Source organism: Marmota flaviventris, chromosome 7 (assembly GCF_047511675.1).
Source record: "Marmota flaviventris isolate mMarFla1 chromosome 7, mMarFla1.hap1, whole genome shotgun sequence".
Classification (NCBI taxonomy): Eukaryota; Metazoa; Chordata; class Mammalia; order Rodentia; family Sciuridae; genus Marmota; species Marmota flaviventris.
The window spans coordinates 116,551,251-116,692,306 of NC_092504.1; the positions used below are offsets into that span (position 1 = coordinate 116,551,251).

The 141,056-nt window shown below is 41.4% G+C and overlaps 3 protein-coding genes and 1 non-coding gene across 4 annotated transcripts; 3 read left to right on the forward strand and 1 right to left on the reverse strand.

The window, feature by feature from the left end:
- Positions 1-26,121: 26,121 nt before the first annotated feature.
- Sfrp2 (secreted frizzled related protein 2) lies at positions 26,122-33,963 on the forward strand. Its single transcript, XM_027926764.2, has 3 exons — positions 26,122-26,779; positions 29,089-29,169; positions 32,831-33,963. Exons 1-3 carry the CDS (start codon positions 26,278-26,280, stop codon positions 33,133-33,135), a joined length of 888 nt encoding a protein of 295 aa, XP_027782565.1. The 5' UTR covers positions 26,122-26,277; the 3' UTR covers positions 33,136-33,963.
- A 6,720-nt stretch (positions 33,964-40,683) lies between these two features.
- Trnav-cac (transfer RNA valine (anticodon CAC)) lies at positions 40,684-40,759 on the forward strand. The gene has a single exon. It is a non-coding gene; the product is annotated as a tRNA-Val (tRNA).
- An 11,182-nt stretch (positions 40,760-51,941) lies between these two features.
- Positions 51,942-101,259, forward strand: Rnf175 (ring finger protein 175). The gene is made up of 9 exons (XM_071614028.1): positions 51,942-52,088; positions 63,231-63,268; positions 65,932-66,073; positions 81,584-81,738; positions 86,821-86,928; positions 89,832-89,952; positions 94,934-95,067; positions 98,632-98,733; positions 101,086-101,259. Exons 1-9 carry the CDS (start codon positions 51,942-51,944, stop codon positions 101,204-101,206), a joined length of 1,068 nt encoding a protein of 355 aa, XP_071470129.1. The 3' UTR covers positions 101,207-101,259.
- A 711-nt stretch (positions 101,260-101,970) lies between these two features.
- On the reverse strand, positions 101,971-121,638 carry Tlr2 (toll like receptor 2). Its single transcript, XM_027926569.3, has 2 exons — positions 121,298-121,638; positions 101,971-109,707 (listed from the first exon to the last, which is right to left on the reverse strand). The coding sequence occupies exon 2, from the start codon at positions 109,690-109,692 to the stop codon at positions 107,338-107,340; it is 2,355 nt and encodes a 784-aa protein (XP_027782370.2). The 5' UTR covers positions 109,693-109,707; positions 121,298-121,638; the 3' UTR covers positions 101,971-107,337.
- Positions 121,639-141,056: the final 19,418 nt, after the last annotated feature.

The window sequence follows — 141,056 nt, forward strand, 5'->3', positions numbered from 1 at the left end:
TTCCTTAAGCCAAGGATGGTGGAGGGCGGGGCTTTGGCAAGGCCATGCCTTTGTCTTATGTCCTCCATCCCCTCAGCACTTGACCAGAACCAAAGGACACTTGGTGAGAAGATGACTGTCATGGTGCACATCCTTGCTGGAGAATTTATTCATCTGGTTCAGGGAACTAGAATCTGGATAGAGTGTTCACTGCCGAATGTAAGTCTAGAACTCCACAGGGTTGAGGGTGAAGCTCAGTGGTAGAACACTTGCCTTGTAGGCACAAGACTCTGGGTTCTATTCCCAGCTCAGCAAAATAAATAAGTAAATAAAAATCTAGGCCTTTTCAGTAATGCAAGAAGTCAGATTGCCTCAGATCAAATAATAATCAGAAAATAAAACCACATATAATCAAAAACAGTGTCTTTGTCTACTCATGGACTACAAATACGACAGACTAGGTGACTCATAAAAATCGAAATTTATTTCTTGCCACGGACTCATGCCTGGGCCATGATTCAGAAACTGGATGAGGAGGTGATGAGGGATGAAGGAAAGACAAGCAGACACATAAAGAGAAAAGGACAGGGCCAGGTGGCTCAGCCAAGCCCTGGTGAGGCTTGACTGACACCAGAGCTAGCTCAGCACATTTATTATATAGGTTTCATCAAAAGGTTATTTGTGGGAAAATTTCAGCAAAGCAGGCGATCTGAAGAACACGGGACTGGCGAGACACTAGGGTCATCTTGTTTTGCTCAGGATTCTCTACCCCTGGAAATCGGTGTCTGAACTCCAGACCTCGACTCAAGACACAAGGCTCTGCACTTTTGCACAGAGTCTTTTCAGGCCCATGTCACCATAGCAACTGGGGCACCTCAATCTGAACCTTCACACAGGCAGCTTGCAGTGCAAACGTAGCCACAAAAAAGTCAGAGGCCGTGATTTGATTCACCGTTCTCCACAGTTTCTCACATTACAGGAAATCTGGGAAGTCCAGATGAAGGTTTGGTGTCTAGTTAGATTTACTTGTTGCCTCCAGGATGGCACTTTGCCACTGTGTCCTCCTGAGGGGATGAGCCCTGTGTCCTCACATGAATGGTAACAAATTCACTTCTTCAATCCCTTTTATGAAAGTCCTAACCCCATCCATGAAGGCTCTGCCCTCAAACTTAATCACCACCTAAAGCCTTCACCCCTTGATACCATCACATTGGAGAATAACTTTCAACATAAGACCATTGGGGGACAAATTCAGAACACAGCAAAGAGCGAACATTTTCTGAGATCCTAAAATGTGCAAGCAAGAAATTGAGGGATGCCAGGATGAAAAGCAAGTTTGCATGCTCACCTGGCCCTGGCTATAAACATGTCTTTCCCTGCTTTCTTGTCTGGTGCATTGACCACACAGGATGGTAGCACAAATAACATCAGGTTGCTTGTTTCTTTCAAAGCCACACTAATGGAGAGAAATTATCCTGTGTCTTCAAGAGGTGGATGGAATTGCCATGTCTCTTGAGTGGAATTACTTATATCTCCAAAAGGGATTTCTATGGATTTTTTGAAAATATGCCATTAACATTTTATAGTACAAAATAATCCCGATGTGACTTGAGAGAACATAAGACATGCTGTCACAGCAAAGTGAAGGGCAAAGATATCCCTTCAAGAACCCAGACTGCCACAGCAAATCCTATGTGCTTGTAAAAGAACATCTGATGATAACTTAGGGTATTTATCAAAACTGATTCTAACAGTGGTCAGATTTTATTTCTCCTACTATAAATTAAATTCTGCATACACATGCCATCTTCTCCTTCCCCTTCCTCTGTTCAACCCTCATGCACTTCACTAACACACACCAACTGCTGTACACGTTTTCAGTGATAACCAATATGGAATGAATGAAGAAATGAGGTATCAAAGCTGTATCAGGTCGACATCTGTTTAACTATAAATGATTTAAAAAAAAAATAAGAGCCTTGACCACAAAGATTTAAACAGATATGAGTTAATGTTGTCTCTGGCAACAAGAAGTCTAACTGTGGGAACACAAGGGCTGCCAGAGTACTCAGAATTCCACAAGCCTCAGTCTTTCGAATTCCAAGATAACGTTTGCACTTCAATCCCACATCCAGTTTCCAGAAAGGGAGAAGATGAGGAAGCTCCTGGCAGCTTTGTCTTTTTGCATGGGAAGGAATGTTGTCCAGTTGCATCACTACCAGAGCTGAGCCACATGGCCACCAAAGGCACAAGTTGTCCAAGAAAAGTGAGGGTTGAACTCTCAGCCTCTGTGAGAGGGGACGGCAGGGGAGATAGGTCTGGGAATGGGATTGAGTAAGTCAAGTACTCTTGCTACACACAGACATACTTCACACTCCACTGGTACTGTTTTGGTTCTGTTTAATTTATTTAGCTCCTGGGGTTATTAATGGTCATCTTCATTTCCTGCTTGCATTTCCAGAACCCAGGGGAGGATCTTGAATTCCAGCCCTTTCAACCATCTGAAATTGAGGTGAACTCCTCATATTTCTATTTCAAAATTCTGTCCAATTACATTCATCTCAGTACCAACTTTTGCAAACTGATTCAGTTTGCTAGCAATTTTTTTCTTACTTTGTTTGTAAATGAGGGAGAAAAAATTCAAACTCAGTTGTCTATCCTCATCATCTTTAGCTGCTCCCAGAGCTCCTATGACAACAGAGATACACACACACTTCCCCATTGGGAAGAATTCCAAAGTATTTGCTCTGTGTAAACTGAAGTATAAAGTCTGTATAAAATTTGCTTGGCATGTGATAAATACATAAAAAGAAAAAAGAAAAAGAATTATTTATGTAGTGTTGGCTGTTCTTTTGGAAAAAAAATATCACACCCCCTACCTCACACCACATACAAAAATCAGGCCAATTAAAGATTTAAATATTTAAAAGCAAAAATTCTAGAAAGGATGTTAAACTACTGTATGAAATACACGTTAGAAAAGAGCTCCTTAAACAAGTCAAAGAAAGCAGAAACTTATAAAGAAAAAGATTGATAATTTTGTCTAAACTATAATTGCTTCTGGATAAAAGAAAAGACCAAAATAAAGCTTCAGAAACAAGACCCAGAAGAAGTGAAGATACTTGCAATTCATTTCATTGATTTAAAAAAAAAAATGTCATCTAGAATATATCAATAACGAAGAAAACCACTGCTGGAAGTGGTAGGCAGCCTGCCTGGAATCCCATGACTCTGGAGACAAAGGCAGGAGGTCTGCAAGTTAAAGACAGTCTCAGTGAAGTAGTGAGACCCTGTTTCAAATAAAAAGGGAGGAGGATGTAGTAGAGATAGCACCCCTGGGTTCAATCCCCAGTAGCATGAAAGAAAGCAAGAAAGGAGGGAGGGAGGAAGAACTGATGGAGGAAAGGAGGGAAGAAAAGAAAGTCTATCAGTCACACACATACACATACACACACAAAAGAAAATAGAGGAAAACTGGCAATTTGCTCAGGAACATATCAAATGGCCCATAAATATATAAAAACTATTAGAAACCTCATTTGTAATCAGGGAACTGACAAGATCAAATATCATACTAATTCACACCCATCAAATTGGTAAAAATATTTTTTGTCAATGCTAAAGTGTAATAATGTGGGAAAATAAGAATTTTCAAATAAATGTAATGTGGGAAGGCAGTTTAGACTATCTAGTACATACCCTATGACTCAGCAATTCTATTCCTTAGACTGTGTCCTGGAAAACATCCCTTAAATGTGCATAAGAAGGTATACAAAGTCATTCTCATTAGCTTGGTTCACGATAACAAAAATCTAGAAGTAATCTAACTGTCCATCAGGAAAACGTATAAATAAATTGTTATATATTCATCCAATGGAATAATCATATAAAAATTTAAATGCATGAGATAGAACTCAGGTGCCAATGCAGATAAACCTCCAAAACGCAATAGAATAAAGACTTGCCACTATTAATTAAGCTCTGTACTTCTACCGTCCACTTGTTTGAATTCATCCATTCCCTTCAAGTCCTTCCTGAAGCATTGATACCTCTGGGAATTTTTCCTGTTGTTTCCAATTTTGATTATTCCCTCCAGAGATTTTGATTTGTATCTTTCTTGTGGCACTCACTCCAAACAGCAGCACAATAAATTGTCCTCAAGCATCAGAGTGTCACTAATAATATTTTCTTTTACTCTTAGATAATGTGATAAGAAAAACCTCATTTTAACATGCATTTGATTACTCCTGAAATTTTTCATATGCTAATTCTTTGCTTATGTTTTTTTTCTTACTCATATACACCTTTTTAGGAGGAAATGGGGGTAACCAGAGATTGAAGCCAGGGGCACTGAACCACTGAGCCACATCCCCAGCCCTTTTCTATTCTGAGTCAGGGTATCATTAAGTTGCTTAGAGCCTCACCAAATTGCTGAGGCTGGCTTTGAACTCGAGATCCTCCTGCCTCAGCCTCCCAAGCCGCTGGGATTACAAGTGAGTGCCACTGCAACCAGCTTCATATACAACATTTTGATACCCTTTTGCATACAGTTCCTAGCATGCACTAAAATAAATAAATAAATAAATAAATAAATAAACAAATTTGGAGTTAAGTTGAATTAAAGGCTAGAAATTCCAAGTGAATTAACAAAAATCCCTCCAACATAAGTGGTGCACTAAAATATAAAAACCTATCACTAATACTACAAACTTGCCTGCTGAGGCCCTTACTAATTAGGTGAATGCATTATACACCTTTATTGCTTCCATGATGCTGGGTGGAGGGGACATGTCTTAAGATTTAAATAGTTTCTACCAGTTTAAGGAACAAGCAGAATTTGATACAGACAAAAGAATACAGAGGCCAAGAGAGTGCATACCAGAAGCCACTGTACTCTACAAAGACTCTAACATGAGAAAGATACTCATCCTAGTAAATCCCAATAAATCTTGAATTCTGCAAATTGTGACCTTATTCCGTTAGTTTAATGTATGTGTCCCTAGAAATGTTAGCCTTATGACTTCTGAGGTTTACAGCAAATAAGCAGACTCATAATTGAAAATATTAAATAAACATAGATAATCACCTTTCCTTTAGAAAATACAAACTACATTTTCCCTTCAGTTTGTATGTCATTTGGTGGTCCCTGGGTTTTCTATTATTTTTTTGTAAGATTCTAGAGATCCCAAGGACCATTTGAAGACAGCTCAGTTTTTGTTAACAGCTTCCAGTAACTTATTCTGCTATTCAAATTCAGAGGTTCAAATTGGGAATCAACTCTTCAATATTAAAAAAAAAATACAAAAAAAAAAAAAAAAAAGATCTGCTGCTAGAGAACTGGAATTATCAAGATCAGAGCCTGCCACCATTATTCTAATAATTTCCTCCCTTTGTATTTATGAGTAATTTATCACTCTGTCTGGATTTTGACAGATATTATCAGACAATCCAGATTTTAAGAGCGCTTGGTTCCCAGAGTGCTGAGCAGACAGAATCTCTTCTTTGAGGATAATCAGGACATCAGATAGAGCTGCTTATGAGATTTACTCCAGAATGCCACCTACTCAGGATTTAACTGCACTAAACCCAATTGAAAAAACTGGTTAACTGATTATCAAATTTCATGATTGTCACAGGACACAAGAAGAACCAGAAGGGAGAAGTAGCTGTATTTCCACTGCTCTCTCCCTTCGTAGGGAAATGCTATCATAAACAAACACATTATTCAGCTAGAAAGCAAAACCAAGAATCATGATGGTAGCATTGCCCCAAAATATTATGCTTCCTCTCCGTATTCCACCAGCTTGTAAGTTATATTTTCATAGCTATAAATTTACATGGAAATTCATCTATGGATGTCATAAAGTGAGGTGTGTTTCTTCTTTTGTTCATTTGAGGTTTTGTTTTTGTTTTTAGTGTCACATAAAATAAATGAGACTTCGTTTTAAATCTGCAATTATCATGAGTAAATATATCTCACAGAGTTTAAAAAAAAAAAAAAAAAAAAAAACTAACCTAAACCAGACTTTGGTTTATATTGAAAAGGTCCCTTGGGAACTGAATTTTACATTTGAGACCCCTGATTTAGCTAAAAGATTTATAAGGGCACATGTAGAAATACAAGTCCCCATTGGGTGATGAACCAGGGCTGAGACATAATTATGATTCTCTCTGCTCTCCATTCCGCTGGAAACTGTTCCCAGGAGCCCAGAGGCAGCTTGGTCATCAAGGAAGAACATAAATGTTCTATGCCATATGACCACCTGGGTCACCTTCCCAATCTCCAACACCAAACCTAGAGGTCATTAGAAGATGATACACAAATCTTTTCAGATATTAAATTAATGAGAGTACTTACTTCGCTTGGAACCAATTTATGCCAATGGTATGTTTTGAAGAGCTAGAAGCCATATTTAGTTGGACCTTTCTGCACATTATCATTCCAGGCTGTTGCTCAGTTCAATCCATCCTAAGTGCAGTGGTCTAAATGAAAAATTATGTTCCCAAGTAACATGTGTAAAACAGCCCAGGAATGGAAAATTGAAATTTTCCTTGTAAAAAAAAATAAAATTGCTTAGCAACTTGCTCAAATTTCTCAAGAATGAGGTAATGCTCTGAGAGGCCTGATCTTGGCAGCCTATCCCCTTTGAAAATGTCCCCAAGTCATCACCTTATGACAGAGGGGCGGGGGGACATTCAACAATCCACAGGGGACGCCATAATTTTCTTACAGGTGTTAAAAAAAACTACTGCCTGTTTGCAGTGGTGTTGGGTGGTGTCTCAGTGGCCATTGTTGCTGCTGACATTTAACTATCACAGCAAAGAACTGGGCCACCTGGAATACCCTTTAAGTAGTCTATTAATCAACAGCCAGGGTCTCAAGAACACAAGGGTTAAGTATCAGAATGCAGTCACATAACAAAAACAACATTAAGCAAAGAGATTGTAGGAAAGAAAGTGTCTGGCTCCTTCTCTTGATGACATCCTCCCCATCCACCTGCCAGCCTCATAACATACCCTCATCCTGCTTGAGAGGGGTTGCACAGATGAATGCCTCAGGGTCTCAGTCTTGCAAAACTGAAATATCCACTCTTCTCACGAAAGCTGCTATGTTACCACTTATCTTTCTCTTAAAAAAAAAAAAAAGTACACATTCTGCACCCATATTTTGTACACTCACAGCAGAAGGTGTAAAACGTCAGAAATATAGAAATATATTCAAGAACATTAGCAAGGTGTTGTTCTGGATCTGGTGGTCAAGTTAGTTCCATATGGAGAGACAACTTTAAATTATTATTTTATTCCTATTTAGTCCTGCTGAATAAAACATTGATCATCATTAACTGTTTATTCAGTAAAGTAATATTGTCATATTTTTCTAGAAACTTTTCTATACTTTCACTGAAATAATTTCACTGCTGTGAGTTTATCGACACGCCATTATTTTTATTTTTCACAATTATTTTATCCTATTTTATCACATTCAATGTGAGGCTTGTCTCATATGTTAATATCATAAAGTGTTTTTATAGAAATTACCATAGTTTAGGGATACCCCAAACTTCAGGTTTTCTCTACATCATAATAAGATCTCACTGCTAATTTGTGTAAGGATCTGTTCATCAACAAGTCCTCTATTTGCTGGTGGGCTTTTCATTAGGAAATGATCAGTAGGTTCACAGATGTTCCTTATGGTTCCAGGGATAAAGCAGTCTGATCCATGAATCATAAACCACACGAGATATGATATAAAACTGTCCTGTGACCGCTGCAGAAGTAACAAGTGAAGTTTTCCCTTAATTGCCAACCTTTCTTCTGGTCATCAACATCATTTCCTCTGACTTAAATTAAGAGTGCAGTGTTTGAACTTATTTATGCCTCATTCTCAGTCTTAGAAGACTACCTTTGTGTTCTTGGGAGTGAGACACTCAAAGGCCAAGGATTATAATCGCCACTATACTTTGCCCAGAAAGGACAGTTTTATCCTAGGTATTCAGATAAGTTGGTTTTAATAAAAAAACAACTGATGGCTGGGAGCAGTGGTGCATGCCTGTAACCCCAGGGACTTGGGAGGCGGAGGCAGGAGGATCGCAGGTTCAAGGCCAGCCTCAGCAACTTAGTGAGAATGTAAGCAACCTAGGAGGACCTTATCTCAAAATAAAAAACAAAAAGGGCTGGAGATATTGCTCAGTGGTGAAGCACCTCTGGGTCCAATCCCTAGTACAAAAAAAAAAAAAAAAGGAAAGAAAGAAAAGAAAAACAATTGATGGTAAACATGAATTTCATGGAAGCAGAAGTATTCTTTTCTTAAAAAATATTTTTTTAGTTTTCAATGGACCTTTATTTTATTTATTTATATGTGGTGCCAAGAATCGAACCCAGTGCCTCAGCACATTCTGCACAAATGGCTCTACCACTGAGTCACTACTCCAGCCCCAGCAGAAGTATTCGTAATAACTGATCTTTCAAAATTACTAGTGATATGAAAAAGCGAGAAGGAACACAGGATCTGAAGCAGATGCAAATAAAGAAAATGTAAGTGCCCACCACACAAGGACAATGGTGACACTGGAAAGAAGGGTACATATGAGAAACGGGAAAGCCAGATGCAGGCTCCACCAAATGAGCAATCAATGATGGGTGAAACCAAGCCACGCATCATTCGTCAAAGCAGGACAATCCTTCTGCTCCTAAATAAGAGCCTATTGTACCCAAGAGTTTGTAGATATCATTAAATGAGAAGGGCAAAGAAATAGCAATAACAGTAAAAGAATATGCCTCATTGAATACAAGTAATCTGCAAGGTAATAACCTGCCCATAGGTCATAAATAAGCAATGGTAATATTTGTCTACACAGGATAGAAAGAGCAGTTCATCGAGCCATAGAGAGTGAACCTGTTGGCTTTTTGCAAATATCTGCAATTATCTGCAGCTAGCTAGTTGGAAATGAAGAATCATCACTGCACAGTTGGCAGCTGTTTCCAATAGGAGTGCCTTTCAGTTGCAATGAAAACTCCCTGCATTGCTGATGAGTATGAAATCCCCAAAGACAGTCCTATGCTTAAGACATCCTGGTGCGATCATCTGCTCACCCACATGGGAACTCAATGGCTTGTCTCAATTTGAAGTAGCAAAAGTACTGATGTGCCCATGCATCATGGTGATGCTGTCCTCTCATGTTTAACTTTTTGGGGTTTTTTTTAGTCAAATGCTGCTTTGGCTTCCCAAAGAAGACCCCCTTGAATAAAGAAATGCATTTTGGTTCATTTCACTGAGATTCATTTGGAGAGTGAGTACTTATTCTATGTATATGAAAAAAAGAGACCATCATATATTTTTTTATTCCTGAATAAAAAGTGTCCACTCTACGGGAATAGAGGAGGTCAGAAATTTCCTAGGACTGCAACTTCAGTCCTTTATGATTTTCTTTTGCTTTTTCTCCCTTTTAACTTTGATTCTTGCTTTCTGACTGGCATTAGGACAGTTCCACACCTTTGTGTATACAATTCATGGTCAAGTGGAGCTTTGGTAACTATTCAGTCAGCCTGATTAATGCGGATGATCAGAGTGGACTTTCGTTGTGTTAAAGGACCTCAGTCCTGACGATTAAACATGGCTGCCCAAGGCTGCATGGATCTTCCAACATGGACCAAAAGTTCTCCCACTAACACTCGTGTGACCTCGATGGAGTCTTTCAACTCTTCTGAGCCTCAGCTTCCTTTTCTATAAAGAGATGCATTGGTATTAATAAAGCACATGATCTTATGATTTTTTTAAGGCTACGTCATATAATCCTCTATATCCCTGAGAAGCTTTACCGCTGTTCTTATGGGTTAGAATTCAGACTTTTCATGATTCAATATTTGGTTCACTTGGGTAAAGCCACAATCTAAAAAGTAGAATTCTGCTTGGGACCACAGAGTATTCTTAACTTCTTCCTAACTAAATCCTGCCTGGTTTAAATAGGTAGTGTAAGTATTACCTTATTACTTGTGCATAGATTCAGCTCTAAGAAGATATCTGCTCCCAAAGCACCAGTGGGCTTTACTTTTCACATTACTTGTGACAGTCAAACCTGCCCCATAAGATAGAGGTTCTAAGCACAATCTCCAGAGCTAAGCAGCATCCGTTGGCTGTGTGACCTTGGGCAAATTTCTTAACATCTCTGTGTCTCTCTTCCTGACCTATAAAATGGAAATAATAGTACCTTCTTCATAATGTAACATGAGATATACGGAAATAAATGCAAAGGGCTTAGTGCAGGTCCTCATGTTGTGAGCATTCTATTAAAGACTTTCTATTACTATTAGAACCTATGTCTAATTTTGAATTATAAATTCTCTACAGTGAAATGTATATATACATCAAATAAATCAAGACAGACAAATCTGGATGGGCTCTTTTTCCAACTTTTGGTAGCATAGGGAGAAGCAAGACTGACTTAGTGTAGAGGAATAACAGGCTAATCCCAGATGCTAGCCCTCAAAGATGCTCCTTCCTAATGAGGCTCCATCAGGAGCTGCTGTTACTGAATAGGTAGGTGCAGGTGTTCTCTGTCCACATGCCCCACATGCTGCTCAAAGGTCATTCTGGCCCTGATACTGGTGTGGAGGTTGCGTAACACTATACATCAACACCCTACTCCCTCACTGAGAAAGTCTGGCTATTTAAAAGATAATAATTAGTACACTTCGTGGTTAGGGATGTTGTAGATTTATATTCTGGTGCCATCTCCTTATGTCCATATGGACTGGTGACAGGGGGTCAGTGGAGCCTGCTGGGAACAGCTCAGGTGTGGAGCTTGACAAGGGTGGGTACTCTCTGGGTGCACCAGGCCTGCTTTCCAGCTGGGCACAGTCTAAGTGCGTCTCTACATGGAATACTGAGAGCTTAGGGTTCCTGTACACTCTGCTACTTGACTCCCCTTCTTTCGTTGTTCTCCCTACAATAGATCCTCTTTCACATTGATACCAGTGGTGGTGAGTGCCGCGCCCACTTTGCAAGACAATATATTGATCTAAAATGATAAGCATAACGGCTCTGGTGACTGGAATATCCAAGTCCTCAACTTGTACTTCATGGCACTTTCCACATCAGGACACTAATAGAAAAATAAATCCCTGGAAGACTCCCTGGAGTAAAATAAGGCAGCTGCTCTCGGTGCTCAGAAGCCCCTCCGCCTCCACAGTTACCCCCAAAGACTAAAGAAATCCAGATCTCAGCACATCTGTAGGACTTTTGTGGCTTGCTGGTGAGTCCTGGCAAGACGCTCTCCAGAGCATCTGTTATACATGGAATCGTGTCCCCCTCTGATGTGGAAGCCACCCAGCCTGTGGTACTTTGTTACAGCCATCCTCATGAACCAGTTGAGCATTTGTCCCTGAGAGTTGCTTGAGGAATACAAGAGAGAGTGAAGGGAGTTGGGTAATCTCAAGAAAGAGCTCACGAGGGAGGGCCCCACCCCCATGTGTGTTGAGGGAGAATGCAGATTTCACATCAAGGGCATTTGTCGAGAGGGGGCAAAATTGCGACGTATGCAGTCGAGGGGAGAAATGTTCCAGAATGTCCATGTGCTTCTGCCCCTTTCAATGCTTTATTCATTCAAAGTACTCAATACAGTTTCACTCTATAGGTTCTTAATCAAGAAAATAACAATCCTTAATGCTGGGCACTGCAGTAGACATAATCAATTCACAGCAAACAATTCTAGATTAATTAATTCACAGCAAATAAGTCTAGATTAATTCTAAGCACTGCAAAACACACTTAATCATGGCAAGCTAATGACAGACATTCCCTCTGCATGCTAAGTTCAAAAGTCTTAAGCCTTAGGCTTTGAGTCCAGCAGATGCACACTCACTCAGACCACGGTGACCAGGTCCTGCACCAAGGCAGGCTTCTCCTGGCGTGGAGTGGACGACCAATAGAGGAGAGGGTCGTAGGGAGAAGTTATAGCTCTCACCAGGGTCCAGATGAGGTGGTAGAGTTTGAGAGCAGTGAGGATCATGCAGAGGCTCAGGAACAACGACAAGTGATGGGATGCCAGGTCCTCATCAGGCTCTCCAGCTCGAGTGCATCCTTGTTTGGGCTGGCTGAATCCCTGGTCATTCGCTCTATTATTTATATTAAATTTTGGGGCTTTTGACTCCTCTTCCAGTTCTTATCAGCTACAATCAGATTTCTCAGTGACATCATTTACCCTGGGGTCAGAAACATCTGGTCTTCTCTCATTTCCCTCTTATCAAGGGAGGACAGCCTGCCAGGGGCTTCACTCTGTTTATCAGGGAGGGAGGGGAAGTAACTTGTCTGAGGCCATACTGGAGGGCTCTGTGGGTGTGCCTGGTGAGACTGCAGGTTTCAACTGGAGTTTTAAAAATGGAGTTGCTTAGGCTCAGGCCTGAGGCCATCCTCACAGCATTACACTAGGAGAATGGACCAGCTGACTTCCAAAGTCTTTCCTAGCACTTAGATTCTACCATTTTCTTCCATAAACCTCAATTTCTCCATGGAAGAAGAACTGTCACATTCATCATTAAATACACTCGGCCTCTGTTACCTAGAAATTACAGCTAAAACAAAAGCACATGTTAAGGTTTTCACTTAACTCCCCTCGGGCCCCTTAATTTCTCAGATCCAGAGTCTCTAACTGGTGCCGCCATCTTTTCCCCACTTTTTGGACGTGAGTACTTAAAGTGAGCCTTGAAAGGCAGATAGGATCCTACCAAATGGAAAGAAGAGAGCTGGAGGTGCCTTTCCAGGTAAGAAGGAGGGCAGTGTTCCAGCACTCCTTGTCAGGGCCATAGAGAGGGGGACACAGTCTCCAAATAGCTTCAGTTACCACAAGAGAAGAGTATTCCAGAATCCTCTGCCAGGCTAAAGAGTCAGCAAATCTGTTCCCTGCGTTTTGTTTCTAAAGAATCACTTAACTTAGGAAACCATGACTTGCACTAAGCTATGAGCAACTCAAACCAATTCTGTCAAGAGAAAAGAACAGCTAGAATAATGATGATTGCTAACATCAGATTTTCATTTGGGGCAATAAATTCTATTTCTTACTCCACCAAATTATTTACAAAAATTGCTGCTGAGAGAATCTTTTAGATGATAAGAGTGTCCCTGTTTTTCTGTCCCAGTTTTTTCTTTGGTAAAACTGCTTATGAATCAAAAATGCCCTAAAAAACATAAATTGTATTTTGATTTAAAAGTACTTAGTGCCACTGAACTGTACACTTTAAAAAAATGGTTAAAATGGTAAATTTTATGTTTTGCCTATTTTAACCGCAATAAAAAATAAGTCATTTGGGGCTGGGGCTGTAGCTCAGTTATAGAGTGCTTGCCTAGCATGTAGAGAGGCACTGGGTTTGATCCTCAGCACCACATATGGATCAATAAAGATATAAAAAATACAACAACATTATTTGAAAAGAAAAGTCATTCAAAGTTTTAGTCACATAAGATGACACCTAAAAGCCTGTTATCCTTCTAGGAAAGTAGATACCAATTAAAAGAATCATGTTGGGAATCAGTATGGGAGAGGGGGTATGAGGGGTTTAAAAGTAAGTCATCTGCACCCAAAGAGAGGTCAATGTCTTTATGCCTGAGAACGATTCTATGAACATATCTACAAAACAATCCTCCATTGCCCTAGAGGATTCTACAGGGCTGCACTCCTTTGCTGTTTGAACCATTTTTCTATGAGCTATTTATCTACCATTTCTGAAGGGGAAGGTCAAGGCCCAGGGTGGAGGGCCAGACTCCAGATGTTGTGGCTCACATTGTCAGAACCCAATTCACTCTTTCCACTTAAATTGTGACTAGAAAAGAGAATGGCTCCATTCCAGGAAAAAAAAAAAAAATTCTGATCTGTGTTTGCCTTGAGTGTATGATTTTATGCTTATCCCTCAATGCAGAGTAGTAACAAACTGCATTGATGATACACTTGCTGTATGCAAAGCATACTGCTCAACCTTGGGGCTGTGATGGTACCAAAAAATAGACTCTTGCCATCAGCAGGCTTAGAATCTGGATGGGTTGATAAAACATGTTTCTAATTAGTAATGGTCACCCTGAAGAGATTACCAGTGAAGATTAATTTCAAGAGTTCTTCTTGGAGTGCCAAAACTGTTTCCCTTGGTTAATATTTCAACTACTTGTCATCTATTTTGTAATACGATTTTGACTTACATTTCAACTTCCAATGACAGGAACAATGTTTTTTTAAATAATTAAATCTATTTCCAATCTAGTGAGCCTGATTTTCTTTTTGAATGTGTAACTAGTAGAAGTCAAATTGGGTTTATTCCCTTACTGAGATGATGGTGTGGACTGTATTCCAGGCCCCAGTGTTCACAGCTGAATGACACTCCAGCACTGTGATGTGGGCTTTTGTTTTTTGTGTTTTCGTTTTGTTTTTTTCTGTGTGCCCTGAGTAAACCTCCTAACACCTCATTATATACAGATGATAAATACCCAGAGGAAGCCTGCGTAGGTGAGATTGGCTGCTAGGAGACACCACTGACGAGTTAGCAGAGTAAAAATAATAAATAGCAGGTACATTAAGCACTTACTATGTGCTTCCCCACTTACTATGTTTTCCACCATTAACCCTCACCAGCTGCTTGCTATGGTTTGGATAAGGGTCCCCAGAGGCCAAAGGCCCATGTGTTAAAGGCTCGGTTCCCAGCCTGTGGTGTTATTGGGAAGTAATGAAACCTTTAGGAGGCAGAGCCTCATGGGAGGAAGTTAGGTTATTGGGGGTGTGCCCCTGAAAGAGTTTCTTCCTCTTTCTTTCTTTTTTGCTCCCTGGACACAAGGGGAACATGCACCTCTGCAGGCCCAAAGCAATGCAGCAGATCAGTTGTGCACTGAAACATCCTGTAAGCCAAAATAAACCTTTCCCCTTTATCAGCTGATTTATCTCAAGTATTTGTTATAGTAACAGAAAGCTAGCACAGTGCTGTCCTTATCCCATTTTACTGATGAAGAAACTGAGGCACTGAAAATTTAGGTCCAAAATATCATGGCTCAAAAGCAGGAAGGTCAGACTTCAACCCTGAGTGAATTCTTACCATCAGCCTGTCCCAAATATCAGCCTGCAAGATGTTAATCTCTCCCAGCCCCATATGTTCATCTCTAATTAAACCACTGGATTTGCTTTCTTTAGTAGCAACCATGCTGAAGAAGAAAATCTAATCTGCATTCCTCATTTCCCCTTCTTAGAAGGAGACTCTGACTCTGTTCCCCTGGAGAGTTTTCCTCTCTTACCTTACCTTGTTCCATGGAAAATAAGAGCATCAAAATAGCTTGAAGCATTCCCTTATCTTTCTTCCCTCAATCTACTGTCTTTATCAAAGTTTTTGGCAATTCATATTGCATTGAACATATTTCCTAGCTGAATCACCTCAGATGCAAATATTACCTAGATATATAGATATATAATCCACAAGGATCAGGAATGGTGTTATACAAATATTGTATTCCTGGCTAGAACCTCAACACATTTCAGTTTCCTCAAATATTTTATTTGATTAAAAGAAATTAATTCAGAAAATACTTTCTTAAAAAATGTTGTTTTACTCTCCCAAGTTATGTTTTTATAACTACTCTCTTTATCATATATTTAATATAAACATGTTTAAAAGCACATATCCTTTTCTGTGTAATGCTCTATTTCAGTAATGCTCTATTTCCTATAAGCACTCCTATGAGAAACTCCTATAAGAGTTAATTAAGATTGACAAACAGAAGTGTAGGACTTTTATGGGTCCACCATATTAGGTATCTTGATTCTAGGAAACAGTTTTGTATCTATCTAACCTTCCTATTTTTATTTCTTCATATTGGTCACCATTCCTAATGATTAATGCAGTGGAATCAGATCATGACCTATAGACTCTGCTCTGATCCATAACCATAGGAAAAGACTAATGTACTTCTTTTTTTTTTTCTTTTTTTATTGTAGTTGGACACAATATCTTTAAATAATTTATTTATTTTTATGTGGTGCTGAGGATTGAACCCAGGGCCTCGCCCTCTACTGCTGAGCCACAACCCCAGCCCCAAGGCTCATGTAATTCTTTGTCGTGTCAATTTATTCACTAGCTACAATTTTAAAGAATGCCAGTCTGTAAATCTTGACAGTCTTTATTCATCACTTGATGGTTATTTAAACAATGTTTAAAGCAATAGGTATGAAATGTGTATATTTACGTGTTAGTAATTGGTATTGTTCTCAGTTTCTTTCATTATTAGTCACAAGGCAGGATTTTATCCATCCCTCTGAAGTTAGGGGCCAACTTCTTCTGATTTGTCCAATAGAATGTGAACAAAAGTAGCATGTGTCACTTCTAAATGAAAGTGATAGACTCACCAGCCTTCTCTTTTCCTGTCCAGGGACTGTGGAAGTGTACCTTAATATGGTAGTAACCATAGTTTGCTCTGGAAGGTCTTCTGATCCATAGCAAACTTCTATCCTTTGGTGGTAATTGTTATAGCAGTGTAACGTCACCCATCCTGACTAATACAATATTGCATATGATCCATGACTTGCATCACACACTAAGCCCAGAGCCATGAGTGCAATTTTTTTTTCTGGTACTAGGAAGTGAACCCTCAACCACTGAACCACATTCCCAGCCCTTTATTGTATTTTTATTTAGAGACAGGCTCTCACCGAGTTGCTGAAACTGGCTTTGAACTCGTAATCCTCCTGCCTTAGACTCCTGAGTCACTGGGATCACAGGTGTGCACCACTGTGCCCAACTCACAGGTGCAATTCTTGAGTAAAGAATTCAACTTACTCTACCAATGGCCAAATATCATTCTAATCATACCATCTTGAAAATGAGTACCAGTGTGTGATTATAAGAAGAACTGGGAAAGATAATCATCATAAAGTAGTGAACATATCCATTACTTCTGTAAAACTGATGGCACACATCCTAATAATCATGTTCAAGAAGACCATCTTTGGACATAAAGTACAATCCTTTCCTTTAAAGTACAATCTTGTATTTTAACCAAATTAATTGATTTAAAAAGTAGAATATAGATAGACACAGAATATAAAATAGTTTCCAGCTATTTCATCCCAGCATGATGATCCTTAGTAGAGGGCTTGTGGGCATACATTTTGTGAATAAAAGGAACAGGACTCATGTCATGGGTCATGTCTATTCTGATGCTGTCCCTTTTCAAAGCTGTACTCATAACTACACAAACTCAACCTCACCCCACCCCACCTTCCCTGCCAATCATCCCTATGGTAGGCAAAGGGGGCTTTCCAATTATATTCTCCAGGAACCAGAAAGTTCTGGTTTCCCAAGTACATTCTTCTCTGCACAAAGGGATACTTGAAATACATGAATGGGAAAAATGATTCAGAAAAATAAGGACTAACCCTTCTCAAATTCTAACCACGCCATTTTTGAGGTTAAGAGAAAAGCTCTATTGGCTTTTTATTTTCTTTGCAAATCAAAAATTCCTCTTTTTAACCAAGTTGATATGGGGAATATCATATTGAGAAAAACACTGTCTGAGTTTTGGCTAACCTGCCAAAATGCCAGATAATATTATGATCAAACTTCTTTATTGGGAGAAATCTGGAGAATGGGGCGCTTACCATAAGCCATCCTGATCACAACACACATAAGTGGGCCACTATAAAGGCAGCAACACTTGTGAACTTAAGAAATGGGAGGGCTACCTCAACAAAGGGACATACACTCCCAAAATTGAATATGGCTTGAATACTATATTCAAAGGTAATTCATTGTCACTAAAGTCTCACTTTGACACATGAAAATTGTTACAAATAGTACTATCATTTGTTTGTATCTTTATAAAACTTTTGTATGGGGCTGGGGTTGTGGCTCAGTGGTAGAGCACTTGCCTAGCATGCATGAGGCACTGGGATCAATCCCTGGCACCACATAAAAATGAAAAACAAATAAAATAAAGGCATTGTGTCCATCTACAACTAAAAAAATATTTTAAAAAAAACTTTTGTATATTCACTTTTTTAAATATTTCTATAGTATATGAACACAATATTTGTATTTGTATTTTATTTTTTTAATGTGGTGCTGAGGATTGAACTCAGTGCCTCACATGTGCTAGGCAAGTGCTCTACCAACTGAGCTATAACCCCAGCCCTGTTCACTTATTCTTAAGTTAAAAGAATATAACTATTTTTACCTTTTTTTTTTTAGATCTGGGTAGTAAAATTAAAAAGATTGTCACTATCCTCTTGTGTTGTCTGAATGTTTTATATAGAATATGTATTACATTTATTTTTTTAAAAAAAGACATACTTTTTGAAGGGGAAGCAAATCGTGAGTAGAAAGTTTCATATTAAATTTATTTAATTTTGCTTTATATCCTTCTGTCTTTTATTCAGCAGTTGGTTGTTGATTGGAGAAATGCAAAATTGCTCAGGAGACAGCATTTGTTTTTAAGTGGGCCATAAAATTTTCCCATGTATTTATTACAATTTAGGTTTTTAAATATATTTTCATTTTCAATTGACATATAGTAATTACATATTTATGAGGTACAGTTTGACATTTCAATACATGTATACTTTGCTATATGTAATAATCAGATCAGTGTAACTGGCATATCTCTGACCTTAAACATTTATCATTTCTTTGTGTTAGGAGCATTCAAAATAATTTAGGGTTATTAAAACATGAATAATCTTTTCTGAAAGTAAATTTATAAACTGAGCAGAATATAATCTTTTGTTTGATCATTTAAGCTGATCTCATATGAGGACAAGGAACAGATTTCTCAAGATCTTTTCCAGAAGGTTTTTCTGATTGTCTGCTTTCTCATAAAGCTTATCACAAAAAGTTCACTCAAAGACAACTAAGGTTCTCAAACAGGACCAGCAAATAAATTGTCATCCTTTGCTTTGTTATTCCTTTGCCATGCAACACATATTCACTCTTTGAGAATCTTCACCTTTTATCCATGTGCAGTCAGAAAAATTCTTTATTCTCAGACATGTGCCATCTTTAAGTAAATGCAAAACAGCAAAATTTTAATTTTACCTAATACAAGCCAAAAAAAAAAAATCCTAAAGATGAAGGCCCTTTTTTTTACTCCCTCAGTGCAGCATAGACACTCAGCAGTCATTTGATTGGGATGGACAGAATTAAATGTTAATGATCTTGAGGAAATTTTCCACTCTAAGGTATTAGGCTGCTAATTATAACATCTATTAAAAAGAAGAACAGGGCAGAATATTTACCCCGTTGTGGTGACATGGTGACATCTCATGGAAATCATTCCAGTGACTACCTAGAAAGTCCATAAATAGCATGGGAATATTCTAGGGAATAATAGATCATTTTCCAAAACATTTTAAAATGAAACAAAAATCTGATTTTGAAGCTGGGTACAAGCAAAATTGACCCTTTTCTTCTCTCCTGCTCTCCTGTCCTCTGCATCCTCAGCTCCTCAGAATATAACTAGAACTAGCACAAATCAAAGATTTCAATTCCCTCAATTGAAAAAGAAGGAGTTAAAGACATGTTTTCAATATTTGTTCCAGAGAAGAATTGATAATAGAAAAACCTCTGATAAACTTGCTCATCTTGAATCTTTAATGCAGGCAAGCAGACAGAGAAGGGTTTCTAAACTACTACAAAGAGTAATAAATTAAGTGTACTCATAAAAGTGTTCTTTCCATCCTTATTTTCTTCCAGGGAAGAACTTGTCATGAACTTTTTTGGCTAATTAAGATTTCAAGGAAATAAAAGGAAAACAGTGAAGCTTGCACAACATGGCCAAGATGATCTCTAGACACTTCACAAACTGGCCACCTACATTTGGAAATGTTATTTCTATGTAATATTTCACTCCCCATTGTATCACTGGAGATTTACAAACTACTAAGAAACATTGGGCTCACTAATGAAACTTTGTTAATAGTGAGTACCAGTGACTTCAGCCAAAACTGCTACATCAGCATATGCTGGACACTGTAGTTTGAAATTACAGGTTATATACTCTTAGCCCTAGATCAACAACAATTAAAAAAAAAAAAAAGCTTTTCTAATTTAGGTTTAACTACTACTATGAATCGTTACTTACTAAAGTTGAATGTGTCATAAAATGATGAATCACTTTAATGAATCTGACAAATGTCTTAATTTGAGCTGCATTAAAGTCTACCATTATAGAGAAAGGTCCAAATATGGAGTATGGAAAAGCATCCCTAACACTCAGTTCACTAAGAATGACAAAAGGCTTTTTATTCAGGGATTTGTCTCTGGAAAGATCGTACATGGGTGCAGGAATTCAGATTCCATCTGCTGCTTTAGAGCCAACAGGCTTTATTGTATTGACTTTGTGCTCTTATCTGATGCAATAAATTCCCACCAGAGTGAAGCACCAGCTTAGCCAGTGACCCCTGCTGTTCACTTCAGACAACGGAGCAGGTCTTTCTTCCCAGAGACTGGTTTGTGGACTGCCCTCTATGAATAGCCCTGGGTTTTTGCTGTTTCCATTCGGATTTCCTAATGTGAGCAATTAGGAGATACTTCATTTCAAGAGTCTCATCAGCAGTTGCAACTCATCAGCGATCAATAAACTCCTGGGATTCCAGAAAAAGACAGGAAAAATTGGAGGAAAGGGGTGGGGGGGGGGGGTGGGGAAGAAAGGAAAAGTGTTAATAAATCTTTTAGTAATTAAGAGTGCAAAATGAATTAGGTCACACACTTGTCACAAACTTCAAATGTTGGAACCCAAGACCAAGGAATTACTAATGGCCCAGCAAATTGGAGAACTTAGACTGTAAATAAAAAGCTGCTTTGGGGCAGGGGTGGGGAGGTGGTGGTGGGGTGTTGTATGCACAAAACAAATGAAATTTCCTTCCCGGGGCGGATATTACTGAACCGCCACGGAGGATGTTTTGTTTTTTAACCAGAAGTAGCCCAGGGATGCAAATAAGAAAAGCCATGCTCTAGCCCCGTCCCTTCTTCGAAAATCTTCTCTTTGAAAAAACAATAGAAAAAAAAATGGAAACTGGTCCCTGCAAAGGCGCCAAACCCAGGCTGCCTCCGTGATGTTTCTCCTTTTTCTGAAAAAAAAAAAAAAAAAGTATATTATAAAACAATATACAATATACTATTCTCTGTCCATACCCAGTTTTTCACTAAATCATCCGTGTGGCCAGGGGAAGAGCAAGGAAATGATCCTAGAGTAATTATTTTTATTATATTGGAGACTGGTTTTTAGCCATTTTTATGGAGTTCCCAAAGTCTCCATTCGCTGACTTCAGAGTCTTTCTCAATGAGCGAGTTCGTTGTGGTTGGGACAAAAAGGGCTTCACACCGGCTTGCTTCACACCGACCAGGGAGCTCACACCCACCGGGCGTTACCGCTCTCCGGGCGCTGCGTTCTCCGCGGGAAGGTGACCCGGCCGGGAAGAGGGGGGCGGCTCCTGCCCGGCCCCGAGGAACCCCTCCCCAGCCAACCAGTCTGCGACTCCACCGCGAAAAGGCGACAGGGGCCTCGCCTCGGGGACGGGCAGAGACTGGCCTCCCTGGTCCCTTTGCTGGTTTTCCCAAAAGGATCTTGAGCCCTTGGAATCTACAGCAAAGCGACATGCGCAAGAACTCGGGTTAAGAGTTGGCAAACTGGTCGTCCTCAGACTCAACTCTTTTTTTTTTTTTAAATGAGAGGCCGAGGCGGGCGTAGCAGGCCCGGGTCTAGTCTAAGCTGTGGGGTACCAGGGGGTCCAAGTGCAACTGAGATGCCCTGCGACGGAGCGCTGGCACCTGTCCTCTCTGCACTGACGTCGGGAAGCTTCCCTCAAGGGCAGTGAGGCCTAGTGAAGGGAGGACCAAAGACAAAGAAAATGACCCCCCAGTCCCCCCAAAAGCCATCCTCGTGCCCAATTTGTTTTAAGGGGGGGGGGGGATCTCAGAGCCAAGATAGCAGGAAAGAAGCCGACTTGCAATCTTCGAGGGACAATGTCTGGTTTGGGAAATGGCGCCCCCACATGGCTACTTCGAATCTCAGAAAAGATGCTTCAGAGAGTAGTAACCTGAAAGTGGCGCGGCTGCAGGCAGAGCAGGGACGGCCAAAAGAGGAGGACCAGACGTCGCCCACCCGCTGACCGACGCGTGGGTGAAAGCCAAGCCACAAAGCTGTTGAAGACACCCAATAGTCAGGACGGGACCCCAAAATCGGCCGAGGCATAATTTCACCAAAATACCTATGAGGTCAGCAACTACTAGGTGACCGGGCTCAATTAATCTCTGGGCGCCTCAGTTTCCTCGTGACTAGTGATGTGCAAAAGGATAATAAAAAGGTGGCAGTGAGGATGTCATCAGGCAGGATGGCCCTCAATCAGACAGTTAGTGAAGCGTCTTAGCAATGGATTGCTCTTCTCTGCATTGCTCACGTCCTTTCCCCAAGTAACGGAATTACTCTGGGCTTGGGAATTGCTGGGTGACGCCTTAACGCATCCCAAGAGGCTGTGCATTTTAATCTGGAGCATGAACACCCCAAATTTTCCAATCTAAGTGAACAAGAAGTTATGGTGTGGACATTAGGGGGCTAAGAAACTAGTTTTCAATTTGAAGCTCCCCTTCTGATGCCGGTGCTAGAGTAGGAGAATTAAGAAAAAGCATATTACACGTATTTTTCTCCTTCTTGCTTTCACTCCTAAGAAATAAGCATCTGTACGCTTTCTCTTTCATGAGATTATTTCGCCAGTGGGGATGGGAGGGTCACTTTCTCCAGCACTTCAAGAATGCAGAGCTGGGGCTGGGGATGTGGCTAAAGTGGTAGCATGCTCGCCTGGCATGCGTGCGGCCCGGGTTCGATCCTCAGCACCACATACAAATAAAGATTAAAAAAAAAAAAAAAAGAATGCAGAGCTGATGCTGGGGTGGAGAGGCTCCCAGCTTGGGCCCTGGTGAAGGACAGAATCTCAGAGACTGAGAGTGAGGGTCCTACCTGCCCAGAAACTCTTGCAGCAACACAGGTTTAACCAAGTGCCTGAACTGCTCTGCAGTGATTGGCGGGGGGTTGGTGGTGGTGGGGGGGGGCGGGGGTGCCTTTCTTTGTCACTCAAGATTTTCAGTGTCCTGGCCACAGAAAACACTCAAGCAGAGAAGCAGGGCCAAATCCAGAACACAGTTGGTGGAGGCTTTTTTTCAGGCCTGTAACCTGTGGGTGAGATGTTATTCGCTGTGTGCTCTGGGGTGAGGGGGAATCAAAACCCCTCCAGAGACCCATGAGCAGAGCTCTTTAAACAGGATGCGTGGCTTGGTATATGGAATCACCATGGGGTGGACACCCATCACCACTTACTGGGTGTGGTGAATAGAATTTCGGTTCCTAAAAGAGGCACTAAATCGGCAGGGAAGAGAGTTAGCAGGTTGGGGGCGGGGGGGGGGGGGGGCTGGGTTTTGTTTGTTGTTTTATCCCAAAACAAAAGCCTTTGGCTTCTTTGGATAAATGACAAGGATCGGAGGAAACCTGTGAACTAGAGGGCTGTGTTATCTAAGATGCCCGGGTGGAGCAGCACCACATGCACACATGTCTAAACTGGCACTCTGCTCAGGGTGACTGGCTGCAGTAGCAGAGGGACCGGAGCTGGGAAGACACGCCACGATTGCCACCAATTGTCCCAGTGCTGTGTTTTTCACTCAGACAGAGGTCCCCGCTCGGGTACCAGCCTCAGCGGGAGGTTATTTCCAGGTTGCCTAGCAATCGGCTGGTCCTGCCGGCGCGCCTGTCACACGGACACGCGCTTGGCGGGTCGCAGACAAGGAAAAAACAAAAGGAGGGGAATGCGACACGAGGTGGGGAAGGTAGGGAAGTAAGATGCAGCCGGCGCAGGGTGGGGTAGAGGCTGAGGGGCTTGGATGCAAGGAGAAGCCGTGACAGCTGCGGTAGGCGCCGCGGGCGGGACAGCCAGGCGGGCGGGAGCGGGACAGTGCGAACCTCGGGAGCGGTGGCTCCAGCACGATTCCCGGCGCCCCCTGGCGGTGAAGTAGCCGCACGGTCTCCCTAAACAATGCCTCGGGCCGCTCGGGCGCGTGGTCCTCCCCACCCTCTGCCCCCGGCACACACACGTGCACACACACCTCCCGGGTGTGCCACAGAGCCTGGCTCAAACCAGCCCGACCGTCTTCGGACTTCTAGAGCCCCCAGCAAGGGTCTCTGCGGAGCAGAGGGTACCCCAGAGGAGCGCGTTGGGGACGGGGGCGTCCGAGGCGGGAAGGCTCCCACCCCTCCCCGACCCCCGCCGAAGTCCTAGCATCTCTCCGAGCTCAGGCACCGAGTAGCCGTTTGATTCGATGTCTTGCGTTTCCTACGGGGTATTCAAAGCAGTGTGTGTTTGGGGAGGCGGGTTTTAAGGCTCTCGGTGCTTAAGTTAGAAACCGAGAGGCCTAAGACAAAGTCGGGGAGAGAGCGGCTGTTTACTGCCTCCCTGGGCCTTTCCCGGGCTGAGCAACCTTGTCACTGCAGAAGGATCAAAGCTGAGCTTTTAACGATCCTGATTCTCCGAATTCGAAAGGTGCGCTCCCACCGCTTGGTGCTTTTCCAATGTGTTTACCACCAGAAATAAATAAGAGATGATTCTGAATGTGCTTTCGCCACTTCTTAACCCCCTCCTCCAAGCTGCTGGACCACAAAGCGTGTCCGACAACAGAGCCTGGGGGAGTCTGCAAGGCCAAAGCATCCCCCGGAAGGAGGATATAGGGCAGGTCTGAGCCAGTGGATGGTTCTCAGTGGCCGGAAAGTAATAACAATGCGCCCATCTTACATATGAAAGAACCTCGCTCTCTGGGGCTGTGCACCTTCACACTGTGAGGGAGGAGGAGCAAGAGGAGCCCCGGGAGGTGAAAGCCGCTTCCCCGGCGGGGGTGGGGGGATTGGGAGCGATGAGGGGGAGGGGAGACACACACACACACACGCACGCACGCACGCACGCACGCACTTTCCTTGCCTGGCACCCAGTACCCAGTTTGCAGCTGTGAACTTACGGTTTGCAGTCCTCAAAGACTCTAAATCCCCAGAACCACGTGAGCAGAGTTTGTTCACCTCTGCCCAGCTTGGTACACCCTGTGCGTGTAAAGTGAGTGAACCAATGCTGCCAAGGTCGCGTTTAACCCTTCCGGGTCTCTTGGCAGGATTCTGCTCTTCCCAATCTGCCAGTCTCTTGTGCTGGGCAGAAATTCTTCCCCGATGGTGTTCAGGAAACTCTCCTGAGCCCCCTGCTGTAAGGGTCGGTCTGTGCTAGGACCCTTTTGGGACTCATCCCATTTACTTAAATGAGGAAAATCTCGCCTCCGAAAAGGAGAAATGGTGGGCAATTTTGTGTGATGCTGATGAGATGCGAGGCATTTCTACAATGGCAAGATCATTAAACGCCCCAACAAAATACTCCAGTACTTATTGTTATTTCGTTTTCCATGTAAAGCTTTGCTTACTTTATAATTCTGATGGTTTTTCCAGGAGCAGAGGGAAACACGCCACATGGACCACTCTGCTGAACTTTAGCTGGAGTTTTGGTAACAAATGAAATTCGCCGAGGCGGCCTGGGGCTCTGGTCCCGGGGCACACAGAGCCTGAAAGCTGGTGGTTGGTGGCTCCCTGGGACTCCGTTTCGCGGCGCAATGCCGCAGAAAGAACAAAAACTGAGGGCTGCGGCACAAGGCACAACGGCCAGGGCCGCTAGAACGGTGGAGTACGTTCAGGCCTGAACCTGGCTGCGAGGCCGCTCGCTTTGTGAGGTGCTTGTCCCCAACTCCCGCAGACCTCGCATGGCTCGCTCCCTGCGGGACGCAGCCAGGCTTGTCTGTTTGTTGTTTAAAGCAATCGTAGAGCGCGCGCGCAGCAGCAGCATCTGGGGATGGGGCACAGCCAGAATTTACTTCCAGCGAGCTCACGAGGGCCATTCTCAACCGAAAACCAGACCAAGAAAATAGTGACCAGCCCTCCTCAGATTACTCTCTACTGGCTCCTCCCTTGCCCCCCCCCCACCTCCAGATTTGCATAAAAAAGGCCAAGAAAACTCTGGCTGTGCCCCAGCAGCGGCTCACTCTGCTCCCCCGGGTCGGAACCCGCTGGAGCTGCGCGCGAGTTTGCAGCGCCTCGCCGGAGCGGTCTTTCCAGTTCCCGGCTTCGCGCGCTCGGACCACCGGCGCGGGTTTTCCAAGCCCACGAACCGCGCCTAGCGGAACCAGCGGACCCGGGACGAGCTCGAGCTCCGGTTGCCTCGCGCTTCCCCGGCTCGGCTCTCTCCGCCCCGCGGGGGTCGCGCGCCCACCATGCCACAGGGTCCCGGTTCGCTGCTGCTGCTCGTCCTCGCCTCGCACTGCTGCCTTGGCTCGGCGCGCGGGCTCTTCCTCTTCGGCCAGCCCGACTTCTCCTACAAGCGCAGCAATTGCAAACCCATCCCGGCCAACCTGCAGCTGTGCCACGGCATCGAGTACCAGAACATGCGGTTGCCCAACCTGCTGGGCCATGAGACCATGAAGGAGGTGCTGGAGCAGGCGGGCGCCTGGATCCCACTGGTCATGAAGCAGTGCCACCCGGACACCAAAAAGTTCCTGTGCTCCCTTTTCGCCCCTGTCTGCCTCGACGACCTAGACGAGACCATCCAGCCGTGCCACTCACTCTGTGTGCAGGTGAAGGATCGCTGCGCTCCAGTGATGTCCGCCTTCGGCTTCCCCTGGCCCGACATGCTCGAGTGCGATCGTTTCCCCCAAGACAACGACCTCTGCATTCCCCTCGCTAGCAGCGACCACCTCCTGCCGGCCACTGAGGAAGGTAAGCCTTCCCTCTTAATTCGTCCCCCTCACGGCTAAGACCCTCCCGTGGGATCCCGCAGCCCCCTTCTGGCATCCGGATTTGTCACGCTGAGGGTGCCAGTCCTGCGAAGGGCAGACGCTCTCCTTGCTCTCCTATGATGCAAGAAGACTATCAAATTTGAGACATCCCCACCCCCGAATTATACCAGAAAAAGAAATAAAACAAAGAACAACAAAAGCAACTTTTCTTTATAGACATACAATTCTTGCTGAAGATGATAACACTAGGGCGTCCTTCTGAGAGCGTTCGAAGTGGGCTTGTGTGGAGGAGTTGGTTGGTGGGGAGCCAGGGTTCCTTGACCATCCCTTATTCCTCACGTTCTTACCTCTGGGCAGTGTGCTAGTCTCAGCATCATTTCCCATACAGCCAGGATTACAAAGATGCACAAACGGATGACCTTTTAAGCTACCTTTTGTCCTTTGCCAGTTTAGGTTTTGGAGAGAAAACCAGGACTGACTGGAAATCGAATATTTCGTTTTAATTGCCCAGGTGTTTGAGAAAGAGGGCATAAAAGGAATCATCTTTCTATCACTATCAGCTTTTATCTTAGGAGTGGTTTTAATTAACTGGAGAAAATCATGCAAACGAGTTTCCCAAGTTTTTAGAAAACAGAGGGGGAGTTCCTGGGCAAAAACCATCAAAGCAATGAAAACCTCATGGGCTCTTGATATTCTTCCTGAAAGGAAAACGTATACAATGTGTCTGGGCTGATTTAGGTCCCCCTGGGATAGAAAGGGGGCTTCCTAATCCCTTTCAGGACTTCAGCAGTGTCTCCCTTTCAGTCTAATTGTTTTCCTACAGACATCATTAGTTAAAGAAAATGCAAAGTTGTTTAGCAATCTTTCCTGGCAGGCACCATGAGTTTGCAATCATCTTATTGGTTAGATTTCTAATTTATTGCAAATGTTTGGCATTTTTCAAACATTTGTCCAACATATACCATAGACTAACCAATACAGGTTAGTAACATTTTATATACATTCTGAGAGCTCCTAATTGGAAATATTTCATTTAGGTTTGGTGAGGGGAGTTAGTTTCTTGTGGGTTGGTTTGGGTTTTGTTTGGTTTTGTTTTTCCCCACTATCAATCAGTACCAACATTATACACTGTACATTTCTCAAAAAAAAAAAAAAAAAAGTTACTTTCCTACTTCAAAATAAAAGTTTGTGCTCTTCAAAATTTTCTTTTGGGGGGGGTGGATTTGATAAATAACTCTTTGATTATCTATCACATAAAGTTTTTTTCTGTGAAAATTCCATTCCACCTTAGGACAATTAAATTTTACCTAAACTTTAAAGACAGCATTAGCATATTTGTAAATGAAAGAAAGAGAATGTTTTCTCAAGAAATTAAGACTGTTTTAGAAGATCCTTCTAGACTTTTTGATAATGATGCAAACACAAAATTCCTAGGTTTGGTCAGACCCCACATACAGGTCTGCCTCATCTTTGACTAGCTTCAGAAACAGGTTTGTTTGGGGGGAGTTTTAAACAAAGAAAGGCAAGAAGAACCTGTACCAGGAAGCCTCATAGATAACCATGAAATAAATGCTGCCTAACTCAAGCACAGACAAATCAGAAAGCACAAGGTGAGACAGAACCAGTAAGAGCAAGCTGTTATAATTAGAGAGGTGTTTCCCAGGGGGAAAACAGCCCCCATATTTTGGTTGGGTAAGGGAAGATCCTTTTTTGTGGATTGTCCTGACAATATAGCACTAGCCACCCCTTCCTGCACAAGCTTCAAAATACCAAGCCATGGCTCCCTGAGATGCTGAGCTCTGCTGACTAGAATGAGCTACCCTGGTGTCCTCTAGCTGAGAAAGATCTTTGGACTGATTTTATGGTTACCACGTTTTCCAAAACTCTCAAGGGTCCCTTTGACGTTTCGGGTGTTTTCTTCTTAGAAAGACTTTGGGAATAACTTTATTAGACCAAATATGTCCCAGGGATGGGAAGGACAAGCTGAAAAGTTGCAACCTGTCCAAGTGAACTAGTTACACACACCTGCACACTCTGCCCACAACTTTTTATTTGGGAGTTATTGTTTATCAACATATGGGGCATTTTTCATATTATACAACCAAAAATGAGGAGCAAAGGGGACTTTCTTAGGAATGAGTGATCCTACTTTTATAGAGGAGGCAGAAGCAGGGGTCATCTAGGACAGTTGCTGCCCTGGTCTGGATAAGCCCTTTGGGTTATTTACAAATGCCACCTGCTATTCCCTTTTAAAGCAAACTTACTAAAGACTATTTTTCACACTTCTAGCTCCGAAGGTATGTGAAGCCTGCAAGAGTAAAAGTGAGGATGACAACGACATCATGGAAACTCTTTGTAAAAATGATTTTGGTAAGTAATACACCACCAGCACCAACAGATTTCACATTCAAAAGTTTTATTTACCAAACCTGAAAGTACAAATCATTAAGATGCTACTAAAGACTGGGTGAAATATAATCATAGCTCATGCTTCCTAAAGCCATTTTAAGTTGCTCTTAGTTTCCTTGGTTGTCACAATCATATACTGAGTTACATTTTTGAGTGAGATGCAGTTTCCTTAAGCAGTAATCAAATAAGAAAATGACTCAAGTCATCAACATCCAGTGGCACACTTTTCAACTCACTTTGACTTTTTTTGTGCCAACAAACATAATCCCAGCCATATTGTCTTCTCTTGACATGTGTTCCAACAATTGGAATGCAAATATTATCCTCAGCAAAGAAGATTCGAGGCATTAAGTTGGCCACAAATAAGATAAATACATACTTTTACTTATAACCCATAGTGATTTGTTCCTCTTATGTTCTATCATTAATGAATACATCCGAGGCACTGATCAATTATTTATAGGGGAGAGGATCCTTAAATTTAAAAAGAAGGACTTCATGAGAAGACACCTAACATGGGCTGTTGCATGATCCTCAATTATCATCTTAAATTCCTTTTTTAAAAGAAATTTTTGTAAAGTTTTATGAGTAAGTCTAGACACATTCGCCACACTTTTATGCAAATAGTTGGGGGGAAAAGGCAGAGAAGAAGAAAGCTTAGAAATTTACTTTAGCAAGATACATGAAAGATGCCACGATGACATGGTGCTTAAGGCCAATAAAAAACATATGTGATATGTTGCCCAAGTTCCATGAAGTCTAAGTGATTCCCCTTAAAAAGAGTATTAGAAGAGGAAAGAAAGTGGGAGGCTTCCTCTGCAAAGAACTCCACCAGTGCCTCCTCTGGGGTCCTCAGGCCTCCCAGCTGAGGGGGGAGCCCAGCTAGACCCAGAAGCAGTGCAAAATCCGAGTTGGAAATGGCCAAGAACTTCACCCAGACTCCTAAGGCTGTAATCCTATTCCAAGAGCAAACACCTTTTGTGTTAGTGTAACTGGTATCCTTAAAAGTATTTATTCAGGCAGAAACCTGAAGTTACTGGTAAATAGGTAAAGTCCTAAAGTCCTTGCTCTGTCAATCAATAATGAGCTCAACAGATCTGTATTAACACTTACACTGATTCAACAAATCCTTGAGACTGAGGGACATCATTCCAGCTCCCAGTTTTCATAGTCTTCTACTCTCGTTCCCTTGCCATCCCTGAAACCTTGGGCCCAGCCAGCTCCCTGACTCTGGAAACAATCCAATCACTGTCCTTCATCAGCTCCAGCTCTCTTCCAGAAGTAGCCTTGTTTTAACCTTGGCAGGTCCCAGAACAACCATGGCCCCCACCTTTGAAAAGGTTTCCCCCTGTTAAGGAAAAGGAGAGAAAGAAAGTAGTTCAAAGTCTTAACCAACCCTTCCCATCAGGAAGAGCCACAAATGGTAGGGCTAATAGGATTTCATACGTCTGCATTCAAATATGTACAAATTGCAAACTTTCTGGGGGCCAGGCATGTTAGCAGCAGATAATCCCAAACCACCAGAGCCTTACCAAAACACAGTTCTAAGTTTCCATGCTGTAAGACTTGATTAAAGACAAGAGATAACTACCATTTTAGTAAAACAATCTCTCCACTCTCCTTTTGACCCATTAAGGGATAATGAAGTGAAATTTCAGGAAGGGCATCATGTACCTTTAGTTTACAGGCAGTGTTCCATGTTACTTCTGCTCTTCGTGGAGACATGGGTAGAAGGATCAAGCATAGCCATCTGATTTACTGACCCTTTTTATCATCTGGGAAAGCAGAAACTTCCCCTCTGCACTCCTTAAACGTGGGGAAAATGTGGAACACCTCCTTACTTCATAACTGCCTTCTGATCTATATGTAGATAGCTAGCTTATCATTGAGCAGGGTGGTATCATCACTCCAACATCCCTGGTCACATCTTCCAAGGCAGGAACAGTTATTTTGGAGCTTTAATTCCCTATGTTTGGTCTCAGCTGAAAATGCAAAGAGGAAACCCCTAATGTTTTCCCATGATACATGTTTGCCAAGTTGGTTATTATATAGCTACAGGAAGAGGAGTAATAAATCTCCTCCTGGTTAAAAGTGATGATTTGGTTTTTGATCTCCCAGCTCAAGAATGTTTCATTTGGCCAGGTGAAGTCTTGTACACACTCCATCTGTGCTAGAGAGCAGCTCCTGGATAATGTGTAATCAGTTCATGGTGGGGCTTTCCAGGGCCCTACCCGCTTTACAGAGACCACATGTGATATTTCCATGACTTTGGTCTCACAAAGTCTGAGAACTCAGTGCTGTTTCAGAGGCATATCCAGCATTCTTGATTTCATCCTGGTTAAGCTTCTCATTTCTGATTGGCTGGAAAGTCATACTCAGTCGAATTCCCTGAGATTTTCAAAAAAGATAGAGAAACCCTCAAAGAGTTATAAACACTCAAGAAAACTCTTCCTCTATTATTAATTTAAACAATGCATTAAACCCCATCAAAGTCAGGAAGTCATACTTGTATGTCCCCTATACAGAACAGCTGTCAGTGGCACCAAGGGTCTTAGGACACATTGTAGTTGGGCAAATTAGTGCTCTCTAACCAGGATGGGAAATTTGACCTTCCCTCAAGAGAACTAGACTAAGGTGGGACACAATCTAACTGGGTAACCTGGTGCCAGTCACTAAAGTCTCTGGATTTCAGATTTTTCATGTAATAACAAGAGATCTTAATGGGATGACCTCTTCCAACCTTGAAGTTTGATCCTTTTCCTGCCTTCGTGGAGTCTTGAAATTTAAATCCAGCATGTATGTTTGTAGAATTTTTCTTTCCCAAGGCATACTATTCATGACTATAAAATGTGTCTTTTATAGTAAACCACTTACGTTAGGTCTTAACATTCTAATGGGTCTACATATACATTTTGGAAACAGTACATATATGATCTGTAAATGCCTTGGCCTTGGACAGACAAATGAGAGCATATGAGGATGAGGTCTTCAGAAAAACACTTTTATGGCTAAACATGTTGTGCTCTTAAAAAGCGTCTTGCATATTTTTTCTCCTAGTTACTTTACCAAATCAAATGCAGCTGCAAGATCAATTCTCCTTCCCTGTAATCTGTTCTTTAGAAAACAATGATTGTGTGATACAATTTCCTTACAGGTTTGTCCAAAAACCTCTCCGACATAATAAATTGAGTTTAAAGTTTACGGCCACAGAAGGATCACGTTTCACCTAAGAGTCAGGCATTTCTTTTCATGCTGAAGTTTCCAATAGGGGAAGTCATTTGTTGGGGCGAGCAGGAACCACATGCAACCTACTTACAAACACAAGGGCGAGCGAGGAAACCAGGAGAAAAGTTAATTGAGTCCTGCAAAGAGAAAGCATTTGGAAAGGGTGGCTGATTTGAAACAAAGTGCCTGGCAAACGCTTTGAGGCTTTAGAAATGGAGCCACCTGCTGCCCCCAGCTCCCAACCCCCTACCTGCAACCCCTGACAGTCTTATTAGTTCTAGGAAGCTCCTCTTTGCTCACACACATGCCGCTGGACAGAGTGCACAAAGTTCCCAGCCTATACTGTTGGTCTCGTGGTAACTGGTGTGATTCCTTCTGCCCCCTCTCATCCTCACAGCGCTGAAAATAAAAGTGAAGGAGATAACCTACATCAACAGAGATACCAAGATCATCCTGGAGACCAAGAGCAAGACCATTTACAAGCTGAACGGTGTGTCCGAAAGGGACCTGAAGAAATCCGTGCTGTGGCTCAAAGACAGCTTGCAGTGCACCTGTGAGGAGATGAACGACATCAACGCGCCCTATCTCGTCATGGGACAGAAACAGGGCGGGGAGCTGGTAATCACCTCCGTGAAGCGGTGGCAGAAGGGGCAGAGAGAGTTCAAGCGCATCTCCCGCAGCATCCGCAAGCTGCAGTGCTAGTTCCGGCATCCGCTTGGCTCCTGACCGGTCAGCTCCAGAGCCCAGCTGACCACTTCCGCTCTAGGATGTCACTTCCTGTCTCCCAAGCACAGCCCCCTGCTCCAGCCCCAGCTGCCTTTTGCACGTTGCATCCCAGCATTCCCGAGTCACCAGGCCCTGGGAGGCCTGGGAGTGGATAGATGCTCTCACATAAGGGAAAACCCCCCAGATCATGTGGAAATGTTCAAACTAATAAAATTATGAATATTTTTATGAAGGTTTAAAACAGTTCAATTCAAGGCTAGTTTTTGAATAGGTCCGACTGTGACTTGGGTCTGATTTGTTTCCCGCTATTTGGTGGGAAACAACTTTCCACAGATGTTGCCGTAGCATGCAAACTGTGGCCCAAACTTGTGGTTCACACTTGGTTGAGATAAAGCTGGCTGTTATCTCAACATCTTCCCGGGCTCCAGCCTGGGACTCAGCATCTAAGTCTTAACAACGATTCATTTGTCAATTTACACCCTCATTGGGAACGTCAGATTGTTGCATGTATCACATTCCAGCTGCAGACTTTCCATTTATAAAAAGCACATTAACCATTCTTCATAGTATGATCTCTTCAAATAAAGGACAAAGTAAAGAAATTTTATTATTGACTTGAGTACTTTAAGCTGTGTTTAAAACATTTTTTACTTAATTTTTGCAAATTAAACCATTGTAGCTTACCTGTAATATACATAGTAGTTGACCTGAAAAAGTTGTAAAAATATTGCTTTAACCAACCCTGTAAATATTTCAGATAAACATTATATTCTTGTATATAAACTTTACGTCCTGTTCTACCTATTCTTTGTCTCCCGTCTTGTCTTTTCAGTACCAGGGGCTGGGAGGGAGCTATGCATGAGTGGTCAATTTCTTCTCAGGGGGTCCAGTTTGTTTGAAGTTATCTGCTTCTCAAGTGTCTCCCCCCCCCCACGTCCTCCCACCCTCCCACCTTGCGCCTCACATCTCCCACATTACACCACTGCTGACCCTGTGGGAAGCAGAGACTTGAAGGCTTCTTTTGTCCCTTCTCAGCAGTTCAGCTGCAGCTACTTGACAATGCTATGCTAAACTTAAGGCCCATGAGCTGTACAGTTGTGCTTTTCGTTTCAGGAGATTTTATAATGAAAAAGAATGACCATTGCAAAAAGAGGCAATTCCTTCTCTACTTAAACTTGGACCCTCACATAAAGAAGGCAGCCACAACTGAAGGAATGAAGGAAAATATAGTGAAAAACTAGCATTAATATAAGAAGTGGACAGACAGCCACAAAAGGTTTGTTTTAGTCCATGTGGGCTACTAGAACAAAATATTTTAGGCTGGATAATTTATAAACAACAGAAATTTATTTCTCCCTGTTCTGGGAGCTGGGAAATTCAAGGTCAATTTGCCAGCAGATTCAGTATTTGGTGAGAGCTCTGTTCCAGAGATGGTGCTTTCTCACTGTCCTCACATGTGGAAGGGGGTGAACAGCTCCCTCTGGGCTCTTTTGTAAAGGCATTAATCCCATTTACAAGGGCTCTGCTGTTGTGGCCTAGTGACATCCTCAGGGCTCCACCTCTTAAGAAGCAGTCATTGGGGATTAGATTTTAACATGAATTTTGGAGGGACATAAACACTCAGATCATAGCAGAATCCATCCAAAACCTTTTTATCATTTTACTATAAAGACTTTGCAGATATTCTATTAGACATATGAGGTAACAGGCCCAGAGAGGTTAGGCATTATAAGAGGCTGTAAGAAGTAGGGCCAGGGTTGCAATTCAGGCCCCTCAAATGACAAATTCTGCCTTCCATTCAACCCGAGAGGATTATAGAAGCATTATGTCACTCATCCATTCAACAAATATTTACTGAGCAAATATTTATTGAGCAATGTGCCAGGCCCTGTTCTAAGTGCTGGGGAAGCACTTAGCAGCACTTCATCTTATAGAGTTCATGTAAAGGAGTGAAGGAAAATTTTAAAGATAGCCACAATTATGTAACTGAAAAGTTATATGAAGCCTCCACTTGATGGCATTTTTAAATTTAGTTTAAAAGTTTCCTAAACAAATACTCATGATCGTGTCTCTAGAACACTTCAAGTTCATCTGGCACCCAAAATTAACTAATTCACTACCCAGGCTGCAGTTTGGGGGGTCCCAGGCCTGAGTTGCATTGCAATTTGACTCTGCTTCTCATCTGATTCCACACACTCTGCTCCCATGGGGCCCCTATGGAGCAGATTAGAAAGGGGAGGGGCCCAAGGATCAAGGTCAACACTCATTTTAAACATGTGGAAGGGGAGATGAAAGATCCTGGAAAAGATAGGAAAAAAAGAAAGAGGAAAGGGAAAATGTTGGGCACCGTGGCACACACCTGTAATTCTAGCTGCTCAGGAGGCTGAGGCAGGAGGATCACAAGTTCAAAGGCAGCCTCAGCAACAAGGCACTAAGCAACTCAGTGAGACCCTGTCTCTAAATAAAATACAAAATAGGGCTGGGGATGTGGCTCAGGGGTCAAGTGCCCCTGAGTTCAATCCCCAGTACTGGGGGAAAAAAAAAAAAAAAGGGAACAGTAAATCAAGGATTTACCTTATCAAGGATGAGCAATCAGAATGGGGAAAATCATGCAATGGGCAAAAAGAAACCATTTGGAAGAAACTGTCCTGACTGCTCTCTCTCCAATCAAGGCAAACAATATGTGCTTACATAACAGAATGCAAAAACTTCAGCTCTGGAGAACAAGTTAAAGCTAGACCCACCTCCTACAATCATGTTGTAAGGAGTTAGCAGCTCTGGCATCGTGCCAACATCTGCCTCTTACATGTATGTCTCTCTGTGGACATTTCAACCGCTGCCTCACGCCTCTTGTTCCCATCTTGGCAGAGAGCACAATCCAGTGAGACATGGATGAGGCAGCACAGGTAGGTTATGTTTGATTATTTTATTTTATTGTTTTGTTTTGTTTTGTTTTCCATGATGGTTCAAATAACAATGGCTCATTTATTTTTGAAAGAATCATGATTGTATTATGAATTACTTTTTCAACTATCAGATTTCTTTTGCAGGCAGATGAAAACATAAATGTCCATCCATTATTGCAAAAAGAAAGCAAGTAAGAAGACCTAGTAGTAGGTTTCTGAGTTCCCTAAAATGATTTGTGATCCATTAGTAAAGTTAACATGCCCCAAATAGGAGATCAGCCTAAACAGAAAAGTTATAAGATATGAAAACTATAACAAATTTATAAGGGGCTTTTGAGTAACATTTCCTAACAGCACAAAAAATAAAAGCACGGTCCACATCCACAAATAGTATACTGAAATGTACAGGATTAAAAATAAGTTTTATCAAAAAGTGCCTTCTATTTCTTAATTTCTTTTCTCTCATCAAATAATAATTGGGCAGCATTTTTTTTTTAACTTTCAGTGCTGTTTTCTATCAGGTTTTCAGTGTTCTTGAGTTGGGAGGCAGGATTACCTTAAAAAGCAAATCCAGGTAATGAACCCCTTATGCAGTTGCTGCATCTGGATTATTAAAAAGCAAATCCAGGTAATGAACCCTTTATGCAGTTGCTGCATCTGGATTATTGAACAATATGGTTTTCACCTATGAAACAAATTGCACAAGTATAGACTAATTTATTAGCTCAACACATGTTTACTGAGCACCAATTATTGACACTGGCTCACTCATTCAATTAATATGCATTCAGAGATTATCCACAAGCCAGGTGCTGTTCTAGATGCTCAATACAGTTATCTGCCTTCCTTTGGTCTTATTCTAGAGTAAGGAATTGTGCTAGGCTCTGGTGATACAGGGGTTAGAGCCTTTTCAAAAAGAACTCATAATCCAGTCATAATCTAATACAGGAGAAAAGCTTGCAAACAAATAGATTATCCCAAAATTCTGTGTTGAGAGGGAAATGTGTACATGTCCCAAAGGAGGGCCCAGAGGAGAGAGTAGTTAACTCAGGTAAAATTACAATGTTTGGTTCAGGTTGAGTTTAGAATCAGGTAAAGGTACTTAGAAAAATTTTCAACGGATTGCGCCAGAAGATTTTCTATTAAGACAGACTCTTACAACTTATTTATCATCAGTTTTACATATTCCCAGCAACAATGTGCAACTGGCATGCTGAAGATATTTTGTACTAATGCTACAAAAAAAAAAAAAAAACCTAGCACACGACCCATAGCCTTTATAATACTCAGTAATGTTGAAAATTCTCAAATTACAAACTAACATATAGACCAGAAAAAAACTAGAAATTAAACATAATGAAACTTTTAAATATAGTTTATAATTGTCCAGAGAGTACTACAGATAGGTAAGTGCTTAAAAATTAAGTTAATAAAGACATCAGTCAATGCACATAGTGTTAAGACAAATCAAAGAATTTAACTGCCTCAAGATATTCTAGTACAGAGTAATAAAGTCATTAACTTTTCCCATTATATAATTAAACAAGCAAAAGATGAAAACTCACTTTCAGTAACTGGGTCCATCCCAGCAGAAATACATCTGACAATCCATGAAATTTCTCATGCTCTTGTGTGTATCTACACACAAATGTAACCCTGGCAGAAAATCTCTAAAACCATATAACTTAAGGTATAACTGTATAACTTAGCTCATTAGAAACTGCAGTAAAAGTAGCAAGCACCTTGGTGTCACTTTTGAAACTCGGAGACCAAGTAAGTCAACATTTCCTACAAGCCTGAGTCTGATCATCTCTAAACAATTAAGAATTATTACTGAGCTGGAGCTATAACTCAGTTGGTAGAGTGCTTGCCTAGCATGCACAAGGCCCTGGGTTCAATCCCTAGCACCACTAAAAAAAAAAAAAAAAAAGGGAAAAAGAAGAAGAAGAATTAGTACTCAGCAAGTTACGCCAAAGCTCAAGGCATTCCTATCTCCTCTCCTTTCCATCCTCCATTTTGACATGTAATTCTCATGTTTCTGTATCTGAAGATACTCACAGTAAGAAAGAATACCAGTCTGCAATTGGTCTCCTCCCACCATCACCAGCTCCCAATACAATTCAACTTCCTAAGCACACTGGGGTTGCTTAAGTTTGCTTGGTCAATTAGGTTGGAAGAGGAAGAAATGGGACCACAAATACTATCTTCTCCTCCCTTCTTCCAAGGAGATTTTTCCACCCCCACAGAGAACTCAGGCTCTGCTCTGTGCTGCCCTCTTCTCACTGGGCTTGCTAAACAGCACCAGGATTTCAGTCTGCATGAGTACAGAGAGTCATTCACTCAACAACCTTACACTTGGTAGGTATCTCCACTGTGAGCCACGCATCGTTCCTAGGTACTGGGATTTCAATGATGACTACAGCACCATGGCTACCCTTAAGAAGCTCATGGTCTAATATGACTCACAAGGAACAGACAACAGAAAACAAGACCCACATTTCTTCAGACCATCCTGGACATGGTCTGTTTCAGCCCCATTAAGTCTTAAAGATACAAATAAGTTCGCCATATAAGTCAGCTTTCCAAAACTGTGACAAAATGCCTGAGATAATCAACTTAAAAGGAGGAAATCTTTATTGTGGCTCATAGTTTCAAAAGTTTCAGTCCATGATCATATAGCCATGTTGCTTTGGTGAGAGTGTATGACAGAGGAGGCCTGTTCACCTCGTGGTGGCCAGAAAGCAAAATAGAGAGAAAGGGACTGAAGTCTCAGTATCCCCTTCAAGGACACCCCCAATGACCTAACTGCCTTCCACTAGGATTTATCTTCTAAAGGTTCCACCACCACTCAAAAGCAACACAGGCTGAGGATCAAGCCTTCAACACATGGGCTTTCGGGGACCCTCTAATCCAAATTATCTTTCACCTGTTTAAAATAATATTAAAAATCAAAATCTCCAGGCCCAAAAATTTCATAGAGAATTTTATCAAACATTTAAAGAATAATTAACACCAAAATTATACATCTTGTCCAGAAAACAATAAAGGACAAGATACTTCCCAACTTACTTTATGAGACTAATACTTAAACCAGACAAAGATAGCCCAAAAAAAGAAAATGAATCTCTCTCATGATCAAAAATCCTCAGCAAAATATTAGCAAATTAAATCTACCAATATATTAAAAAGAATATTATACTACAAGCATGCTGGATTTATTGAAAGCATACCTAACAGGTTCAACTTACTTTATGAGACTAATACTTAAACCAGACAAAGATAGCCCAAAAAAAGAAAATGAATCTCTCTCATGATCAAAAATCCTCAGCAAAATATTAGCAAATTAAATCTACCAATATATTAAAAAGAATATTATACTACAAGCATGCTGGATTTATTGAAAGCATACCTAACAGGTTCAATATCTAAAAGTTAATCGATGTAACTCATCATATCAACAAACTAAAGAAATAAAAATTATATATAAATTGAATCAAACATCTTTTGACAAAATTCAAAACTTGGTGATAAAATTGCAAGAAATGGAAGGGAATTTCAAAGAATTCAAAGAATATCAACCAAAACTCCTAAAATTTAAATCATACTTAATGGTAAGTGACTGAGTTTGTTCTTCCTAAGATCAGGAACAAGGAAAGGCTGTCCACTCTTTTCACTCTTACTTAACACCATATTAGCAGATCTAGCCAGGTAAATAAAACAAGAAAAAGAAATAAACAGCTACAAATTATATAGGAAAAAATACAATTTATCTATTTACAGATATGCTCATCTACCTACAATTCCAAAGAAACTACCAAAAAAAAAAAAAAAGAACTCACTCCCATACTGAAGTAAGTTCAGTAAGGTCACTGGAAATAAGATTCACACACAAAATCAATTGTATTAAATATACTAACAACAAACAAGTGAAAACTGAAATAAAAAGAACCACACCATTTACAAACACTCCAATGAAAACAAAATATGTATAAATCTAACAATGCACATACAGGCCTTATACACCAAAAAATGCAAAATCCTGGTGAAAAACATCAAAGAAACCCTAAATAATTGGAGAGACATACTATGTTCATAGATTGGAAGACACCACATGATAAAGATGTTAATCTTCCCAAACTGATCTATAGGCATAATGCAATTGCTAACAAGATCTCAGTAAGCTTTTTTTTTTTTCAAACATGGACAACTTTATTCTAAAATTTATATTAAAAGGGAAAGGCCCTAGAACAGCAAAAAATATTTGAAAGAGAATAATGAAATAAATTATTTTCCCCATGTTAAGACTTACAATTTAGTTACAGTAATCAAGACAGTGTGGAAAGAACAGACACATTGATCAATGGTACAGAATCAAGACAGTGTGGAAAGAACAGACACATTGATCAATGGTACAGAATAGAGAATGGGCTCACACAGTTATTTTTTGACAAAGATGTGAAAGCAATTCAATGGAGTAGGGATAACCTTTTCAACAAATGGTGCTGGAGCAATTAGATATTCAATAAGCAAAAACAAAAACAAAAAACTAAACCTCCTCACACTACATACAAACATTAACTTGAAATGAGCCATCAACTTAATTGCAAAATGTAAAGCTGGGGATATAGCTCAGTTGGTAGAGTGTTTGCCTCACATGCACAAGGCCCTGGGTTCAATCCCCAGCACTACTACCAAAAAAAAAAAAAAAAAAAAAAAAAAAAACAGTAAAGCTAGAAAACTTGTAAGTTTTCTAGAAAAATTCCTGGTAATTGATTTAAAAAAATAATGATTAGAGAAAATATTTGCATACCATATATCTAACAAAGGACTTGTGTCTAGAATATATAAAGACCTCTCAAAACTCAACTATAAAAAAAATCAAACAATGCACTTAGAAATGAGCAAAAGCATGAATAGATATTTCACAGGCAAGGATAAACATGATCAATTTTGATAGGGAGATGGTGGAGATTGAACCCAGGGCCTTGCACATACTAAGCATGTGCTCTATCCCTGAACTACACTCCAGCACCTGGTTAGATATAGTCCTGATGGTGTCCACCAGGGACACGGGAGGAGGGGGTGGCAGCCATGTCCCAGACACTTGCCACCCAAATCCAAATAGGACAAAGGAGGCTTTTTTGTGGTGTTTAATGCAATGATGAACAGACAAAGCACTTTATTTAGGGTTCTAAGCAGAAAATTCAAAAACATAAGTTTTAAATTTTAATTTTGTTAGAGCATCATGAGAAAGCCAGATCGTGGTACACTTACTTTTACTTTTTAAAAAAGTTATACTTTTTGCATAGGGTGATATGGTGAGATAGTAATAATACTTTGAGTGCTTTGAACTTCTAAAAATCTTAACACTCACTACTGAAAGTGAGAGGGGAGCCATCCAGAGTGCTGCCTGGTCCCCATCACATGTCCCAGCCTGGCTCCATTAAATACTTAATCCACAGAGGATTAGAATGTGTGCTCTGGTTTACAGCAATGTAAGGACAGAAAAGAAAAGTTATACTACAAGTCACTCCCAAACCTACCTACCAGAGCTAGATATCCAACATGAATCTTGAACTGTGTTTTTAATATCTAGGCACTTCTAGATATTCACTCAAAATAATTGAAAATATGTAGTCACAAAAAAATTTGCATAATATTTTTCATAGAAGCATAATGTATAGTAGACTAAAAGTGGACACAACCAAAACTTCCATCAATTCATGAGAGAATGGGGTATGTTCCCATAATGGAATATTATTTGACCATAAAAGGGCTGCAGGACTTGAAAGCTTGATGCTAAGAAGCCAGATACAAAGGCCACATATTATAGGATTCCATTTATATATAACATCCTCAACGGACAAACCACAGAGGCAAAAAGCAGATTAGTGGCTGTCAGGAGACAGAGGAAAAGAGAAATAAGGTGTGACTGCTAATGAATATGAGGTTTCTTTTGGGATGATGGAACTGTTCTGGAATTAAGTAGTGGCAATGGGTGCTCCAATTTGTAAATATACTTAAAACCACAGAATCATAAACTTTAAAAGGGTGAATCATGTCTTATGTGAATCATGTCTCAAGTCTGTTGTTTGTTTGTTTGTTTGTTTTGGTAGCAGGGATTGAACCCACGGGTGCTTAACCACTGAGCCTCATCACCAGCCCTTGTTTATATTTTATTTAGAGACAGAGTCTTACTGATTTGCTTAGGGCCTCAATAGGTTGCTAAAGCTGGCGTTGAACTCGGCGATCGTCCTGCCTCAGCCTCCTGAGCCACTGGGATTACAGGCCCAGTTCAAGTCTGTTATTTTTTAAAAGACCAGGTATCCCAAGGCTTAAAATCACAGAGTATATGACACTTGAGACTTGAAGCCATGTTTGTTGACTCTAACATGGTCTTGACTACCAACTCTTCTCCTGGACCTCCTACCTTTTTCATATTAGAGACTTTCTGGGGAATGTTATCGTTTCACCACTGTCAAACCAACAAATCTTTCCCTATTCCTAAATTTTGAGTCTCTGTTTATCTTCTAACAGTGGCAACTCTGCCTGCCTGGCCTGGAGTGCCACAAAATTAACACTCACTAAATGAAACCTAGCTTCACCCTCCACAACATACACCTCCACTTAGGAATAGTCTTATTGGTAATTACTACTCCCTAGCTGATGTCCTTTCCAATTCTCAGGCCCCTTCAGAGAGCAAAGATAATTAATCTACCCCAAGTTCAGTAAATGATCAAACTTTCCATGCTCAGGCTACCAGCTCTGACCATTTTCTTTGGTGATTCTTTCCTCCGCTGACATAACCCCATGAGATTTTTCTTTTTCAGTTCATTACTAATAATTCCTTTAATATATACTTAAAGTATGGACACAATATGGACCAAAAGGAAAAACTGGAGACTCTGTCTCTAAAACAGTGCAGAGAGGCAATAGGGGAGGCATGGGCACGCGGTGTTCTCACACACTTATACCAGGACAAAGCTTTCTTTGAGTTGCTCACACATAGTCATTTCCAAAACTATGACCACTTTGAAGGACAATCATGCTATCTTCAGGAAAGTATCAACCCTATTCCTTAAATCACCCACCTACCACCATGTTCAGGATAGCTTCTAAAGTTTTCCTTCATTTGAAACCCAGAAAAATATTTACTCTAAAAATTAAATATACAGGGCTGAGTGTGGTGGTGCACACCTGTCATCCCAGTGTTTCGGGAGGCTGAGGCAGGAGGATCATGAGTTCAAAGCCAGCCTCAGCAACTTAGGGAGGCCTTTTAGCAACTTAGTGAGAACCTGTGTCTAAATAAAATATAAAAAGGGCTGGGGATGTGGTTCAGTGGTTAAGCACCCCTAGGTTCAATCCCCAGTACCAAAATAAAATAAAATATACATAAGTAATTTTATACTTAGTATTAAAAATTATTTAAAGTCATAATTGGGCAGCATGCCCAGCACAAAATTTTTGTTTATAAATGTTTAGTCACTTGAAGTATTTGAAATCTTTTCCAAAGAAAAGATGAAACTAGCCACAAACATTCTATTCTCTGATATTCTCAAATAATGTAAATATGTGTTTTATTACTGTATGGAAACTATTCCAGCTATTACATAATATGCTAGGTTTATTGTATTAATAGAATAATTTTTAAAAAGCATCTGTGTCTCCAACACTCATTTGTGTTCATGCCACATATTTCTTAGCAGTTCTGTGACTAAACACAAAAATGTATGCTCCATTCAATTCAAGGGTAAGAAAACAGGTAGAACAGAAGTGAGTGGAGCAGTTCCTTTTATACTGCTTACCTTCTCACAGCCATCTCAGAGCATCTCCCCATGATACAAAATTATGTCCTTTCCTGATCAATATGTTTCTAAATAAGAGGTACAATCATGAATCATTTAATGACAGAAATATGTGCTGAGAAATTCATCATGAGATGATTTCATCGTTGTATGAACAACATAGGATGTGCTTATACTAGCCAAGACAGCCATGAAGTCATAAGTGATGTTATCTTCTGGGACTACTGTTGTACATACAGTCAACTGTTGACCAAAATATCCATATAGGTAGTACGTGACTGCAGTATGTGCTCATCATGAAATAGGAATATGAAATATTATAAAATATAAATATTATTATAAAATAAGAAAGTGCTCATATATAAAAGTAATATGTGCTCATAAAATAAGAAGTTAAGATATGCTTATTCTGAACTGTGTTGAATTAGGTTAAGGGCACACTTTAGGCCCTCCTATTTGCAGTCAGATACATGTGAAGAGTTCTCAATGGTTCTGCACTGGGTAGATTGGGAAAGTCTGTGGCCACAGAGCAACTCCCTCTCCCTCCAGGAAGAACCGCTGCAGGTGAAGGGCTGAAGGAAACCTCACTCCTCTTCCACAAGCCAGTGAAAGGGATGGGCAGGAGCACCACCCATTTGATTTGGCTCCAGGGCAGCCATTGTGCTAGATGCCATGGTGGAATGACAAAGGACTGGGAGAAGGTCTCTGCTTTCCAGGGGTTTAAAATGGGTAACTGAAAGAGACATTCAGTAGTCCCTCCTTAGCCTTGGTTTTGCTTCTGTCTGTATCAGTTACCTTTAGTCTACTGTGGTCTGAAAATATTAAAGGGGAAAATTCCAGAAATAAACATTTCCTAAGTTTGATATTGTGTGCTGTTCTGAATAGCATGATGAGATCTCAAACGGCATCCTACCTGGAATATTAATCATCCTGTGGTCCAGTGTATCCACGCTGTATACACTACCCTCCCTCAATCATGTACATAATAGCCATATCAGTTAACAGATCTACTGTTGAGGTACTGCAGAGCTTGTGCATAGGATCTGGTATTATCTGTGATTTGGAGCATCCACCAGAGGTCTTGGATCATATCCCTAGAGGATAAAGGGGGACTACTATACCTATACTTTCAGTATCAAGTAGTTTAGAATAGAGACAGAAACAAAAAAAAAAAACCCAGGGGAGGAAAGGGTTGAGAGAGATATACTGTCATTGGAGTCTGAAAAAGCCTGGTGAAGGAACCAAGTTGGGCAGGCTCTGGGATGCAGGAAGGGACCCCCACAGATTCAAATTAGGGAAGGAGAGAGCTTGGCAAACAGAGAAGATGATCCAGAAATCCTTATTCATTCTTCTCTGTAAAGTGAGACTAGTGAAAATACACCTAACTCTCACAGATTAAATACAAGTCAAGTCCCTGACGTTAGGAGGCATCATAAGAAGTTTTAGCTATTTTCTTTTTTTTTAAGAGAGAGAGAGAGAGAGAGAATTTTTTAATATTTATTTTTCAGTTTTTGGCGGACACAACATCTTTGTTTGTACGTGGTGCTGAGGATCGAACCTGGGCCGCACTCATGCCAGGCGAGCGCGCTACCGCTTGAGCCACATCCCCAGCCCAAGTTTTAGCTATTTTCATGGGTAGGAAGCAGAGTAAGAAATAAGGCCAAGAGGAGGACAAAAATAACTGTGTCCTCTTGTTGGTGCTTTTCTAGCTAACCTGTTTCAAGCCCCTGAGAAGGACAAAGATCTAACATCAAAAGAAATGAGAATATTGGTATTTTTCTTTCACAAGAATGTGACTTTGATGGAACAGAGATACAACATAATCTTGACCGTTCACCTGAAGTACAGAACTAGAATGGCAAATCCTTGGCTTTCACTAAATATAAAAAAATACAGGACACCACACCAGAATGGGGCTTTCTAGAGGCTCCCCAGCAAAGCCACACACACACACATACACACACACACACACACACACACACACACACAGACACGTGCAGTCTAGAGATTAAGGAGCTGAACAGCCGTGGGCACTGCTATGCATTCTTCAATAAAGCAATTAATCTCTTGATTTAAACGTCTTTGTCTGTACAGTGCCTGGTGATACTCTTCACTGGGGGACACTTTCACAGATAATATGTGTTTAGCCTGATGCCTTGGCACACAGTCGTGTTTGATAAAAATGAACTCTTTACAGTTAGGATGGGGGGACTAGCTTGCCTGATAAGGGCTGTCTGGCTTTTAACTTAGTAAAGTCTAGAACTTTTAAAGGAAGCACTGGCCAAAAGAAATCAAGGAGTGGGGAAAGGAAGAAGTCCCATCAAGGACTGAAATGTGGTTTTCCCTCCTGCCGAGAGGGCCCCTGCACTCCATAAACTAGAATGACCCTAGCTGAACTTCCAGGCTTGAAAGTATGGTTGCTTTTTAAAAGGAGTTCTTCTTTCTCAAGATCAATTGTTCAACAGAAATGAAAAGCTTGCCCTCGGAAAAGGCTCAGTCCTAAAACCTGCAGGGTAAATCATTAAAAGCAAGAATGTGCCATTTCTCCGTAGGGAGCAGGGCATGCCATGCACGCTGTGGTCTGACCACTGCCACTCTGCTGTCCCTCTATTCTAAATTAACCAGAAACCCAAGAACCTGAAAGCTGAGCTCTAGCTAACATTATTTAAATGAACTGGCTGTTAAGTGAACCTTAAACCACATGTCATTTGGTGGTGGGGCTGCCCTGGGCCAAGAGACCGTTAACACAGACAGTTCCCAGCTTACAAACGGATTGTGTTCCAAACGTGCATTTGGAAGAAAGAATGCATTTTCCCAGAGAAGCGAGGCTACAAATGGCAATTAGGGCCACAGGCCAGCTCACAAAAAGCATGTGACCATAATATGGCAAAACTCTGTACATTTTAGCTGAAAAAGAAAGAAAAAAGTAGAAATCATTAGTGTTTACAATACCAATTAATTAAAGAGATAAAGTTGATATCCTTCATTTGTGCTGAACACTAGTGCTTAAGTTATAGACTATTTAATTAGAGGTGGATGGAAATGTCTATCCAGGTAGCCTGAGGGGCCAGGAAAGCAGGGGCTACAGGAAAGAACTCTCATCACTGGAGATCAGTCCAACTTGATGGGGTTTCCGCCAATTCTAAGAGGCAAGTATCTACTTCTGAAGACCCAACAGTGCCAGAGAGGGGTTTGCAGTGGCGAGGGGGTGGATACTGGCTTCAGTGGGACCTGACCCCCTTAGCTGATTGATCCTACCAATGGCAACTTTGCCCCTGGACCCAAGAATGGATGGAGTCCAGAACCTTTGGGGTCTCTTCTGAACTGGTTTCCAAGATCAGATGAGCACTTGTTACTTGAACTGCCTGGATGGTGTTGAGTTTGATATGCCCCTGTCCCCACAGGGACCGAATCTGCTCTTGTCTTCCTCTTCACAGAGGAGACTCCCTCAACCCCAGCCAATTGTCTGGATCCTCCCTTTGCCACCCTACTCCATACATGACCAGCACTGCACCTGGGTGGGTACATTTTGAACCACCTATTTTAACTTAATGCTGAAGATCAAATGCACATTTTGTCTGTCAATATGTAGGAAGAAAGGGAGACGAGGAGGGACGGAGAGAGGGAGAGACAGAAAGAAAGAGGGAGGGGCTGTGGGTGTGGATGAGTGGTAGAGCGCTTGCTTAGCATGCATGGGGCACTGGGTTCAATTCCCCCCCCCCCCGCCCCCCACCTAACCCCCCGCACCCACCCCTCTGTACCACATAAAAATAAATAAATAACAAATTTTTAAAAAGGTATTGTGTCCATCTACAGCTAAAAAAAATATTTTAAAAAATAAAGACAGAAAGAAAGAAGTGGGCTGGAGATGGGGATCAGTTGTCATTTGTAGAGCAATAGCATAGAATTGCAAGATCTAAACATCAGGGGGCACCACGCACCCAGAATGTAGAGGAGAAAAGCAGAGGACTCAAATAAGTGCTGGGGGTGTGAGCAGGAAGGCTGAAGGGAGTCACTGTGGAATACATAGTTTAACACTGACACATGTTCCTAAGAAATGTGCACCTAGCTTAATCCACATAAACTAAATGCATTTATTAATTCCCTTTTAAAAAAATCACAAAAAGTCTCATAATTTTTTCTTCAAATTGAATTATGCCCCTTGTTCATTTTCTATTAAGCTATGCTGATTGATTGATTGATTTTGCAGTGTCAAGGATGGAACCCATGGCCTTATGCATGCTAGTCAAGTGCTCTAATACTAAGTTACATCCCCAGCCCTGACTTGGGCTTTTTAAAAATTAATTTCTAGCACATCTATTTGTTCTGAGTATTAAGCTTTCATCATGTAGATATATGAAAATATCTTCTGGTAGTCCATGGTTTGTGTCTCTTTTATTTTTTAATGGTGATTTTCTGTTGTACAAAAATTTTCAGTTTTAATATAAATTAAGTCATTAATTCCCCCCCCCCCCTTTTTGTTGTTGTTGCTGTTTTCTTGGTTTGTTTGTTTTACAGTGCTGGGGATCAAACCCAGGGCCTCACACATGCTAGATAAGTGCTTTACCACTGAGCTACATCTCGGCTCTTGGTTTGTTCTTTTTGAGTGCTGTTTGACATCTCTTTTTCTATCTTGAGATCATATTCTTTTCAATCATCTTAAACCTTTGCTTTCTAGCCTCCTATTTGAAATTGGTCTGGTATAATTTTTTTCATATGAATAAGCCAACTACTGCAACAAAAATCATCCTTTCACTGCCAAGTAGCCATTTCTTTCATAAAAATTTCTTTCCCATAAATGCACATGCCCATCAGGGGACCCCTATTCCATGGGTCCATTTGTCCATTACTATACCAAAAATCATATTTAACCATACTATTCTTGGTCTCTTCGTTTTCCCAACCCCTCTGCTACATTTACCCATTTCTTCCATTACATTAATGTAATCACCTCAAAGCTCTGCAGTATAGAAGTTGACAGAATACCTGAGGCTGGGTACTTTATAAAGAAAAGTATATATATCATAGTCTTAGAGGCTGAAAGTTCAAGATTGGGCATCCCCAACTGTTCAGCCTCTGGTGAGGGCCTCATGGTAGACAGCTTCACAATAATGAGACAGGACCAGAATTTTATGGAAAAGAAACTTCTATTGCATCTGGAATATTTTATTTCTTATTTTGCTGTCTTGGAAGAATCCAGAAAAAAAAACAAAAATTGAGGACCTCCTGGGCTGGATAAAAACATTGGTCTTTGCCATAGAAAGACAAACCAGACACTAGGTAGGAATGCGACAAGTCCAGATGTGGAGATTCAGGGGCCAGACTCCTTTTTGTAACCACAAGCTCTTGCAGGAACTAGCCAGGGATCCTAGAGAACCTAACCACTTCTCACTGGGCCCCACTTCTTAAAGGTTCTACCACCTTCAACACTGCTACACTGAAAACCAAACTTCTAAATCTAGCACATGACCCTTTGGGGGACACACTGAACCTATAACCAAATCACAGCACCTTGACTCAGTGAACCACTGCATAAAGCTGAGCTTACTTTACAGGGAAATGAGCCATTGGTTCTGGTTGGCTGGAATTTGATTGTAAAAGGAGGTCAGTATGAGAGGAGGAAAGATCAGAAGAACCCCATCATTATTGATGGCCGGGAAAAAAAGACTTCTTGAGTTTTGTTCTGATACGATTGTTGAGCTGAAACCAGAAGCTAGATGCCTACGTTTGTGTTTGGATGTGTCTATAGTAAAATGTGGATTTTTATGGCATCCTTCAACCAGGGAAGAACGTCTCCTATCAGGAAGGTAGAATTTTCATAGTGATCATGAGCCAGACTTTCACAGGCAAAGGAACTTCCATTTCCATCTGGAATATTTTATTTCATTATTTATTATCTATATTGGAATATAGATAAAATGTGAGGAACTTCTGGGCTGGAAAAAACATTGGCTTTTGCCACTGGAGGTATGCCAGAAGCTAGGCAGGAACGTGGCGCGTTCACATGAACTCTCTACCTTTTTCTCCCCAAATCAGCTGCCATCTCCCCTATGCCCTTCTCAGGGGATGGCAGCACCATCTGCCCAATTGCTAAGCCCCTCAAGCCCTGTGCTTGGGTGTCATCACTGAAGATCAGTCAAGTCTTGTAGATTCTATCATCTAAACCTCCTGGCCCCATCCATATCTCTCCATCTCTTCTCCACCCTATCTCTCCACACACTCACATACCCCCAAGGCCACCATCACCATCAGTGGAACAACAGCAAAAGCATTCTGACTGGTCTCCTTATCTTGAGTCATGGTCATAGATTCCAAGTCTAATAATGTCATCCCTCACTTATTGTGAGGGCTTCCCACTCTTCCAAGGCCACCACCCAATCTGTTTAATCTGATATGCATAGCCCTTCTGAATCTGACAGTCAACTTTCTTGAGTGGTTAAGAGCTCAGACCATGAAGTCAGACTTCTCTGGATTCAAATTCCCACTGTACTGCCTATTAGCTTTGAAACTTGAACAAACTTCAGAGCCTCTCTGTTTCAGTGTTCCCATGTGTCAAATGGAAATATTAACAATAGTTCCCTTTAGGGAGTTGTTGGGAGAACTGAATGAGTTAATGCCTGTACAGTGCTTGCAACCAGCCAGGGCACATAGTGAGCTTTCTGTTAGTGTCAACTATTGCTTTTATTTTGGTTTCCACAGTTCACTGTGCTTTCTCCAGCCTGCAGGCCTTGGCATCTCCTGTTCCCTCCATCTGGAACACTCTTTCCCAAATCCCGATCACACTACAAGGCAATCTTTGGAAGTGAACAACAGCAGCAGCATCACCAGGAAACTTGTTTAAAAAGACAAATTCTCAGGTTCTAGCCCAGACCTCCGACATCAGAACCTGGGATGGACAATCCAAGTTTAACAGTCCTCCATGGGAGTCTGATGTGCAACTAGAGCTGGAAACCAGGTTCATTTACCGTGGTAAATGTCCTTAGATGATTATCTGTCTCCACCCCATTAGACTGTAAGTCCCTCAACAGCACAGATACTTGCAGCTTGTTCCTCGTGGATGTTGAAAAAAATAAGAGCCCTCACAAACTGAAATGGAAAAAGCCTTGTTTTGTCGACCAGATGACTTAACTGTGTGTTCCTTCATTGTCTATTTCCCTCCATTAGCAGCCAGGTCTCTCTAAGGCTCACCTAAATATTCCAGCTTGTTCCCAGCCTTGAGTGCAGCCTTAGGCCTAAGTGCAAGGTAGAGGGCAAAGGAAAGCTGTGAGCCATTACCCAGGAGGCCCTGCAGCTCTGGAGCACCACAGGGGCCACTCACTGAGTCTGTGTGCTTTCCCGGGAGTGCAAAAGAGGTTCAATCTCAGCATCTGGACAACCATGGGAAATCTTGCCTACTAAGAGTTACTTCTGGGGAAGATCTGAAGCGAAAACCTGCTCTTTACCTCCTCAGACCCTTCTCCTCCTCTCCCTCCTTCCCCTCCTGCCTCCTGCTCCTCCCTCCTCCTCCTCTTTCTTCTCTGTCCCCTCTGCTACTCCTCCCTTTCTCTCTTCTTCTCCCAGCCTTCCTTTCCTTCTCCCTCCTCTTCCTCTCTCAAGTCTCCCCCCTTCCCTCCCCTCCCTCCTCCCCTGCTCTCCCTCCTCTCCCTTCTCTTCCTCTCTCTTCTATTTCTCACCCTCTGTACTCCACGTTTCTCTTGCTACCTACTTATCCTTGACCCCTCCTCCAGCCCTGACCCCTGATAACCAAACCACTGGTTCCTGCCAAGCTCCCGGGGCGGGTTGCTAGACATTTCCTTGCAGACCCCGCTGACAGGATGGCTTCTCCACCGCGAGGCCAGGGTCCCACAGGGCGCCCCGGGCGACCGCGACGCCCCTCGTGAGCCGCTCCACTGCGGAGGAGGCGCAGCGCGTGCCCAAGGCCCCGCGGTGGCCGCCAGCGCCCGCAGCCGCACCGCGCCGCTCGGGGCGGGGCCGCCCGCTCCGCCGCCCGCTGGGTCCCCACCGGCAGCGGAGGACCCCGGGGCCTCGGTGCGCAGCACGCCGCAGCCCGGCAGCGCAGGGAGAAGGCGGCATGGCGGCGCGCAAGGCGGCAGTGCTGCAGGCGTCCCCGCAGCACGAGCAGGTACCGTCGCGGGCGGGGGAGGCGCGGCCAGGGTCCCGGGGCTCAGCCGGGGCGGGGCGGCTCGCGCAACTGGTCCCCAGTCCCGCCGCCCACACGGTGAGGCCGGCCCTGAACAGGGACGATGACCTCTGGAAGGTGCTGCCCGGGGACTGCCTATCCCCTCCCGTTTCTTCCTTTCCTCCCGGGCGCCCAGTTGCTTTTCTTCCTTGGCTCCATCCCTCTCCCCTCAACGTCTCCCTGCGGCTTCCAGGATGACCCCATCCATTCCTATCCTCCACACTGGCTGCCTCTCTCCTGGGCAGTGGCCCCCAGGGACCCAGAGTAAAGGGTCATTGAAGGGGGGCGACTGAGGGAGGGTGAGGAGTGGATTTCAGGCCTTTGGCCGAACTGTGTGGTGCCCAGGCTTGTGCATCAGCATCACCCTGGGGCTCCTTGAAAGACAGATTGCTGGGCTCTGTCCCCGGGGTTTCTGGTGGGTACCTTTGGATTTCAGGCTGATCATAATTAGCTTGTCTAACTAGCTCCAGCAGGTGCAGCTGATGTCTTGAGAACCACTAGGTTAGTCCTTTCCTCCTCCCACCAGTGGTGAATACATATATCCGATCCTACTTTAGTTTTAATTCGTAGGACAATTCTCAGGCTCTGACCAGATATAGGAGCTATGGGAATATCATCCAGAGATGGGCCTTTCTTCAGGAATTAACATCCTTAAAGCAAGAACAAAGCTAACTCACGGGAATACATTAGTGTCTCAAAACAGGTTGGGGCAAAGAGTTCTAGAATTTCTGTTTGATGAGGTGGGTGTGGCGTTTGAGCTGGATTTGAAGAACAAATAGGATCTGACCACATGGTGTTGAGAAGGAGTTAGAATTCCAGATGGATGGAAGACAAGCACTAAATTGTTTGGGGTTGAAAAAAATTGCTGGGGGATTGGTCATAGGAAAAGACCAATCCCCCAGCAATTGGGGACTATACATTAGTAGTATAGGCTGGGGGACTATACATTAGCGGGAACCCAGAGTTCATGAATACTTAAAATGAACCCGGGAAGAGTCGGCCATGGAGGACCTTGTGTAGAAACTATGCATGTGAGGTTTCTTTTCTAGAATGGGAGAACCTATAAGGAAACTCCATGACTCTTGCTGATTTCAAACCAGTATCATGCAAAGGGGCTATGGATTGAGACCCTGCCTCCCAGGAAAGGCAGAGGACGTCACACTATCAACTTTGCTGCTGATGTTTGCCCTTCTCAAAGCTAGCATCTCTGCCTTGCCCACCATCCTCAGGAGGTGTGCACCCCTATTAATTCTGCCTTGGAAGGGACTCTCAGCTTTTCCTATAATCCCATGTTGAAAGATAATGTGGCCTAGGGATCAGCAGTCAAAGCATCACCTGGAAGCCTGTCAAAATGCAGTCTCAGGGGCTGGGGTTGTGGCTCAGCGGTAGAGTTCTCGCCTAGCACATTGGAGGCCCTGAATTCGATCCTCAGCACCACATAAGAAATAAAATAAAATAAAGGTATTGTGTCCATATACAACTAAAAAATAAAGATTAAAAAAGAAATGCAGTCTCAGTCCCCAGTGTAGACCTACTCAATCAGAATCTGCATTTAAACCAGACCCCAGGGTGATACTGTGCACTTAAAATGTGAGAAGAGCTTGGTTAAATGAGACTTTACAAGAGCTGAGGATACTAAAAGGAAAAGCAGTATAGTTACTGACCGGCCATCATATAGTAGCATTCCATCACTCTCAACCTCATTCTCTTTTATTTTCCTTTACCACCTTTAATGCTACCTAAAGCATGCCTAATTGTACATTTGATTGTGAGAGCCTTCAATATGGAAGTTCCAGGAGAGCTGATCATGGTTTATCTTATTAGCTGCTATAGTTCCAGTATCAGGAATCTAGTCTGACACATAGCAAGGCCTCAATTCCATATTTGTTAAATGAATAAGTGGGTGAATGAATGAATAGTAATGTACAACCTCATGATTGGGGGGCCCAGCTGTTCAGACTTCATCTCCCTATTCTCCATCCTCCTTCCTCAACTCCACATCCCACAGTCTGTTGAGGAGTTATACCTTGGGAAACTTTGAGACTCCTCCAAGAGCAGGAAGCATGGGTTTAGCAGCTCCCTCGTGGGCTTGTCCGAGGCCTGCTTTCCAGGCCTACCAAAGGGAGAAAATCAACTTCCTGCCTCAGAGTAAACTATACCCCTCCCTTGGCAGCCCTGCTCTTCCTGGCTCCTAAGAGAAACCGAGGCACAAACTGATTAAGAAACAATGAGTTTACTTGTGCTGAGCAGAACTGCAGCTCAAGAGACATTTCCGACTGGCTGGAATATATTCTGGGGTCTTACAGATTTCAAACAAGTTTTAAAGGCACAAAATCCTCAAGTGGGGAAAGGGATTATATCAGTTATTTTTCAAGAACTTAGATTGGTGTAGACAGGATAGCAAGGCGTCTTACAAGAAAGGGATTGAGTGATTTAAAGAATACACTTAGAGGGCTGGGGTTGTGGCTCAGCGGTACAGTGTTCACCTAGCACTTGCAAGGCCTGGGTTCGATCCTCAGCACCACATAAAAATAAATACATAGGGGTACTACTGTCTACAACTAAAAAAAAAAAAAAAAATACACTCAGAGCTGAGTAAAGCACTTGCCAAGCATGCACCAGCAATAGAGGAGGGGGAGAATATATGTAGATATAAAGTAATTCTTAGAAGAGGAAAGAAGGGTTCTATCCCCAGCAGCAAAAACAAAACAAAACAAAGAAATTCTTGGGAAAATTGCCTGGTAGCTCTCTGTAGGACTGGAATGTTCTGCTCTAACGAAAGTTGTAACCCTCAGCATGTCAATGGCAGGATATAGCAACTTGCACAGGATCAAAAGTCTTCCATGTTTTCTTGGCCTAGTATTTTGGGATGCCTCAATCTGCCTTTACCTGTTTAGTATTAATTTTTCCATACCGTATAACATGAATTCCTTATCATTGCCACACACACACACACACACACACACACCACAGGGACATTAATAGCTTCTAAATTCATTGTCCTGTCTTTGCCACTTGTTTCAGAAAGATTTTTCTAACAGAAGGATTTTGTGAGGGAAGGGTTGAAAGTGGGGAAATCGGCCTGGAGACAGCAGCTCAGGTGATGAAAGGCCATGCCAGCATGGTGGCCTTCACAAGTATACTGAGTGTGTGCTGCCACAGACGTCGGGATTCAGTGGTGGGGTAAGGCCCAGGCTGCCCTCCTGCCGATTCAGACAAGTAAATAAATGATCAAAGGTGCAGTTTGGAGACAGTGCTCAGGGTGCCATGGACGTATGGGAAGGGCCAGACCCAAAGGGCTTCCTGGAGGAAGTGGGGCCCAAGGATGAGCAGGAATAAAGCACCCCCACATGGAGACTAGGAGTGGAGAAAATGCATTCAGGGGACAGGAATGTTCTGGTTGGTTAGAGCAGGGACAGTGGTGAGAAAACACAGGTCCCTGTGAGTCATGTTGACAAGAATTATAAGCAGGAAGGTAATAATATGGATCCGTTTGCTTTTCATGCCTTCACCCTTACAATTTGAAGAGGAGAAGAGTGAGGGCAAGTGTTTTAGTCAGCTTTTTTGCTGCTGTGACCAGAACAACTGTAGAGGAGGAAAAGTTTATTTAGGGGCTCTCGGTTTCAGAGGTCTCAGTCCATAGACAGCTGGCTCCATTTCTCAGGGTTTGAGGAATCAAGTGGCGGAAGAGTGTGGAGGAGGGAAGCAGCTCACAGGATGATCAGGAAGCAGAGAGAGAGAGAGAGACTCCACTGGCCAGATACAAAATAAGTACCTCAAAGGCATACCCCCAATGCCCACCCCCTCCAGTCACATCCCACCCACCTTCACTTACCACTCAAGTTAATCCATTAGGGGATTAATTCACTGACTGGGTTAAGGCTCTAACAACCCAACTATTTCTCCTCTGAACCTTCTTGCATTGTCTCACACATGAGCTTTTGTGGGGACATCCAAACCATAACAGCAGGGTCCCAGGCAGACACCCTGCCTACCTCCATGCAGCCCTCGGGCCCAGGGAGCCTTCCCTAGTCCTGCTAGCTGAAGAGCCATAGTCCCTCTCCCTGGTGGTTATTTTCTATCACACTTTCTGTTTATTTTCTTCATAGAAGTTACTATATGAGGCAATTTTTGTTTATTGTTCATTGTTTTCTCTAGAACATGGGCTGGATTCATGAGAACAGGAACCTCACCTGTCCTTTTCACCACTGTGAGCCACCTCTCAACCTAGTGCCTAGCACACAGGAGGTGGCCAATACATATTTGCTGAATGAATAATGAATGAAAAATGGATGGGTAGAACCATAGGGGACTGAAAGAAGTGGACATGTATGTGAGGTAGTATTTACAGGTAGGGTCAACAGAAAGGTTATGGGTTGGAGATACAGGGTCAAGAATGGTGCCCCCGTTTTCTGTTTGTTGGATGAAATGTGGAAATACTGAGTGAAATTGGAGACATCGTCAAGGGAGCACTTTGGGTAAAAAAAATTAATGTGTTCAGTTTGAGGCAGATTAAGTCACACATCTGAGGGACATCCAAGTGGAGATACAAAGGGAGCTCAAAAGTGAGATTTGGCTGAATCAAAGAAAGAAGTGAGAGGTAGATCAAATCATGGCACAGAGATTGGAAAAAGGGACTTGGCAAGTAATCAGAAAAGGTGAAGTAATGGGGAGACAGAGTAAAAAGTCACTTTTGTACTGTTCTTTCTAGGTGTCATTGTTCACGTAGAATATTTAACATAGGAAAGTATAAGAAGGAGAGTAAAATATTCCAATGTATGTCATCACCAATGGAGCATTGCTGGTAACATTTTTGTAATGTCTTCTGTGAATCTTTTACTTTTGGATGTCTCTTTATGAAACCATACATTTACATAAATTGGCTCACATTATGCACAACAATTTTGAAGGCTCATTATCTCGTAACAATGAGTCATGAAAGTCTATGTCAATAGATATGGGTCTGCATTATCATTTTTAAAATGTTATAGATTTCTCAAGAGGAAAGACAAAGATATGGATCTTTTCCATCCATTGTCTGAGTACTTGGTGAGTTTTTCATGTTGGAAACATTTTTCAGTTCTTGGAAATTTCTTACATAATTTATATTTTCTCTCCTATATCCCTTCTCTTAGAGTTTTAAATTTTTTTTTTTCTGAGAGAATTATTTGACTTACCTTCAATCCCTTCATGAGATGTTTCATTTCTGTCCTCTTGTTTTTTATTTTGAGAACTTTTGTCGGTTTTTCTATAGTCCTTTAAAGTGTGGTGTTTGTTATAGTTTGGATCCAGAATGACCCCAAAAGCTCCTGTGTTAAGCAAGGCAGCAATGTCCAGAGGTGGGATTTTTAGGAAATGATGGGATCATGAGGGCTTTGTCCTTCTAAGTGGATTAATCCATCTGATAGATTAATATTTTGAGTGGACTACTGGGTGGAAACTGTAGGCAGATGGGGGCATGGTTGGAGAAAGTAGGTCACTAAGGGCATGCCCTTAGGAACACTGTCTTGTCCCCTTCTACCCCACCTCTGCTTTCCAGCCACCAAGAGCTGACCAGCTGTCTTCACTACACCCTTCTGCCATGATATTCTGCCTCACCTCAGGTCCAGAACAGTGGAGCCAGAGGACCATGAACTGAAACTGTGAGCCAAAATAAACCATTCCTCCTCAGGTACTTTGGTCACAGCAACAGAAAGTTGACTAATACAGTGTTCTTGTCACTATAATTGCAGAAACTTCTTTCTCAAATATACAGTGACTTTTGGCTGTTTGCCTGTCCACTGTTTGGAAGCTCTTGCTGGCAGGGAGGGCTTGTTGACAGGCAGGCTGGACTGAAGACTGACCTGGCCAGGCCTTTTCATGGGAAAACAAGGAGTGGCATATCTAGAGTTCTTTTCTCTTGACTTGGATAGTTCCCCATAAATAAATCCAGTCTTCCTAAACAAGGCCTGAGTCTGGCTATCGGTAACCCAAGCCAAGTGGACAAGTGCATGTCTAACATGCTGGGCCTCCAAGAGCCCAAGTGGAGGTCTCCAGGCCATGTGGCTAGTTATTATAAACCAGTCTGCTCTTACAGCCTTGCCTGCACATCCACTCATGAGCCTCACAGTGTGCTAGACCCACAGGCTTCCTATGTGCACTGCTGACTGCAAACTCGGATGGTAGCAAGGAACTGAGAGGATAGAAGTTTGAACATGCCTGTATTAGTTTTCTAGGGCTACCGTACAACAGAAACTTCACACAGTTCTGGAGGTCAAAGTGTGGATATTGGCAGGATCCTGATTGTAGAGAAAACAAAGCTGCCGCCTCCAGCTTTGGGGGCGTCAGGTGTTGTTGGCTTATGGTTGCGTCACTCCATTCTCTGCATGTCTCTTCATGCGGACTTCACTCTGTCTGGGTCTGTGTGTCTCTGGATAGCATATGGCCCACTCCTTTGTCTTACAAGGAAGCCAGTCTTTTGGAATTAGGGTCCACCCTGAATCCAGGATGATCTCATCCTGAGATCCTTAATTATATCTGCAAAGACCCTATTTCCAAATAAGGTAATGAGGGTTAGGATTCAGATATATCTTTGGGGGTGGGACATAGTTCAGCCCACTCTAGTGCCTAAAGCAGGGATAAGGACTGACTTTCTGTTGACTCCCAGGGGACCCATGGCAGGTAGGATCTCTGCCACACACCTCCTTTTCAGACTCAGCATTTCCAGGCCGTTCTGAGCTGCTCCCAGACTACCCCACTGCTGGGGAGGGAAGAGAGGCGTGCTGTTGGGGGGACAGGCTGGTCTTACTAAATATACACTTTGGATGGTTTGGAGTTGTTAAATTTTAAAACTCTCTCTCTCTCTCTTTCATTTAACAGAGCACAGCGTATTCTCCCCTTCCCATCCCAGTTCCCCTGGGGTATCATCCCTCCATCACTTCTAATTTCTACTCACTCAGTTACCAAACATTTGAAATGTTAAGACACAAAAAAGACTAAGATAAACAAAACTCACATTATTTTCTGTTTCTGGGTCTGTCTTCTACAGCAGGGCAGAACCTGGCAGCCTGGTCAGGGATGATGCTGCCACAGAGGACTGAGCTAGGTTCTCTCGGTTTAGAGGAGGACTTCTGGTGCCATCTGCCCTCTCTGCATGCCAGGCATCTCTGAGTCCCATGCTCAGGTTTGACCACTGGCAGTCTGCCAGTGTGGGGACTTTACACTGATTCACGGATGCACTTTGTCATCAATCCCACATGAACCTGCTTCCAGAAGTCCTGCAATCCCTCTGCCTTCCTAAAGTTCTTGGCATGATTGATTCTCCCTTGCACCTCCTGCTGCCAGCATGTGCCAGCGTCCTCTGCTCACAGTCACTGTCCACAGACCGTCTGCTTTCCAGTTTCCAAAACTGATTGCTTAGACTCCTCGCCTCCTCTTGTACTTGGAGGTTTATGTTAAAATTTTTATTCTTTTGCAGTCATTCTAGTGGTGTTTGAGGAAGGAAAGGAGGTAAATGCATATATTTGGTTTCTGTGTTAGTTAGGTTTTTGTCACTGTGAACAAAATACCTGTCAAGAACAACTTAGAGAAGGAAAAGTATATTTTGGCCAAGTGTCAGAGGTTCAGTTCATGGTCAGCAGACTGCGTTACTCTGGGCCCAAGGTGAGACACAACACCTTGATGGAAGGATGTGGTAGAGGAACATTGCTCAGCTCATGGTAACTAGAGAGAGACAGACAGACAGACAGACAGACAGACCAACTAAGGGACAAGATATAATCCCTGAGGGCATGTCCCAATGGTCTACTTCTTTTGGCTATTCCCTACCTGTTTCCGTCTATAGTTGCCACACAGAATTCCATTCAAATTATTAACCCATCAATCCTCTGTTAGATTACAGCTATCATAATCCAATCATTTCACTTCTGAACATACCTGCATTAACACAGGAGCTTTTGGGGGGACACTTCATATTTAAACCATATCAATTTACCATGTTTCACTGGAAGATCTTGTTTTCACTTGCTTTTTTTTAAAATCACAGTTATTAGTAAGCTTAAACATCTTTCCATAAATATATTGGTTATTTATATTTCTTTTGTAAATTTCTTATTCAAGTACTTTGTCCTTGGAAATGTTTTTCTTATTATACTGTAAAAAGCTCTTTTTATATTTAATTTATTAACTTTCTGCTTCTCACATAGGTCATATTTTCCCCAGTTTAATTTGTCTTTCAACTTTTATGTCCTTGAAATCTGTTTATTGTTTTACTTTATCATTTCTGGGCTCTACATCATACTTAGAAATGCCTTCTCCACTGCAATATCATGAAAATGTTTACCTACCCATATTTTCTTCTAGTGCTTTTAAGATTTTTCTTCCTTACGTTTAAATATTTGATCCGTCTGAAATTTATTTTGAAGCAAGGAATGAGATATGGGTGGATCCAGCTTTGTTTTTCCCAAATGCCTAGCCAGTTGTCCTGACACCATTTAATGAACAGTACACTTTTCTTCATTGATTTGAAGTGACTTCGGCATCATGTGCAGTTGAGTCTATTCTTGGACTCTGTGTGCTGTTCATTCATCTTCTGCTTTCACTTGATTTCTGTGACCTTTATTCTGGATTGCAGAGTCTGATAAACCGAGGCTCTAGGCTTTATTCTTCTAAATGTTCCCTGCTATCCTTATATGCTATATTTCCAGATGAATTTGAGTGTCATTTTCATTTCCAAAGTAAATCCTCATAGGATTTCCAATGGACTTGTAAAATCATATGTCACAAAATATTTCCCCAAAATTAGAACCCCTCCATAGGGGAAAATGCTGTACTCTTGGGGACTATAACTAGACAAGAGATGTCTCTAAGAATATCATCATCATCACCAACACCAACATCAGTACTGTCATCCTAATTCACTTATTCTCTAAGAAATAGGTTTTCAATATCACTTTACCTAAGGAAGTCCCTACTTTTAGTTAACAAAAAAAGAAAAATTTCAGGTTACAATTTCCACCTCTAAAACTTTTCTCCTTTTCAAAAGAATAACTTATCACACTTCCTTAAAAGTGACTTACAGAGCTGGGGTTGTGGCTCAGCGGTAGAACACTCACCTGGCAGGTGCGAGGCCCTGGGGTCGATCCTCAGCACCACATAAATGAATGGAGTAAAGGTATCGCGTCCAACTACAACTAAACATAAATAAATAAATATTTTTTAAAAAGTGACTTACAATCTGATGGATAGTTGGAGACAGTTATATCCAGGGCTATTTTACTAGTAAGATACAAATGGAATTTTTCTCTTAAGGAAACTAAAAACCCAGTCCCATAATTTCAATACCAAGCACTGTGAACTTCAAACAACAAAAAGAAGGGAGTCCTGAAGGTTGTAACTTTTATTAAGATCATCAACCCTTGGTTTAAGCACTTTTCTACAAAACTCTCGTACAATCTCATTTATGCTCCTAATATTGCAATGATATTGATATTACTATATCAATATCCAGTATCTGGAGACAAACATAGATTAGTGATGTGCCCAAGGTTGTTATTCAAGGAACTAGCCAGCTCAGTGGTGGTGGGTGGTGCTGGGTAGCTGCATGTCTCAAGGCTCCAAACCCATCTAGTGTTTTCTCCTAAAGAGCAGAGTCAGCAGAGAAGGGCCTCTCAAACCGAGAAGGGTATTCAGGTACAACTATTACCTGAAGGTTGCTTTACTGCTGGAACTTGGCACTTGAGTCTGGCTGCTGTGACCACCATGTGGGTAGGGAGCCATGGAGAAGCTGCCAGCCTCGGTCACAGCACCACCTCTGTCCTGTTTTCCTGGCATTGTACCGATCCCTCCTAAGCCTGTCTGTGACTCTCATCCATGTCATCCGAAGCCTTGTTCTGTTTTATAAGGGAATGCTTCATGCCTGTGGCAGAAGCATAGATGTTCCCGAGGAGCCAGTGTATCTCCAATCAGACAGATCCTAGAGTAAACCATGGATGGCATTTGTTTCTTTCTCTCTGCCCGGATGGCTTACACCATTTGAAGAAGAAAACAGAGGGGAGAAGATCTGGCTAAATTCAGATTTGTTTAACAGATATTTTATTTGCTTTCCCTTTTCTTTGCCATCACTGGGGATTTGGGCTTTGAAAGAGTGTCTTTTAACATTGCTGGACGAGGGGTTAGGTGGTCTGTGGTCTCTGTGAAAGTTGTAAGATTATGTCTTTCTGGTGACTAGTGTCCAAGACCTCAAATAACTAAATATGGTAAGTTAGCAGTAACCAAAGGAAAGCAGCCCATGAATGGACTCTGTCTTGGGAAAGGTCTCTCTGATGCCTGCTCAATCTGCAAGGGCCACAGTAACCCTTCTTAAATGATGCTTCATTTTCCAGGACACAGGAGCCTGTGGTCCGTTTAGCCTCTAAAGCCTTGACCTTGGAGCCAAATTCCCTAACTGGCATCATTTAAGATACCAGCAAAACAGATTGGTTTTAGGGATACTGGATTCATACACCATGGCCTAGGAACCGGAGTGACTGTCCCTGTGATAGGGGAGGCCACTCTCTGTGACCTTCAGTGATCTGCCAAAGCACAAGGGCAGGAATGGAACCACATCTGGTTCTCTGACTTAGGAGTAGAATCAAATATTTATCAGTGGTGACTTGATCTCTGGAGTTTTGTTCTTGTTATTCATTTGTTTGTTTTGTTTCAGTTTTATAACAGCCCCAGAACTCACCTGTTAAAGGCTTCCTCCCTAGTACTTCACCCTGCCAACCCAAACTCACCGACACCTTGATCTTGGACCTCAAGCCACCAGAACTATGACAAAATGAGTTTCTGTCATTTAAGCCACCCAGTCTGTGCCATAAGGTCATGGCAGCCCTAGCAAACTAATACAGATTTCCAGATTGGGAACCAGCCTTCAGTAATTTTTTTAAATTTAAATTAGATTTATTTTGAACTGGTACATAAAATATAAATGTCCACATTAATGGGGTAATGTGATGTTTGGATACATGCTACCCTGTGTGTACCCTGTAATATATATTTTATTTTATTAGGATTTTCATTCTAAATTATTCCAGTCCCAGGGAACATTGCTGTTTTTAATAGTTTGGGTTTCTTGTAGAATGCTCTAAAATATAAGCTATAAAATAAAAGCTAAGAAAGTGAGATTTTTTTTTTAACAAGGGTGTTTTTCATGTTTTTCAGATCTCTCACACAAAGCTTTCTGCGGATGATGAGTGGAAGTAAGTGATCAGTATTTTTTTATAATCGCTTTATTAAAAATTAGATTCGCATCTTAACAGTTTGAGAAACTCAATGAAGTCATCAGTTCATTTGTATATTTCCTGGGATAAAGAAGGTGGAATGAGGAAACTGTGTAGCTACAGCAAAAAGGTACTTCAAACCAAATCTGCACGGATTTCATGTGTTTGCTACTGTGATCCATGCAATCCCACAAAGCTGGATTAACATATTCTTCAAAATATGGCAGTATCAGGTGGCTGTTTATTTTAGGCACATAAAACATATGAATTTCTCTATGTGCTGGGACCTACAATGGGACTCTTGGACACTGTGAGCACCACAAAAAGAGGAGAAATGAAGATTTCTTCCTTTTTTTGTCTTATAGTGATCAATTGAATGTATCCTTACTCAAAACTGGAAATACTTATTACATTGTATATCAATTTGTGATCTTGAAAGTTCTTCCACATAGGTTAATCCATTTTCTAGGTGCTTTCAATGTGTATGTATGTTTGTATGTATATATATACAAAATGAATTAATATCATAAAGCATATTTTGTTTTCTGTCTGTGCAAGTGATATTCTCTATCAACAATGAATTCACTCCTATATCTTCATAGCCTAAGTTGGAAGTCCATTAATTACACAGAATATTAAATATTTATTTCGGATTTGTGTGTGTAAAAATCATAACTAACCTCTGGTACCCTTTTCATTTTTCTTCACTTTCTTTTCTTCTGAGAGACAAATGAGTTTTTTCTTTTGTATGAGCTTCTAGAAATCATTCCTGTCTCCTGAGTGCAGCTTTCAACAGTAACTAAAAGTCATGTAATTTTATTCAAGTCGATTCTCTGATCTAGACTCCAGCTTCTTCTCTTGATCAATGAAAGGCTTTCAGTCCGCCTGTTTATGCCTCCCCACAGTAACATTCAAAGAGTCCATCTCCAAGAAGCTGAAGTGAAGCAGGAATATTTACTGGTTCATTTCTATGTCTTCACCAGCAGGGGGCACCCCTGGGATTTGCATGGGGCCCTTTTCTGATGGTACTTCCAGACTGTATAGAAATGCTGGAACATACCCATCAAGTGCCTTTTAAAAAAAAAAAAAAAATCAGCGTTTTGGCACAGAATATTCCCTTGCAGCGTTTTCTGATTGAAACACTAGCTAACTGCATACTGTAACCAATCCTAAATGGAAACTTCACTTTAAGAGATTTTGTGATTAATGGTGTTGCCCTGCTGCTGGTGAGAGAATGCTAAGCAATTGGCAGCATTTGTAAATTTCCCCCTTTCTCTGTGTTTAATCTGGGCCTCTCTCTTCCTCTAGGCCAGTGGCTCTCAATCTTGGCTGCCCCTTAAAATCACATGGAAAGCTTTAAAAATGACTGATGCCTTAAACGTTATACTGTGTATACATGTATCAAAACATCACATGATGCTCCATTAATCTGCATATTTTTATGTTTTTATGTATCAGTTCAAAATAAATTCAATTTAAATTTTTAAAAATTGATTACCAATGGCTAGCTCCCATCCTGGTCATCTGTATTAGTTTGCCAGGGCTGCCGTGACAATACGGAACAGCCTGGCAGGCTTCAACAACAGAAACTTACTTTGTCATAGTTCTGTAGGCTTGAAGTCCAAGATCAAGGTGTTGGTGAGTTTGGGCTGGCAAGGTGACACACCAGGGATGAATCCTGGAGGTGGAAGACACAATCCTGCTCCTAATACCCAGCAAAGATCACTTAAATGATTTGGGGTACTGCACGGGCACTGGGGTTTATAAAACTTTCTAATGATTTTAACTGGCAGCAAAGGTCAAGAACCACTGCTATAGGTTTTCTTCAAAGTCACTTCTATTCTAGGGCTTCAAACCAGATGCCATATGATTTTAGTCGTTTTCTCGGTCACTGTGAAAAAATTAAGTGTTCAGCTAAAAATTGAAAGTCCAACTATCATCTGAATGTTTGTGCTCATCTAAGAAAATGCTCAGGCCTATTCTTCCTTCCTCTAATAGTTGTATAATAATTTATACAACAAGCTCACTCTGGAGCTTTCATTTCCCCATGGATAATATACTCCCGTTTGGGCCTAGGCTCCTTCTGCAGGATATCCTTTTATCAAAAATGGTGGAAATTACCAACATTCTACTGCTTTTGACTTTCAAAAAATGGCAGTTTCATATGACTCAGCCTAATATATATATTTTTCCTGATACAGCTACAAATAACATGTGCTTACATCATAAGTACCATGAGGTACGAAGGGATTATCTTAAATTTATAGATGAGGAAACTGAGGATAAATGACTTTCCAAGATTATGGGTCCATGAAGTGGCCCATCAGGGACTGGAACCTGTCTTCCCAGTGTCCATCTTGCTTCTAGGCTTCATTACTTAATTTGGAAAGAAAAAAAAAAAGTGAACTCAAAATCACATGGGGGAGGCAAAGGACTGAGAGGAACTGGTTTTGCTGATAGAATCTGCTGTCCTTTTCCCAAACCTAAGGGGAAGGGGAGAAATAAAGAGAAGCGTTGTGATCAAAGCTTACTACCTGCTTTTTCAATCCTCCTCTTCCTATGAGCCCAACCTGTTATTTTCTCTTTCGCTAAATGTGCAAAGGTTGAGGGCTTTTTCAGATGACCTCATTTGCTGGTTCCAGTCTGCAGCAGGAGAGGATGTACAAGATGCACCGTGGCCACGAGTCCATGCACGTGGAGATGATCTTGATCTTCCTCTGCACCCTGGTTGTCGCCCAGGTAGTGCTGGTGCAGTGGAGACAGAGGCATGGCCGGTCCTACAATGTGAGTCACCCCTGGCTGCTGGAAGCCCACTTCAGCTTCTCATTGCCACGTTGCTCCTTTGTGACCACTTTGTGTCCTTACTGCTTTGGCTTAAATCAGTGGTTCTCAAGTGGTTCTCTGTCCCCAAGAGATCTTTGACAGTGTCTGGAGACATTCTGGATTGTCATGATTTAGTTGGGGGATCAGGATGGAGGAGGAGGGGAACTGCTACTGAGATCTGGCGGGTAGAGTCCAAGGATGCTGGTCAACTTCCTACGATGGAGGGCAGCTCCCCAGTACAGAAATGATCTAGCCCAAATGTCAATCGTGGCAAGGCTGTGACAGCCTGCTTTAAGTAAACCAATTTTCCTTTTGTGTATGAATGAGTTCTGCCAATGACTAAAGCAAAGAAAGATTGGGGATAGCAGAAACAAAAGGTTGAGGCTGTCTCATGTTGCTTCATTAGCAGTCAATAAGTAGTCATAAATAAATATCAGCAGCTGTCTTACCTTTATGCATATCCATGGAAATGTGTCCACAGCAAACACCTCAACAACACAGAGAAGTATCTCATTATCACAGGACAATCCCTGTGATATGGAGCATGTCTACTGGAACTTTCCCATTTCAGGGCTTAGAGTCATACTCTGGTCCTTGCTGGACCTGAGACCTTGTCATTGCAGTGGTTCTTAGGGTGCCTGGGAATCACATAGGTCCCACTCCCAGAGTTTCTGATTCAATAATTTACATGTCTAACAAGTTCAAAGGTGGTGCTGATGCTGCCACTGCTGATTCTGAGACCACTCTTTGAGCATATAAGACTTCCTATAAAATATGAAGTCTTAGCCCAGACTAGGATTTTATGTATTTTTACCCATCATAAACATTATTTCTTGTATAGTACAGGGTTTAAAAGAATTCTCAATACTGTATAATATTTCAGTTTGGGAAATTTTAAAGAAAAAGAATCTCATTTTGTTTTTTTTAGAACAAAGACATGGTTTTCTGCCATATCACTATTGTCATGTCTATTAATCACCCTTTATATTGTACTTGACTGATATTTTTAAATGAATCAGACTAGAATCAAACCTTGCTAGTTATTCATTCTCATATCAAAGAGAAGGTCTTTAAATATATCTTAATTATAGTTTCTATACCTTCAAAATAACTAAGATTCAATTTCTAAAATCCTTATGTAAAAAGAAACTGGATTCCTAAGAAATTAGTTCATAGCTGTATTCTATCTTCTCTTTTTAAGTGATAACTATCTCTAGATTAGGTATAGAAAAGAAAGTTTGGCTTCCATGGTAACAGGTGTGGGTTTTGCCTTGGAAGCTCCTTCCCTCGGAAAGAAACAAGGCCACATGAGCCGGTAACTTAATGGTGCCAAGTACCTCTGCCATTTTTATTTGAAGACGTTTGAGTGGCAGACAAAAAGCCTCTGTCCTTGTCTTGTGTTTGAAGAAATTGTTCCCGTGTTAACTCTAAGGATGTGTCATTATACCAGTAAGTGTAAAACTCACACACTGGCCTCACACCTGACCCCAGATAGATGTGCCCAGCAGTCAAGACCCCTATGAACACACATGGCCATTGCTGGGCCTGACCCTAGCTGATTCAGCCTATGCTGGACCCAGGCTGACATTTTGGAGCCTGATCACAACAGTTGGCTGGAGCATGTGAGTCATTTCCCGTTGTCACTTGCAACCTCTGCCACCTGAAATGTCTCTCCACAGATACTGCTTGGACAGCCTCCCGGACCCCCTCAGTCACCCCAGGTTTTCTCCCCAGTATTGCTGTTCCTGTCTCCCTTTATTGCACAGCTCCTGTTTTATGGCTACCCAGAGGACTCTGTGGTCCTAAGGATCACCATGGAGATGACCGAGTGACTGTGATCATGGCCTCTCTTGAGATGATGATGTCTAGCACTTTGACAAAGACGGGGGCCTACAGAAAGATGCTCCCATAATCGTCAAGGACAGATTTGGGTCTCATGGTGGCCCTGATGGGACCCTGCTAGGTTAGCTTAGAGACTTGGTCAGACTCTGGGATGTTTTCAACTCCTTTGTCCATCAGCCCATCTGATGGGGTCAGATAGTGAAGCTTATTTCCATGATTTGATATTGTAACCCCCATCAATCTGTTAGTAATAAGTTGAGCAGCCTCTTGCCTCTGCATGTCTCTGCTGATCCTTGTTGCTCAAGTTGAGAGCCAGTATGTGAGGCCAAGCTTTCCCAGGATGGAGCCTTGACTTGAACCTGTGTTTTGCATCCCTTCTTGGAAATTCACCTCCAGAGCCAGGCATCAAACGCAGCCATTTCAGGGACTCTCAGTGACATCTGCAACCATTTGAGTTGGAAACTGTCGGAGACCAGCTCCAACAGGGGGTCGCAGGAGACGAACGGACGGTGAGGAGTCGGCGAAAGAGGGGTGGAGAAACAACACAGACACCAAAGTGAAGGTGTTGATCCCAATCTTTACTTGTGAAGCTGATCATATATACTTTTCATTTTGGCAGGCTCACAGTACTTTGTGGTTACAAAACAGGAATCATTATTCAAAGAAACAAAATATTACGTAGCTACAATTAGAATAGAAGAATGTATCTTGGCTTATGCATAAGCAAGCATTTGTACTTTCAGTTCGCGTTTTGCTTTGAGCTGTTTCTGCTTAGTTAACTTTTAATAATAGTTAGAAATGTCCCAAACTATTGGCCCATACCTTGACTATTCTTTCTTGACTTACTGACTGGAACCGGTGCCATGGTTACGGCAAGTGGTTGACTTGTTATTAATTTTAATCAAACAAGAGTAAGAGCACAAACCATTGTGCACAGGAACAAGAACAAGTTGCCCAGTACCAAGCACTAATCTGTCTTCTTAACATTAATTTTTCTTCTCTAGATTTTAATTTAATTTCTCAAAAACTTCCTTGACAGGAATACAGGGAGTTTTTCATTAGACATTAACAATTTACACTCCACAGCTGAATCATTGCATTTAGAGCAAACAGATCTATTCTTTAGAAGTAGTTGCATTAATTGGGAAAGTCATGTTTTTTCCTTCATACTTAATGGTCATATGAGAAATCGCAACTATACTTATTAAAGGAATACAAAAACAAATCAGCCCATTCCCAGAAACATACTGCGCTCCTCCAGAGGATGGACGCCTTGCGCCATCCACCTCAGTAGGGCCTTGCCATTGCCTAAGTCAGGGGAGGGGCGCAGCAGGAAACGGTTCTCAAAGCACCAAGAGCTTATTCTAACACTGTTTTTGTTATTGTACTCTTCCTGAACAATATTTTTTTAAAAGCTGACCAAATGTACTAACCAATTTAATGTCTTTGGGCTGGATTTTGATGGACATATTTCCACAAATGCTGGCCTAAAAGCTCATCCAGCTCTTAAACTATTTCTCTTGGCACCTAAGATTATGTGGGACCTACCAGCCCTGCTGAGAACTCTGAACACATTTATGATTCATGCAGTTTTGCACTCTATTCATGAGGGGCCATATAATAAAGTTTATTTCCATGATTTGATATTGTAACCCTCATCTATTTTTAGTAACGTATCAATATATATCATATTAATTATAATAACACTCATAATAATTATTAGTTATTACTATAATAATATATAAATTATAATATATTATAAATTTTAAAACAAATTGGTACTAGAGCCATGATAAGTGCTATTTGTATCTTAGTTATCTAGAGTGGTAATTAGTATTCTATCCTCTTTTGTGCAGTATAGCTCAGAGAATTTAAATAAGTTGGCCCAAGTCATATAACTTGTTAGTTGCAGAGAGAAGACTCAATGCCAACCCCACTTGTTATTTGCTCTTATATCAAAGACAAGCTCCTTAAATATCTCTGAGCCATGATTTCCTTATCTGCAAAGTTCAGGTACTTAAGGTAAGGATTTGTCTTGCAGAAAGATAAGATTTCACAACTCAGAAATATTTCCTTATGAGAATTTCTAGCATGGTGATTGACACATCCTGAGTGTTTAGTACCACTTGTTGATTCTGAATGCTTTCAAATGCTTTTTCTGAAGCCAGTTCCCTAGATTGCTTTTATGAGATGTTAAGAAGCAAGATGACGAAGGGAAAAGTGCTGGCTTAGGAGCTGAAGACTCTAGTTACTCCTTTAACCACAGCAAGCCTCAGTTTCCTGGTATTTAAAATGATAGAATGTGAAAAAAATCGGAAGGATTTCTGGTTTCAGCTCCAACATGTGAAAAACTTGGTCATCACTCCCACAATAGAAGGAAAATTTTGAATAAACCAAATATCAAAAACTTTCCCTGAACCTGTCAGAGAATTGAGATCACAAGGAAAACCATCACCTTAAAATGTACAGAAATAGGTGAATGCAGGTAAGATCTGCTCCCTGGGAGCAAAAACCATCAGAGCCATAGACTTGTAGGGACTTCGAGAATTGCTGAACATGGAGTGTAGACTAGTGCAAGAATGGAGAAGCTCTTGGGGGCCGCAGTCTTAGGGGAACCCCACATTTTCATAAATGTTAATTCCAGGATCCCTACCGGGTTCTCATAGTAAAAACCCAAGAGGAACCCTAGTATTTCTGGCAAGTGACCATTTTGAATTAGAACAGAATCTCTTCATAAAAAGGCCAATAATACAAGGGAAAAAGATTTCACCAGAAACTTGCGCAGTGCTAAGGGAGAGAGATTACCCACCCCACCTTCCTCGAGCCTTCCTATGTTGCCTAACAGTGTCAAAAAACTGAGAAACACCTGGGACGGTCATAGCCCAGTGACAAAAAGAGACTTAAACACGGGGTAGCAGAATTCCCCTGCTGACACAGCGCCCCAGCAGCCACACAGCTGGCCTACTAGTTCCTCCTGAGGGGCAGCAGTGTAGTGGCAGCGTGGGTGAGTTGGGGCCCAGGCAGCTAGCATGCCCTGCTGCCTCTTGAAGCCACCAGGCAGGCAGGGTGGTCCTGAAGTCCTGCAAGCCATGGCACACAGCCTTTGCTGGCCAGGCCTGGGCATGGTATGGACACCTACTTCAGACTCACTTTCCGTGCAGTGCTGCAGCTCAAAACCCATAAGCATAGACCATCTGACAACTTCAACCTCCCACCTCCTGACCTGCAGTGAGAAAGTGGAAGTTGGGCAGACCTGAATGGAAGTGGGGACTCAAGAGTTGACCAGTAGCTCACTTTTCCAAATCCTAATTAGCACAAGTTTGAACCAATAGCACTGGTACTTTTTTCAAACCCTACTTAGCCTAAGTTTGGACCATTAGCAGGATCCCAAATGCTATGTAAACCTATAGACTGGCACACTCTGATGGAGAAAAACTGCTCTTGGGTCCCCCTTTCCCTGCAAGTGTTCTGTTCCTGTGTCTGTTCTTCAATAAATCCTACTCTTACGCTCACTCATCTTGATCTGTGGATTTCATTCTTCAAATTCAGAAGATAAGAACCTGGAAAGAAAAAGAAATTGATGGTGAGCTGCTGGGGTCCATACCAAGCCCACCATCAAGAACTGCAGCATTCTTGGCTGCAGAGACCTGCAGCCTTATGCAGACCCCACCCTGCAGCAGCCGTGGAGAAACTCCAGTCTCACCTGTCCCGCCCGCCGGCAGAAGCCAGTAATCAAGTTTCATCTCAAAAATTTCGGTTTCACTGCTACTTTACCACCACATCCAGGGGTGTCCGTGAAGTGCAGCAAGTTAGAGCTGAAAGAGCTTGTATAGATTCTATGTAAAAAGGTGTTTTTATGGAAACCCAGAGATAACAAACAAAGACACTAGTGGAAATTGAAGCCTCTGACACCTACAGCTAGAGCAAGCATTAAACACAGACCAGCTCCTAGTCAAATTAATACAAAACCTCACACTAATGGCCCATTTATTTCAACTCCCATCACCTAACCATGTCTGCTTTTCACTCAGAAATTACAAGTGACACTAAGAGGAGAAGTAACAGCCAAGAATTTTCCAAAATCAATGACACGCCAACCCACAGATCCAAGAAACTCAAACACCAAGTAAGATAACTATCAATAAGTCTATACCTAGGCATATCAAATTCACATTGCAGAAAGCCAAAGACAAAGAGAAAATCTTAAAAACAGCCAGAGGAAAAAAATTCAAACCCTCCCTATAAGGGAACAAGGGTAAGAATGAATCTGATTTGTACATACAAACCATAGAAGCAAGAAGAGAGCAGAGTGAAATAATGAAATCTTCAGGGAAAAGGAAACCCACTAACCCAGACTTCTAAATCCACAGAAATTATCCTTTACAAGAAGGATAATTTAAATAAGAAATAAAAACTTTCTCATTCTCAAACATAAAGGAGGAGAAGAAGGAATTCATCACCAGGAGATCTAACCTGCAAGAAATGTTAAAAGGCTCTTCAGAAGTAAAATGATGTAAGAAACTCAGATCTGTATACAGTGTCAGAGAAGGATAAATGTTGGCAAAATGAGATCTTTTATTCTTAATTGATCTAATACATGACTATTCAAAGTATTAATAGTAACACTGCGTTGGAGTGTTATAGCATATGGATCAGTGAAGTGAAATACCATGGGAGGGAGGATTTGAGATTTCTGTTGTAAGCCGTCTGCCTACCAGGTGTGAAGCAGTGCAGTGCTGTTTGGAAGTGGACTTGGGTTAGCTGTAAAGGTATACTGCAAACTCTAAGGCAACCACTAAAAATTTATTACAGTATAGTTGATATACTAAAGGAGAACAGAAAATGGAATCCATAAAATGCTCGCTTAAAACCAAAGAATGCAAAGGAGTGTGGGACAAAAAACAATTGCAACAAATACAAAACAGTTATAAACATAGTATATATTGCTCCAGCTATACCAATACTCACTTCAAATGTGAACAGTCTAAATATATCAATTAGAATATAGGGATTTTCAAAATGGTTAAAAAAACACTAAGACCCAATTATAATGTCATTTGCAAGAAACCCACTTGGTAAAATACTGATACATTAAAAGTAAAGGTTCAGGGAAAGATTTGCAATGCTAAAACTAATCTAAAGAAAGTGTAACTAGCTATATTAATTTCAGACTAAGTTGCAGACTTCAGCCCAGGGAAAATGATCAGGAATAGGGAGAAACATACATAATGATAAAGGGGTCAGTTATTTAATAAAACACAACAATTCTCAATGTATATGCACCTAACACAAAACACCAAAATATATGTGGCTAAGATTGATACAACTGCAAGATAAATAGATAAATCCAATAATATAGTTGGAGATTTCAACACCCCTTTTTCAGTAGTGATAGATCTGACTGGCAGAGAATTAGTAACAATTGAGTTGATCTGAGCAACTCTGTTCATCAACTTGCTCTAGTTGATATTTATAGAATACTTCATCCAACAACAGTGTACACATTATTTTCAAGATCATAAGGAGCAGGGCGCAATGGCGCATGCCTATAATCCCAGCAGCTCAGGAGGCTGAGGCAGGAGGATCACAAGTTCAAAGCCAGTCTCAGTAACAGCAAGGAGCTAAGCAAGACAGTGAGACCCTGTCTATAAATAAAATACAAAATAGGGCTGGGGATGTTGCTCAGTGGTTAAGTACCCCTGAGTCATTCCCTGGCGGAAGGAAGGAAGGTCACAAGGAGCAGTCACCAAGATGCCATGTTCTGAGCCATAAAACACCAAAACAAATTTAGAAGAATAGAAATTATACAAACTATGCTCTTAGTTCACAAACTAGAACTTAAAAACAGGAAACAGCTCAGAGAATGTGATAAATTATTTGGACATTAAATAACATATGGGTCAAATAACTCAAGAAATTAAAAATAATTTGAACTAAGTGAAAATTGAAACACAACTTATCAAAATTCATGAGATACAGTGAAAACACTACTTAAGTGGAAATTTAATAGCATTAAATATACATATTAGAAATTAAGAAAAATCAGAAATCTATAAGAATACATTTGAAGAAACTACAGGAAGAAGAATATTTAAGCCCATAGCAAACAGAAAACAAATGATAAAAATTAGATAATAAATCAGTGAAATTTTAAAATAAGAAACCAATAGAGGAAACTCAATAAAACCAAAAACTAGCTCTTTGAAAAACCTCAATAAATTTGATGGATCCATAACCAGATTAACCAAGAAGAAGAGAGAAAACACAAATTACTAATATCAGAAAAGAAAGATCATCATTACAGGTTTTATTGACATTAAAGGAAAATAAAGGTATATTATGAATAATCCTATGCCCATAAATTTGGGTAATTTAGAAGAAATCAATCAGTTCCTCGAAAGACATAAATTATATTAAAATTCACACAAGAGAAAAAGATAATCTTATTTGGTCTTTATTTTTAAAAAATGGAATGAAAAATTACTAACTTTCCCAAAAAGAAAGCACCAAGCCCAGATAGTTTTGCTAGTAAATCCTACCAAACATTTAAAGAAGAAATAATACCTGTTTTATACATTGTTTTCCAGAAGTTAGAAGCAAACTCATTCATTGATGCCAGAAATACTCTTCTGTCAAAACAAGATTATAAGAAAGGGAAAGTATAAACCAATATCTCTTACAAATATAAGTTCAAAAACCCTCAACCAAATATGAGCAAATCCAATATAATAATAAGAAAAACCTTATACACCATGACCAGGTGAGACTTATCCCCTGTATGAAAAAGTAGTTCAACAATTAAAAATCAATTTATGTAATCAATCATACTAAAAGTCTTCAGAAGAAAGTCTTATTGCTTATCAATAGATGTAGAGAAAGCATTGAACAAGGTCCAACACACGTTTATATCAATATTCTCTACAAACTGAAAATAGGGGGTAGCTTCTCAACTTGATAAAGAATACCAACAAAAAACCTACATATTACATACTTAATGATGAAAAACTAAATGGTTTCTCCCTGAAACAGACAAACAAAGGTAAGACTGACTCCGCATCACTCCTATTCAACCTTGTACTGGTAACACGTAGTTCAATAAGAAAGTAAAAGGAAATTAAAAGTATACAGATTGGAAAAGAAAAAAATTCTTTCATTGCAGATTACACGATTGTCTACATAGAAAACCTCAAAAAGACAACAACAACAACAATACAAACTCCTGGAACCAAGAAGGGATTATAGCAAAGTTGCAAGACACAAGATCAATATACATAAATCAAATGATTTCTTATTTACTAGCAATAAGCAATGGAATTTGAATTAAAACACAATAAAAGGAAAATACACAGGTATAACTCAAACAAAATATGCACAGGATCTATATGCAGAAAACCAAGAAGTCCTAAAAATAAATGGAAAGATATTCTGCATTCATGAATTGGAAGTTTCAATACTGTTTAGGTATTCTTCCCAACTTTATAGAGTCAAGATGAGCCAATCAAAATTCTGGTAATCTAGTCTGTGAACATCAAACAAAGCAAAATGATTCTACAGTTTACACAGAAAAGTAAAGACACAAAATAGATAATTTAACACCGAAGAAGAGTAAAGTGGAAGGAATAACACTATATAACTTCAAGACTTACTGTATGGAAATAGTAATTGGCAAATAATAGACATTAGATTGCTGGCCTATGATGGAGGACTCACAGGTAGACCCTCACGTGGTCAACGTCAACCCATTCTATGACAGAGGATCAGAGACACTTTGATGGACAAAGAAGAGTCTTTTCAAATAGATTCATGATAGAACATTGGCCTTCCAAACAAACAAGAAAAAATTAATCTTGACACAAAGTCGATATTTTTCACAAATTTCACAAAAATTCTCAAAGTGGATCTTCAACCTAAATGTAAAACTTTTAAAAGGTGACATAGGAAAAAAACTTTATGTGAACTTGGGTTCGGTGATGAGTGTTTAGACATGACATTGAAAGCATGATCCATGAAAGAAAATTGGTAAGTTGGATTTTATTGAAATTAAAAACTGTTCTGTAGAAGATACTGATAAGAGAATTAAAAAAAAAAAAAACCACAAGCCACAGACTGGGAGAAAATATTTGCAATCAAACATTTAAATAAAAGACTAATATTCAAAATATACTTGAAACTCAACCTAAAAAAGCAACTAATTTAAAAAATGGCAAAAGATCTAAAAAAACACACTATCAAAAAAGATGGACAGATGGCAAATAAGTATATGAAAAGAAGCTCATCATCATGTCCTAGGAATTTACAAATTAAAACCACAATAAGATACAAATGATGCAAGAATGACTAAAATTCATCAGTCAAGAACCTGACAATATCAAATGCTAATAAGAATGCAGAGGAGCAGGAACTCCTGTTGAAAATAAAGAATTGGAAAGTCACTTTTGGAGGAAATTTGGCAGTCTCCTACAAAGCTATTTGTAGTTTTACCATATGATCCATATGTCACTGTACTAGGCATTTATTTACCCCATTAAAATGAAGACTCTTCATGCAAATATTTATGTCACCTTTATCCATGGTCACCCAATCCAGAAGCAACTAAGATGTCATTTAAAAGCTGAGTAAACAAGCAAACTGCGATACAGCCATGCAGTGAAATACTCTTCAACAACAAAAAGAAAGAAGTTGTCAGGCCATGAAGAAACATGAAGGAACCTTGGTGATACAACCCAGTATAAAAAGGATACATACTGCACGTTTCCGGTTATATGACATTCTGAAGACTAAAACTGCACAATAAATTGATCCGTGGTTGCCAGTGCTTCAGAGGGAAGAAGGGGAGGAAGCAAAGCAGTAAAGTTATTCTGTCTGATACTATAATTGTGACTATAAGACATGATGCATTTGTCAAGTCCCATAGAACTGTGTGTTGCCAAAAGTGGACTTTAAGGTATGGACGCTTTAAAAAGTCAGTTAGGGAGTTGGAGAATCTCAGGGAGAAATGCAGACCATGGCAAAATAATGTAACTGCATTGCAAGGGTCTTTGATAAAGAGGATGGTGGGTGGAGGTCAGGGGTACAGATCTAAGTAACTTTGAAAATGAGCAGTCTGAAAATTAAGGCAATGGGAACTGCCCATAAGCACTGTACTCTGGTTGATAAAGTTATTTCCCAATTGGAGAAGGGCTTAGCAATCCTAACACAGCTGTATGTGTATACTGGAATGGAACAATTAAGTAAATAGGTGACAAATAGTGGAAACCAGGTTACTTGCTGATCGAGTGGGAGTTTATACATAAGCAAGTGAATGAAATTAGAAAAAAGTAGGAAATGCACACACATGTGAATAGCTCTGTATGCTAACAGTATTGCTATTTGTAAAAATTTTTTATAACCTAAAGGTATTATTTTCACATAATTTCAAACATAATTCAGACCATGTATTTAAGAAGAAAGGGACTAATTCATAAAGCCCAGAATATTTTCAGATACAACTTTTAACAAATATGTCCCTCTTCTAAAGTGATCATTTAATCTGTCCAGACAGATTATGTTCTGTGGTCTGTAGAGCTGGATAATTCAGAGCAGCTTATTATAAATACTTAAAACAAAGGAAATGATTTACTTAAAAAATAAAGTAAAAAAATATAATATTAACTGTTCCTTTGTGATGTCAAAAAATGCAAATAGAAAGTGAGTAGAAGGAAAAAAATTGTATTTTGCTTGGGATATGGCCAAATACCTGCATTGTTCCAAAAAGCCACATTTTTAGCACCATGTAGACCAATCATATGAATATTTGAATTTTTCTCTTTACAGCTGACAATCTTGATATGGTGCAGACGTTGGCAGAACTTCAAAGTTAAATTATTTCCAAACGCTTTTAATAGCATTTAATTAAAAATAAAATTTCTTTTAATACCACTCTCTCCACCCTCCCTTAAGTGCACCTACTTTTCATATTTTCAGGAAGTAGGGAGCAGGGTGCCAAGAAAGAATCTTTCTATTACTCTTCAAATTAAAAGAAGGCCTTACAGTTACCTCCACAGAATTTCGGTTTCAGATGCACTATTAACTGGCCTCAATACACAGGCAAATAATTTGTCACAGATTGAAACACTGCTGTCTTTAAATCAACTTCCTGTATATTAGTGTTTCCGTGAAACACTAGGAAATTTTTTTTAAATGTGGCAAGGCACAAATACATTCATTCTTAACATATGTTCTTATATACGTACACAACATTACAGAATCTTATTTAAGAGTTAAATAACAAAATCAACTATCGGGATTGATTTGGAGAGAGAAGCATGGACCAATTGAATTTCTAAGGGTGTAGAGGTTCCTCCCTTTCTTCTTGCTCGATTTAGGTCCACACTTTCATCTATTATCTTTGTGCTGAGAGCAGCAGGGTTTTCTGGAGTTGTGTATTTCCATAACACTTTTCTGCTTACCTCTGAGCATCCCTCTGCTCTCCCGGAAACCCATCCACACCCACACACAAATGGTTGCAGATAGTTGAGTATTTGCAGTGCAAAGGAAATGAGCATTGCATAACTTCTTCCTTTCCCTTTTTAATATTGCATGGCATTCTCATTGTGTACGATTAGACAGATGAAAGATATCTTTGTTTTGACTTGATCTGCAGTCCTTTTCACATTCATTACATGCATGGTAACAAGGAAAAAACCATGGTACCTTTGGGCACCATCTGATTCATCAGGAAATTCTTCCTGCTATGATGTATGGGTGGGGAGAACGTGCGTAATATGGTCCAGATGCACAGGCTGCCCTTTGCCAGCAATGCAGATGTGTTTTATACACACATGCCCAGATGGTGACCCTTCTGGCATTAGTAATGTTTTCCAGACACCAAGCTTCCTCCTTTGCATGTAAGTGCCTCGATTTCACATTTTCATGTGTTTATTTATGAGGCACAGCATTCCTACATTTCACATGTGGCAGTTACTATTAAAAATGAGAAGTTTAAACTGCTCTGGAAATTGATAAAGAATCATTTAAATTGCTATGAAATGGGGCCCTCATTTCAAAATAACTTTTCGTACAACTATTGAATTCATAATGCAAATCTCTGACCCTTCTCTTTGCATGTTGATAAAATATGGTGCTGGGTATACAACTTAAAGATACTTAAGAAATTAAATATTTGCATATATAATGCATGGTAATGATTTTTAGCTTTCCTTTCATTTTGATCTCCAAAGCCTATTTTAAAAAGTAGTTATTCATTGTTAATTATTAATTAAATACAGATATCAACTAAGAGCAATTTGGGATCTTCCAGAAATGGTTCATTCTTATAAATCCACAGGGAGGGAACCCATTTTTTAAAAATATAGTCCAACTGTAGCTCCAAACTATTGTAGATTTCAACTCTGTTGATTTGAAGAAATGGATCAGTCTTACAAATTTTGGCTCATGATCCAAAGCATTTTGATGAATTAAATTGAACTGACTCAACTTTTATTCAAAGAACTCATCATTTTTATGGGGAGAAGATAAAAAAGAAATCGTTATTACATGAAAAATACAAATGACAGATGATCCAATTTTGAAGGATGAAATATCAAAAGTAATAGAGTTTTAAAAGTTAGAAAATGTATAAATTATGATAGAAAACTTTCTCTGTAATCATCTAACAGGGAAGAAATAACCACAAATACTGAGGAGCTCTTTCTAAGGGGCTGTAATTTTTATTGTCAATGCCAGAGAGGGTCAAGGTTGCTCATGCTGAGTGTGAAGGTCAGTAGAGCTTGAATCCTACTCATCTAGATGTGGTTCCAGGTCTTCATGAAAATATTCTGCTTCCTTGAATAAAAATTGTACCACCTGTATAGATATACTTATCTCGGTGTCATAAATAAAGACTATAACTCAGTCATTAAGTTGGACCACACACACCTCATAGGATAGAAAATTGAGGCAATTATCTAATTCAGAAGAGTAAAAAATATTTCCTTTTCCATGAAAATATTCCCTGGAATTTAAAATCAAAACAAAAATTAGGTTATAGGATATCCCCCTGTGAACTCTCCAGATATTCCATATCAGATTTGTTCCTTGGGTATTTTGGTTCAAGTGCATATGTATAATAACAATCGGAATGTTCTCTGAAAGATCTAGAGCAATTCTCGGACTCCAGATCTTCCGTTTTCAGGGAGGCGGCATCAAAATGAAAATAAAGAACCCGGGAAACACCTTCTTGTCCAACAATGAAAGCAGATGGCTATGACGTTGCCTTTTTAACTCACATTTTGAAGACCTGTCCAGTAGTTTCTGTTGTTGACCTTACAAGTCAAGGTCAAGCCCTTATTTAAAGGAGCCAAAAATGTACACACGGACTTTTCTCCTAAACCTTCCCTTTTGCCACAAAGGTTAAGAAGTGTTAGGAAAACAAATGACATTAGCCTTCTTTATACTCAGGATGATGAGTATGAGATGCACAAATTCGAACAACTCTTCCCACATCCAGGCAGGTGTCATTTACCAGTGGTGGGACTCTTCACTGCCAGATCAGCATCCAGATTCAGAATCCTCCACAGAGTGCTGCAGGTGCCACTGAAAATTAACTTCTACACTTGGAGACAAAACCTCTTTGCCATTCCCTTTATGTTCATTGTGAGCAAATAATAGGTAATTAGTCTGAATGGGTAACACATAAAAGACCAGAGGTTACTGCTATTGTCCAAACCTCTCTGCCTCTCCAAAGAGAGAGGACTGGCTGGCCTTAGGTCTTCTCTAAAAAGAAGGACTATTACTACGGTACCCTTGTCAAGTCAGTGACTCACACAGCCCATGGGATTGGGGACAGCCAGGTTAAAGGACCCTCTGCAGGTTACTTGAACTCGGGTCAATGACATAGTCCACAAAGGGGTTATACAGAGAAGAAAAAGAGTAATCCACACATTGGGCCACCTGGAAAAGGTACCAGCCACCAAAGAAGAGAGACTGGTGAGAAGCAGATCCAACAGTCAGGGCAAGGTCGCTAAGCTGCAGAGCACACTGGGACGGCAGGTAGAACACGTCCCAGAGTTATCCCAGAGCTACCTTTAAGTCACTGTCACTTCCTCCTTTGGCACCGCTGTGTACTTTCACATGGGCACGTGATAGCTCTGGGTAACGCAGCATGGTTCTCAGGGTTTCCTGCCCAACATCTCCTTTGATTAGCCCAGGCATCAGTATCCCCAATTTTATAGCTCTAGGGAGACCTGTATGTCCAAAACACATTGCTGTTGAGGCCCCAAATGGCTTCTGAAATAGTGAGATGAAAGGAGGTGACAGAAGATGGACATTTTGGATTGTCACCCATTTGGATATCAGATGGACGCACCAGTTCACTCCATAGCTTGGCATGTGTGGGAAAAGATCATGATTGAACGGTGAACCAGTTGCTTGGTGCAGGCATGATGGTAAAGGCATGCCCCACAGAGCAGAGTCTGAGTGTCATGGAGACACTGTGGTTAGAGTTAGCTCAGTGGCAGAACTTGTACTTGGCATGCACGAGGCCCAGGGTTCAATCCTCAGCACCAAAAGATAATTTTAGAAAAACAATAATGGAAATGCCATCCAGGCCCTCGGTCACTGAAGGAGTCTTTCTGTTCATTTCTCTGACAGCTGGTAACCTTGCTGCAGATGTGGGTCGTCCCTTTGTATTTTACAATAAAGCTTTACTGGTGGCGGTTTCTATCCATGTGGGGAATGTTCTCGGTGATCACCAGTTATATCCTCTTCAGAGCTACCCGAAAACCCCTCTCAGGGAGAACACCACGGTATGTATTGCATTCCTTCCTTCCCCAAGAGCCCCTTTATTTTAAAACTTAAAAGGTATATTGGACGTCCTTTTCCCTAGGAAGGTGAGGGGAGGCGGTTACACTTCCTCTGAACTTCTTTTACTTTTGTTATCAAAACTATTTGGAGACCAGCTGTACTAGTCTTCATTCACACTCCTTATCTAATGGTGATTCAGACATGCCTGTAAAATTTATAACTTCAGGTATGAGCTCATGAAGGCCAGGAGAAAGAGAAGTGAAACTGTTTCTTAAAATTTTCTAGAGCACTGTTTGCATGATTATTTTTAGCTCAGCAAATAGAGCAAGAGTTGAAAGTTTATGCTTCAACATGAAAATATATATTATAAGTAAGAGGCAAACATTACTCTCACAAGAATTTTTTGTTTTCTTTTTTTGTTTGTTCAGTTTTGGGTACTGGGGATTGAACCCAAGGGTACTTAACCCCTGAGCTACACCCCAGTCCTTTTTTGTATTTTAGTTAGAGACAGAATCTCACTGAGTTGCTTAGGGCCTCACTAAGTTGCTGAGACTGGCTTTGAACTCGCAATCCTCCTGCCTCAGCCTCCCAAGCTACTGATTACAGGCATGTGCCACCAAGCCCGACTCATAAGGATCATTTAATTGCTATTGCTAATCTCTTCAGATTGATAGACTTCTGTTGTATCATGCACAAATCTTAAGAGCTTATAATGTGCCTACAGGTTTGTTCTTACTTGTTCTGGGCGAGATACAAATCACCAAGACAAAACTACAATGAGATAATGAAAAAGTATATAAAATTACTTTATATACTTTTTTTATAAAATAATTTTTTTATAAAATTATTTTGACTTTTTGTGGAGAATAAATCATAAGCTTCTGTGTAATAGTTTCATGATTACTTACCCATTTAGATGTTTTATTATCCTGTAAAATAGTAGGAGAGATAAACATTAAACTTTCCCTTCTAGAGAAGATGATGCAGGGAGATATATAAGATAAATATGATGATAAAAATTGAAATTCAAATATACCAACTCAGGTTTATGAGTATTTTAATTCCACTTTGGGAAGAGCTTTGTGGCAGTGTTAGATCTTCTGACACCAGCCAGGTTGGGGTCTTGGACAGCCATTGTACAACCCCATTTACCCATCAGTAAAATGGAAACATCACAATCTTTCTCCTTCTTACAATGTGTTATAAGTTAATTAATATTTAAAGTGCTCTGAGCTTTGGATGAATCCAGATGTACCTGTCTCTCTATATGCATCATATAGAACAGGATCTGTATTGTATTTGAATGAGGCCCACGTGCCCACTGTATAATGAATCACCCTAGCTAAATACAGTGTTTCTGGACCCATCAGTTCACCCAGTGCAGAGGAAGTTTGTTACAAGAAGCATCACATGCTGTTTCATCTTCATGGCTGACATTTCAGATGGCCAAGGTATCACGCCATCTGCTTCTCATGCACATAGCAGATCCACCTCAGCTTCTTCCTGCCTGGCCAGCTCTGCCCCCTGGAGTACCATCTGAGAGCCAAGAGCTGTCATTAGATCCAGCTGCCATTGGAGGAGACAAAATGGGAAAGGCTAACAAGGGCCTATTCTAGAAAAGCAGCAAGATAAAGGGGCCCCTCTGTATGAGGGGTAGTAGGCCTTTGATTTTTTTTTATGGGCCTTTGATTGCTCATGCTGCATATGAGTCACATCTTAGCTGCCTGCCATTTGGAAGCAGAGGATTTCCTTCCAGGCTAGGTAAGCTGGGCAAAGCAAGTCAACATTGGTGCAAAAGGTAACTTCAAGAAGTATGGTCTCCAGCACCAACAGAATTTGAAACTCAGCTGTTCCTCCACTGGAGCACGCCAAGCCCCTGCTGTGGTACAGAATACCAGAGAAGGGGAAGTGAATTTCCTCTTTACTACTATAGTTGGGTTGTTTGGCAAGCAATGAAGTTTAAGCTCAATTAAAAAAAAAAAAACAGGCCACACACAAGCCACCGAGAATTCAACTTGGCCACATCAGTTGTAACCCAAGGTCAAGCTCTCATTTGGATGCTGCTTGGCCTCCAATAACACAATTGCTCAATAGCTTTAGAGGTGTAAGTTTGAGTCATGAGAAAGTTCTGGACTCTACTATTTCTGGAAACTTGTATCCCAATAAACTGGAAGATTATGATGTGGAAAATCTAACACATTCATAACAATGTTGAAGCATATTGAGCATTAATGTGTTTAGACCCGTTTTTTTGGGGGGTGTACTAAAGACTGAACTCAGGGCACTTAACCACTGAGCCATGTGCCAAATCCTTTTTATTTTTCCTTTTGAGTTAGGGTCTCAGTAAGTGCTTAGGGCCTTGCTTAGCTGCTGAGGCTGGCCTAGAACTTTCGATCCTCCTACCTCAGCCTCCAGAGCCACTGGAATTATAGACATGCACCACCATGCCCATCATGTGCCGGTCTTTTTTTTTTTTTAACATTTTAAATTTAAGTTCTAATTAGTTATACATGACAGAAGAATGTTCTTTGATACATCATACATAAATGGAGTATGACTTCTCATTTTTCTGTTGTACATGATATAGAATCACACCAGTTGTGTAATTATATATGCACATAAGGTAATAATGTCTGATTCTTTATTCTGTTTTCTTAATCCCATATTCTCTCCCCTCCCTTCACACCCCTCTGTCTAATACAGAGTACCTCTATTCTTCTCTAGATATCCCCCACACTTATTGTGAATTAGCATCTGCATACCAGAGATAACATTTGGCCTTTGGTTTTGGGGGATGGCTTGTCATGCTTAGCATGATATTCTCCAGTTCCATCCATTTACTGGAAAATGCCATAATTTCATTCTTCTTTAAGTCTGAGTAATATTCCATTGTGTATATGTACTACATTTCCTTTATCCATTCCTCTGAGGTCTTTTAAACACGAATCCATCATCTCACTATATCATCATCATAATCATCATTATAATCTTCAGTAGGATGTCAAGAGTTGGCAGTATATAACCTTACTTTACAAATGATGCAGTCATAGGAAGAAATGCCAAGTAAGTTGACCAAAGTCCACAGGCGGTGAGTGGCCAGCCCAGGGTCAACCAAAGGCTACTAACGCAAAACAGGCTGTGGGTTCATGAAATCAACAAACTCTTCTGCACAGACAGACCTTGTAGTTCAAAAAGCTGTTAGTCCTGGAACCTCTCCCACACTGGCACAGCTTTGAGAGAGGCCCCTCAAGGCAAGAACAGGGTGTGCCGAGTGCTTGAGTGTGCAAGGAGCACAGCCTCTGGTGTTGGCCGGCCATGGGGGCTAGTGGGAGGACCCCTTAGAGCTTGCCCACTTCCCCATCATCACCCCTTTTAGCAACAAACTCCCCCCTTGATCTGGCTGCACTGAGATCCAAACTGCTCAACACAAGCAAATCCAAAGAACCTGTGGCCCAAGTGTCACTGTGGCAGAAAGACCCCCAAAGCCCCCTCTGGCCTGCCCCACCTCACAGTACTGTAAGCCAGCCCAATGCAGCCTTGCAAGTGCCCAGCTCCACAGGGTCCACCAGGCCTGCGGCTCCCACAGGACAGGAGTACACCCAGGGAGGAAGTGCCTGCTCACACGAACCTTAGGTGTTGGTTTATTGAAAGGGAGAAAGCATCTCACTACAGAAATGATCTAAATGGCCATTCATTTCTCACGCTGGCCCACAAGCCCCATTAAACCATAATGGTACAGAAAGGCCCAACTACTGGAACTCGATGAAAGAAAGCATCTTTTAAAACCAAAGCTTGCAACAGTGACATCATAGAGCTTAAGCATTCAGTGCATTGGCCCCAACGGGGAGCGAGCTGGAAGGGAGAGGCTCGGAGGCCAGAGGATGGGGCGGAATCTCCAGTGAGATTCTGAGTGTGGTTTTGGTGTTGGGTGAAGGGCAGGGAAAGGGCAAGGGCCAAGCAAGCCTCCTGCCACTGTTCATCCTGTGAGCCATGTTCCAGCCACCCCTGTATTGTCTTCAGGCACCAAAGACAAGCCCCCAGCTTCTTCCCTCACTCCCTGCTCCAGTGGGCTTCGCCCTCCGCCATGGCCCACCAGGAGCAGAACTGGACTCTCAACCTCTTCCCTCAGCCTCCTAGGCCTTGCTGCTGTTCTTCTAAAGGCTTTTACAGTCAGGGAAGACGGAAACAGGCAAGGAGCAGGGCTCCCTCCAGCTTCTTCTCTCTCCCTCCATCCTTACCTCCCCCTAGTCCCTGTGAGAAGAGGGAAGGCCTCGGGGCCTCCTGGTGAATCATGGGCTGTGCACATGACCTGTTCACATAGCAGAAGTCAAGGCTCGAGTGCTCTTGTGATTGCTTCCCCAGGGCTACAAGAGGGACTTTTGGGGTGAGGAAGGAGGGCTGGGCCCACGACTGAGCTAGGGATCTAGGGGCGACACCGCAGGAGGGAAGTGGGACTATTGGAGGGGGGCTCTCCTCTCTTGACTTCTCCCATGATACTTTGCTTCCCTCAGAAGCAACTCCTGCCAAAACCACTCTAAAGGAAGCCTTCAGCCACACGAGAGGGTGGGGAGGGGAAGGCAGGGTCCCAGGTAGAGGAACACTTCCTGAAAGTCATGATTACGTGACAGACATAGAGAAGCTAAAATGCTTATACCAAGAAACACATGAGCATGAGGGTAGCTTTTATCCACTTGCTGCTATTAGATTAAAACTGTAGATTATTCTTTCTTTTTAAGTATTTTTTAGTTGTGGATGGACACAATATCTTTATTTTATTTATTTATTTATATGTGGTGCTGAGGCTTGAACCCAGTGCCTCACATGTGCTAGGCAAGTGCTCTACCACTGAGCTTCAACCTCAGCCCCAAAACTGTAGATTATTCTTGAATTCAGTGTATGTGTGTGTGTGTGTGTATGTGTATACACACACATGTATACTTATGTGTATCTACTTCTATACTTATGTTCTGTATAGTATGTACTACATCAAATTCTAGAAACTAAGAGTTGATTTGTAACAATGTTTGAAAAAGATAAAATACTTTATGTCACGTGCCATGTTTCTCCCTATTTTTCATTTACAGATTGGTGTACAAATGGTTCCTCCTAATCTATAAGCTCAGCTATGCATTTGGCGTTGTGGGTTACTTGGCTATCATGTTTACAATGTGTGGATTCAACTTATTTTTCAAGTAAGTGTCTCCAATTTTAGGATATGGCTGTCTCAGCACTTGCTTGAAATAGTCACCTGACTGTGTTCTCTCATCTGGGAGCATCTGGACCTGTATGTTCCAGGAACAGAATTTTTATAGTAGATATCCACACATCATCTTATTATTGGGGGAATCCCAAGAAAAGGAGCACTCCACAAAACAAAAGAAAAAGAAATTAAATTAGGATCTTTAAAGAGAATCTATATACTTGATCTACAAATTTGAAACAACACAATTGAAAGTGGGTCTCCAGGGGTGGTAGAGGAAATCCTTACTGAACTACAAGGTTCCCCTGTGAAATTCTAGAGTCCAGACCTCCTTCACACACCTTCTTCCTTAAAACCTTTAGAACTTCACTGCCCAATATGGTGGTCATGTGACCACCAAGCATTTTAAAGATGAAATAAAATGCCATTAAGTGTAAAATACATACTGGATTTCAAAACCAGAATGAAAAATATTTTTATTGAATACATATTGGAATGATGGTATTTTAAATACAGGTGGGATAAATTTTATCTGTTTCTTTTTACTTTTTTAAAGGTTAACACATTTAAAAGATTTAAAATTGCAGTCACGTATCTGTCATTTACTGATGAGAATACGTTTTTGAGAAATGCGTTGTTAGGCAATTGCGTCATTGAGAGCCCTCACACAGTGTATTTACACAAACTAAGACAGACACCGTGTCACTAGGTGATATTTTCTTATGGAACCATCGTGATCCATGGGTCCATAATTGAAATGTCATTATGCAGCTCACAGCTGTGTTTCCACTGGTCTCCATTGAAAATATGTCAGAATTTTGTTGATAGTATCATGAAATCTGTTGTTGGGGAAAGTTGAAAAAGGAGAGAAGTGGGTACTTAGAAACAAACAGAAAGAATAACAGAAGAGAAACGCTTTTGAGAAATAAAGGAAACTGGGATAACGGTGTCTATGACTCAGTTCTGTGCCCCCATTTGGAAGGAGCTTGCTGGATTGTGCTGTGATGAGATTCTCACAGGCAGAGCTGAGGCTAGTGGTTGCTATTGTATTAAGATTCTTCTCTACCAGCCGCAGGTTTGTTACTATACTTTTTATCAATAAGCTTTTAAATCCAAACTGCCCTGCAGGTGGAGGGAAGATGGTCTTTATCTCTCCACTACCCTAATCCTCAAATACACCCAAGCAAATCCTGAAAGGACTCACATCACCAAAAAAAAAAAAAAAAAAAAGAATCTATCTCCTAAATCTACAAAGCTTTCTGCTTTTACCATGTTCTCCTTAAATTAACAGAGCACAAAAGCAATCAAAAAGAGATTCTAGACACAGACCATCCAACTCTGCTCCATGTTCTGCTCTGTCTCCAGTGAGTCCCAGCAGGCCACCCAGGCTTTGGAGATTGTCTTACAAATCTAATAAAGCAAATGTGCAAGGATTAAGATTCATTTAGTTTTTAAAAGAGATCTTTCCCTTTAAAAGGAGGGGCATGATCACAAAAGAATCCTAGTGAATTTAAAATATGATTCAATTTGCAGGGGAAATATTTTTTGTTGTTGCTCATACATATCAACAATGGCATAAGAGTTATGGGTCTCAAAATCTGAGCTTAATTCTTAGCTTTGTTATTGTACCAATTGTCATGTGAAGGAAATAATTTTTTTTCTAGTCACCGTGTTTTCACATGCAAAATGAGAATAATATCTAACACATTTGTTAGGTAAGAAAAAGTATATGAAGGCACTTTGTAGAATCTAAGTGCTAGACCCTTCCTGTAATGTAGAATCACCTGACAGGATCTTGGAAACTACTACTGGCCAGGCCCTGCCCAGACCAATTAAGCCAGAGTCCTCATGGTGGGTCCATTCACGCACCAGTATATTTTTAGATTTCCCCAGGTGACTCTAATCTATGTTTCGTGCCAAGAATCATATCTAGTGGGTTTTAACATTAGCTGCCTATTTGCATCCCCTGGTGTACAGGAGCTTTAAAAATCATTGCTGCACAGGTCCCATCCTCAGAGATTCTGATGTAATTGAGCTGGGGTGTGGCTAGACATGGAGATGTTTCTATATTCAACCCACCTTGAGACTCCTGGTTAGAATGGACTTATCTAAGCACTGAAAACCTAAGACACATTTAAAGACTCTAGCAGTATCCCTTGACCTGTGGTTTCACCTTCTTTGGTTTCAGTTACCTACAGTCTACCATAATCCTAAATATTAAATGGAAAATTCCCAAAATAAATAATTTTTAAATTGTACACTGTCCTAAGTAGCCTGATGAAATCTTGTACCGTCCCACTCTATCCCACTCAGGATGTAAATCACCCCTTTGGGTAGTATACCCATGCTATATGTGCTACCTTCCTTAGTCGCTTAGCAGTTAACTCAGTTAGTTACCGGATCATCATCTGTCATGATATCACTGTGCTTGTGTTCAAGTAATCCTTCTTTTATTTAATAATGGCCTCAAAGCACAAACTTTTATTATAGTAGATTGTTTCAGTTACTCTATCATTTGTTGTTAACTTCTTACTGTGCCTGATTATAGATCAAACTTTATCTTAAGTCTGTGTGTGGGGAAAAATAGTGTGTATATAGTTCAGTACTAGCCAGATCTCATGCATCTACTGGTGATCTTAGAACATATCACCTGGGAATAAAGGGGACTACTCAAGAATTCCTTTGTCCATTGACGCTGGGTGGTACAGTTGGAAAGAAATTTAGAGAATTTAAAAATGTTTCCTATTTAAAAAAAAGAACTAAATAAATAAGTGAAAAAGTACATATCCACAGGGCTCTTTTTTACAGACTGTGGCAGGAGATCTTTTCCAAGCTCCAGCTTTTCCTCTGTTCCCCCAAGGCCACTTCATTATTCCCTTTTACTGTTTTCAATAGAATCAAGGCTAGAGATTCCATGGATTTTGGCATTGTGTCCTTGTTCTATGGCCTCTACTATGGGGTAATGGGGAGAGACTTTGCGGAGATCTGCTCAGATTACATGGCTTCTACTATAGGGGTAAGTATTGCTTTCATTGTTTGAAACCATTTATGACACAAGGAGAAATGGTCTCATCTTACATATTTGCATCATTTCCTTTGGTTCTATTTTGAATATTCCAACCTCATTGTTCCCTGGATTCTCCTTGCATCCAAAAAAAAAATCTTTTTTGATTAATTTGAAAGTATATTTTATAAAAAAAATTTAATAAGAAAGTACATTTTTTATATAGAATGGTTGGGGAATAAGACATCTTCTAAAATATGCTGACTCTTTGAGTCATCATACCTCACGTACTATAGATGGCAATGTTTAAAGGATTCATAAAAGATCAACCTTCCAGGTGCAGTTGTATTTCCTGCAACTTGGGAGGCTGAGGCAGGAGGGTTGCAAATTTGAGACCAGTCCCAGCAACATAGTGAGGCCCTAAGGACTTACTGAGACCTTTTCTCAAAATAAAAGAAGGGCTAGGGATGAGGTTCAGTGGTTAAGCAACCTTGGGTTCAATCCCTGGTACCAAAAAAAAAAAAAAAAAATCAACCATAAAAAATTAAAGAAAAAAAAACCCTGTATCTATCTGAAAAAAACAAAAAATGCTGCCTAATGCAAATAAAAATCTCATTTGAGGAACTTGCCTAGCAAGCATAAGGTTCTGGATTTGATCCCCATCATTGAAAAATAATTCACATTTGATACTACATAAAACACTTCATACTCAACAATAATGTAGGGCAATACTTATCATAAAGATTGCTTATCATTACACAGCAACTGAAGAATGAGAAGATAGAAAAATGTGCTAAATGTGTTCTGACTGTATATTGTAATTGGTGACTAGAAGTGTTTTAAATCTCAAATAGTTGTGGTTCCTTTTTCCCCCCCAAACTTTCTGAAAATTGAAATTCAGAATGGATATACTTTCTAGTTAGATGGATTCCAGACTCAAATCTTAGGAACATTCATCTGTGTCTGGCATATGCACATCTCTAAACACTTACAAACAAAGGGCTCCAGGTTTCAGGTATTCCACATCCTGTCTACATGCCTCTGGGTACACAGCCAGATATGAAATGGAAAAATTAGTGTACATAACAAGAGTGGACTTCTTTCCATTTGTAGGGCAGAACCTAAATGGACATGACCTTGATATCATCTTCACCCCATTTGTCCTTCCACTCCACCAAGGGCTCTATTATACTCTCCTCCAGAGCCTGCAACCCAACTTCTGTGGTACAATTCATGACCCTTGGAATTCCTCTGCCAAGTGTTATCTGTGGGACAAGTGCATTTCTTATAAGGTTCAAGGTGAGCACAGGAGGAGCATCTTCACTCTCTTTTCCAACAAAAAAATCACAAGTCACACTCCTATGACAATTCCCAAAGCCTCTTGTGCTTGTTTATGAACAGGAAAGGAAGAGAAGGGTTGTATGTGCTCTGTTCTCCAGTGGACCGAGAAGAGACTTCACTGGGTGAGATAACCAAGGACTTAAGCACCAACTTTCTGTAGAGTTCTCACCTGATCTCACATCTCTGGTCATCAACATCTTGTCATCCTCTGTCATCTTCATTCCACTTACCAAATCTATAAAAACCACTGTCCCAAGCCATTGGCACAGCCACCAATGATTTGGACTAATTTGGGAGGGGGGGGTGCTTGGGACTAAGTAAGGAAGAAGCTAAGGGGGAGCGATCGCTCTTCCCATACCAGTGCCTGAGCCCACAACAGATCAATTAAGCCAGAATCTCTGGGAGTGATGCCAATGCATCTGCTTTGTTTTAAAAGACTCCTTAGAAAAAGGAATGAACTGACTATTAAGCCATCCAAAAATGGGAGTGAATTTTAAATGCATATGGCTGAGGGAGAGGAGCCTGTCCAAAAAGGCTCCATGCTGTATGATTCTGTTTATACAACATTTTGGAAAAGGCACAACTATAGCACTGCTGAACACATCAATGGTTGCCAGGGCCTTAGGGAAGGAGTAGGGTTTAATAGGTGAAGCACAGGGAAGGTTTTATAGTAGTGGAAAACCTCTGTTTGATGCTGGAATGGTGGATACATGACACTCTGCATTTTTCAAAACCCATAAAACTATGTCACAGAAAAGATGACCCTTTATGCATGAAAATTTTAAAAATTATAGCAGAGGTCAGAAAAACCCAGGGTAGAAGGTAGACTGTGACAAAAGAATCTAAATGTATTTGAAAAAAATAAAAAGTGCGGAGCAGAATGTGTTACCCAAGTAGCTGAAATGCATAGAGATTGTAAGACTAAAAGCAAAAGGCATTATGTTATAGTTGATAAAGTCATTGCTCTCAGACTATGGATTACAATTTTGATACCACTATTCATGTACTCTGAAACGGAACCTGTAAGTGGATGGCTGATAATGGAAGCTAGGTTTCTCACTGTCTCAATGAGAGATCCCTGCCAAGCAAAGAGAAGAGGTTAGAATGATCTGTGCAGGAATAAATTAGGATGAATAAGAGATATTAGTATGAACTCCTGATTAGCTTAATACAGGTGCAGATGAATACATACAGAAACATTTTCAGGTCTGGGTACATGCACAGCTTGGTTCACAAGACACATTTCCTTGCTCTGTCAGTTAAGAGGTCCTAGAAGCAATGACACTCCAGTGGCACACCTAGGACCCAGGGGTTGGTTTCTGGTACCATTCTGCAATAAAAGGAACCAGGGCTTCTTGGAGAAATGACTTCATTAAAGATCTGAACAAGGAATATAGATCTGAACAATGACTTCATTCTCTATGTGAACAAGAGCCTGGAGCATCCTGGAGGACTTGAAAGTAAGGCCATCCTAAAACCAAGACTAGGAAAAAAAAGAAAAAAGAAAAAAAACCCACAAGGATGGAGATGTCAAAGAACCACAGAAGCAAACCAGAAGAGCTCCCAGTAGCCAGAGCTGGAAGTTGGGCAACAAAACAGTAGCAGTACTAGGTTATAACACTATCCGTCCTCTCTTCGTCACTGTGAAAAAAATACCTCATAAAACAACTTAAAGGAGGAAAAGTGTATTCTAGCTCATGGTCTCAGAAGTCTCAGTCCATGGCCAGCTGGCTCCATGGCTTTGGGCCCGAGGTTAGGCAGTTACTATGATGGAACAGTGTGGTGGAAGAAAGCTGCTCAGCCAATGGCATCAGAGCAGGCGGGGAAGGGACCACAGACAAGCTATAATCCCCAACGGCGTGCCGACTGACTTCCTCTAAGTATGCCCATCCTGCCTGCAGTTTCCACCACTGCCCAGGAGTGCATGCAAATTTTTAATCCATTGTTATGGTTTAGATGTCAGTCATCCCCCAGAAGATACGTGAGACAATGCAAGAATTTTCAGAGGTTAAATGATTAGATTAAGAGAGCTGTAACCTAATCTGTGGATCAGTCCACTGATGATTAACTGTGGGTAGGTAGGTTGTGGCTGGAGGAAGTAGGTCACTGGGGGTGTGACTTTGCGGTTTATATTTTGTCCCTGGTGATCAGAGGTTCTCTCCGTCTCCTTCCCCCCACTTCTTCCTGTTACCTTGTGCTAAGCCACTTTCGTCCAGACACTTCTCTACCCTGGTGTTTTGCCACATCTCGGGCCCAAAGCTATGAAGTCAGCTGACCGTGGACTGAACCTCTCAAGCCAAGAGTCTCAAACTTTTTGTCATCTAAATTGTTCTCATCAGGTATTTTGGTCAGAGTGACTCAAAAAAACTGATGAAAACATCCATTGAATGGATTAATACACTGACTAGAACCTAATGAGGCTAGAGCCCTCATGATCCAATTATTTCCTGAAAGCCCCACCTGTAAACATTGCTGCATTGGGAACTAAGCTTTGAACACATGAGCTCTGGGGCGGGGGGACGTTCTGGATCCAAAGCATAACAAAGCCAAGTATAAAATAAACAGCTATATATGACCATATTCATGTAAATAAATGATCAAATAAATAAATAGATGGAGAATAGATAAGTCCATGAGGAATAGTTCCACATAACTGACGCTGCTGATGGAGGTTGTGATGGTTCAACTTTGTGTCCATTTACCGAGGCTGTGGTGCCCAGTTGTCTGTTAAGCTCTGGTCTAGATATTGCTATGAAGGTATGTCATGCATATGATTAACTTCTATAATCAGCTGACTGTAAGTGAAGGAGGTTTACCCGTGGTAATGTGGGTGGACCTCATCTAATCAATTAAAGGCCGAAAAAAGCAAAACCTGAGGCTTCCTAGAGAAGAAGGGATCCTGCCTCAACAGCAGCACCAACTCTTCCCAGGGTCTCCAGCCTACTAGCCTTTCCTGCAGGTTTCTGACCGACAGTCCCCATAAACATTAAAATGAATCAGTAATTGTAATAGAGGAAATGGGGTGTGTGGCACATGGGTAGTCTGTGCTATGTCTGTGTTGATCTCTTTAAAAAAAAAACCTATTATAAAATAAATATCTTATTTAAAAAAAAAAAAGTATTTCCTAGGAACTCTAATGTGCCACTAATGCTGAGAACCACTTCTCATCCACAGAAGACGCAGTATCCCAAGTTAGAATTGTGGTGATTAGTCTGTGTGCTCCCCAACCAGAACATGGGAATTAAGGAGGGGGGATAAAAGATGCCAGGATTTTCTGCAGATCTCTGAAACAGAATCTCCAGGAGAATAAAGAGAAGGGCCAAATGAAGGATAAACCCAAAGCTTCCCTTATGATTCTGAACTACCGCCCTGGATAAAAGCGATTCATTTCAAGGGATTCCTAAATACTGAGGTTCAAAGGGTGGTTTACAGGTGGTGATGCGCATTGGGTCCACCTGGGATTCAGGGTTGTATCTCGTAACTCCTTTGCAGCATGGGCCCCACAGGAAAAGATGTCAATTTGTCACCCAACTGAGAAGCAATGAAGACTCCATGCACCAAGGGCTGCCTGTCCGGCACCTGGCCGTGGCTGCCCTGCGGTCAGTGGCGGCTGCTCTCCTGTCCAGCAGCGCTCTGTTTTTTCCCCTAACAGTTCTACAGCGTCAGCGGGATGCCCACAAGGAGCTTGGCTGACGACATCTGTGCCGTCTGTGGACAGAGGATCATCGTGGAGCTCGATGAAGAGGGGCTCATTGAAAACACCTACCAGCTGTCGTGTAATCACGTGTATCCTTCCCTGGGAACCCGCGGCCTTCCTCCTTCCTCGGGCTTCTGTCTTCCCTCCCTTTCCTCCTCCTGTCCCCATCTCCTCTTCCATCTCCAAGTCCCAGACCTTTGTCCTCCAGCCCAGTCTTTGGAGACTTTCTGATAATCTTTGCTGAATAATGAGCTGCCAATTAAAATGAACTCCAGTAATGTCCCTTTTTCTTTTTGGTGGCAGTACAAGGGATTGAAGCCAGGGTGCTTACCACTGAGCTATATCCCTAGCCCTTTTATTTTTATTTGAAACAAGGTCTCACTAAGTTGGCCTTAAACTTGTAATACTGCCTCAGCCTCCTGAGTCACTTGGATTACAGATGTGCATCACCGTGCCTAGCCAGTAATTTTCTTTTTAAAGAGGACTCTTAGTGCCACGTGGCCAGAAAGGCTGCAGCACCTGAGCAGGATGTTGCCTGCGGAAGCTGGTAGAAACCCCAAGTGAGCACATAACTAAGAAAGCCTAGGGAAAGAAGGAGATTAAGGGTGAGAGAAAGAGTAAAAGTAGGGGGCTGGAGGTGGAGTTTAGGCATAGAGCACGTGATCAGCATGCATGAGGCCCCGGGTTCCATCCCCAGAACCAAAACCAAAACAGAACAGTGAAGTGTCAAGTGGAGGGAAGAACTCAAGACTATTCAGGAGGAGCTGATGTCTGAGTCTTTTTTTTTTTTTTCAACCAGGGATTGAACCCAGGGTTGCTTATCCACTGAGCCACATCCCCAGCCCTTTTTTATTTTTGTTTGTTTTGAGACAGGGTCTCACTCAGTTACCTAGGGCCTTGCTCAGTAGCTGGGGCTGGCTTTGAACTTGCAATCCTCCTGCCTCAGCCTCCTGAGCCACTGGGATTAGAGGCATGTGCCATCACGCCCAGCCTGGTGTCCAAATCTTGGTGGGCCAAAAAATCTAAAGTGTGCTTTTGCCTAGAGAAAATCCTAGGAGCCCCCTTGTAGAAAAAGGAATCATAGTGGGTGGCCAAGGGAGAAAACCAAACCCTTTTATCAGCTTTTTTGGAAGAAGTGTTAAAAATAATAGTGCCACAAGCAGCAGAACACCTTAAATGACAAAAGGAAGGCCCAATATGTGACTTCTTGTTCTTTAATCATTTGGCTCCTCTGTCTGTGGGTTTTTCCTCCAGCAACTCTCTATTGACTGAGGCATCTTGATGTGGGAGGTATCAGACAAGCCAGACCTGGAAGCTAGCATTATTGGGAACTCCAGGCACCCCTGATAAGGGCCTCAGTAGATTGAAAAATGCTGGCATCAAGAATCATGAACAAAGCATGGGCCGTCCAAGCATGTAACTATGGATATCCAAGTTGTGTTGGGGTTGGCCAACAGTCCATACTTTAATTTGTTCCTAAATAAAAAAAGCATAATTTATATTTATTTTATAATACAGTATCAATTTTATAACATTATCTCTGTATACCCAGCCAAATCAAAGCTCTGGCATTATGAAATGGTTATACCAGCTGTCGTGTACCGCTGACACCCGCCTATTTCAGTCAGTAATACCTAATGCCTTCGAAGTGCAGGGCCCGTGATTCAGTTCTGTTTAACCTGGACAGTTTCCACTTATTCAATTCTGAGAATAGAATCAAAAACTGGTCCAAATGCATCTCAAATGTGTAATAGGAGCCTTTTCTCCAACATGTAAGCCTTAAAATTTTAAGGGAAGAAACACAAAAGATATCCCATATGGCATTCTATAGTGGTTTTTCAGTATGATACTTTTCCAAAAAAACTATCAGTCTAAGTCAAAATTTTCCAAGTCTGGCCTTAGTTTTAAATATGATTTACTTTTCAAATGTTGGAACACAGCCCCTTATTCCATTTGCAAGTGGAAATATTTTCTCTTTCCACCTTAAAAAGCCCTTAGAGATGGTGGTACGTGTATGTATATGTGATCTAAATGTAGTCACCTTTAAATTTGCTTGCAGGGAGTATTTTTAATGGCATATTTTAGCATGAGTCATATTAGTGAGGAGCGGGCCACCATGAGTCATATTAACAAGCAGGGATTATCTGAGTATTGCTCCAGGTCAGTTCTGTCAATGTGCAGGTTTTTCAGGATGAAGATTTTGAAGATGAAAGAAAGAACATGTTAAGAAGAGATGGACATTTTGGTACTGGCTCTATGACCCCTGAACTCCATACCCATCTGAAAGATGAAACCTTTACTCCATCCCTTTTAAACGGAGAGCTATAAGGATTTTGATTTAAAATCTTTGTTGTAATACAGCACTTTGTTAATCCAAGCATATTGGGAAAAAAAATGTCCCCAATTCCAAGAACATAAAGTAGTGGAAACTCTGAGTTGCATAGAGATCTAGTATTGAGGAATTGTGGACATGGCCTTCACGGGGTTACTCCTCCGTGGTCCTCCACTTGTTAAGGAGGGACCATCTACATCATTGCTGTTAACATGGGAGCATGGCAGGCTGGTCAGAAGACTATGTAATCTTGGCCCTGAAAGTCACACCGGGAACAGCGATTTTAGGAAGTAAATAAATCAATAAGATGATCTCACTATAGTTAATCATTTTGCCCAAATCTGCAATATTAGGGAACCTAGAAATGCTTTTTTCCAAAAATAATTGGTTTTGAATGATCCATTCATATATTCACTCAAACAGTATTTCTTGGGCACCTGCTTAAGGTGCTGGGGACACAGCTGAGTGAATCATAGTCCCACAGGTAAGGTGTGGCCTAAGGGAGACATGTATGTACACAGAAAGTCACGATACATTGGAATAAGTCCCTGGTGGTGTGCAAAATCATGGGATTCACTCTCAGCTTTAGGGGCAAAGCGTCTGACTTTCTGAAAAGGGTGATGTACACAAATGAATTTGTAAATGGCTAGAGTTTGAGAAGTTCAGCTTTTTGAGCTTATATTCAATTAAAAATAATTGACTCCTTATCAGTAATAAGAAGAAAGTTGAGGAAAAAACTTAAGAAGTCAATAAAAAGGTCTGTAAGTTTAGAAATGGGGTGGTGTGGCTCGGTGGTAGAGCATATGCTTAGCATGTGTGAGGCCCTGGGTTCATCCCTGGCACCAAACAAGCAGGGGGGGGGGGCGTGATATATCTGTAAGTTTATGATCACAAATAATTTAAACTTGCCAAAGTGTCTAAGACGAGGCTGAGTGCATAGAAGTAATGCACAAAAAGGAGAATTGTGGTGAACGCACGAGAAACGGAAAAAATAAAGAAGGTAGTGAAACAAAATAGGCTCATGTAAGACAAAAGCTTCCTCACATCCTTTATCAGACTCTTACCAGACCCAAGTGAGGGAAGAACAAGTCAGGCCAAGAAGCTAAGTAGATTCCTCAGGTCAGAAAGCTAATGCGGCTCCCAGGTCAAGCTCTCTGTCCTTGGTGTTACCATTGTCTTAGAGAAGCCCTGCCAACGGGATGTGCACAGTCCAGCCATGACTGACAGCCATGCTGGCCTCTAAAGGTGGATGATGTCCATGTCACCCTGAGCCAGACATTGCCACTGACTATCCAGAAGCTTCCCTAACAAGATGCTTCAGCTTTCACGAATTCTGCATCCGAGGTTGGTGTATTGTTGGTAAGAAGCAGACCTGCCCTTACTGCAAAGAGAAGGTTGATTTGAAGAGGATGATCAGTAACCCGTATCCTTTTAAAAAGTGTGATACCCTTACCTTAAATGTTTTTGGGGATGTGCTCTTCCATCTAAACATTTATTATCTTTGCATAGTTAACAGCAAAAGTTTCTGTTCTCTCTAGCAATCTATTTCACAACATTTAAAATCTCTTTTCTTGTCTGTGCCTATATTATTCTGGTTAGAAAATGGAATGCCCCCAGTGTTCCACTCTTTGTGTTTCATATTTTCCACATCAAGGGATTTAGCAGAAATCAGATGAGACCATGTGAAAGATAAGTAGATTACATGGAAAAGTAATCCAGATAGGTGGATGAATAGATAGATGGATTGATATTTAAATGGTTAGACTGAATAGGTGGGTGCAGGGACTGATAGATAAATTGGAAAATTTAAAAGCCCCACGTGTGAATTAAAATATAGAGGAATATTTTTAGGGTGTACCAAATTTGATTATTATCAGAAATGAGTAGGCTTCTCCCCACCCTGGATTTTAGCTTTTTAGATTCTGCAGCATGCCTGATCTCTTAGGCTAGATCCTGGTGATGATGAGATTGAGAGGAAACAAGACTCACAGCCTTGACCAGCTCATGGCATGCCCCCCACCACTGTATACAGAAGGGCAGTGAGTGCTGGCATGGCCCTGCCACATACTCTCTTCCCACAAGACACACTTGCTAAGAAACACCTAAACCTTGCAGGTTAAGGAAGCAGCCTCCTTGCTCCGGCCTCCTCTCTCCCCAGCAGCCCTGAATGTGTGGTCTCCTGGGGGCTGCTGACAGCAGAGCACATGGCAAAGCAGGTGGAGACATCCACGTGGGGCCTTAGAACAGCAGGCAGTGTCCGTGGGCCTTTGGGTCTCAGGCCATGCTGTGGCAACAGAGCCCAGCCTCAACAGCCACCTGATCCTTCACAGGCCTGGCCTCCAGCCTGCTCCCAACTCAAGGCTGGTGGCTCACAACTACCTCCTCCTTCTTTTCCATCCACTGTCCTGAATTTCCCTGCTAACAGGAGGAGATGGAGTCCAGTATAGCTTCTGATTCATAACTTGTAAAACTGTAAGACATAAACCTTTGTTATAAAATTAGTGATAATAGCTGGGCGGGTGACACACACCTGTCATCCCAGTGGCTTTGGAGGCTGAGGCAGGAGGATTATGAGTTCAAAGCCAGCCTCAGCAAAAGTGAGGTGCTAAGCAATTCAGTGAGACCCTGTCTCTAAATAAAATACAAAATAGGGCTGGGGATGTGGCTCCGTGGTCAAATGCCCCTGAGTCCAATCCCCAGTACCCAATTAATTAATTAATTAATTAAATCAATGATAATAGGCTCACAAATGTAACCTTAGATGATAGTTTAAATACCAAAGGATGGTTCAGCGAATCATTTCTTTATATAGTCTGAAGAGAATGAAGTGCTAAATATCACGTGTACTCTTTTTTTTTTTGAGACTCAGTATAAGGAAAAGCTACTTGTGAAAGAGCTGCCCTTTGTTCGTAAAACTGCTATCAGAGTCACTATGCGTTAAGTTAAGGTCCCTTAGCAGAAGTTACCAGATTCCAGAAAAAGGAATGTCTTGCCCGTGAACCAGGGTTTTCCTTTTTAATATGTAAGTTCCCTCTGATGTGCCGGCTGCAGGAAAGCTGCTTTTGCTCACTTTCCAATGTGGTCACTCCCTCTGCCTCCTTCATTTAGGATGTACCCTTGCCTTCTATCCTTGTTTTATAGTTTGGGATTTTGTTTTAAATAGTTTCAATTTGTTTTCAGAAAGTGAGTATGGTGTAAATAAAAATGATAAACATAATGCTAAAAACATCATGTGAAAAACCAGGTGCGGTGACACACACCTGTAATCCCAGTAGCTCTGGAGGCTGAGGCAGGAGGATCTCGAGTTCAAAGCCAGCCTCTGCAATGGTGAGATAGTAAGCAACTCAATAAATGTCTCTTAATAAAATACAAAATAGGGCTGGGATGTGGCTCAGTGGTTGAGTGCCCCTGAGTTCAATCCCTGTTACCAAAAAAAAAAAAAAATCATGTGAGGGCTTTCTTGCTTTCTCTTTTTCTTTCTCTTTCTCTCTCTCTCTCTCTCATTCATTTTCTCTCTCTCTCTCTCTCTCTCACTGTTTTGCCCAAGCTGGCCCCAAACTCCTAGGCTCAAGCAATCCTCCTGCCTCAGCCGTCTTAGCAGCTGGGTCTGCACACAACACCATGCCAGCACAGGAAGGGCTTTTAATTGAGCACACAGAATTAACAAGAAAGGAAACAACCATTTATTACATTGCTTACTATATTTTCAAATGATGTTTATGACTATTTCTGTTACTTGGCTGTATACAGAACAACCTCCTTAACACAGACTCAGCTGGGAACGCACCCATTTTTTGTATGGACAAATCCTGGATTGGCTTCGATATCTGGTGGCCTGGCAACCTGTGGTAATAGGAGTCGTTCAAGGCATTAACTATTCACTGGGGCTGGAATAGCACAGCAGACTTACTCCAGCAGCAATGTATTGCATGGCTGAAATATTTTTAAATCTTTGGTTCTATATTTAATATTGATATTCTTTTTTCATTTTAGAGATGATCCCCAGAGTTCAGAAAACTAAATAAAATTTGGTATCACACTTAAAGCAATTTATCTTTGTGCAAAGAATTAAAGAGAAGCTAAATGGTGGAATAAACAAATAAAGTATGCTCTCACATCTTTCCTATCCCAATTGTTTTCTAGAAACCCATGCATGCAGTACATTGGTCATACCCCACATGGCCATTCCACCCCAAGTTTGGCTGAGAATGGTCTCACCTGAAAAGGGTTTCAAGGGTTTTCAAAGTACTTGTCACATAGAGCATGGAGTTATAATTCGTTATAATAATATCATCAGTTCAGTATCTTCAGAGAAAGTAGAACTTTTCGGTTATCTGCAGTTTAAGGATTTTGTCTTTCTACTCAGTGTGCTATCATCATGTGGAGGCACTACACCCACAAAGCACTTGGACAGAAGGTGGGACTCCTGAAGTCTGCTATATCGGGTGTCACACTTACTCAGTGGGCCACAGCTACTCTGGGGTCCTCGGGGCTGCCGAGTGCACTGCACCCACCCTAGCACGCACTGAAGGGGAAAGAGTCACTCTGCTTTAGTGTTACTCACCGTATGCACACTCACACACGCAAATGCACACATACACGAGGACAGCGTGTTAGCTTATGTGTTCCTGTGACACATAAAATGTGCAACCCAAACAACTTGAAGTTCAAAAAGATTTATTTTAGCTCAGAATCTCAGTGTGTTCAGTCTGTGGTTGGCTGGCTCCTTGCATTGGGCCTGAGGTGAAGCAGGCCATGGTGGAAGGGCATGGACATGGTATTCTTCTTATGAAAACCAGGAAGCAGAAAGAGAGGAAGAGCCAGGGACAAGATAAAGTCCCGATTTTCACACCCCCAAGTGACATACTTCCTCTAACCATGCCCGACCTTCTGACATTTTCCACCTCTTCCCACTAGTCTCTTCAAGTTATTAATCCACCAAATGGATTAATCCACTGATGAGGTTAGAGGCCTCATGGTCCAATCCCTTCCTGAAATCACCACTTCTGCACATTACTGCACTGGGGACCATGTCTTCAACCCCTGAGCTTTGGGGGGACATACCAAATCCAAAACATAACAGACATATGCCATCATCCTATTTCTGTACTCTGCTGTTATCTTTTTCATACCTGAAATCATATCATACTTTTATTCCACGAAGGCAGGGAATTCTGTCTTGTTCCCTACTGTATCCCCAGCACTTACACAGTGCCCAGCATGTAACAGGCACTTAGTAAAAGTAAACGCTTTTCTGAAAGAATGGGTCAATTTGACAGGAGAGAACAAAATTAACTGAATAGGGGAAAACAGAAAGAATTAACCTAAGAATCATATGCTGGAACCCCAAAATTGTTCAAATTACTGTTATTTTTTAAACAGTCTAGAACACTAGATCCCTATTCTGCAGCACTTGAGGACACCTTCTGCATCACACCTGCATGAAGTAGGAAGGAATACATTAATTATTATTTTCCTTGTCTAAATATTGACAGTGACTTAGTGTTATTCAAAGTTCTGTCATCAGTGTGTTCACAGAATTACACTATTCTACCATTATGTATGAATATCTCCATAATAAAAAATTTAATCCCTCCCCCAAATTTCAAACAAGTGTCCAGTGCTATAGAACTGATTAAATGATGGCCTACTCATAGAGAGGGATAGTACTCAGTTGTTAAAAATGATGGTTTCCTCTCAAAAAACTAGAAATAAAACTTCCATCTGATATAGTAATCCCACAACTGGGCATATATCCAAAGGAAACAAAATCAGTGTGTTGAAGAGATATGTGCACTCCCAAATTTACTACAGCATTCTTCACAATAGACAAGAGGTAGAATCAAACAACATGTCAATTGATGGATAAATGGATAAAGAAAATGTGGGGAATATATACGATGCATTAGTATTCAGCCACAAAAAAAAAATGAAATTCTGTCCTTTGCAGCAAAATGAACAGAACTGAAGAATATTATGTTCAGTGAAGTGAGTCAGGAAGACAAAGACAAATACCACATGTTCTCACTAATATATGGAAGCTAAAAAGTTGATCTCCTGAAACTAGGGGAACAGCTTGATAGGTGCTTGCCTGGTATGTGCAAGGCCCTGGGTTCAATTCCTAGCACTACCCACACATAAAATGTTGATCTCATAGAAGCAAAGAGAACAGTGGCTGGGAAGGGTGTGGAGGAGGGAGGGATGGAGAGAGGCTGGTGAGCAGGTAAGGAGGTGCAGTTGGAAGAGAGCAATGACTTCTGTTCTGTGGCACAGTAGGATAACCATGGTTAACCACAATTTGTTGCATATTTAAAAGTAGTTAATAAGGGAGATTTTAAATGCCCCTAACAGAGAAATAATAAATATTTAGGTGATGGGTATGCCAATTATACGCTGATATGATCATTGCACATGGTATACACATATTGAAATATCACGTTGGCCCCCATAAATGTACAATTATTAAATGTCAATTAAAATAAAAAACATTTTTTTTAAAAAAAGTTCTGTCATCAAGAGAACTCACATGATGATTTCCACCTGTTGGTAATTTTCCTTCTTCAAACTGCCCAGTGCTTCATTATCATATGGGCATCACCATCCAGGTTACTAGATTTAATCACAATTCATTTCCCTACTCAGCACATAGTTCAATAATTCAATGCTTCAATATTTATACTAGGCATATTCAAGGGATAAAGAGATAAACCAAGTTTTTTGAGCTTACAGTCCATTGACAAATAAAAGATCTTGCATCTGAAAAATTAGTTTTTGTTCCAAAAAAGGGTCCCATACACTGATCTCTGATGTATTTGCTGCTTGCCCTTTTTGGACAGCTGCATGAGGGTAGCTTCTGGAACCTTAAAATTCTGGGCAGCTAAAGCAATATTTCTCTTCATGGAGTTCAAAATGGTCCTTGCAGTTCAGAAATGTCAGATAACCACTAAACTAGTCAGCTTTCCATGACTGAAGCGAGTACCTGAGATCAGCAAGTTAAAAAGAGGAAAGGTTTATTTTAGCTCACAGTTTTGGAGGTTTTAGTCCCTGGTTACTTGGCCCCATTGCTTTGGGGTCTGTGGTGGGCAGTAAATCACGGCAGGAAGCTCATGCCCGAGAAAGGTGCCCACTTCATGGGAACCAGGAAGGAGAAAGAAAGAGGAAGAGGAGGAGTCAGAGTCCCAATATCCCCTTCAGGGACTTACCTTCAATAACCCACCTACATTCCACTAAGCCCCATCTCCTAAAAGTCCTACCACCTCCCAGTAGTGCCACTGGCTGGTGATCAAACTGTCAACACCTGACACTTCAGGGGACATTCAATGTGCAAAATGTAGCAATCAGTAAACAATAAAAAAAAAGAATATGCCATTTTCTTTATAAACTGTAAGTATTTACAGTCTAATCTCAATTTTGTGAAGTACTATGTACACCTGCATTGATAAAGATTGGAGAGCTATATACTAGTTACCAGTGGTTATATATACTAAGGTGATGGAATAAGAGCTGATTCCTATTTTTATATATTATCTTTTCTAAAAATTTTTCAGTGGTGTTCAACATTGTAATAAAAAATTATAAAGATTATTTTAAGGGTAATCTTAAGTCTATCAATAAACTTTGAGGCTATTTCTATTGGTATTCAAAAAAAATTTTTTTTTCTTAAGGGAGGGCCTCACTAAGTTGCTTAGGGCTGAGGATGGCATCAAATTTGCAATTCTCCTGCCTCAGCCTTCAGAGCTGCTGGGATTGCAGGCCACACGTGCCACCCCGCCTGGCTGCTGTTCAAATTCTTAAAGCTAAATATATAAATCAAGTCAATGTATCTCTGGTTCTCACAATAATCAACATGGTGCTTAGTATAGGCAGTGGGAAAGAAAAGCAGAAAATTCATTGCTGTTGGGGTTTCCTTCTGCTGAACCTACCCCCCACACACACTTTTTTTTTTTTTTTTTTGGTCCTGGGTATTGAACTTGGAGACATTCGACCACTGAGCCACATCCCCAGCCCTATTTTGTATTTTATTTAGAGACAGGGTCTCACTGAGCTGCTTAGTGCCTTGCTGTTGCTGAGGCTGGCTTTGAACTCACAATTCTCCTGTCTCGACCTCCTGAGCCACTGGGATTACAGGCATATGCCACCACACCTGGCCTAAACCTACCCTTTTTTCCCCTTAGGCTGGTGTGTTTCCTTTTCCACACTCTCCTGGGACTTGGTATGAGAAGCACTATGTGAGTTCTCCAAGATTAACACCTGATACATACTGAATGAACTTATTTCCTTTGGGTAATTTTGTGAACAGCAGGGTTCCTTTTATCCCTGCTAGTCCTGATGATAGAAAAAAAAATCCACTTAAACCTATAATTTTATAAAGAAATGTATCCCTTCCTGAAAAATTATAATAGCTCACATCTACACCAGGCATTGCTGCCATATCACATCAGGCAAAATGATTCTCATTCTCGCAGGCTTGGAACCCTTGCCCTCCTCACACCCTCCAGAAGCAAGGGTACCAAAGAGCATGTGCTCTGTGGATTACACTCAGTGCTGCGTTCCAAACCTAGCAGGTGCAGGTGATTGTCCCTATTTTGAGGACAAGAAAACATTTTGAATCAGGCCAGGTGACTTGTCCAAGGTTATACATCTGCCAACCCAGATCTCGTCTCACTCCAGAACCCAATTAACCACATAAGCCTAGTCTGGTTGAGATTTGAGCAGGGGTCGAAGGTGGTTCACTCCCTTTCAAACACAGTTCCCAGCAAAGAAGAAAGCTGCACAGAATCAGAAACGAGCTCTTAGCAAAGAGTGCTCATCCGAATTTAATGTGTTATTAAATCTTGATTATAGAAATTGATATATGCTAGCATGATCATCAAATTATTGTTGACTGAACTGTTTCTGAGTCATGATAAAGAACCGTTAGGTATATAGTTATTTAAAAATCTGTTCAGCTCACATGGGTTGTTTAAAAATTTTCAGAAGGAAAAATTTTAAAAGGAAAGCTCTCTCTTTTTTTTCATATTAGAAACATGACTTTCAAATAAACCGGGAGCAGTGGCACACATTTGTAATTCCAGTGGCTTGGAAGGCTGAGACAGAAAGATGACAAGTTCAAAGCCAGCCTCAGCAGGGAGACCCTAAGAAACTTATCAAGACCCTATCTCTAAATAAAATATAAAGAAGACTGTGGATGTGCCTTGGTTGTTAATCACCCCACTTTTCCATCCATGGTAGGATACCAAAAAAAAAAAAAAAAGACTTTCAAAGAACAAAAAAGCAGCATGTGGCATGTGAGGGAGGAAAATTTGCAGGTGGTCAAAGGCTGAGGAAGTTCAGGGTCCCATGTGGGAGACTTCCTTCAGCTTCCTCAAAACTAAGCATTTTATTGTCTCAATAGTTTTGCTTTCACGGTAAGACATAATTTATTGACTCCTGTATTAGACATTCTCTTTCAAGTAAATATGGCTGGAGAAATCTGTTAAATTCCCAAGAATGTAAACCCCATTCACAATGAAACTGCACCCTCAGGATATTTTGTATGCTGAAAAATTGAACGGGGACACACAGCCCTTTTGTAGGAAGAGCATCAAGTCTAGTCTAGTGTCCTCAAACACTTCTTGCTGCTCTTGAGATCAACTGTACAGAGAGATGAGAGGGGGTGGCACGGAGAATGCTCCCTGTGGCCACCCCTGAATGGCTTCACAACAAGCCAGCCCACCTGAGACAACCATTTGACACCTTTAGTGCATCTGTGCCATTTGCTGATGAACTGAGCCAATTGCCATGGATCATTCGGATACCCAGTAATGGAACTGGGTCATGATGATATTATAGAATTTTTAAAGACTTTTTTTTTTCTAATCTGGTAACCGTTTTTATACAACAGCACTCTAGATAAAATTTGCAGTTTAAGTAGTTTTAGTGAACAAGTCCTCAAATAATAGAACATTCCCGTGAATGCAATTATGTCAGAATGAACTAAGTGACACCAACTGAAGACCACCACTCAGCCAGACTGTGATCCAGGAACCTAAGATTTTATTGCAGTTCTTAGGTTTATCCAAAAGCCTTCCTGCTGAGCTTCCTCCCGGGGCCACTCCAGGTAGGTTTTGGTGTTCATGATCTTCCGCAGCTTACAGAAGCGCTGGGGGATGGCCTTCTTCTCAATGGGCTCCAGCAGGACAAGAATGGCCGCGTCGTCGTTCTCATCAAAGAGGCGGAAGTGGGAGAAGTCCAGCTCATACTTGCACCACTCGCTCCTCACGAAGTTCTCCGAAAGCACGAACACGGTTTTGTGGCTCTTCTCGATGCAGTCGATGATGTTGTCGATGATCCACTTGCCAGGGACGAAGTCCCGCTTGTGCAGACACAGCTTGAAGGGCGGCTCCCAGTTCTCCAGCTCCTGCACCAGGAGGTTCTCCACCCAGTGGGAGTCCCGCTCGCTGTAGGAGACGAACGCGTCGTAGCAGATGTCCCTGCACGGCGCCTTCCGGGGCTTCCTTTTGGCCTGGAGCCAGGCCCACATCATCTTCAGGTACCACACACCGTGGAAGCGGTGGCACAGGCCCCCCGTGAGCAGGATCAACAGGAAGAGGGCACAGCACACGCCAGACACCAGCGCCACCCGGTGGCACTCGGAGGCGGAGAGCCGGACGTCGAGCACCCGCTGGCCGCGCACGTGGGAGGGAGAGTCACACAGGTAGCTGTCTGGCCAGTCCACCAGCACCTGGGCCAGAGCTGGCTGCTGCTGAGTGAAGGACAGGAATTCACAGGAGCAGATGAAGTTGTTGCCACCAGCCTCCAGAGTCTTCAGTCTGTGAAACGAATCAAGTTGCTCCTTAGAGAAAGTATTTATGGTATTCCTGCTGATATTCATGACTAGTAACATGGGTAAGGAAGAAGCATCTGGAAGAATCTTCAGCTTATTTCTAGAAATATAAAGTTCTTTGAGTTGAGGTAAAATTAAAGAAAATGAATTGAGATTATTATTGCTGACATCTAAAATTTCCAGGGTCCTGGGAATGCAGTTGGTTACACGGTGTATCCGTGTGCTGGACAAGTTCAAATATTTCATCTTTTGTGGCCACTGACAAGCTTCAGGCATAGAATGAAAACTGTTCTTACTGACATCAAGGTTGGTCAAGTTTTTCAGAGTCAGCAAAATCTCTCCAGTTTTTTCTAATGATGTCAAGTGATTTTGCCTTAAAATTAAGGTCTGCAGGGAGGGCCAGCCATCCTCACAGGCTGAATTTTTCAAGTATTCTTCAACCATCAGATTTTCACTGAGATCTAAGTGTTCTAATGATTTTAAATGTTGTGAAAATAAACAAGGAACCAGAAAAACCTTACTGTTCTCCACTGTGATTTTTTTAATTCTTTCAGTGATTGAATACACTGTGCTCAGATCATTAAATAAGTAGAACTTTGGGATATGCAACTTCCGTATAGTGAGTGTTTCCACTTTACCTGGAATTTTAATTTTCTCGAGCTCAGATACATGAAAATCACCAACTCCATTAAGAGTACAGTCATCAAACTCTACCTCCAACAACTCAGAAGCATAACTCAACAGTTTCACAAGGTCATTAAAACTTTGATCGGTCATGTCTACATTTCTAAATGTGAACTTTTTAATCACTGGATTCGTTTCACTGACGGATAGCCCCGAAAAGTGGAACATGGTCAAGTCTGTATCTCTCAGTTCAAAAGATTCCACTGAACTTAAAAGATCTACAAAAATCTTCACCAGTAACATAGGTTGCTTCATATGAAGGATCAGATGACTGATGTTCTGAATTGACTTCAAACTTTGGGGCTCATAACTCTGGAGACTAGATGCAATGATCTCAAGTTCTTCCAGAAAGGTGAGTCCAACAAAATCTATTCTCTGAATCCCAGTGAAGGTGTAACTATTTCCTACCCTCAGGATTCGCAAATTTGGGAGGTGAGAAAAAAGAGATGTTTCCCCAAGTGTTTTGTAAGGATTTCCCAGTAAGTTTAAAATTTTCAAGGAGGAAAGGGGCCTAAACCAGGAAGACGATAGATTGGATAACTGATTATCAGATAAATCCAAATGTTCCAGATGGCTTAGGGAAGAAAAGGCATCTTCCTGAATTGTGCTGATCCCATTGGACTTCAGCATCAGAGCCCGGAGGTTGACACACCTCTGCAGATCAGCTTGGCCGATATAGGTGATCTCATTGTTGGACAGGTCAAGCCCTCTCATGGCTGCTGTGAGCCCTGAGGGAATGGAGCTGAAAGATCTGGAGCGGCCATCACAGATGCCAGTGGGGTTGCAAGACAGAGGAGCCGGATCTGGAGACCCTTCCTTGGAGAGGAGGATCATGGCCCCCAAGGCCCACACTGTCCACAAAGCCCGTGGCATTGTCCAGGATTGCACCTACAAATAAAAGCGGTTCCAATGAGTGATTGTGTCTGACAACATAACTGATTCTTGAGAAATGCTTTATCAAGCATCTCACAGTCCCCCCCCACCTCTCTCTCTCTCACATACACACACAGAGGAAATAACAGGAAGGCAAATGGAACATATGAATGAGGATGAGAAATGAATTCCCTGATACATACAGCAGCACAAACAGGTATTTGGCCACTGCTCAGACTTAAAGTACTACTGTTACCGCTGTTGACCAGTGACGAGTCCTTGCTTCCCCAATGTTGAAGAATAACACCAAAGAAGCACGCCGAGGCAAGGTCAGAGTAGAAATTAGAAGTTTATTAAAGGACAGCAGAAAAGACTTCTCCCGGAGGAAGAAGGGGACCCAAGAGGTGGAATCCGTGGAAGGGATGTTATCTCCCCTTTTTATAGTTCTTTCAGTGATGGAATGTAGGTGGGAAGGCCCGAGGGGTGGGACACAGGTGGGCCAAAGAAGTAATCTGGTCAGGAAGGACTTCTGAGTCAGCACCTTTTTGCTGGGGGCTGTTCATTAACATTTCTTTGAGGTGGACTTTGGCCTAGGGCCTTTTCGGGACTTCATTAACGTTCCATGAGTTGTCATCATGGTCTCCATTTTAGATTTCACTCAATATTAGACCCGATTTACCTAACTACACTGACTACCTAACTTTAAATCTGGCTTCACTACCATGTGGGAATGTGGAACAGGCCTCAATAAAAATGGATTATAAGCAAATAAAGGAACGGGGGCATGATCAAGCAAGCAGTTTAAGAAGAGAGCTAGGGGGTTGGGGTTGTGGCCCAATGGTGGAGCGCTTGCTTGGCACATGAGAGGCACTATGTTCAATCCTCAGCACCATGTAAAAATAAATAAATAAAATAAAGGTATTGTGTCCATCTACTGTGTGTGTGTATACATACACACACACACACACACACACACACACACACACACATTTTTTAAAAAAGAAAGAAAGTAAGAAATGAGCTAGGCTCACCATAGCCACTTTCCATCACCTCTTCCTGAATTGGAAACCCTCTTAGCTTTAAGCATGCTTCTCCCCTTCCTTAATACCCGGCACATAAAGAACTCATAGAACCAAACTACTGCTCTCATGGACAACTGTTCACTGGATGGAGCTCTAGAAATAGCATGCTCTTTGACCAAAAGAAAAAGGTTTCATGGTCACCAACCCTGCCTGCACCTACTACTTTCAGGCAGGAGGGATGTTGGGAGTACCAGGCTGAGCAAAGTACCTTGCTGAGTTGAGCGACACTCAAACCATCAGAACCTTCTCTTCCTGCAGAGAGGTTCAGAAAGCAATGTTCAAGCCTGGGTGTGTTGTTCAGATGAATAGAGAGGAAATAAACCTGTTTGCACACAACTGCTGTTTTAGTTTCAGCCAGGAATCCAACAGTTTTCTCTCTGCCCACTTCCTGGGCCCTACATCCTCCCTAGCTACGTTCAGTGCCCCTAATCCTTGCATCTGGGTGCCTTTGTCGGTATTTGTTCATGAACTAACTCTACACATTTTGTAAAAAAATATTTAACCCCAAATACAAAACATTTTATGGAAAGAACTTCCCACATTCACAGAATCTAAGCTGTCATAAGGATCCGGGTTATACAGTTTATAGTTATAGAGAATTTAATTGCTGTTGGAGACAGAATTTTTATGCTCACACTAATACCATTGCTTTGAATCCCCTCGTCTGTTTAGATAAATGGGTCACACCATGCATATTTATTCTGGATTTTCATTTTATTATCAGTTTTATTGAGGTATAATTAGTATTAAAAACTGTAAATAATTAATGTGCACAATTTGGTGAGCTTAGACACAAGTACACATTCATGGTACCCTCACCACAATCCATGTGATAAATATATCTATCACTTCCAAAGATAAACATATCTATCACTTCCAAACATTTCTTCACTTTTTTTTTTTTCTTGCAGTACTAAGACTGAACCCAGGGGCACTCTACCACAGAGCTACATCCCCAGCCCTTTTTTAATTTTTACTTTGAGACAGACTCTCTGACAAGTTGCTGAGTTACCTATTGAGACATGATTCAATGTCTTTGTTCTGTTAATAAACTGTAGTGATTGCACTGGTGAATTTTAAAGCGTTAAGATAATACGACTTTAAAAAATAAACCCAAGTTAGACAAGATGTATTATCCTTTTCATATATTGCTGGATTTTACTTAGTAATATTTTGTTTAGAACTTTTATATCTATATTCAGAAACAAATTTGCCCTGTCAATTTCCTTTCTCCTGACATTCTCACCTGGTAGAATTCACCAGTGTCGCCAGGCGGGAAGTTTTGTTGTTTGTATGTTTTGTTTTGTGACCCAGGATAAATTTACTTAACAACTACAGAACTATTCAGATTTTCTTCCTCTTATTTTCGGTAAGTTGTATTTTTCAAAGACTTTCTATTCTTTCATAAATTTTCAATTTTATTATTTATAATATTTTTATTATTTTAATGTCTAAAGGATTTAAGGTGTTTAAAAAAATGAGACAAATTGGGATGTATCTTAAGCAAAGAATAGTTCATGCCATGCTTGGAACCGGGGTTCAGGGGAAGTTTAGTGCGAGCAGTGAGGTTTTATAGGCTGAATACAGAAGCAAAGTAGGGGAACCATCTGATTGGACTGGCTACAGCCAGGCCACTTTCTGGACACAATGTGATGAGGTATTCGTCTTCTACGGGCCTGTCTAATCATTCAGCTACCTGTGACTGGCTGAAGGCTGGCTGTTTGAGAGTGGCTAAAATAGCTATTTGTTACCAAAAATGACTTCTAGCTGGGGATAGTGGAGTTCACATGTAATCCCAGTGTCTTGGGAGGCTGAGGCAGGAGGATAGGGAGTTTAAAGCCAGCCTCAGCAATATAGTGAGGACCTAAGCAACTCAGCAAGACCCTGTCACTAAATAAAATATAGAAAAGGACTGGGGATTTGGCTCAGTGGTAAAGCACCCCTGGGTTCAATTCCTGGTACCACAAAAATAAAAATAAAAAATAAACTACTGAGTTAGGTTTGGGTCTGTATATGTACTAAGTTAATTTGCAGTTTGTTATGCAGGAACACAAAGTACAGAGACAGTCTCCAGCTAATGGCCTCCAGCTTATTTTATTTAATGAAATGAAGTCCTCTGTTTTATTCTTTCACGAATTTTATTTGTGCCTGCTTTTTTTTTTCTTGATTGTCTTCCATTTTTTATTAACATTTTCAGTTCTGAGTTCACAGATTATCTACTTTCTATTTCATTATTTTCCACTGTTCTGTTACCACTTCCTCCCTTCTACTTTCTCTGGATTTATTTAACTATTCTTTCTCTAATTTCTTGTTTGGTCATTAACTGTCGGCCATTATTCAATTTCAGTACATGCACTTAAGGTTAGAAATTATCATTGAAGCAATAGTTTTGCTGAATTTGACATGTTTCTTTATGTAGTTTATTCAAAACTCATTTTAAAACATTTTCTAATTTCTATTCTGATTCTTTTATATCCCATCGTTTATATAGAAATGTGGGTACTAATTTCCCAACATATGGGCTTTTTTTTCTTTTTTGGGGGGGAGGGGCAGTCTTTGTTGTTGTTCTCTACTTTAGTTGCATTATGGCAAGGAAAAAAACATACTCAGAATGATTTAAATCCTTTAAAATGTGTTGCACTTTGTTCTGTAGTCCAGGATTTGTGTATGTTCTGTGATTTTGGCAGCTGTTGGAACAATATTTATACTGGTCCATCGAATCAACTACATTAACCATGCTGTTCATATCTTCTCTTCTTTACTGATACATGATAATCATATGTACTTATGGGGAACAGTGTACACTGATGATCAAACATATTCCACACATGTATACTAACAATCAAATCAGGATATTTGGTATATTAACTGCCTCCAACATTGATCATCCCTTGTGATGAAACTATTCAAAATCCTCTCTTCTAGTTATTTTAAAATATACAGTATAACATTGTTAACTACAGTCCCCCTATGAACAGCAGAGCGTATTCCCCTATCTTATTTTATCCTCATTGACCATCTCCCCACCCTTCCCAGCTGCCCACCCTCCTCAGTCTCCGCAAACCCCTATTTCACTGGGTATTTCTATGAGATCATCTTTTTTAGATTCCACAATTACAACATTTAGTATCTGCCTTTCTGTGCCTGGCTTATTTCTCTTATGTCATCCATGTTCTTCCTTTTTATGGCCAAATAGTATGTATGTATATGTATGTGTGTGTGTGTATATACACCATTTTCTTTATATATTCATCTACTCCATCATTTATTTTCCTTTATTGCAATTCTGGGGATTGAACCCAGAGGCTCACCACCACTAAGCCATACCCCCAGCCCTCTTTATTTTATTTCAATACAGAGTCTCACTAAGTTGCCAAGGCTGGCCTTGAACTTGTGATCCTCCTGCCTCACACTCCTGAGTCTCTGGGATTGAGAGCCTGGCTTTTTGTTGTCTTTTTGGTAACTGCTATTCTAACTGGGGTGAAGTGATCTCTCACTGTGGGTTTGAGTTGCATTACCCTGATAATTAATGATGTTCAGCAATTTTTCATATATCTGTTGGTCAGTTGTATGTTATCTTTAGAGAATTCAATTCATGCCTTTTGCCCATATTTTAATAATTTGTTTTTGTTGTTGCTTTAAATCCTTATGTATTCTGGATATTAACCCCTTGTCATATGCACAGTTCACAAATATTTTCTCCCATTCTGTAGGCTGACTCTTCACTCTGTTGTTTCCTTCTTTGTACAGAATCTTGGTTTTTTATTTATTTTTCATTGTAACAGAGTCATTTACATATTTGTGGGGTACAGCTGATCATTTGATACATGTGTGCAACATGTAATGATCAAATGAGGGTAATTAGCATCTCCATCTCCTTAAACATTAGTTATTTCTTTGTGTTTGGAGTCTACAAACTCCTTTTTTCTAGTTTTTTTATAAACTACATAATAAGAGTCAGGCATGGTGGTGCATGCTTATAATCCCAGTGACTCAGGAGGCTGAGGCAGAAGAATCATGAGTTAAAGGTCAGTTTCAGCAATTTAGTGAGGCCCTAAGCAACTTTGTGAGACCCTGCGTCAAAAAACCATAGCCGGACATGGTGGTGCACATTTGTAATCCCAGTGGCTTAGGAGACTGAGGCAGGAGGATAATGAGTTCAAAGCCAGCCTCAGCAAAAGCAAGGTGCTACGCAACTCAGTGAGACTATCTCTCTAAATAAAATACAAAGTAGGGCTGGGAATGTGGCTCAGTGATTGAGTGTCCCTGAGTTTAATTCCTGGTACCCCCCCCCAAATAAATAAATAAAAATAAAAAGCATAAAAAGGGACTGGGGATGTGGCTCAGTGGTAAAATACCCCTAGGTTCAATCCCCAGTACCAAAAAATAATAATAAGCTGTAAACTGTAGTCTCCTTACTGTGCTGTAGAGCAATAGAACCTATTCCCCTACTAACTGGCCTTGGGCTCCTGTTATCGAGCTGCCCTCTGTGCCCACTCCCCCTAACCTTTCCTAGCCTCCAGTTATCATTATTGTACTCTTTTTTTTTTTTTTCCCCTAGGAGATCAGGTTTTTAGTTTTCAGTTTGATGTAATCCTTACTTTGCTTTTACTGTCTTGATTCTTTATTTATTTATTTTTTTTTTTTTTAGTTTTCGGTGGACACAACATCTTTATTTTATTTGTATGTGGTGCTGAGGATGGAACCCAACGGCCCACGCATGCCAGGCCAGCGCGCTACCGCTTGAGCCACATCCCCAGCCCTGTCTTAATTCTTAACCAAAAAAAATTCTTGCTCATATCAATATCCAGGAATACTTCTCTAATGTTTTATAATAGTTTTCTATTTTTTGGTTTTATATTTAAGTCTTCAAAACATTTTGAGTTTATTTTTCTATGTAGGGGGATGGGTTAACTTTCATTCTTCCATCTGGATATCCATTTTCCTAGTACTGTTCATGGAAGAGAGAGTTTTTGCCTGAGTGATTGTTTTTGGTGCTTTTGTCAAAAATTAGTTGGGGGCTGGAGTTGTAGCTCAGTGGTGAAGCACTTGCCTAGTGTGTGTGAGGCAGAGGATATTTGGGGCTCACAGTTTCAGAGGCTCAGTCCATAGTGAGCAGACTCCATTGCTGTGAGCTTAAGGTGAAGCAGAACATCACTGCAAAAGGCACAGGAAAGCTGTTCAGTTCATGGCATCCAGGAAGGAGAGGAGAGAAAAGTGCAAGGAGTCAGAGACAAAATATAATCCACAAAGGTATGATCTCAGTGACCTACTTTCTCTAGCCACATCCCATCAGCCTACAGTTACCACCTACTTGGCCCATTCAAATTATTTATCCATCAAATAGATTAATCCATTAATGAGGTAACAACTCTCATAACCTCATAATTTCACCTCCAAGTATTCCTGCATGAACACATGAGTTTTTTGGGGGGATACCTCATATCCAAACCATAACATTCCACTCTTGGCCCCAAAATGTTGCAATGCAAAATGCATTTATTCTACCTCTAAGAGTCCCCATAGTCTTATAGTTCCAGCATTGTTCAAAAGTCCAAGTCCAAAGTCTCATCTTAGACTCACAGGCAAACTATGAACCTCTGTAAAGATCAAAAGCAAGTTACACATACCCAGCACATAGTGGCACAAAGTAAACATTTCCACTCCACAATGGAAGAACAGAAGCACAGAAAGAAGGGAGGGGACCAAAACAAAATCAAAACCCATCTGGTCAAATAAGTCCTATAGCTCCAGGTCTGGCATCTGGGGTATGTGGTGGCAAGATGTGTGTTCTAAAGGGCTTGGGAAGCCCTGCCCCTAAATGCTGGCTGCATCCCACATAGCATGTCTTGGCCTGGCTCTGCTAGGCCAACCTATTGGCAGATGGTCCACATTATTGGCATCTTTTAATTGCAGGGGTCTCCATTCCAGGTTCAGCTTGACCTTTCACATCTTCTTACATCATCTTCTCAGGGGCTGCCTAGAGGGATTCCAACCCTGCCATACTTTGCCAACATGCCAGGCCTTCATTTGAAATCTTGGTAAAAAGCCTCCATGACCCCTTAACACTAGCATCCTGCATTCCTACAGAACCAGTACCATGTGGATGATGCCAAGGTCGGCCTCCAGCTTGAGCAGTAACCAGGCCCCCTTGCACCATGGTTGCAGTGGCCTCTTAATGTCTGAGCAGCTGACCCATGCAAAACAATTTCCTTGAGAAACAATTTTCTACACATCAGTGTGCCTCCATGTTTTCTTTTTAAACAAGTTTTCACTTTTACACCCTTGAATCTGCCATGGTATGGTCTTGCTGATTCCTGATACCCTCAATACATCTATCCCATTGTCTCTAGGCAAAGTATTTATCTTTAGTGGTGGTAATCTCTTCATCAACCACACTTTCCTTGGCCTGTTTTACATGTCTTTTTCTGGCCAAACTGCAGATCTTAAAATTTTTTATTCTCTTGTTTTTTGCTTCAAATTATCACAATAAACCTGGCTAAAAATGATAGCAATGCCCATGTCACTGCCTGAGTGCTGTTTTGCATTAAAAATTTCCTGTGCCACATTAATTAATCCATCACCTTTAAATTTGGCATCACACAAAGTCTCAGACATGGGGGAAATGTAGACAAGTTATTTGCCAGAAAATAACATTAAAAGCTTCTAGTCCAATTCCCAACTGAGTCCTCATTGCCCTCTGAAACTTCATGTGCACAGTCTTTACTGTCTGTATTCCTATGGGCAGTCGGATCTTTTGGCTCCCACCAGAATCCTGCATTAAGCTCTGCTCACAACATACTAAGGCTTCTCTAGCTTGTGTCTCCAAAATTTTGCAAACTCCTCCCACAAACCAGTTCCAAAGGCTTCTGAACCACATGATCAAATTACTCTCAGCAAGGAACTCATTTCTGAGTGCCAATTTCTGTATTAGCCAGTTTTTCATTGCTAAGAACCTAGAGGAGGAAAAATTTATTTTGAGATCACAGCTTGAGAGGTTCAGCCGGTGGTAGGCAACCCCGTTGCTCTGAACCTAAGGTGAGGCAGAAGAGCATGGCAGAGGGAACCTGCTCAATTCATGAGCCAGGAAGGAGAGAGAAAGAAAGAGAGAAGAGTATACAAGAAGCCAGGGACAAAATATAACACCCAAAGGCCACCCCAGCAACCTACTTCCTCTAGCCATAACTTACCTGCCTACAGTTACCAAATTACTAGTCCATCAAGTGGCTGAATCCACTGATGAGGTAACAGTTCTCATAATCTAATCATTTCACCTCTGAACATTCTTTCATTAACACATGAGGTTTTTGGGGGACACCTAATATCTAAAACACAGCACTATGTTTCATGGGGACTTTATCTATTTTTAATAGGATTGCTTTCTAGATTTCTTTTTCAGATAGTTCACTATTGGCAAATACAAATGTTAATAATTTTTCCTGTTGATTTTATATCCTGTAACTTTTCTGAATTTATTATTTCTAACAGGTTTTGTAAGTATAATTTTTAGGATTTTTCTATATATAAGATTATGTTGTTTGCAAACAGGGAAAGTTTTACTACCTCCTTTGTAATTTGGGTTATCTTTATTTCTTTCTCTTGACTGACTGTTCTGGTTAGGACTTCTAGTACTATGCTGAATAAAAATGATGAAAGTGGACATTCTTATCTTCTTCCAGATATTAGAGGAAAGGCTTTCGATCATTCCCCATTTAGGATGATGTTACCTGTGAGTTTGTCATAAATGACTATTATTGTGTTGAGGTGCATTCCTTCTACTCCTAATTTATTGAGTTTTTATCATAAAAGGAATTTTATCAGATGCTTTTTCTGCATCTGTTGAAATGACCATATGGTTTTTGAATTCTTTCTGTTAACACAATGTATTGCATTTATTGATTTGCCTATGTTGAGCCATTCTCAAGTCCTGGGATTCATCCAAACCACTTGATCATTAAAAAGGATACTCCTTTTTCATGTATTAAATTTAGCTTGCTAGTATTTTGATGAGAATTTTTGCATCCACATTCATCAGGAATGGTGGTTTTCTTGTTTTGTCAGGTCCTTGTCTGGTTTTGGTATCAGGGTGATGATAGAATGAGTTTGGAAGCATTACATGCTCTTCAATTTTTTGGAGTAGTTTGGAAAGAATTGGCATTACTTCTTAAGTGTCTGGTAGAATTCAGCAGTGAAGCCATCAGCTCTTAGGTCTTTCTTTGATGGGAGGCTTTATTACTGATTCAATCTTATTACTCGATATTGGTCTATTTGGATTTCTATTTCTTCGTTAGTCAATCAAGATAGGATGTATGTGTCCATAAATCTATCCATTTATTATAGCTTTTCCAATTAGTTGGCATACAGTTTGCACATTTTCTTTATCCTTTCTGACCTTTTCTCTGCTTTTTATATCAGTAGAGATATAACTTCCCACCATGCCTAGATTTGTCTGGTTCCTTATAGTTCTGTCACTTTGGCTCCATTTTTTTTAAATGTCATGTTGTAAGTGCTTATCAACTCAGAATTTGTATCTCTTCTCAGTGAAACTTTTATCCCAGTGAAATATTCTTTCTTTGGCTTAATGTCTATTTTATCTGAAATTAATATAGCGGCACATTTTTCTTTGGATAATTAGTGGCATGCTTTCACTTTAAACCTTTTAGTATCTTTCTAAAACATGTCTTTTATGAACACGCATGACTGTTGGCTTGTAGTTTTTAATTCTGTTCTCACAATTAGTCTGAGGATTACAACATATAGTCCTTTTATTCAATAGAATTAATTAATTAATTAATGGTTTGTTGGGATATAAGTCATTACACTATGCTTTTTAGTCCCACCTTTTTCATGTTCCCTTGTCTCTATCTTTTTTTTCCTTCTCTTAAATTTGGAGGTGATTTTTATCATTAGATTTTTTTTCTTCCTGTTAGTTTATAAATGAAATAATAAGAGAAAATTAACTGATAGCTTAGAAACTTCCAAAACATGCTGTAAACTTCTGGCAACTTCTGTAAGATGGGGATGTTGTAAAAAGTTTAAGATTCATCTGTTCTTTACTTGGAACAGGAAGAAACTTAAAATATTGATGAATGTCATTTTTCATTAAGTCAAGATCTTTGTGCTTCCTTTTTTAAAAAAAAAAATGGTCTCTTTCAAGCCAGGTCACCCTACCTACCAATGAAGGAAAAGGGGGGTGGGGGAATCCGCAGCAGATTGAGTTGTTAACACCCAGAACACTTTCTCTTTTCTTAAACAATAAAATCAACAAAACACCTTTCTGGTTTGCAAGTTCTAACACTTTCAAACACTTGTTTTCATGTTCAGAAGTTGAAGAAGTTGTAAGAGGAACTTCATAGTGTTCTTATTTAAAGAACAACTGTTTAAATGCTCTAAGGTGGTTTTTCAAGAGAGACCCAACTCAAGATACTCTAAGAATCAAAGAATGCAGAGGGGGCATGAAGCACTCCACAGTGCAGAGGCCAGACTCCCTGTTAGGAGGTCTTATAGTTTACATATAAAGTGTCCCCCCAAAAGCTCATATGTGAGGCAATGCAAGAAAGTTTAGAAGTGAAATGATTGGGTTATGAGATCCTTAACCTAATCAGTGCATTGACTTGAATGGATTGACTATAGGCAGATACCTTCTGGCTGGAGGAGGTAGGTCACTGGGGTCGTACCTTGAGGGCTTATGTTTTGTCCCCGATGAGCAGATGCTCTCTCTGCTTCCTGATTGCCATGTCCTGAGCTGTTTTCCTCCTCCACACCCTTCTGCGGGTGATGTTCTGCCACGCTTCTGACGCACAGCATCGGCCGGCTAAGAGCCGGCCAATAAACTTTTCCTCCTCTACACTGTTCTTGTCCGTTCTTTTGGTCACAGCGACGAAAACGCTGACTAAAACAGTAAGGGAGGGTCCTGGACCACCCCCTGGAACGAACCTTGGCACCTTGCCCACTTCAGCGCCCTAGTGACTGAAATCCCATCTAAAGTAATCACGATCGCAGACACAAATCCCGGAGAACGCTAGCGGTCACTCGCAATGGCTAGGTGACAGCATTCACGTGCCCCTGGTTACTTTCCCTCTGAGCCACTCCGTCAGCTGCGACGGCAAAACGTAACTTGGATAACTGGCAGAGCCAGGACCACCGTCCACGCTGGCTCCGAGGCTACCCGTGACCACTCCTGGAGGACAGCGTCCTCAGACTCCTCAGTGGCTAGGGGTATCTCTGCCTCGCCCGCTTCCCTTTCTGGGTGCCCCTGCTTCTCCCCGGTACCGCCCGCAGCTCGGCCTCCGTTGATGTCGCTGCTGTCCCTATTCAAGCACGAGGCTGCACAGAGACCCAAGCTGCGGGAAGCACAAGCGTCCAGAATCCGCTGCCTCCCCGCCGCAATCTGAGCCTCCCGGCTGGGGGCACAGGTGCACCGAGTGGGAACCCGGGGTCCCCTCCGCCCCTGCCCGCAGGCCCGGGGAGGAGCGCAGAGAGACCGCGCGGCGGAGCGCGCCGGCGGGAACCGGCTGACCTACCTGGGGTGCCCGCTGAGGGCGGTCGAGCCGCTGCGCCCTCTCGGCCCTGGACTGGGAAGTGACTGAAGGGGAGGTCGGTGCAGCCCGTTGCCGGGCCTTCCCGGACGCAGGAACGCCCACTCTATGTGCGCGCTTCCACGCAGTGGCTTGTGCCAGACCTCGGTCCGCACACCTGGTGGCAGAGACAAACCCCCCACCCCCGCCTGCGCGGCCACCTTTCGCACAAGCTCTATCTGGTGGCTGTAGCCCCGAGGCGGGCCTAGATCGGAGCCCGTGGATCCTGCCTTGTGCCTGCCTTGTGCCAAGCGGGGATCAGAGGAGGGCGCTGGGAACTTGGTAAGGGTTGCAGAGCAGGAAAAAGAGAACCCAGATGCTAGAGGGCCCCGCCTGGGATTTCCCCGAGTACAGAAGCTGATTCGGTCATCAAAGAGAAAGCTGAGTGCCCAACCAGTATTTTATTGAAGGGTTGGGTAACCAAAACCTCAATTCACCCCGAAACGCACTCCTTCAACTCCATTTCTGACTCTTCTCCATTTTTGGAAACCGGAATACAAACTCTGAAGGTGCTTCTCCCCACCCCCACCCCAACCCCGTTCAATTCTTTATTGACCTACCAGTATATCTCCAAGGGTTCACTTTATTGATCTACCAGTGTATTTCCAAGGGTTCACGCTGAAATCTGTGCCCTGCTGCATTAAAATAGTTTACCAACCAACATCAAACCAGCACAGCAACATTTTGCCTGTTGGACTGGAAAAGGACAGCCCCATATTTCCCCCACCCCAATCTGTGACGTTCAAAAATCAGGGAAACAATTAATAGGCATGAATATTAAATTGATAGGACTTCAGTGCCCTGTGAAGTCTGATTTGCCATATAGCTTACTGATTGTAGATATTTATCTCCATCCCTGGCGATTCAGGCCCACCAGCTACCTGAAAGACTTCTTTCTTAAGTCATTATCTCCACCTCTCTTTCATGTGATTTCTTAGGTATTTGTGAAAATGTCTTTCCAATTACTTTTCCCTGAAGCTAGAGACCTGTGTTCTTTATGTATGTTTCCTAAACTGCTTAGACTGATTTTGATAGTATTGCTTTAAACCTGAAGCCAAACAGAATATTCTGGCAAAATCAGAGAGAAATCAATTATTCACCCACAAATTATTAGCAGTGTTATATACAGGGAAGTCAATCCTACACACTCATCAAAGCTGTTAGCACTAACAGGAAGCCCCACATTGAACATTTTCAAAGTTTTATTTTTACATCTATTTGTTCATTTGCGGTTCACAATAACACATGAAATGAAAATAACACATGAAATTCCAGATTTTATTATCCCTTCTGTTCAAGTGATTAAAGAGTTGCCTAGAGTCAAGGGACCCACAGCTAACAACAGGTGGCACATCCCTGGTTAGACTCCAATTCTCCTTACTCCTTTCTGGTCTGCCTTCTTTTCAGTTTGATGTAAGACCTCCTACAACTGAAAATACCTTTAAAAAAAAAAAAGTTAGAAAATGAACACAGGCCAGATGTGGTGGCTCATTCCTGTAATCCCAGCGGCTCAGGAGGCAGGGGCAAGAGGATGGTAAGTTCAAAGCCAGCCTCAGCAATTTAGTAAGACCCTAAGCAACTTAGTGAAACCCTGTCTCAAAATTTTAAAATATAAAAAGACTGGGGTTGTGGCTCATTAGTTAAGTACCCCCTGAGTTCAATCCCTGGTGAAAGAAAGAGAGAAAGAGAGGAGGAGGAGGAGGAGGAGGAGGAGGAGGAGGAGGAGGAGGAGGAGGAGGAGGAGGAGAAAAGAAAAGGAACACATGTGAAAGAGTAGTTCTTGTAGTACACAGGCATGCATTGCTTAACAGCGAGGACACATTCTGAGACATGCATCCTCAGGTGACTCTGTCATTGTGTGAACAATGTAGAGTATCTTATGTTACTGTCTAGGGGTGCTGGGTTCATTGTCTTCATTCAGTAAAGAATTGAAGAACAGAACACAGATAATTGCAAAAGTGACAGTCAGACTTCTCCAAAGAGAAAGGGCTCCCAGAGCTGGGAATCTGGTGGGGAGTTTTAACTTGTTCTTTTCATTGTCTCTAGAATTTCCTCCTTTCCTTACCTCCTTCCCTGTCCACATTGTCCTTTCTATTGGTGCCCCCTTCTGTCCACGTGTCTGTTTTAGTTTTTCTATTGGATCCCCCACTTAGGAGTGCTACAAGCACTACAGGTGTCTGATTGGGTCCCCCGCTTGTGTCCATGAGTCCTTTCATCAAGCAGGAAGTTGACCTCATTAGAAGACTTTCTCCATGCTCCTTTGTTCTGACCCTGCCCCTGACCTCCTCACTCACCATCTTGTCCTGACTGCGAAGGCCCTTCTACAATTCCGTCACTTACACAAGAATATACCATGTGGGGCTGGGGTTGTGGCTCAGTGGTGGAGTGCTCACCTAGCACGTGCGAGGCCCTGGATTCGATCCTCAGCATCAGATAAAAATAAATAAGTAAAATGAAGATATTGTGTCCAACTACAACTAAAAAATAAATATTTTTTTTTTATAAAAGAATATACCATGTGGCTACTACATACCTAGGCTGGACAGTGGTATATGTGGTGCATCATTGACTAAAACATCACCATCATGCAGAGAGTACTCTATAAAGGAAAACCCTACTTTTAATCAAACTGCTTTAATATCTATAAGCTACCTGAAGTAAAAATAGAAAAATTCTAAGTCCACATAGAATCAAGTTATGAAAAATCAGAATATTTCATTTTATAATTTTTTCCCTTTTAAAAGTTAGAATTTTTTTCTCCAACTCAAACTCTTCCAGCTGATCTTTATTTGAAGGTCCCTCCAAAAAGATCATGGTGTTCATTATCTTCCACAGCCTATAGAAACTTCTGGGAATGATGCTATAGAATGAAGGTTTGTGACCTCCCACACTTCAAAAATGGTTCATGGGTAAAAATGGTAGTGGTGGGATTGGAGGTAGGGTCCTGGGTATCCAAATAGGCCATCAAGACGCCTAAATGGGATCAGCTCCTTTATGGAAGTGACTTCAGAGAATTCCCTTGTCCCTTCCACCATATGAGGACACAGCAAGAAGCAGCTGAGCGAGCCAGAAAGACAGCTCTCTCCAGACACTGCATCTTCTCAACCTCCCGTTTAACCGCGAGAAACCTATTTCTGTTGTGTGATGTTTGTCACCGCAGCCCACGTGAACTAGGACAAATGGCTTCTCAGTGGGCTCCAGCAGGACAAGAATGGCCTGTTCTCATCAAAGAGGCGGAAGTGGGAGAAGTCCAGCTCTTACTTGCACCACTCGCTCCTCACGAAGTTCTCCGAAAGCACGAACACGGTTTTGTGGCTCTTCTCGATGCAGTCGATGATGTTGTCGATGATCCACTTGCCAGGGATGAAGTCCCGCTTGTGCAGACACAGCTTGAAGGGTGGCTCCCAGTTCTCCAGCTCCTGCACCAGGAGGTTCTCCACCCAGTGGGAGTCCCTCCCGTACCACACACCGTGGAAGCGGTGGCACAGACCCCCCGTGGGCAGGACCAACAGGAAGAGGGCACAGACCCCCCATGAACAGGATCAACAGAAAGAGGGCACAGCACACACCACAGCACAGCACTCGGAGGCCCTGTGTCGCGCACGCGCTGGTCGCGCACGTGGGAGGGAGAGTCACACAGGTGACTGTCTGGCCAGTCCACCAGCACCTGGGCCAGAGCTGGCTGGCGCTGAGTGAACGACAGGAATTCATAGGAGCAGTTAAAGTTGTTGCCACCAGCCTCCAGAGTCTTCAGGCTGTGAAATGGATTCAGTTGCTCCTTAGAGAAAGTTTTATTTTGCTACTTGATTTTTTTTTTTTTTTGTACCAGGATTGAACCCAGGGGTGCTTAACCACTGGGCCACATCCCCAGCCCCTCCCTCATTTAAAAATTTTGAGACAGGGTCTCTGGAAATCGCTGAGACAGGTCTGGAACTTGGGATCCGCCTGCCTCAGCCTTCCAAGCCACTGGGATTACAGGTGCGTGCCATCATGCCTGGCAAATTTCCTGCTTACTCTTAAGGAGGAAAAAAGCATCTGAGAGGGTCTTTAAACATATCTGAAAATGTAAAGTTTTTAAAATTCTGGCTAAAAATGCACATGATATTGCTGACATCTGATAAGCATGGAGTCTGGGAAACACTGGGTTATTGTGTATTTTTCTGTTGGTTAAATCCCACTCTTTCTGGCCACTGTCAAGTGGTAAAGAAACAAGTGTATACTGCCCAAAATCAGTGTTAGGTTTTCTAAAGTAAGAAGTATTGTTCAAAGCTTGTATGTGATTTTGTATTAAATTTGAGATCTATAATAAGCACCAGGCATCCTTGTGAACTGAATGCTTCAATTTTTTTCTAGCCATCAAATTTCCACTGAGATCCAAGTAGCCTGATGATTTTTAAATATCATGACAGAAGATACACTATTAAGGAGGTCTGGGAACTTTCAGCTGTGAATCTCTTCAGTTAATGGAAAAGCAGAAGCATTCCTTTCAAGTTGTCATCATGGAAAATTCCCATAGCTAAGCTGTTTTTATTACAGTCTCTGTTGGGGCCTGGTCTGATTTCAGCTGTCCCCTTGTGTTGTGTTTCCTTAAGTACCCGAATCTCAGAGTAAAAATGACTGCTTCATATGTCAGCCCAAATGACTGATCTACATTTATTTCAGGCTTCTTGGTTCATATCTCAGAATTAGAAATGTCAGTCTTAATTCAGAAGAGAAAGCCTATAAAATTCTATTCATTTTGTTGCTGTTGTCATGTTTTGTTTTCTGAGGATTGAATTTAGGGTTTTGTGTGCACTAAGTTCACATTCTATTACTGAGTTACACCCCAGCTCTAATGTTTGATTGATTTTTGTTATGGTGTAGATGTGAGATGTCCCCCAAAGCTCCTAGGTTAGAGCAGGAATAGTCAGAGATGGAATGATTGGATTATGGGAGCTGTAGCCTAATCCTTCCACCCTAGTTTGAATGGACTAAGTAGTAACTGTGGTCAGGTGAGGCATGGCTCAAGGAGGTGGGTTACTGGGTATGTGCTATGGAAGGGCTCATCTTCCCTGCAGCTCAACGCATTCCCCTTTCTTTGCTTGCCAACCTCCATGGATGGAGCAACTTTCCCCCACCAAAGCCTTCCTCCATGATATTCTGCCTCACATTGGCCCAGAGCAATGGAGTTGGCTGACCATGGACTGAAACTCTGAAACCATGAACCAAAATAAACTTTTCCTTCTTAAGTTGTTCTGGTAAGGCATTTCAGTCACAGCAACAAAAACCTAACTGAACAGTTTGGGTTTTTTTTTTTTGTGGTGGAGTGTTATTGTAAGAGACTTATAAATTATTTCAGGAATCTAAAGTTTGGGAAAATAGAAAAAGAAAGAGAGAAAGGGACTTTTCCCCAAGTCTCTAATGAACTATCCTAGAGGCAAAGGGCCAAATGGTGAGGAAGACAAATGAGGTAAGTTGTTATAGGTCGGATCGAAATACAGAAGACTCGCAGAGACAAGGCAAATAGTTCTCCTTTGTTGCAAGAATTTTATTAGACTGTAGAAAAGGAGCTTCCAGATTCCCATTTATCTGCCAAATGTGACTGGATGGAAATCTCATGGGGCCATGGCTTTTATTCTCCTTTCTGTAGTGAATTCTCCCCAACATAATAATCACTCACTAATACTGACTGAGAGATGCATTTACTCACCTCTTCAGAACAGGCCTGGAGGAATGGAATATAAAGATCTGAAGTGTCCCTTAGCAGATACAAGGAACTGTGTGGGAGAGAAGCTGAACAACCCTTGTTCTAACTGACTTCCTTGACCTGCCACACTATAATTAACCCTATTTAAAGCTGGGAATAAAGATCACATGCTATTTTTATCCATATTGCCAGACAATCTATGAGTGACTGGTATTTTAATATCACTAAGTGTTGGATGCCCTCTTCAGATAGAAGAATATGAAATGAAGGCAGAATTTTGTGAAGTTCTCTAGAGCTCCCTAGAAAATACATTAAAATATCCTAAGAGCCAAATAACTGCTAAATCCACCCTGTGGTAGGGTGGTGTGAGCAAGAGTTGCTGACTGTCAACTAGATGGAAAAACTGAGTCATGATATGACTCAAATCCGGGGACACAAATTGTGTGACCACTGCCTTCATTAGGACTAGATCTTTCCCAATTATTCATTTTAACTAGGGTTCAGTGTGTGCTGGTCAGGGTTCCAGATGAGAATACTGCCAGCCTCCCAGCCAATGTCATTGGCCATTCTTAGATGGGCAACTTACCATAGCTAAGATGGAATTCCCCAAATTATGTATGATGATATAATGACTGGCTATGTGAGCAAGTATTTTCAAAGCCCGGAAAATAGCTGTCTTCTTGGTATTGGGAGAGTTGTATTTGGCCCTAAAAGTTTCTGGGTGCAACCTCTGGAAGATTTATAATTAGTATTTATGTTAATATTTTGTATTAAATCTATATGTGCTTTTAAAATATCTTTTTCTTTTTTTGCTGTGCTTGGAATGGAACCCAGGGCTTCATGCACATGCTCTACCACTGACCTACACCCCAAACATGCATACTTAACTTTTTAAAAAAGATTTGTCATGTTTAAAGGAATCTGCCTTATTAGAGTGAAGGTGAGACTTCAAATTTCAAATTAAAACTTATACAAATGGCCTACCAATATCTTCAGATTTCACATACATGAATTCAACCAACTGTAGATTGGAAACATTTCAAAGAAAAAAATCTGGAAGTTTCCAAAAATCAAAACCAGAATTTGCCATGCACGACATAGCTATAGGTTCCTTATACACTCATTCACATTCAACCCACCTCAGGCAAAACTATTCCGAAAAGGATTGTATCTGTACTGAACATGTATAAGCTTTTCTCTTGTCATATTCCCTAAGCAGGACCATTTATATAGAAAATATAAATAACCACCATTTATATAGAATTTACATTACATTAGATATGTAAGTAACCTAGAGATGATTGGAGGTATACAGGAAGATGCGAATAGCTTAAATGCAAATACTATGTAATTTTATGGAAAGGACTTGAACACTCTTGGAATTTGGTATTCTCAGGGGTCCTGACACAAACACCCCACAGATGCTGAGGGACAGCTGAACACCATTTAAACTTGCAATTTTAAGTGGAAAATTTTCTGTTGTAGAAACAAGATTTGAAACATTTACATTACATATTAAGATATTTAAAAGAGCTTAAAATTCACCGTGTTTATGAGTTTATTAATTATATGAGTTATTTAAGAAAAAAGGAAAAATTCAATCTGACAACCAAAATACTTTAAAAGGTTGTCAAATGCATTTATACATTTGCAGCTAAAATATTTGCAAGTTTAATTCGTTCAGTTTATAAATAGCATTACTGAACCAAATTCATTTACTGTCCTCACTGGAGAAGGCCAATGACTCAAGGTTAAGTTGTTAAGACAAGAAAAAAGGATTTACTGGGGAGTCTAGCAAGCCAAAGGTGGAGGAGGCTATCACCAACCAGACCATCTTAGGGAACTCAGGTATGGGAAAGGGTTTCATAGAGAGGGAAAGGAAAGGGGAGTAAGGGGCAGGAATGCACCGATGACTGGGGACTTCCAAGTGCTGCTTCAGTGGCCTGGACTGCAACAATTATGTTTGAATTTTCAGCCTTGAAAGGGGAGGAGAGAGATTAGGGCAGTTTAGGTCAAATCAACTTTGTATTAGAGCCCCCACAAGACATTTCTTAAACGATTAATATGTCTATATGCAAAGTTGAACAAAACTCTGGCCCAAAGGTTAAGGTAATCAAGAAAACAGACATAATAGGAAGGTGGAGGTACGGTACTTTTACATCCTGTTTTTAGTTACCCATGGGACATCTGCAGGCCCAAGTGAAGAGTCTGAGTTTTCTGCAGAAGGGACCATCAAGTCCCTGAAAAGTAGCCAAGGTAACCATTACCGTCATCACCCACATGTCAAAGGTGTGATCCACAGCAAGGCCAGTGGGAGACGAATAACGTAATGTCTGGGATGTATGTAATGTGTGTAATATGACTTCTAAAATTAGTGATTTGGGGGGTGTGGGGGTGACTGGGGCTTGAACCCAGGGTCACTGAACCACTGAGTCATGTCCCCCTCACCTTTTATTTTTTATTTTGAAACAGGGTCTCACTAAATTGCTTAGGGCTTTGATGAGTTGCTGAGGCTGGTTTTGAATTCATGATCCTCCTGCCTCAGCCTCCCAAACCACTGGGATTACAAGCTTGTGCCCCACCATGCCCACTCGAAATTAGTGACTTTTAAAGTCAACTAAAAGCAAATGAAGCTTAGAGGTTTTATTTAGGTTTGCCCTTAGTTATAATAGGACCAAATGTAAGCTTCAGTCCCTTTTAAAGTGATGTTTACATTTCTGGTAGATTTAAAAATAGCAAATCAAACCCAAAAGTTTAAGGAAGGACAGGTTTCAAAACATGTAGATTTAGTAATTCAGATATTAAATCATAAGGCCAAAGCAAACCTGAATTATCTCTTCTGCCAACAAAAATGTTCAAAACACATTTTTTAAAAAATAGCCAACATGGACAAGATTAAATATGAGTCTCTAAAGAAAAATTGGCCAAGTCCTTGTGAACTGCTGCTGTTTTCCTTCTCTGGCCCATCCCCACCCTTTCCTCCGCCTGAAGCAGACAGACGTGCCAAGTCTTCCTGTCTGCTCCTGCACATCCTGCCAACGTCCTCTCTGCCCTTCCTCCAACCAGGGCTTCTTTGTGCTTTCAATCACTGCTACAGATACAACTGTGTATACGTTATTTGCCATTTAACAATCCCAGCCCGCTTAGATTACTACCAGATGATTCTCATTAAACCACAGTTTATACGATGGATTAAATGTACTTTCTCATGGTATTTCATGATGTCCCACAAAGAGCAGCATCAGAGCCAGGAACTCAGCTCCCTGATCACGTGCAAAAAAAAAAAAAAAATCACCAACTGCTACTTCCTCCGTCTTTTGTAAGAAAACCAGTTCCTCTAGGCTCTGAGCATAACATCCTCACGCCCTCCTGTTACCATCAGCTAACCTCCTCCTTACTTCCTCTAGCATTTTGAAGACTTGGGTATCTGCTCATAGTCTTCCTCTTCCCAAGATCTCCCAGAAGCCCTGGCTCCTCTGAACACTTCTCAGCATTTCCTGTCCCTGTCTACTCTCCACTGACCCAGTCCCCACTCTATTCTGGCCTGGCTGCCACCCATCCCTCCACTTGCAGTGACAACATGACTACCATGTTGCCAGCCCTTCCAGATGGTGCCTGTCCTCATGTTGGCAAACTTGGGAGAGCAGATACCATTGCCCACCATTCCTTCTGTTAGAGCACATTCTTGCCCTTGGCTTCCAAGACCTCACATAATGGGTTTTTCTTTCCAAATCTCTTTTTCAAGCTCATCTTTCCCTACCCTGTTTCCCAAGCCCAGGTTCAGGCCACTGCTTGCTGTCAACCTCCTTCCTAAGGAGTCTCATTTTTGCCCATGGAGATACCATGAACTCTCAAATTGAAGTCTCCTGCTCAGACATCTCATCCAAGCTACAGACCTGGTGGGCAAGGGCCTACTTGAGACATCTGCCCACTTGGGTGTGTTGAGCATGCCCACTCAACATGTCCCAATGGGAGCTCATAACATTTCTTAGCAATGCTGCTCTGCCTCCAGGGCTCTTGATTTTGACACCTGGCACCACCAATCATCCAGGTGTGTCTGCTGCTGATTTTGTCTGGAATCCATCTGACTCTCCTTACTCCACCACTATCCTAGTTCAAGCTGCCCTTGCTCTTGCCCGGGATACAAAAACCCAACTGGCCTCATCTACTTGGCCTTCTCTTTATCCCTTTTCTACCCTCTATCTTAGAGCAGCACCATCTAAATAAAATATAATGGAAGCCACACGTGTGAACCATGTATGTAATTTTAAATTTTCTAGTAGGTATGTTTTAAAATTGTTGACAAAAAAAGGTAAAACTGATTAATATTAAAGGACATCACCATAGCAACTGGGCAATCTTGACCTTACTTTTTGCATAGAAATTTTGCACGCAAAATTTAACATTATTTTATTTAACCCCAAATATTATCATTTCAAGATGTAAATAGTATTTAATGAGAGATTTTGGGGATCAGGGCATGGTTATGCATGCCTGTAATCCCAGTGATTTCAGAGGCCCCGGCAGGAGCACCACAGGTTTAAGGTCAGTCTTAGCAATTTAGCAAGGCTCTATGCAACTTAGGGAGACCATCACAAAACTAAAAATAAAACAGTGATAAATTGCCCCTGGGTTCAATCCCCAGAATAATAACAATAATAATAATAATAAAATTTACTTTCTTTTTATTTTTCATACTATTTTTGAAATTCAGTGTGTATTTTACATGTACACCATATCTCTACTAAGACTGACAACAATTAAGTCAGTAGCCGTGTGTCCCTAGTAGCTACCTGTGGAATGCAGTGATCTGGATCAGAGTCTTTGATTGTCTCGTGGCTGTGGTGTGCCTGCAAACACTGGGAACTTCCCGTGCAAAAAGCACAGGTCAAGATTGCCCAGTTGCTATGGTGATGTCCTGCCCATGAAGGCTCTGTGCAAAGCATGAAAGCTATAGCAGTCTTTGACTTAGATCTCAGATACCAGCTCCCAGGGCCAGAGGATTCTGAGCATAGCAAGATAACCACAACGCTTCACCAGTGCTGTGACCTCTAAGCCTGACCGCTTAATAGAAACTTTGGATAATGGGCTTCCTGGGTGGCAGGAGAAGTTCCTAGCATTGCTACAGTGGAATAGCTACAAAAAATGTTTCGGTCCTTTAACCCTGTAGTACACAAAGAACTGTTGGGTAAACATATAACGGCAGCAGCACCCCAGAGAAAAGCCCCAGCATGGCGTCTAACGACCCTCCTTCTCCTCTTTGTTTCTTTCACTGGCGCAAAACCTTCCAGCCGGCGCCAGTGTTCAAACCCTGCTGGTGGGAAGCCTTAGCCCCAATTAGAATTAACTTCTTGGGCTCCGGAACTGACATATGGAAGAGCTTGCCAATAAACGGGCGACCTGTTATCTACCTCAGCCCTGCGACCTCTCCTTAGACCTATATAAACACACAGCCTTTTGTAATAAAGTGGAAACCTCTTTGGTAATCTGTGTCGTGTGGTGCGGCGTTTTTGCAGTCTTACAAGAACAATGCCTCTATAGTCTTTAACTTCCTGTTTGTGAAACCCTATATAATGAAAGTGCAGAGCCAGCTTTGGGTCACTGCTTCTCTATCAGAGATCGGTGGTGTCCTACCTGATCCCACTTTTCTGGGTGTATGTGTGTTTCTCAATTCCCTATAGCCCCTCACCAGTTTCTAGGGTTTAGCAGTGCAGGTTGCTGCTGCGTAGAGATCTAGAACATTTGCATCTTTTGTGATGCAGATCAGATCCTTTCAAATCCCCACCCCCTCCATTTAAAGGTCTTCTGTGTTATTCAATTGTTCTTGGGATTAGGATTCGAATACCCAGCATAGCCAATAAGAACTGTGATGTAGCTTCTACTTACTTTTCGGCCTTTGCCTCTTCTCCCCACTCCACCTGTGTGCCAGCCACGCTAGTATTTCTGCTTCTGAGTCAGAGTTCCTACCCACTACGGATCTTTTGTAAGTGCTGTTCTCTCTGAGTGAATGCCACCTCTACCACCATCCCCACCATCATCACCATCAATTCCACCATGGCCACACACACACACACACCCCCCACAGCACCCTGTCGCCACCACCATAGCCACCACCAGCGCCAGCACCAGCATCATCGCAGAAAAACTCTCGGTCCTCCCCCTTCAGGTATCCAATCAGCTTCTCTTTGCTTATCCTTCAGCCTAATTATGTGCCTTTTCCCTCATAGCTCATGGCTGTTTGTAAACCTCCTTCCACTGTGTCATTGATACCTGTCTCTCTCACTAAGCCACAAACGGGAATCCTGCTGGGTTTAGCTTCTCTTTTACTCCTCAGCGATAACCCTAGTATCTGAGAAGAAAATAATGAATAACAAACTATAAAGTTTTGCAGATAGAATCCACAGTGGGAGTGGGGACGTGGAATATAAGGACTTCTGTCGAGGAGACCCCATCTTGAGCTAACATCTCTGCTGGTTGTTTTGTGTGTTTGTTTAATCCTCTGACAAGTCTATAAGGCATTTTGCTAGATCTCCGTAGACCAAATTCCCATGCTTCATAATCTTGTTATTCAATGGAACATGATCAAATGCTCAAATAATACAAAAAGCTGAAACTTTTACTCTGTGTGTGTGCATGTGTTTGTGTGTGTATGTGGTGTGTGTGTGTGTGTGTGTCTGTGTGTCTGTGTTAATGTACCTGTTGTGTTGCAAGATTTCTTTTTACAAACATTGCTCAAATGAATTGCATAATCCAAGTATGATTGCCTCATATGAGACCCTTAAGCAAAAAAACAAACCTTGCCTGAAACAACGCTACTCATTCTTTTAAATCCAGGAAGGAAATCAAATGATGGTTGAATAATGGCTCAAGCATGGAACACCACTACAGTGCCAGTTGTCTTTGCTTCCTTTCCAAATCAGGTCATGCATATCATGTGCTTCAGAATTCTGGGCACATAGAAGGAGCTCAATAACAGATGGCCATTGTCATCAACACCTTCATCACCATCATCATCCTTATCATTACTCCTGGCCTGCAGCATAGTGAGAAATCTTCATTGCCTTTATTTCTTACATACACACTAAAATACAGGATCTTAAATATGCTATACTTGGGGCTGGGGTTGTGGCTCAGTGGTAGAGGACTTTGCCTAGCACATGTGAGGCACTGGGTTTGATCCTCAGCACCAAATAAAAATAAATAAATAAATAAGCCAAATGTATTTGCACATGCCTGTAATCCCAGTGGCTCAGGAGGCTGAGGCAGGAGGATTGCAAGTTCAAAGCCAGCCTCAGCAAAAAGTGAGGCCCGAAGCAATTCAGTGAGACCCTGTCTTTAAATAAAATACAGAATAGGGCTGGGGATGTGGATTAGTGGTCGTGTGTCCCAGAGTTCAATCCCCGGTTCCCCTCCAAAATAAAAATAAATAAAGGCATTGCGTCCATCCACAACGAATATATATATATATATATATATATATATATATATATATATTATATATATATATATATATATATATATATATATTATATATATATGCTTTTTTTCCCAATATGCTATAGTGGCTGTAAAAGTCTTCCTGTGAATCACAACCATAAATAAGCTTCTGGATCAACTCAAGGCAGCCATCAGTGGGGCCCACATGCCACAGATCTAGTCATATTGACTCATCTCCGGGACCCGACATCATCCAGTCACAGCCATCCTCTACAGCATGGGGAAGCACTGTGGGAGGTTCATAAGGGCAGATAACTTGGGTTCAAATCGCGACTCTTGCACATGTCAGCTCTAAGGCTGAGCAGATAACAAGACTCAGTTTTCACATCTGTTAAATGCGGATAATTCTTATCCAGAATATAGTGCCCAGAGCTGGGTAAATGTTCAGTGTTAGCTACGACTTTCAAAAATGAACTATGGACACTTAATTTCCTCTCAGTTTTCAGTGGGTCCAACCAGTCTACTCAAATTGTTGGTGGATCAGGATGAAAATAAGGGAAGATATATCGTACAATCCCTGTGACTGGTGATTGGTCGTAGACCACCTATTTCCTGATTCAAGAGCCACCCCCTCCACCCTCAGAATCTGTTGAGACGAGTGATGGCGTTGCCAGGTAACCAGGGAACAGCAGGAACCTCACCTCACCTCACCTACCGTAACTTGTGTAACTTGTGTGTAACTTGCACAATGAGCATGCCACCGTGAGCATGTCAGAGGGACATTGTGGTCTTGGTCTTAGTTTCACTTTCTTAAACTGTTCAGATTGGCTTTTGAAGGCTAGGATGCCCATACTCAAGTCTGCTGCAAGAAATGACATTCCAAAGTAATTTCAAAACATTTCTGACAACCAGAGATTGAAATAGAGATGGTACAGTACCATGATGATGAATGCAGCCCCTGGTCCATCTGGCTAGGGGTGTGATCTTGACCAAGTGACCATCCCTGTAAAATGAACTTCATATGGTCATTGTGCAAGTTACCCACGGAGATATGGATCAAACACAGACCACACCCGATGTTTGTAAGTGCTAGATCATGAGTTGGTTTGTAAGAAATGACAAATTAATAAATGTATTTATTTTATAGAAAACTGAATTGGGAATACCAAGCTGCCTGTCAGTATGTATGCAGAAACATGGGATGTAATAATATGTTGACCAAAGTATGTAATTATGGGCTGAAAGAGATAAGAAAGAGGAATTGTAGGTCAGTGGACGGAGGAACCTAAACATAGCTTCAAAGCTATGTTGGCAAAGAATAAAAATTCTGAGAAAAACTTAAATAATGTGGATGAGTGCAGATATTTAAGCAGATTTACCTTTTCTAAAAAGCATTTGTTTCTAAGATCATAAGCTAATTGCCAGGAAAATCCCCAAGTCATGATTTGCCTCTCAGAAAACAGTCCTGAAGTCTGTCATATATCTGACCCTCCCTGTAATGTACTTTTAAAGAGACAGATATCATTGAAAAGGAGTTATTCCTCTGTTTTTTGCGGGGGGACTGACTTATGATATTATTTAGCATGATATTATTTAGTTACATCCATTTATCAGCAAATGCCATGATTTCATTCTTCTTTATGGCTGAGTAATATTCCATTGTGTATATTTACCACATTTGAGTGTTTTCTCTGATATGTGGATGCTAGCCCACAACAAGAGAGGGTAAGGAGGGGAAGAATAGAAATTCATTAGACAAGGAGAATGAAGGGAAGGGAAGGAGATGGGAATAGGAAAGACAGTAGAATGGATTGGACATAACTTTCCTTTGCTCATACATGAATATGCAACCAGTGAAACTCCACATTATATACAACCCCAAGAATGGGATCCTAATTGGAAAGGGTTGTACTTCATGTATGTATAATATGTCAAAATACACTCTATTGTCATGTATATCTAAAAAAAAACAAAGAAAGAAAAGTTATTCCTCGAGGTGCCTCAAAAAGATGAACTGGACAAAAATTCTTTATGAAAATTGTATCACAGAAAGCATTCACTTGGATTTCTAAGCCCCTTTGGTAAAAAAGCAAGTACACACCGAGGAATATAAACATTGGGCTTTCAGTCATTCACACCTTAATATGAATTAAGTCAATCATGCTGTTTTTCTCACCAACTAGATGAGATCTATTTCTCCCAGGAATTGAGAGTATTGACTGAGTATTGGCCTAGGTGGATCAGAGAGCATTGCTCAACCAAGGTTCAGGGGGCACAGTAAAAAGGAAAGAGTTTGGAAAGAAAAAGATCAGGAGGCCCCCTAGGAAGAAAATAATGGAGTTCAGGAAAGTGGAGGGATTCAGAAAAGGGGTCGTGAGAAACCCCTGAATGGGTTCATCTGTGGAGGTGCCTTGCCTCTTTGTCAAGGGCCCCATCTTGTAATGACAAATGATCGTGTCTCTCCCACAGGAGATGAGACACGGTACTTGGCTTAGGAAGCACAGGGGCATTCCTCTCTTTTCCAAGAATAAGGACGTCTGCTGAGAAGGCTTTCTCTGGCACTCTGAGAATGAAGGGAAGATCTGTTCGGTTGTCAATCTCAAGAATTTGCACAACTGAGCCAAGGCCAGCTGAGTCAGGGCTAACTCTGCCAGCTGGGCTCTCCAGGTAGTGACTGCATTAAAATGCCACTCTTGCATAATACACTTCACAGAAATTCCCATTCTAAGAACTGCCCCATGCCTGGACCCACGTCAGAGCCCACCTCCCTCCATGCTGGGAGCCATTAGCCAAGTAGGTATGACAATTTCCTTGCCAGCGTACCCCATGTTGCTTAGTGGAAGGACTCGTGGAAATAGGACATTTTGCAGTGACATTGCAGTTAGGTGACCTTGCTCAAGGACCAGGGCGGATCCAGGGATTAGGGTGTTCCCGGTTTAGGATAATCGGGTTTAGGGCTTTCCAGGTTTAAGATTATTCCTGCTGGGAATAGGGCGTATCCTGCTGCCTGAGTTCCCCTTGAGTTCTCACGGGATTCAGACAGTATTTTTTGGGAGATAGAAGCCCAGTGGAGGTGGATTTGGGCAGAGAACGTGGATTTGGGCAGAGAACATGGATTTGGGCAGAGAATGTGGATTTCCCCAGAACGTGATTGTAGACGGCTGGTGTGAGTTCGGGAATAAAGAGTTGCTGTTTGAATCTACAAGCTGTGTGGTGGCTCGTGATTGTGTGCCCAGCCAGACTGCGGCATTTGTGCCCAGCCAGACTGCGGCACCTCCGCCCCAGGAAGTCAGCTCAGAAAGGTCAGATGGCAGAAGGAGGGTGGGGAGGGAGAGCAGTGACCGAGTGCCTGCTAGGTGCCAGCAGTGATCCCTCATGCCCCTGGGTCAGGCATGGTGCTCCTTGCAAGAAAGGTGTGGTCCTGGCCGCAAAAGTTCACAGTCCTGTGGGGAGGAAATCAACTGTGCGAGTGATTCCACAGGGCCACCTGAGCAACACTGCCACACGAGGAGAAATCTCAGCACTCCTTTCCAGAGATGGGCAACCCAGGGCTCTGAGAGATCTGAGTGCTAGCCTTGAACTTCAGACACCTGGTTCCCAAACCCACTTTCTATCTACTGAATGAGGTATCCCCCAAGGTCATGTGGCCAGGGCAGGAGCTTGAGTGACATTTTACTCTAGTCAGAGTCTCTCATACCTTCAAAGACTGAAGAGCTGCACAAATAGATTTATCTACACAGAGTGGCAGAGTAGAATTGTGGCCTCGTGATTATGAGGTGAGTGGTCTGAGCAGGAGATTAGATGTTTCTGGGCCTTTTTAAGGAGTTGTTTTAAGAAACTAAATTAGGTGATAGAGAGGAGAAGAGAGTTGACTAAAGCTGTCTGGCTAAGTCTTAAAAAAAACCTGACTAACACTGAAAGGGTCTTTGAATGAACAGCCACTATTCTCATCGTTCTTGTTATGACTGTTATGCAATTGAACGTGGCTCACAAAGTGTTGGGTTAAAATGGGGAAGTGAAGAGAATGTAGACCAAACTCTTCAAATTTCCATCTTTCCTTTGCTTCTGCTGACACCGCTTGACTTTCAATATTTTGATTTCTTAACTAAGTAGAGAGCACGTTTTCCTTGCTTTGAAAAAATGCATTATATTCTGTACAGCAAAGGAAAAACAACAGGCAGAGTCAAAGAACCCACAGAATGGGGGAAAATATTTGCAGACCATATGTCCAACACAGGATTAATATCCAAAATACGTCAGGCATTTATGCCATTTCAATACAAAGAGTGAATAACTGGATTTTAAAATGAGCGAAGGAGTGGAATAAACATTTTTCTTAAAAAAATGACATACAAATGGTCAACAGGTATATGAAAGGATGCTCAACACTGATGACCATAAGAGAAACACAAATCAAAACCATGATGAGATAATAGCTCCCACCTGTCAGAAGGGCTATAATAAAAGGATGAAAGATAACAGGTATTGGCAAGAATGTGGAAAAGGGGGAGTCCTTTACCCTGTTGGAGGGGGTGTAAATTATCACAGCCATTTTGGAAAACAGTGTGGGGGGTCCTCAAAAAACTACCATATGACCCAGTGATCCCCATGTGGCATGGTTATTGCAGCACTATTCACAATAACCAAGATATAGAATCAACCTAAGTGTCCATTCACTGTTAGATAGATAAAGAAAATTATAGTTTATGTATATGTGTATATATATAACTTAGTCTTGAGAGAGAGAAGGAAATCCTGCCATCTGAAACAACATGGATGAACTTGGAAGATATTATGTTAAGTGAAATAAGCCAGACACAGAAAGACAAATGCTGGGAGATCTCATGGGGGTGTCTTAAAAAGTCAGACTCAGAGACAGAATACAACAGAATTAACAGGGGCTGGGGACTGGGGATAATGGGTGGGTGTTGATCAAAGGGTTCAAGCTTGCAGTTATGAGATGAGCAAGTTCTGCAGACCTAAGGTACAGCATGGGGACTATAATAAAAGGTTGTAATGTGTACACACACTCAGGTAACCATGAGAAGTGTTGGATATATTATAAGCTTGATTGTGCTGATTATTTAAAAATGTATACCAAAATGTCACCTTGTATACCTTAAATATATGTGTAATTTTATCTGTCTGTCGTACCTCAGTAAAGCTAACAATTTTAAAACCTCAAATGGTTGAGGAGGTAAATTTGCAAATAGGAGTTGCTAAATTGCTGAATGCACATGTATTTCAGAAGCTTTACAGAGAAATAGATCATGCTACAATGTACCTTTATGTTCTCCTTGGATTCAAATCAAACTATATGAATATATTTTATGTAACTGAATCTGTTTTATACATACACATTACTCCTCATAGTACTTTTTGTGTATGCAATGCCATTCAGTTCTTGCTGGGCTTTGGATTATTCCCAGTTTTCCAGACTTTTTCTGGGCCATGTTGTAGCTACCTTTAATTTTATTGTTATTCCTTTGGAAATACAGTCTAAACAAAACAAGGTCCCCTGAGAGTCTGGGTAAACAAACTGGTTATACTAGAAGTACTGGTCAATTGGCTCCTAATACTCATTCTACCCAGTAAGAAACCTTGAACTATGAGCCCAACTACAAACAAGAAATGCATTTCTCAGCTCTTTTTTGCAGTTATATATTAGTAAATGACTAGCCAGTCTCCATATATCCAACTTAAGCCACGGCTTTGCCAGAATTTTTCTTAGACTGTATGTTCAATAGTGTTCATATTGCAAACAGCCTTGGAAGAAAGAGAGTGTCCTCAAGGACAAAGGACAAGCTTACATCACAGCTTTCAAAGGTATACAGGTGCTAATTGACTGACAATGAGGCTACATCCTAACAAACCTATAATAAGTGGAAAATATCACAAGTTAAAAAAAAAAAATCCTAGCTTAGCCCAGCCTACCTTAAATGTGCTCAGAACACTTAGCTAATAGGTAGACAAAACCCATCCAATACAATCCTATTTTATAATAAAGTGCTGCATATCTTGTATAATTCATTATTCAATATTGTGCTCAAAGCAAAAAACAAAATTATTGTATTTTGTATTTTGCCTCACTTTCATATCATGGTAAAATTAAAAAATCAAGTTAAACCACATAAGTCAGGAATCATATGTTGTATTTCCCTTGTGATCAAAGGACAGACATGCTTACTGACCATTATGAAAGATTTAGGCTTCCTATCCTATAACACAAGGTGTCATCTGGTCCTTTACACATTGCTCCATGGGAATCTGGGTTCAAGGAACTGGTTCAAAATGCTTATATGCTAACGTCTGCCATTGCTGTGGGTAGTGAATCACCCTTCATCTCTGACCCAATAGTCTCGTGTCCTCTGACAACATCCACAAAACTGTGATGGGCTAACTTGTTAACTGGAGAGCAAAATGAAGTCTTGACACCTCACTACTCTTTTTAGTGGTCCGCTCATTTTCATGACTGTTGCAATGAATTACCATAAACTTAGTGGCTTAAAACAACTCACAGTTTTGTGTTGTTCTGGAGAGGACACATCCCAAAGGGGCCTCACTAGGCTAAAATCAAGGTGT

Coding starts and splice junctions, on each gene's coding strand:
- Rnf175 (XM_071614028.1), top strand. CDS start 51,942: ATGGCGGCGCGCAAGGCGGCAGTGCTGCAGGCGTCCCCGCAGCACGAG. Junction 89,953..94,933: donor ACATGGCTTCTACTATAGGG/GTAAGTATTGCT, acceptor TTCCCCTAACAG/TTCTACAGCGTCAGCGGGAT. Junction 95,068..98,631: donor CAGCTGTCGTGTAATCACGT/GTATCCTTCCCT, acceptor AAGATGCTTCAG/CTTTCACGAATTCTGCATCC.
- Tlr2 (XM_027926569.3), bottom strand. CDS start 109,692: ATGCCACGGGCTTTGTGGACAGTGTGGGCCTTGGGGGCCATGATCCTC.
- Sfrp2 (XM_027926764.2), top strand. CDS start 26,278: ATGCCACAGGGTCCCGGTTCGCTGCTGCTGCTCGTCCTCGCCTCGCAC. Junction 26,780..29,088: donor CCTGCCGGCCACTGAGGAAG/GTAAGCCTTCCC, acceptor TCACACTTCTAG/CTCCGAAGGTATGTGAAGCC. Junction 29,170..32,830: donor TCTTTGTAAAAATGATTTTG/GTAAGTAATACA, acceptor TCATCCTCACAG/CGCTGAAAATAAAAGTGAAG.